The 144,179-nt window shown below is 43.4% G+C and overlaps 1 protein-coding gene across 1 annotated transcript; it reads left to right on the plus strand.

The window, feature by feature from the left end:
* Positions 1 to 39,954: 39,954 nt before the first annotated feature.
* On the plus strand, positions 39,955 to 102,812 carry CAVIN2 (caveolae associated protein 2). The gene is made up of 2 exons (XM_056534116.1): positions 39,955 to 40,669; positions 100,485 to 102,812. Exons 1-2 carry the CDS (start codon positions 40,175 to 40,177, stop codon positions 101,256 to 101,258), a joined length of 1,269 nt encoding a protein of 422 aa, XP_056390091.1. The 5' UTR covers positions 39,955 to 40,174; the 3' UTR covers positions 101,259 to 102,812.
* Positions 102,813 to 144,179: the final 41,367 nt, after the last annotated feature.

The raw sequence follows: 144,179 nt of genomic DNA on the forward strand, positions 1-144,179 counted from the left end.
GTGAGCTTACGTGGTCGGACCATACACCTACGCTCCTTTCCTTGACGGACGCTAGGCCCACTCACAGTGATTTTGTGTGGCGTGCAAACTCCCGTATTCTTGCGCACTCCCAGCATAGCACTACAATAGAAAAAGCACTAACTGAATACTTTCACCTTAATCAAACCCCAGATGTCTCACCAACAACCTTGTAGTTAGCACATACGTCAGCGATAAGGGGGGATTTTATCCGCCTTGGCTCCACCCTTAAGAAACAGCGAATGAGAGAGTTACAGGAGGCATTTGACAGGGTGGCGGTGTTGGAATCCCTACGTAAAGTTGATCCCCTCCCAGATACCCTTTCTACCCTCCTACAGGCTAGAACAAAAGTGAGACAGCTGCTTCTCTACCAATTTGATAAGGACTTTCTTAAATCTAAATATCGTTTTTACACTCAGGACAATAAGCCGGGCTCCATGTTAGCGAGACGACTTAAACCTTCTCTGGCCAAGAGTAGAATTGCTGCCATGACTCACCCTAAGTCAGGCAGAACAGTTCTTTCTCCACGGGAGATTGTGAACACATTTCAGGCATAATACAGTGACCTCTATAACTTGCGAGAGGACCCCCAGACGCCCAGCCGACATAACCCTCTATTAATACTTTTCTACACTCTATGAAACTTCCCTGCCTATCTACTTCTTCTTTGCAGTCCCTAAATTCTCCTATCTCGTTACAGGAAGTGCTAACGGCCATAAAGTCTCTACCCTCACATAAAGCTCCCGGACCTGACAGACTTCCTAACGAATATTTTAAGAGATATAGCGAGGTACTAGCACCACATCAACTGACTGTCTTTAATGCAGCTATGGTCACGGGCTCCCTCCCGCAAGAAATGTTAACTGCACTGATTACTACTATACCCAAACCAGGCAAATCACCAGACGTGACTTCAAATTACAGGCCAATCTCCCTATTAAACGGGGACGTAAAAATATACGCCAAAATCCTAGCTTCTAGATTAATGCCTATCCTGCCTACCCTGATGAATGCAGACCAGGTGGGCTTTATCTCAGGCCGTCAAGGCCCTGATAATACTAGAAGGATATTGTCCTTGATTCAATATTGTGAGAAACGAAATTCCCCTGCTGCTCTTTTAACCCTTGACGCTGAGAAGGCGTTCGACAGGGTGAACTGGCAATACGCTTTCTCTGTACTGGAGACTTTCATTTTTTCGGGAGCCATATTAAGTGCCATTAAAGCTTTATACTCCTCTCCAGCGGCTATGGTGTTTGCCAATGGAGCCCTTTCTAGCCGGTTAACCCTGTCGAACGGTGCCAGGCATGGATGCCCTTGTTACGCCGAGCGCTCCGGGTCCCCGCTCCTCCCCGGAGCGCTCGCAACATCCTCGCATTTGCAGCGCCCCGGTCAGACCTGCCGACCGGGTGCGCTGCAATATCTCTCTCAGCCGGGATGCGATTCGCGATGCGGGAGGCGCCCGCTCGCGATGCGCATCCCGGCTCCCGTACTTGACTCGCTCTCCGTCAGTCTTGTCCCGGCGCGTGCGGCCCCGCTCCTTAGGGCGTGCGCGCACCGGGTCTCTGCTATTTAAAGGGCCACTGCGCCACTGATTGGCGCAGCAGGCTTAATTAGTGTGTTCACCTGTGCACTCCCTATTTATACCTCACTTCCCCTGCACTCCCTCGCCGGATCTTGTTGCCATTGTGCCAGTGAAAGCGTTTCCTTGTGTGTTCCTAGCCTGTGCTCCAGACCTCCTGCCGTTGCCCCTGACTACGATCCTTGCTGCCTGCCCTGACCTTCTGCTACGTCCGACCTTGCTCTTGTCTACTCCCTTGTACCGCGCCTATCTTCAGCAGTCAGAGAGGTTGAGCCGTTGCTGGTGGATACGACCTGGTTGCTACCGCCGCTGCAAGACCATCCCGCTTTGCGGCGGGCTCTGGTGAATACCAGTAGCAACTTAGAACCGGTCCACCAACACGGTCCACGCCAATTCCTCTCTGGCACAGAGGATCCACCTCCAGCCAGCCGAATCGTGACAGTAGATCCGGCCATGGATCCCGCTGAAGTCCCACTGCCAGTTGTCGCCGACCTCACCACGGTGGTCGCCCAGCAGTCGCAACAGATAGCGCAACAAGGCCACCAGCTGTCTCAACTGACCGTGATGCTACAGCAGCTACTACCACAACTCCAGCAACAATCTCCTCCGCCAGCTCCTGCACCTCCTCCGCAGCGAATGGCCGCTTCCGGCCTACGATTATCCTTGCCGGATAAATTTGATGGGGACTCTAAGTTTTGCCGTGGCTTTCTTTCGCAATGTTCCCTGCACTTGGAGATGATGTCGGACCAGTTTCCTACTGAAAGGTCTAAGGTGGCTTTCGTAGTCCGCCTTCTGTCTGGGAAAGCTCTGTCATGGGCCACACCGCTCTGGGACCGGAATGACCCCGTCACTGCCTCTGTACACTCCTTCTTCACGGAGATTCGAAGTGTCTTTGAGGAACCTGCCCGAGCCTCTTCTGCTGAGACTGCCCTGCTGAACCTGGTCCAGGGTAATTCTTCTGTTGGCGAGTACGCCATCCAATTCCGTACTCTTGCCTCCGAATTATCCTGGAATAATGAGGCCGTCTGCGCGACCTTTAAAAAAGGCCTATCCAGCAACATTAAAGATGTGCTGGCCGCACGAGAAATTCCTGCTAACCTGCATGAATTTATTCATCTGGCCACCCGCATTGACATGCGTTTTTCCGAAAGGCATCAGGAGCTCCGCCAGGATATGGACTTTGTTCGCACGAGGCGTTTTTTCTCCCCAGCTCCTCTCTCCTCTGGTCCTCTGCAATCCGTTCCTGTGCCTCCCGCCGTGGAGGCTATGCAAGTTGACCGGTCTCGCTTGACACCTCAAGAGAGGACACAACGCCGCATGGAGAATCTGTGCCTGTACTGTGCCGGTACCGAACACTTCTTGAAGGATTGTCCTATCCGTCCTCCCCGCCTGGAAAGACGTACGCTGACTCCGCACAAAGGTGAGACAGTTCTTGATGTCAACTCTGCTTCTCCACGCCTTACTGTGCCTGTGCGGATATCTTCCTCTACCTTCTCCTTCTCTACTATGGCCTTCTTGGATTCCGGATCTGCAGGAAATTTTATTTTGGCCTCTCTCATCAATAGGTTCAACATCCCGGTGACCAGTCTCCCCAGACCCCTCTACATCAATTCTGTTAACAATGAAAGATTGGACTGTACCGTGCGTTACCGCACGGAACCTCTCCTAATGTGCATCTGACCTCATCACGAAAAAATTGAATTTTTGGTCCTCTCCAACTGCACTTCCGAAATTCTTCTTGGATTACCGTGGCTTCAACGCCATTCCCCAACCCTTGATTGGTCCACAGGAGAAATCAAGAACTGGGGTAGTTCTTGTCTCAAGGACTGTCTTAAACCGGTTCCCAGTACTCCCTGCCGTGACCCTGTGGTTCCCCCTGTAACCGGTCTTCCTAAGGCTTATATGGACTATGCTGACGTGTTTTGCAAAAAGCAAGCTGAGACTTTACCTCCTCACAGGCCTTATGACTGTCCTATTGACCTCCTCCCGGGTACTACTCCACCCCGGGGCAGAATCTATCCTCTGTCTGCTCCAGAGACTCTTGCTATGTCAGAGTACATCCAGGAAAATTTAAAAAAGGGGTTTATCCGCAAATCCTCCTCTCCTGCCGGAGCTGGATTTTTTTTTGTGTCCAAAAAAGATGGCTCCCTACGTCCTTGCATTGATTACCGCGGACTTAATAAAATCACGGTAAAGAACCGCTACCCCCTACCTCTTATCTCGGAACTCTTTGATCGCCTACAAGGTGCCCACATCTTTACCAAACTGGACTTAAGAGGTGCTTATAATCTCATCCGCATCAGGGAGGGGGACGAATGGAAGACTGCATTTAACACCAGAGATGGACACTTTGAGTATCTGGTCATGCCCTTTGGCCTGTGCAACGCCCCTGCCGTCTTCCAAGACTTTGTTAATGAAATTTTTCGTGATCTCTTATATTCCTGTGTTGTGGTTTATCTGGACGATATTCTGATCTTTTCTGCCAACTTAGAAGAACACCGCCAGCATGTCCGCATGGTTCTTCAGAGACTTCGAGACAATCAACTTTATGCCAAAATGGAGAAATGTCTCTTTGAATGTCAATCTCTTCCTTTCCTAGGATACTTGGTTTCTGGCCAGGGACTACAAATGGACCCAGATAAGCTAGCTGCTGTATTAGATTGGCCACGCCCCTCCAGACTCCGTGCTATCCAACGTTTTTTGGGGTTCGCCAATTATTACAGACAATTTATTCCACACTTTTCCACTATTGTGGCTCCTATCGTGGCTTTAACCAAGAAAAATCCCAAGTCCTGGTCTCCCCAAGCGGAAGACGCATTTAAACATCTCAAGTCTGCCTTTTCTTCTGCTCCCGTGCTCTCCAGACCTGACCCATCTAAACCCTTCCTATTGGAGGTAGATGCCTCCTCAGTGGGAGCTGGAGCTGTCCTTCTACAAAAAAATTCTTCCGGGCATGCTGTTACTTGTGGGTTTTTTTCTAGGACCTTCTCTCCGGCGGAGAGAAACTACTCCATCGGGGATCGAGAACTACTGGCCATTAAATTGGCACTTGAGGAATGGAGGCATCTGCTGGAGGGATCAAAATTTCCAGTTATCATATACACTGATCACAAGAATCTCTCCTATCTCCAGTCTGCCCAACGGCTGAACCCTCGCCAGGCCAGGTGGTCGTTGTTCTTTGCCCGTTTTAACTTTGAAATTCATTTTCGCCCTGCCGACAAGAACATTAGGGCCGATGCCCTCTCTCGTTCCTCGGATGCCTCGGAAGTAGAGCTCTCTCCGCAACACATCATTCCTCCTGACTGTCTGATCTCCACTTCTCCAGCCTCCATCAGGCAAACTCCTCCAGGGAAGACCTTCGTTTCTCCACGCCAGCATCTCGGGATTCTCAAATGGGGACACTCCTCCCACCTCGCAGGCCATGCGGGCATCAAAAAATCCTTGCAACTCATCTCTCGTTTTTATTGGTGGCCGACTCTGGAGACGGATGTTGTTGATTTTGTGCGGGCCTGTACTGTCTGTGCCCGGGATAAGACTCCTCGCCAGAAGCCTGCTGGTCTCCTTCATCCTCTGCCTGTCCCCGAACAGCCTTGGTCACTGATTGGTATGTACTTTATTACAGACTTACACCCATCCCGTGGCAACACAGTTGTTTGGGTGGTCGATGATCGATTTTCCAAGATGGCACATTTTATTCCTCTTCCTGGTCTTCCTTCAGCGCCTCAGTTGGCAAAACAATTTTTTGTACACATTTTTCGTCTTCACGGTTTGCCCACGCAGATCGTCTCGGATAGAGGCGTCCAATTCGTGTCTAAATTCTGGAGGGCCCTCTGTAAACAGCTCAAGATTAAATTAAACTTCTCTTCTTCTTATCATCCCCAATCCAATGGGCAAGTAGAAAGATTTAATCAGGTCCTGGGTGACTATTTACGGCATTTTGTTTCCTCCCGCCAGGATGACTGGGCAGATCTTCTACCATGGGCCGAATTCTCATACAACTTCAGAATCTCCGAATCTTCTGCTAAGTCCCCATTTTTCGTGGTGTACGGCCGTCACCCTCTTCCCCCCCTCCCTACCCCCTTGCCCTCTGGTTTGCCCGCTGTGGATGAAGTGACTCGTGATCTTTCCACCATATGGAAAGAGACCCAAAATTCTCTTTTACAGGCTTCATCCCGGATGAAAAGATTTGCCGATAAGAAAAGAAGAACTCCCCCCATTATTGCTCCCGGAGACAAGGTATGGCTCTCCGCTAAATATGTCCGCTTTCGTGTCCCCAGTTACAAACTGGGACCACGCTATCTTGGTCCTTTCAAAGTCTTGTGCCAGATTAACCCTGTCTCTTACAAACTCCTTCTTCCTCCTTCTCTTCGTATTCCCAATGCCTTCCATGTCTCTCTCCTTAAACCACTCATCATTAACCGCTTCTCTCCCAAACTTGTTTCTCCCATTCCTGTTTCCGGTTCTTCTGACGACTTCTCCGTGAAGGAGATTCTGGCCTCCAAGATGGTCAGAGGAAAAAAAATTTTTTTGGGTGGATTGGGAAGACTGTGGCCCAGAAGAGAGATCCTGGGAACCTGAGGACAACATCCTAGACAAGAGTCTTGTCCTCAGGTTCTCAGGCTCCAAGAAAAGGGGGAGACCCAAGGGGGGGGGGTACTGTTACGCCGAGCGCTCCGGGTCCCCGCTCCTCCCCGAAGCGCTCGCAACATCCTCGCATTTTCAGCGCCCCGGTCAGACCTGCCGACCGGGTGCGCTGCAATACCTCTCTCAGCCGGGATGCGATTCGCGATGCGGGAGGCGCCCGCTCGCGATGCGCATCCCGGCTCCCGTACCTGACACGCTCTCCGTCAGTCTTGTCCCGGCGCGCGCGGCCCCGCTCCTTAGGGTGCGCGCGCGCCGGGTCTCTGCTATTTACAGGGCCACTGTGCCACTGATTGGCGCAGCAGGCTTAATTAGTGTGTTCACCTGTGCACTCCCTATTTATACCTCACTTCCCCTGCACTCCCTCGCCGGATCTTGTTGCCATTGTGCCAGTGAAAGCGTTTCCTTGTGTGTTCCTAGCCTGTGTTCCAGACCTCCTACCGTTGCCCCTGACTACGATCCTTGCTGCCTGCCCTGACCTTCTGCTACGTCCGACCTTGCTCTTGTCTACTCCCTTGTACCGCGCCTATCTTCAGCAGTCAGAGAGGTTGAGCCGTTGCTGGTGGATACGACCTGGTTGCTACCGCCGCTGCAAGACCATCCCGCTTTGCGGCGGGCTCTGGTGAATACCAGTAGCAACTTAGAACCGGTCCACCAGCACGGTCCACGCCAATCCCTCTCTGGCACAGAGGATCCACCTCCAGCCAGCCGAATCGTGACAGCCCTTTTTCGCCCCTTCTCTTTATCCTCACGGTCGAACCTCTAGCTCAAAGGATAAGAGAACAATCCATGGGATACGGGTGGGGGACAGAGATCACAAACTAGCGTTATTTGCAGATGACATCATACTGACCTTAACAGATGTCCCTACTTTCCTGCCCTCCTTATTCTCTCTGCTGGAAGAGTTCAGTAAAGTATCTTTCTATAAACTTAACTCCTCGAAATCACAGATCTTACCGTTCAACTTGTCGCAAGATGAAGTAGGATCTCTTAAACAGGAATTTGAGCTTGACTGGCAGACAGAAGCGATAACATATCTAGGTATTAAATTGACTTCCCCTCTAAGCAAACCTTCCGCACTAACTTTCTTCCTTTAGCTGCTTCTATATCGGCTTCTTTATTGTCCTACTCCAAACAAATAATCTCTTGGCTGGGGTGCCTGGCGGCCTTCAAAATGCTTCTCCTCCCGAAGCTCTTGTATCTTTTTAGGACTCTACCAGTTAATATCCCTAAACCCTTTTTTGCCTCCTTGAACAGGGATATCTCTAACTTCATCTGGGCAAATGGGAAACCCAGAGTGGCCCGTAAACTCATGACATTACACCCTGATGCTGGAGGCCTTGGCCTTCCACATATTGAGGACTACCATAGGGCTTGCATACTAGACCAGCTGCAGTAATGGTGGACAGAAAACCCGATAAATACTGGGTGGATATTGAGAGGGTCTGCTCCGCACCTATCTCCCTTAGATCTCGACTGCTGATTCCCACAGGGTCACCTACCCCCCTTCCCTCCACCTTCTTGACCTCCATAAACCTTTCTGATCTAATCTGGAAGAAGTTCCTGGCACAACCTATCCCTAAGCGTAGGTGTTTGATGACATACTTTCCACTGGACTTTCTCTCGCACTTTACACCAGATCTCTCCCTCCATACTTGGAGTGAGAGAGGGGTCCTTACAGTGGGAGACTCGTTCAGGACGGATCAATGGCTGACTGCCCTTAGACTGGTTAAATCCTCATCCCGTTCTACTAACCATAGGGAAGCTGTACTTAAATCCATATATCGCTGGTATTATACACCCAGTAGACTCCACAAGTTTAACCCTGACTGCTCTAACTTGTGCTGGAGAAAATGTGGTGGAGTGGGGACTCTTTTGCATACCCTATGGGAGTGCCCTAAACTTTCCTCTCTGTGGGCAGGCGTCACCTGTTTACTGAAAAGGTTCTTGGGAGTTGATTTTGTACTAACACCTAGCTTAGCCATCCTGTTACTAAGCTTAGAGAAAATACCTATGCATGTACGTACGATTACTGCACACATCTTAATGTCCACCAAACTGATGCTCACCAGACGCTGGAAGTGCCAGACTTAATAGAATTGATTAATATGGTCAACCTATCTTGTAGCTATGAAAAACTGTTTGCCCTAGCCCACTGCCAATACAAAACCTATCTCAAACACTGGAATTCCTGGATATTGAGCCCACACTGTCCTCGCGTAGACCCAGACTAACTATCCTTCCTACTACCCACCAGATGTCTTTAGACTCTGCTGACACACACTGGTGCAATTGTTCCTCATGGTTCTTATATATGCTTCTTGGTATTATTGAACCTTTCACTTGTTTCTTACGGTTCCCTGCTAGGAACTGTATGCCTACTATGTTGACTCTGCTCTTGGATTTTTCTTATATACAGACATACTATCTAGAGCCCAACTTCAGGGCCTGGTATGCTATGTTACTTACATTTGATTGCAATTATTTGATTGCTTGTAATTTCTGTACCCCTTCCTGGTGTACTTGATTATATACTTCAGATGTTTATATGTTGATCTCTGTTATATAACAAAACAAAAAATTCAATAAAAACTATTGAATAAAAAAAAAAACAGTATTCCATTTAATTAAGACTAATTGAAATAATGTGGATGGAATTATACAATTTAGATTGGCGAATAAATTAATAAAATAAAATAATTAATTATCTCCATATTGAGATTATAGTTTTAGGATATTGTGAGACTTTATTCTACCTGCAGAAGAATCAAGACTCATAATCTATCAAAGCATGAAATAATTGCTTATACATATTGATAGAATTCCTATTCACCAAATTAAGTGTTATAAGTAAATCTCCCACACAGGAAACTTGTTTCAAGATCTTCCTTCTAAAATATAGTCTACCAAGATCATAAAACTCTGCTATTGATCTTAATGTCTTACCAAGATAATTAGAGATGAGCGAACCTTTCAAAAATTCGATTCGGCTGATTCGACGAATTTTCAGAAAAAGTTCGTTTTGATTCGAATTTTTTTTCGGCGAATCTATATTAACCCCTTAAGGATGCAGGACGTACTCAAACGGCCCTTTTTCCGAGTCCTTAAGGACTCAGGACGTTTGAGTACGTCCTGTCAAATCCCGGCCCCCCGCCGCTAGCCGGAGGGGAGCCGGTGCCCAATGCCTGCTGAAATCGTTCAGCAGGCATCGTGGCATATCGCCCAGGGGGGTCATGATGGCCCGGAACAGCCATAGCCAGCAGGGGTGAGGTGGCACTGGCGCCACCTCACGATCGCCCTGATTCATCGGCCGGTTTACCGGCCGACCAATCAGGGCACCTGCTGCGGGTGTCACTCCCGCAACCCGCTCTGCTCCTCTTCCGGAGGACGTGAGCGGGTGCGGGACGTGCACCCCGGGAGCTGGGGACCCCGATCCCCGGCGTCAATGTTGGGAAGCGGCGGCGGCAGCGACGACGAGGGACTGACCTGCAGCGTGGATCGTTGGTGGTGTGTGACAGCCACCTGGTGTTGCTTAGCAACAGCTCCCAGCATGCAAAAAGGGCATGCTGGGAGCTGTAGTTATGCAACAGCAGGAGGCAGACCACCACAACTCCCAGCATTCCCTTAAGGGCATGCTGGGACTTATAGTTTTACAACAGCGGGAGGCACATTTTTTCTATGGAAAAGTGTACCTTCAGCTGTTGTATAACTACAACTCCCAGCTTGCACAAACAGCTAAAGTGCATGCTGGGAGTTGTAGTGGTGCATCTGCTGGTTGCATAACTACAACTCCAAGCATGCCTGTTGGCTGTCGGTGACTGCTGAGAGTTGTAGTTTTGCAACAGCTGAAGGCACACTGAGTTAAGTAGCAAACCAGTGTGTCTCCAGCTGTTGCATAACTACAATCCCCAGCATCCCCAGCCTAAGTAGTATGCCTCCAGCTGTTGCATAACTACAAGACCCAGCATGCCCTTCCGCTGTCCGTACATGCTGGGGGTTGTAGCTTTTGCAACAGCTGAAGGCACACTGGTTGCAAAACACTGAGTTTGTTAACAACAGTTTCACAACCAGTGTGCCTCCAGCTGTTGCAAAACTACAACTCCCAGCATGCACTGATAGACCATACATGCTGGGAGTTGTAGTTTTGCAACAGCTGGATGTCCCCCCCCCCCCCCCCCCCCAATGTGAATGTACAGGGTACACTCACATGGGCGGAGGTTTACAGTAAGTATCCGGCTGCAAGTTTGAGCTGCGGCAAATTTTCTGCCGCAGCTCAAACTGCCAGCGAGAAACTACTGTGAACCCCCGCCCGTGTGACTGTACCCTAAAAACACTACATTAACAAAAAATAAAAAGTAAAAAACACTACATATACACATACTCCTACACAGCCCCCCTCCCCAATAAAAATGAAAAACGTCTGGTACGCCACGGTTTCCAAAACAGAGCCTCCAGCTGTTGCAAAACAACTACTCCCAGTATTACCAGACAGCCACTGACTGTCCAGGCATGCTGGGAGTTATACAACAGCTGGAGGCCCCCTGTTTGGCAATCACTGGCATAGAATACCCCTATGTCCACCCCTATGCAAGTCCCAAATTTAGGTTTCAAATGCGCATGGCGCTCTCACTTTGGAGCCCTGTCGTATTTCAAGGCAACAGTTTAGGGTCACATATGGGGTATCGCCGTACTCGGAAGAAATTGTGTTACCAATTTTGGGGGGTATTTTCTGCTTTTACCCTTTTAAAAAAAATTTGGGAAAAGAAGCATTTTAGGTGAAAAAAACAAATGTTTTTTTTTTTACATATGCAAAAGTCGTGAAACACCTGTGGGGTATTAATGTTCACTTAAGCCCTTGTTACGTTCCCCGAGGGATCTAGTTTCCAAAATAGTATGCCATGTGGGGTTTATTTTGCTGTTCTGGCACCATAGGGGCTTCCTAAATGCGGCATGCCCCCAGAGCAAAATTTGCTTTCAAAAAGCCAAATGTGACTCCTTCTCTTCTGAGACCTGTAGTGCGCCAGCCGAGCACTTTTCACCCCCATATGGGGTGTTTTCTGAATCGGGAGAAATTGGGCTTGAAATTTTGGAGGGTATTTTCTGCTATTACCCTTTTTAAAAATGTAAAACTTTTGGGAAACCAAGCATTATAGGGAATTTTTTTTTTTTTTTACATATGCAAAAGTCGTGAATCACCTGTGGGGTATTAAGGTTCACTTTACCCCTTGTTATGTTCCCCGAGGGGTCTAGTTTCCAAAATGGTATGCCATGTGTTTTTTTTTGCTGTTCTAGCACCATAGGGGCTTCCTAAATGTGACATGCCCCCCCAAAAACCTTTTGTCGCTCCTTCCCTTCTGAGCCCTCTAATGCGCCCGCCGAACAATTAACATAGACATATGACGTATGTGCTTACTCGAGAAAAATTGGGTTTCAAATACAAGTAAAAATTTTCTTCTTTCTACCCCTTGCAAAAATTCAAAAATTGAGTCTACAAGAACATGCGAGTGTAAAAAATGAAGATTGTGAATGTTCTCCTTCACTTTGCTTCTATTCCTGTGAAACCCCTAAAGGGTTAAAACGCTGACTGAATGTCATTTTGAATACTTTGGGGGGTGCAGTTTTTATAATGGGGTAATTTATGGGGTATTTCTAATATGAAGACCCTTCAAATCCACTTCAAACCTGAACTGGTCCTTGAAAAAAAAGCGAGTTTCAAAATTTTGTTGCTGCTGAAATTGCTGCTGAACTTTGAAGCCCTCTGGTGTCTTCCAAAAGTAAAAACATGTCAATTTTATGTTGCAAACATAAAGAAGACATATTGTATATGTGAATTAAAAAAAATATTTGGAATATCCATTTTCCTTACAAGCAGAGAGCTTCAAAGTTAGAAAAATGCAAAATTTTCAAATTTTTCATCAAATTTGGGGATTTTTCACCAAGAAAGGATGCAAGTTACCACAAAATTTTACCACTATGTTAAAGTAGAATATGTCACGAAAAAACATTCTCGGAATCAGAATGATAACTGAAAGCATTCCAGAGTTATTAATGTTTAAAGTGACAGTGGTCAGAATTGCAAAAAATGGCCGAGTCCTTAAGGTGAAAAAGGGCTCAGTCCTTAAGGGGTTAAAAAAGGCTATTTCTAGATTACCTACAGCCTCTATAGGGGTATAGAACACTTTTCTGTGTTCTAAAACGCATATGGAGTGTGCTGGGGTAGTGAAATAATACTGTTATTCAGAATAACATGCAGATTACCGGCATCGCTTTTAGAATCACAGCCGCACAAGCAGCACAATGACAGAGCCTGGTGGTGGCATCAGTGTCAGAAGACCATATAGTGACTGAATGGCACAGCGTGGAGGTGTTGGCAGCATGAGGAGACCATATAGTGGCTGAATGACACAGCTTGGATGAGGCTGAAGCATGAGGACACCATATTATGACTGAATGACACAGCATGGAGGTGTTGGCAGCAGGAGTAGACCATATAGTGGATGAATGGCACAGCCCAGAGTTGCCAGCAGCATGAGTAGGCACTAGGCCTTCACAATCCCTAAGATTAAAAGATGAATTAAGAAATTCAAACTGAAGATTTTGGATAGCGGGTTCTACCTATGAGAACATTTGATTTTCCCAGACCCAGGCCCAGCAGCGGCATCAGTAAACCATATATTGCCTGAATGACACAGCCTGGAGTTGGCTGATGCATGAGTACACACCAGGGCTTCACAATACCCCCCAAAAAACACAACAATTTTAGAAATTTTTGAAGAAGATTTTGGATAGCGGGTGCTACCTATGAGAAAATTTGAAATTCCCCAACCCAGGCCCAGCAGCGGCATCAGTAAACCATATATTGCCTGAATGACACTGTCAGCAGCAGCAGGGTTAACAGGTGCTGACAAGGTGTTGTTGCTAGGTTGCCGGGTTACGCCCTGCTGTCTGAGTGGCTAGCTACTGATTGACCACATGTGCATCTCCCTATATTACCAGGCTTCAGACACTGGGAAGATGCCTGTGAAAGCAGTCATTACCCGAGTAGCTAGCAATCCCTTATTTTCTTGTATACCCGGCAACTTGACTTTTGGCTTCTTATCTGACTTATCTTTGGTTATAGCGATTCGGCACCTCTTCCCACTCCTGGCTTGACTTGGTTTGACTGACATTGACTTTATGTGTGTATGTTTAGTTTGTCTTTGTTAGTTGCTTGTTTCCCTGTTGCTCCTGACAACTGACAGGATTGTATTTTATTGTGTTGACATTTGACTCCCCTCACTTATTTAGGAAGGGATTGTCGACCAGTTGCCGGCCTATCATTTAGGATAGGCGGAAAAGTAGGCAAGGACAGGGGCGCGGGTGAGCTTAGCGAGCACTCCTTCCCTGCCCATACGAGACAGACACAGCCTGGAGTTGGCTGATGCATGAGTACACAGCAGGGCTTCACAATCCCCCCCCAAAAAACACCACAATTGCTACGTATGAGAAAATTTGAAATTCCCAGACCCAGGCCCCGCAGCGGCATCAGTAAACCATATATTGCCTGAATGACACAGCCTGGAGTTGACTGATGCACGAGTACACAGCAGGGCTTCACAATCCCACCCAAAAAACACCACAATTTTAAAAAAATTTGAAAGATTTTTGATAGCGGGTGCTACCCATGAGAAAATTTGAAATTCCCAGACCCAGGCCCAGCAGCGCCATCATTTTTTGATTTGAAATTTAACACAAACTTTGAGTGTCCCGGACCCCATTTTGTAGGTACGAATGACCAAATCCAACAAGCCCCCACAGCAACATCAGTAAACCATATATTGCCTGAATGACACAGCCTGGAGTTGGCTGATGCACGAGTACACAGCAGGGCTTCGCAATCCCCCCAAAAAAACACCACAATTTTAGAAATTTTTGAAAAAGATTTGGGATAGCGGGTGCAACCGATGAGAAAATTTGAAATTCCCAGACCCAGGCCCAGCAGCGCCATCATTTTTTTATTTGAAATTTAACACAAACTTTGAGTGTCCCGGACCCCAGCATGTGGCTACGAAGGACCAAATCCAACAAGCCCCCACAGGGCTCATGTGGCCATGAGATGTAGTCGCAACATCTCCATTGCCCTGACCGGCCATTGTTTCCAAGACTTTTCACCAAGGCAAACCATGTGAAGAACAGCGTGACACCGCCGTGCCCTGCACACATGGTATGCTGAAGGGCCACTGAGACTTGTCCGGGCAGTGGAGGCTTAAGACACAGTGGAGGATGGGGAGGCGGAGTAGCACACTGTCACAGGACCAACGGGCTGACAGAGTGTAGCAGGAAGCAGCATTGAGTATACACCAGGGCTTCTGAATCCCAAAGAAAAAACAACCAAGAAGATTTAGGACAGCGGGTGCTACCTATATATTGCCTGAATGACACAGCCAGGAGTTGGATGATGCATGAGTACAGAGCAGGGCTTCAAAGTCCCCCCCCCCCCCCCCCCAAAAAAAAAATAAAAACAACAATTGAAGAAATTTATGAAGAAGACTTTTGGATAGCGGGTGCTACCTACGAGAAAATTTTAAATTCCCAGAGCCAGGCCCAGCAGCGTCATCATTAAACCATATATACGCACAAAAGCTTCATAATCCCTAAAAAAAAAGACAAACATTTTTTACGTAAAATTTTGACGAAAATTCATTACAGCGCGTGCTCTCTATATATTACCTGAATGACGCAGCCTGGAGTTGGCTGCAGCATGAGGAGACTATTGAAATATCTGATTTTTTTTATTTGAAATTTAAATCAAAATTTATGTCCCGGACCCCGCCGTTTGGGTACAAAGGACCTAATCTCACAAGCACCCACAGGGCTCATGTGGCCGTAAAATGTAGGCGCAACATCTCCATAGCCCTGACCGACCATTTTTGTTTTTTTGTACCTTTGTTTAAGAACAAGCGCATATCCACGAGTCCAGAATACTCTATCATGCAGGACGGTGGACCACCAAAAGAAAAAAAAATGTATGAAATAAAGAAGCAGAGTTCATCCCTCTCCGTATTTTTTTTGAAAATTTTAATAAAAAAATCACCCGCAACAAGCGTTCAATGGTGTAATGGTTATTATTATAATTCAAGTTTATTACTGGGAAAATTATCAGAAAATTTGAAAAAAACACTATCCAAGAGTGTTTAATAACCCCATACATTGCACCATAAATGTTGAAATTTTAATTAAGCATGTGTGTATGTATTTCAAAAATCCTAAAATTAAAGGCCCAAGCCCAGAAGCATCATGAAGTCAAGTAGTTCCTGAAAGACACAGGAGCAGTCAGGAGTAGGCATCAGCAGTATCCAAGAGGCTTTCATAACCCCTTATATTACACGATCAATCGTGAGCTCGAGCAATAACAGGTGTGTTATGCCCTCAGATGTCCGGGGCTGCAGGCGCGGTACACTGAACGGACCAGCGTGTGTCTATCCTTCACCGATAGGTGCGGGTAACTCGCTGAACGCCGTTCGTGATAGGGATCAGGGATTGCAATTATTTGCCAGGAAAGAAGAATCCGAAATAAGTGTGGGTGATATGCGCGGGTTCATTAAGTCCCTGCCCTTTGTACACACCGCCTGTCTCTACTACCGATTGGATGGTTTAGTGAGGTCCTCTGATCGGCCCCCCGGCAGCGTAGGAGAAGGCCCTAGCAGAGCGCAGAGAATTTAAAGATCATTGTTCAAATTTGCATTAAGCATGTATTAGCTACTGCTAAACTTCCAAAAATTAAAGGCCCGAGGCATCAGGGAGGCAAGTAGTTCCTGAAAGACACAGGATGAGTCAGGAGCAGTCATTCGCAGTACCCAAGAGGGTTTCATAACCCCTTGCATTTAAAGATAAATGTTGAAATTTGCATTAAGCATGTATTTAGCTACTGCTAAACATCCAAAAATTAAAGGCACAAGGCCCAAGGCATCAGGGAGGCAAGTAGTTCCTGAAAGACACAGGATGAGTCAGGAGCAGTCATTTGCAGTACCCAAGAGGGTTTCATAACCCCTTACATTTAAAGGGGTACTCCGCCCCTGGCATCTTATCCCCTATCCAAAGGATAGGGGATAAGATGTTAGATCGCCGCGGTCCCGCTGCTGGGGATCGCCGCTGCGGCACCCCGCCATCATTACTACACATTACTACATCATTACTACAGTTCGCTCTGTGCGTAATGACGGGCGATACAGGGGCCGGAGCAGCGTGACGTCATGGCTCCACCCCTCATGACATCACGGCCCGTCCCCTTAATGCAAGTCTATGGCAGGGGGCGTGATGACCGCCACGCCCCCTTCCCATAGACTTGTATTGACAGGGGGCGGGCCATGACGTCACGAGAGGTGGAGCCGTGATGTAACGATTCTCCGCCCCTGTATTGCCCGTCATTACTTGCAGAGCGATCTCGCTCTGCGCAGTAATGATAGTGGGGTGCCGCAGCAGCGATCCCGTGGACCCCAGCAGTGGGACCCCGGTGATCTGACATCTTATCCCCTATGCTTTGGATAGGGGATAAGATATCTAGGGGCGGAGTACCCCTTTTAAAGATCAATGTTGAAATTTGCATTAAGCATGTATTTAGCTACCGCTAAACATCCAAAAATTAAAGGCCCAAGGCTTGAGGCATCAGGGAGGCAAGTAGTTCCTGAAAGATACAGGATGAGTCCGGAGCAGTCAGGAGCAGTACCCAAGAGGGTTTCATAACCCCTTACATTTAAAGATCAATGTTGAAATTTGCATTAAGCAAGTATTTAGCTACTGCTAAACTTCCAAAAATTAAAGGCCCAAGGCCAGAAGCATCAGTGAGGCAAGTAGTTCCTGAAAGACACAGGATGAGCCAGGAGCAGGCAATCGCAGTACCAAAGAGGGTTTCATAACCAACCATAATTGGGAAGTGTTGGTGTAGCAGCATGGTCAATCTACTCTGAGGCATCTGACATTGGTCGCTGGAAATCCTGGATGATCCATCCCTTATTCATCTTGACAAATGTCAGTCTCTCCACATTTTTATTGGACAGACGAGTTCGCCTTGGGGTGACTATGGCCCCGGCCGCACTAAACACCCGCTCTGAAGGCACACTACTGGCCAGGCAGGACAGCTTTTCCAGGGCAAACTCTGCTAGTTGCGGCCATAAATCAAGTTTGGCTGCCCAGAAGTCCAGCGCATCTTCAATGGTTGTTGGCATGGTCATGTCAAGGTATGCCACCACCTGCTGGTTCAGGTCCTGCTCCATGTCTACCTGCTGCTGATGAGTTGCTTCACTATGCGGGTGAAGAATGCTTCTCATCAGGGACTGTAGACTCAGGCTGCTGCTGATTGAGCTGGTACTGCTCCTGCCACCCCCCCCCCCCCCCTCCCCAGAAGCCATGGCAGTGGAAGGTGAGCACAGAGGGCCCCCCGAGTCAAATCTGCGAGTGGATGGACCATGTGGCCGATAGGCATCGGCCAACTGACTATGTAGAATCTCTCTGTAGTAGGTCAGTTTGTCCTCCCTCTCAGTGGGTGTAAAAAAGGCCCCCATTCTGGGACGGTAGCGAGGGTCTAATAAGTTGGAGATTGAGAAGTCATCCCGCTGACAAATTTTGACAATTCGGGGGTCACTATGAAAGCAACTGAGCATGCATCGTGCCATTTGCGCCAGTGACTCTGAGGGACTACCTGCCTCCATCTCCACTGCATACTGCCATGTTTTGCAAATGGGGTGAAGACTTGAGGAAGTGCTTGACAACCAGATTCAACACGTGTGCCATGCAGGGTGCATGTTTCGCACTTCCTTGTGGCAGCACGGACACGATGTTCTTCCCGTTGTCTGTCATGGTTCCCATTTCCAAATTTTGTGGAGTAAGCCATACTCGGATTTCTTTACAAATTAACTTTAGCAGTTCCTCCCCTGTGTGACTCCGTTCGCCAAGGCAAACCATGTGAAGAACAGCTTGACACCACCCTACACACATGGTACGATGAAGGTCCATAGAGATTTGGACGTGCAGTGGAGGCCGAGGACACGCTGGAGGATGAGGAGGCGGCGTTGAACACTGTAGCAGGACCAACTGCCTGAGAGCGAGAGCGTGGAGGAGGAAGCGGTGTGAACTGTCCAAGTGGGCCGTAAAAGACAAGTATTGTCCCTGCTCGTAGTTACAGCTCCACACGTCGGCGCTGCCGTGCACTTTTGAACATACTGACAGGCTAAAGGACTGGCCCACCTTCTCATGCACAAACTTATGCAGGGCTGGTGCTGCCTTCTTCGCAAAGAAATGACGGCTTGGGACTCTCCTCCTCGGCTAGGCACAAGCCATCAATTCTCTTAAAGGTGCAGAGTCCACCACTTGAAAAGTGAGGGACTGCAACACCAGCAACTTGGACAGGAGCACATTCAACTTCTGTGCCGTTGGATGAGTGGGCGCATACTCTTGTCTCTTGGACATGGCTTCGCTGATTGATTGTTGGCGGAATGGCTGACTAAAAGCGGGAGAAGCAGGAGCTACAGAAGGAGGGTTTGACACACAGCTCCTTTCGGCTGAGGTGGTGGAGCCTTGGCTGGATGAAGGAGGGAGCGGATGGCCACTGGGTGATGCAGCAGGCTGAACCACTACATCGGAGCCACGGTTCTCCCAGGCCGCTTTATGGTGGCGAAGCATGTGTTGATGCAGGACCGTGGTGCCGACATTGGGACCCTGGCCACGCTTCACCTTCTGCCGACAGATCTTGCATGTGGCTACGTGAACCTCCTCCGGATGCCTTATGAAAAACTTCCACACCGCCGAGTAGCTGATTTTCCCACCCGCAGTCCACACTAATTGACTGCTACTGGCGCCGTTTCCAGGAACCCCTGTTCCACTACCTCCCGGAAAGGTAGGCTGCCACGAAGCAGGTGGTCTCCCCTGGGCACATTTGGCTCCTGAATTCCCATTCCTGCCACCACGCTGACTGCCAACCGTGCTACCGCCTTGCTGCCTCAAGGGCAATCTGCAACTTTCTTCTCCTGATGATGATGAAGCCCCTTCTGCACCCGGCTCCCAATTGCGATCGGCTTCATCATAATCAACAGGTGTGTGCACGTTACTGATGTCCTCCTCAGGTTCCCCAACAGTGTCTGCTTCAGGACCCTGAACCCTTGCAACACCGCCTCCCACGTCACTCTCCGCATCACTACTCTAGCGGAGCAAGCGGCGCATGTCTCCTCCCCTTCTTGGCTGGCCAGTAGCTGCTGACTGTCTTCTATTAGATCGTCCTCAGTAAATAGTGGAGCTGAACCCACAGCAATGGGAGGACAGGGACTGCTCCCGGGCCATGCCAACTGAGGGTTGTGTCTGAGAAGCCCACCGACTGTTGACTGGGGTTGTCAGATGTCACTTGTGATGATGTGGATGAGCGTGCTAACCAATCGGCGTCAGCAGATGGGTTGCTGGTCGAGACACGACCGCTGGCTGATAACGGGAGCTCAGGCCTCTCGCCGCGGCTCCTGCTGCCACTCGCCCCAAGTCTGCTGCCAACTCTGCCTGAAGTATTTAGGCCTCTGCCACTCCTCTGTGCATGTCCTGGCACTTCTCTGCCTGACATACTTAGTGCGTTTATGAGGGTATTACAATACACTACACTACTTTTTAAACAGTATTTGTCTAGAACAGCAGCAGGTGATTACTTATGGCTTGCCTTTCACAGTATGTATCCCCTTCACAGATTAACAGGTACAAGATGGTACACTACTTGGATGTACCTATGCGGTATGCACTGATGAGGGCAGTAATATGCACAACTATACGCAGAAAAAACTCTGTATTTTTGGAAAACACCAGCCGGTGAATACTATTGTTTGGACTTACACAGTATGTAACCCCTTGACAGATTAACAGGTACAAGATGGTACGCTACTTGGATGTACCTACGTGGTATGCACTGATGAGGGCAGTTATATGCACAACTATACGCAAAAAAAAACTCTGTATTTTTTAAAAACACCAGCCGGTGAATACTATTGTTTGGACTTTGACAGTATGTAGCCCCTTCACAGATTAACAGGTACAAAATGGTACAATACTTGGATGTACGTTTGCGGTATGCACTGATGAGGGGAGTAATATGCGCAACTATACGCAGAAAAAAATCTGTATTTTTGTAAAACACCAGCCGGTGAATACTATTGTTTGGACTTTAACAGTATGTAGCCCCTTGACAGATTAACAGGTACAAAATGGTACAATACTTAGATGTACCTATGTGGTATGCACTGATGAGGGCAATAATATGCACAACAATATGCAGAAAGAATACATTTTTTTTTAAAACACCAGCAGGTGATTACTTTTGCCAGGAGTCAGGACTTTCCCTGTATCTAAACTTGTTACAGATACAGAATAGTAGACTGCTTTGATGTAGGCATGTGTTATGCATGTATGAGGGCAGACAAATGCACTACAGTCCCCGGAAAAATAACGTATTTGTGAACAGCAGCAGGACCCAACTGTGCAGCACCACAATAACAAAAAAAAGTACAGGGATTAAAGGGGTATTCCAGGCCAAAACTTTTTTTTATACATCAACTGGCTCTGGAAAGTTAAACAGATTTGTAAATTACTTCTATTAAAAAATCTTAATCCTTCCAATAGTTATTAGCTTCTGAATTTGAGTTGTTGTTTTCTCTCTAACTGCTCTCTGATGACTCGCGTCCCGGGACTGTGAAGTTCCTCTAGGGATATTCTCCCATCATGGACAGCTCTCGGGACGTGACATCATCATTGAGCAGATAGACAGAAAACTTCAGAAGCTAATAACTATTGGAAGGATTAAGATTTTTTAATAGAAGTAATTTACAAATCTGTTTAACTTTCTGGAGCCAGTTAATATATATAGAAAAAAGTTTTGCCTGGAATACCCCTTTAACCCCTTAACCCCTTAAGGACATAGGGCGTATCCATACGCCCCCGTTTCCAAGTCCTTAAGGACCGAGGGCGTATGGATACGCCCTGAGCATTTCCGGCACCCGCCGCTAGCCGGAGGGGAGCCGGGGCCGGATGCCTGCTGAAATCGTTCAGCAGGCATCCCGGCATATCGCCCAGGGGGGTCATTATGTCCCCCCATGTCGGCGATTGCCGCAGATCGCTGGACAATTCAGTCCAGCGATCTGCGGCGGATTCCGGGTCAATCGGGTCTCCAGTGACCCGATGACCCGGAATTACTGGCTGATCGGGGCCGTCAGAGACGGCCCCGAACAGCCAGAGCCAGCAGGGGTGAGGTGGCACTGGTGCCACCTCACGATCGCCCTGATTCGTCGGCCGGATTCCCGGCCGACCAATCAGGGCGCTTGGGGTGTCACTCCCGCAACCCGCTCCGCCTCTCTTCCGGAGGACGTGAGCGGGTGCGGGAAGACCACCCCCTGAGCTGGGGACCCCGATCCCCGGCGTCCCTGTTGGGATCGGGGCCCCAGGAGCGACGGCGGCGGCGAGGGACTGACATGTGCGGCGGCATCGTGGAGCAGCAGCAGGAGGTGAGTGACAGCCTCCTGCTGTTGCTTAGCAACAGCTCCCAGCATGCAAAAAGGGCATGCTGGGAGCTATATTTATGCAACAGCAGGAGGCAGACCACCACAACTCCCAGCATGCCCTTATGGGCATGCTGGGACTTGTAGTTTTGCAACAGCTGGAGGCACATTCTTTCTATGGAAAAGTGTACCTTCAGCTGTTGTATAACTACAACTCCCAGCTTGCACAATCAGCTAAAGTGCATGCTGGGAGTTGTAGTGGTGCATCTGGTGGTTGCATAACTACAACTCCCAGCATGCCCGTTGGCTGTCGGTGACTGCTGAGAGTTGTAGTTTTGCAACAGCTGAAGGCACACTGAGTTAAGTAGCAAACCAGTTTGTCTCCAGCTGTTGCATAACTACAATCCCCAGCATCCCCAGCCAATGTAGTATACCTCCGGCTGTTGCATAACTACAAGATCCAGCATGCCCTTCCGCTGTCTGTACATGCTGGGGGTTGTAGCTTTTGCAACAGCTGAAGGCACACTGGTTGCAAAACACTGAGTTTGTTACCAAACTCGGTGTTTCACAACCTGTGTGTCTCCAGCTGTTGCAAAACTACAACTCCCAGCATGCACTGATAGACCGTACATGCTGGGAGTTGTAGTTTTGCAACAGCTGGAGGTATTTCCTCCCCCCCCCCCCCCCCAATGTGAATGTACAGGGTACACTCACATGGGCGGAGGATTACAGTAAGTACCCGGCTGCAAGTTCGAGTTGCGGCAAATTTTCTGCCGCTGCTCAAACTGCCAGCGAGAAACTACTGTGAACCCCCGCCCGTGCGACTGTACCCTAAAAACACTACACTACACTAACACAAAATAAAAAGTAAAAACACTACATATACACATACCCCTACACAGCCCCCCTCCCCAATAAAATGAAAAACGTCTGGTACGCCTCTGTTTCCAAAACGGAGCCTCCAGCGGTTGCAAAACTACAACTCCCAGCATCCACTGATGGACCGTACATGCTGGGAGTTGTAGTTTTGCAACAGCTGGATGTTTCCCCCCCAATGTGAACGTACAGGGTACACTCACATGGGCGGAGGATTACAGTAAGTAACCGGTTGCAAGTTTGAGCTGCGCCAAATTTTCTGCTGCAGCTCAAGCTGCCAGCGAGAAACTACTGTGAACCCCCGCCCGTGCGACTGTACCCTAAAAACACTACACTAACACAAAATAAAAAGTAAAAAACACTACATATACACATACCCCTACACAGCCCCCCTCCCCAATAAAAATGAAAAACGTCTGGTACGCCACTGTTTCCAGAACGGAGCCTCCAGCTGTTGCAAAACAACTACTCCCAGTATTGCCAGATAGCCACTGACTGTCTAGGCATGCTGGGAGTCTTACAACAGCTGGAGGCCCCCTGTTTGGGAATCACTGGCGTAGAATACCCCTATGTCCACCCCTATGCAAGTTCCTAATTTAGGCCTCAAATGCGCATGGCACTCTCACTTTGGAGCCCTGTCGTATTTCAAGGCAACAGTTTAGGGTCACATATGGGGTATCGCCGTACTCGGGAGAAATTGGGCTTCAAATTTTGGGGGGGATTTTCTGCTATTACCCTTTTTAAAAATGTAAAATTTTTGGGAAAACAAGCATTTTAGGTTAAAAAAAATTTTTTTTTTTACATATACAAAAGTCATGAAACACCTGTGGGGTATAAAGGTTCACTTAACCCCTTGTTACGTTCCCCGAGGGGTCTAGTTTCCAAAATGGTATGCCATGTGTTTTTTTTTTTTTTTTTGCTGTCCTGGCACCATAGGGGCTTCCTAAATGCGGCATGCCCCCAGAGCAAAATTTGCTTTCAAAAAGCCAAATGTGACTCCTTCTCTTCTGAGACCTGTAGTGCGCCAGCAGAGCACTTTTCACCCCCATATGGGGTGTTTTCTGAATCGGGAGAAATTTGGCTTCGAATTTTGGGGGGTGTTTTCTGCTATTACCCTTTTTAAAAATGTAAAAATGTTGGGAAACCAAGCATTTTAGGTAAAAAAAATTTTTTTTTCACATATGCAAAAGTCATGAAACACCTGTAGGGTATTAAGGTTCACATTACCCTTTGTTACGTTCCCCGAGGGGTCTAGTTTCCAAAATGGTATGCCATGTGTTTTTTTTTTTTTTTTTTTGCTGTTCTGGCACCATAGGGGCTTCCTAAATGCGGCATGCCCCCAGAGCAAAATTTGCTTTCAAAAAGCCAAATGTGACTCCTTCTCTTCTGAGACCTGTAGTGCGCCAGCAGAGCCCTTTTCACCCTCATATGGGGTGTTTTCTGAATCGGGAGAAATTGGGTTTCAAATTTTGGGGGGGTATTTTCTGCTATTACCCTTTTTAAAAATGTAACATTTTTGGGAAACCAAGCATTTTAGGTAAAAAAAAATATTTTTTTTACATATGCAAAAGTCGTGAAACACCTGTAGGGTATTAAGGTTCATTTTACCCCTTGTTACGTTCCCCGAGGGGTATAGTTTCCAAAATGGAATGCCCTGGTTGTTTTTTTTTGCTGTCCTGGCACCATAGGGGCTTCCTAAAGGTGACATGCCCCCCAAAAACCATTTGTCGCTCCTTCCCTTCTGAGCCCTCTACTGCGCCCACTGAACAATTAACATAGACATATGAGGTATGTGCTTACTCGAGAGAAATTGGGTTTCAAATACAAGTAAAAATGTTCTCCTTTTTATCCTTGCAAAAATTCAAAAATTGGGTCTACAAGAACATGCGAATGTAAAAAATGAAGATTTTGAATTTTCTCCTTCACTTTGCTGCTATTCCTGTGAAACACCTAAAGGGTTAATACACTTACTGAATGTCATTTTGAATACTTTGGGGGGTGTAGTTTTTATAATGGGGTCTTTTATGGGGTACTTCTAATATGAAGACCCTTCAAATCCACTTCAAACCTGAACTGGTCCATGAAAAATAGCGAGTTTGAAAATTTGTGAAAAATTTCAAAATTGCTGCTGAACTTTGAAGCCCTCTAGTGTCTTCCAAAAGTAAAAACTCATACATTTTATGATGCAAACATAAAGTAGACATATTGTATATGTGAACCCAAAAAAAAATTATTTTGAATATCCATTTTCCTTACAAGCAGAGAGCTTCAAAGTTAGAAAAATGCTAAATTTTCATTTTTTTCATCAAATTTGGGGATTGAAGAAAGGATGCAAGATACCACAAAATGTTACCACTAAGTTAAAGTAGAATATGTCACGAAAAAAGAATCTCGGAATCAGAATGATAACTAAAAGCATCCCAGAGATATTAATGTTTAAAGTGACAGTGGTCAGAATTGCAAAAAATGCTCTGGTCCTTAAGGGGAAAAAGGGCTTGGTCCTTAAGGGGTTAAGGACCGGGGTTTTTTCCGTTTTTGCATTTTCGTTTTTTGCTCCTTGCCTTTAAAAAATCATAACTCTTTCAATTTTGCACCTAAAAATCCATATGATGGCTTATTTTTTGCGACACCAATTCTACTTTGTAATGACATCAGTCCTTTTGCCACAAAATTGAAAAAAAACGCTGTTTTGTAACTTTTGGGGGCTTCCGTTTCTACGTAGTAAATTTTTCGGTAAAAATGACACCTTATCTTTATTCTGTAGGTCCATACAATTAAAATGATACCCTACTTATATAGGTTTGATTTTGTCGGACTTCTGGAAAAAATCATAACTACATGCAGGAAAATTAATACGTTTAAAATTGTCATCTTCTGACCCCTATAACTTTTTTATTTTTCCGTGTAATGGGCGGTATGAGGGCTCATTTTTTGCGCCGTGATCTGAAGTTTTTAACGGTATGATTTTTGCATTGATAGGATTTATAATTGATATAAAAAGTGACCAAAAATGCACTATTTTGGACTTTGGAATTTTTTGGCGTGCACGCCATTGACCTAGCGGTTTAATTAATGATATATTTTTATAATTCGGACATTTCCGCACATGGTGATAACATATATGTTTATTTTTATTTTTATTTACACTGTTTTATTTTTTATTGGAAAAGGGGGCCGATTTAAACTTTTAATAGGGGAGGAGTTAAATGATCTTTATTCACTTTTTTTTCCCTTTTTTTTTTGCAGTGTTATAGGTCCCATAGGGACCTATAACACTGCACACACTGATCTTCATCATTGATCACTGGTTTCTCATAAGAAACCAGTGATCAACGATTCTGCCGCATGACTGCTCAGGCCTGGATCTCAGGCACTGAGCAGTCATTCGGCCATTGGACAGCGAGGAGGCAGGTAGGGGCCCTCCCGCTGTCCTGTCAGCCGGCCACTTTCGGTTTCGCTTTTAGCCGCGCGGCTCAGCTCTGAGCGCGCGGCTAAAGGGTTAATAGCGTGCGGCGCAGCGATCGGCGCTGCGCGCTATTAGAGGCGGGTCCCGGCTTCACTATGATGCCGGGCCCGCCGTGATATGACGCGGGGTTACTGTGTAACCCCGCGTTATATCAGGAGAGCAGGACCAAGGGCATACCTGTACGCCCTTGGTCCTTAAGGGGTTAAACCCTAAATTGCGCTCTGTCACACAATTCTGAGCAGCAGATGATTTGTGGAGCTAAAAAAAACACTGAATTGCACTGAAAAATTAGGAGATTAGATTGTTCATAAAGTTCAGGTAGCTTGTTGATCTGTATGAGGCAGCTAACAGTTATCTGCCACTCTCTGCTGCAATGCTCAATAACGTGAATAGGAGGTTTAGCTATCATTGATCCTTCTCAGTGAGAACAGCAAAGCACTCTGCACTACTGTCTTTCTCTAATGCTGATGTGACTAGCAGTTGCAGTGTAACGCTGTGGTATGAGCTATTCACACACACACACACACACAGTCCCATCCTCTCCATCTGAGTGCATAGATGAAATGAAGTGAGGCAAGATGGCCGCCGATTATATAGGGGCTGTGACATCACAGAGGTCAGTGAACACTGATAGGCTGCATCTCACATGTGGTTCTGGGTCATCTTGCCTAACTTCATTCCCGCCGCTGTTTCCCGCCCTCCCATAATCCCATGTACTCACATGTGGATCCGCCATTTTAGGTCTCCAATAGCATGGAACGCTGTAAAATGAAGTTTAATTAAGCGGTTTGAATCGCGGTGATATTCGCATTCGTTGCGAATCGAATATTTCATGAAATTCGTAACAAATATGGGTTCATCAGCTTTGATTCGCTCATCTCTAGTGTACGCCATTGACCGTGCGGTACCACATATGTTTATTTTTATTTACACAGTTTTTTTAATGGGAAAAGGGGGGTGATTCAAACTTCTCTTAGGGAAGGGGTTAAATGACCTTTGCTAACTTTTTTTTTTCACTTTTTTCGTGACTTATTCTACTTTAACATAGTGGTAAATTTTTGTGGTAGCTTGCATCCTTTCTTGGTGAAAAATCCCCAAATTTGATGAAAAAATTTAAAATTTTGCATTTTTCTAACTTTGAAGCTCTCTGCTTGTAAGGAAAATGGATATTGCAAATAACTTTTTTTTATTCACATATACAATATGTCTACTTTATGATTGCATCATAAAATTGACAAGTTTTTACTTTTGGAAGACCCCAGAGGGCTTCAAAGTTCAGCAGCAATTTTCCAATTTTTCACAAAATTTTCAAACTCACTATTTTTCAGGGACCAGTTCAGGTTTGAAGCGGATTTGAAGGGTCTTCATATTAGAAATACCCCATAAATGACCCCATTATAAAAACTTCACCCCCCCCCCCAAACTATTCAAAATGACATTCAGTAAGTGTTTTAACCATTTAGGGGTAAAAATCCCAAAATTTGATGAAAAAAATGAAAATTTAGCATTTTTCTAACTTTGAAGCTCTCTGCTTGTAAGGAAAATGGATATTCAAAATAAAAAATTTTTGGGTTCACATATACAATATGTCTACTTTATGTTTGCATCATAAAATTTATGAGTTTTTACTTTTGGAAGACACCAGAGGGCTTCAAAGTTCAGCAGCAATTTGGAAATTTTTCACAAAATTTTCAAACTCGCTATTTTTCATGGACCAGTTCAGGTTTGAAGTGGATTTGAAGGGTCTTCATATTAGAAATACCCCATAAATGACCCCATTATAAAAACTACACCCCCCAAAGTATTCAAAATGACATTCAATAAGTGTATTAACCCTTTAGGTGTTTCACAGGAATAGCAGAAAAGTGAAGGAGAAAATTCAAAATCTTAATTTTTTACACTCACATGTTCTTGTAGACCCAATTTTTGCATTTTTACAAGGGGTAACAAGGAGAAAAATTTTACTTGTATTTGAAACCCAATTTCTCTCGAGTAAGCACATACCTCATATGTCTATGTTAATTGTTCGGCGGGCGCAGTAGAGGGCTCAGAAGGGAAGGAGCGTCAAATGGTTTTGGGGGGGCATGTCACCTTTAGGAAGCCCCTATGGTGCCAGGACAGCAAAAAAAACACATGGCATACCATTTTGGAAACTAGACCCCTCAGGGAACGTAACAAGGGGTAAAGTGAACCTTAATACCCCCCAGGTGATTTACGGCTTTTGCATATGTAAAAAAAAAAAAATGTTTTACCTAAAATGCTTGGTTTCCCAAAAATGTTACATTTTTAAAAAGGATAATAGCAGAAAATACCCCCCAAAATTTGAAGCCCAATTTCTCCCGATTCAGAAAACACCCCATATGGGGGTGAGAAGTGCTCTGCTGGCGCACTACAGGTCTCAGAAGAGAAGGAGTTACATTTGGCTTTTTGAAAGCAAATTTTGCTCTGGGGGCATGCCGCATTTAGGAAGCCCCTATGGTGCCAGAACCGCAAAAAAAAAAAACACATGGCATACCATTTTGGAAACCAGACCCCTCGGGGAACGTAAAAAGGGGTAAAGTGAACCTTAATACCCTACAGGTGTTTCACGACTTTTGCATATGTTAAAAAAAATTATTTTTTTTACCTAAAATGCTTGGTTTCCCAAAATTTTGACATTTTTAAAAAGGGTAATAGCAGAAAATACCCCCCAAACTTTGAAGCCCAATTTCTCCCGATTCAGAAAACACCCCATATGGGGGTGAGATGTGCTCTGCTGGCGCACTACAGGTCTCAGAAGAGAAGGAGTCACATTTGGCTTTTTGAAAGCAAATTTTGCTCTGGGGGCATGCCGCATTTAGGAAGCCCCTATGGTGCCAGGACAGCAAAAAAAAACCACATGGCATACCATTTTGGAAACTAGACCCCTCGGGGAACGTAACAAAGGGTAATGTGAACCTTAATACCCCACAGGTGTTTCACGACTTTTGCATATGTTAAAAAAAATTATTTTTTTTACCTAAAATGCTTGGTTTCCCAAAATTTTTACATTTTTAAAAAGGGTAATAGCAGAAAATACCCCCCAAACTTTGAAGCCCAATTTCTCCCGATTCAGAAAACACCCCATATGGGGGTGAGAAGTGCTCTGCTGGCGCACTACAGGTCTCAGAAGAGAAGGAGTCACATTTGGCTTTTTGAAAGCAAATTTTGCTCTGGGGGCATGCCGCATTTAGGAAGCCCCTATGGTGCCAGGACAGCAAAAAAAAACCACATGGCATACCATTTTGGAAACTAGACCCCTCGGGGAACGTAACAAGGGGTAATGTGAACCTTAATACCCCACAGGTGATTCACAACTTTTGCATATGTAAAAAAAAAAAAAAACATTTTTACCTAAAATGTTGGTTTCCCAAAAAATGTTGATTTTTAAAAAGGGTAATAGCAGAAAATACCCCCCCATAATTTGTAACACAATTTCTCCCGAGTACGGCGATACCCCATATGTGGCCCTAAACTGTTGCCTTGAAATACGACAGGGCTCCAAAGTGAGAGCGCCATGCGCATTTGAGGCCTGAATTAGGGACTTGCATAGGGGTGGACATAGGGGTATTCTACGCCAGTGATTCCCAAATAGGGTGCCTCCAGCTGTTGTAAAAGTCCCAGCATGCCTGGACAGTCAGTGGCTGTCTGATAATACTGGGAGTAGTTGTTTTGCAACAGCTGGAGGCTCCGTTTTGGAAACAGTGGCGTACCAGACGTTTTTCATTTTTATTGGGGAGGGGAGGGGGGCTGTGTAGGGGAATGTGCATATGTAGTGTTTTTTACTTTTTATTTTATTTTGTGTTAGTGTAGTGTAGTGTTTTAAGGGTACAGTCGCACGGGCGGGGGGTTCACAGTAGTTTCTCGCTTGCAGTTTGAGCAGCGGCAGAAAATTTGCCTCAGCTCAAACTTGCAGTCGGATACTTACTGTAATCCTCCGCCCATGTGAGTGTACCCTGTACGTTCACATTGGGGGGGGGGGGACATCCAGCTGTTGCAAAACTACAACTCCCAGCATGTAGGGTCTATAAGTGCATGCTGGGAGTTGTAGTTTTGCAACAGCTGGAGGCTCCGTTTTGGAAACGGTGGCGTACCAGACGTTTTTCATTTTTATTGTAGGGGTATGTGTATATGTAGTGTTTTTTTACTTTTTATTTTATTTTGTGTTAGTGTAGTGTTTTTAGGGTACAGTCACATGGGCGGGGGGTTCACAGTAGTTTCTCGCTGGCAGCTTGAGCTGCAGCAGAAAATTTGCTGCAGCTCAAACTTGCAGCTAGATACTTACTGTAATCCTCCGCCCATGTGAGTGTACCCTGTACATTCACATTGGGTGGGGGGGGGACATCCAGCTGTTGCAAAAATACAACTCCCAGCATGTACGGTCTATCAGTGCATGCTGGGAGTTGTAGTTTTGCAACAGCTGGAGACACACAGGTTGTGAAACACCGAGTTTGGCAACAAACTCAGTGTTTTGCAACCAGTGTGCCTTCAGCTGTTGCAAAAGCTACAACCCCCAGCATGTACGGACAGCGGAAGGGCATGCTGGGTGTTGTAGTTATGCAACAGCGGGAGGCATACTACTTTGGCTGGGGATGCTGGGGATTGTAGTTATGCAACAGCTGGAGACACACTGGTTTGCTACTTAACTCAGTGTGCCTTCAGCTGTTGCAAAACTACAACTCTCAGCAGTCACCGACAGCCAACGGGCATGCTGGGAGTTGTAGTTATGCAACCAGCAGATGCACCACTACAACTCCCAGCATGCACTCAAGCTGTTTGTGCAAGCTGGGAGTTGTAGTTACACAACAGCTGAAGGTACACTTTTCCATAGAAAGAATGTGCCTCCTGCTGTTGCAAAACCATAAGTCCCAGCATGCCCATAAGTGCATGCTGGTAGTTGTGGTGGTCTGCCTCCTGCTGTTGCATAACTACAGCTCCCAGCATGCCCTTTTTGCATGCTGGGAGCTGTTGCTAAGCAACAGCAGGAGGCTGTCACTCACCTCCTGCTGCTGCTTGATCGCCGCACAGGTCAGTCCCGCCGCCGCCGCCGCCGTCGTCGCTCCTGGGGCCCCGATCCCAACATTAACGCCGGGGATCGGGGTCCCCAGCACCAGGGGCGCACGTCCCACACCCGCTCACGTCCTCCGGAAGAGGGGCGGAGCGGGTGCGGGAGTGACACCCGCAGCAGGCGCCCTGATTGGTCGGCCGGTAATCCGGCCGACGAATCAGGGCGATCGTGAGGTGGCACCAGTGCCACCTCACCTCTGCAGGCTCTGGCTGTTCTGGCTGTTCCGATCGACCCGGAATCGCCGCAGATCGCTGGACTGAATTGTCCAGCGATCTGCGGCCATCGCCGACATGGGGGGACATAATGACCCCCCTGGGCGATATGCCGCGATGCTTGCTGAACGATTTCAGCAGGCATCGGGCACCGGCTCCCCTCCGGCTAGCGGCGGGGGGCCGGGAAAGGACAGGACGTACTCCTACGTCCTCGGTCCTTAAGGACTCGGAAACGGGGGCGTAGGAGTACGTCCATTGTCCTTAAGGGGTTAAAGTTTCTCCTGAGGACGCTCCGAATGGGAGTAGAAACGCGTTGAGAACAAATGATATAAAGAACAATTGATACAGTTCTGAGATATTTTTGTGATATTTGATGAGAATATCTGACATCTATATGATATATTTATGAGACATTTGATAAATCCATCGGATGGGTGGTGATCCATACGGATCCTGTGTCGCATTTTTTAGTATTGGTGATGGAATCACATTCTTGGGTGTTTTTTATTAGAAACATTAAAAGTTATGTTTTATATAGCACTTCCCCTTAAACCGTAGATTTGTTTATCAGGTTTATTATTTGATACTTGTATGTGCAACCCAATTTCTCTCGAGTAAGCACATACCTCATATGTCTATGTAAAGTATTCGGAGGGCGCAGTAGAGGGCTCAGAAGCGAAGGAGCAACCAGGGGATTTTGGAGAGTACGTTTTTCTGAAATGGGTTTTGGGGGGCATGTCGCATTTAGGAAGCCCCTAAGGTGCCAGAACAGCAAAAAAAAAAACACATGGCATACCATTTTGGAAACTAGACCCCTTGAGGAACATAACAAGGAATAAAGTGAGCCTTAATACCCCACAGGTGTTTCACGACTTTTGCATATGTAAAAAAAAAATGTTTTTTTCACTAAAATGTTGGTTTTCCCCCAAATTTCACATTTTTTAAAGGGTTAATAGCAGAAAAGACCCCCCCAAAATTAATAATCCCATCTCTTCTGAGAATGGAAGTACCCCATAACTGGACCTGAAGTGCACTGCGGACGAACTACAATGCTCAGAAGAGAAGGAGTCATATTTGGCTTTTTGAGATCAAATTTTGCTCAGGGGGCATGTTGCATTTAGGAAGACCCTATGGTGCCAGGACAGCAAAAAAAAAACACATGGCATACCATTTTGGAAACTAGACCCCTTGAGGAACGTTTCAAGGTATAAAGTGAGCCTTAATACCCCACAGGTGTTTCACGACTTTTGCATATGCAAAAAAGAAATATTTCACAAAAATGCGGTTTCCCCCCCAAATTTCACATTTTTGCAAGAGTGTCGACATCTGCAGTTAAGGCGAGGTAGTCTGATACCTGTCGGTCAAGTCGTTCTCTGAGAGTGGACCCCGAAGGGCTGTGGCGATGCGTAGGACTTAAAAAGCTCCGCATGTCCTCCCTCAACAACACGTCTGTAAAGCGTCCTGTCCTTTCCGGCGTGGTCATAGGAGGAGGAGGATTACTTTCACCTCTTCCCCTGTTAGATTCCCGCCGCTGTTTCCCCCACTCCCATAATCCCATGTACTCACATGTGGATCCGCCATTTTAAGCCTCCAATAGCCAGCAACGCTGTAAAATGAAGTTTAATGAAGCGATTTGCTCGATCGAATCGCGGTGATATTCGCATTCGTTGTGAATCGATCATTTCATGAAATTCGTAATGAATTTGGGTTCGTCAGCTTCGATTTGCTCATCTCTAGTGTACGCCATTGACCGTGCGGTACCACATATGTTTATTTTTATTTACACAGTTTTTTTTTTTATGGGAAAAGGGGGGTAATTCAAACTTTTATTAGGGAAGGGGTTAAATGACCTTTGCAAACTTTTTTTTTTCACTTTTTTTTTGCAGTGTTCTAGCTCCCATAGGGGGCTATAACACTGCACACACTGATCTTTTACCCTGATCCCTGCAAAGCCATAGCCTTGCATGGATCAGCGTAATAGGGGCTTGATTGCTCAAGCATGTAGCTCAGGCTTGGAGCAATCAAACGCCGATCGGACGCGACGGAGCAAGGTAAGGGGGCCTCCGCTCCTGTCCTAGCTGATCGGGACATTGCGATTTTATCGCGATAGTCCCGATCAGCCTGACTGAGCTGCCGGGAAGCTTTTAATCTAGACTTTTTTGACGTAGACGACTTCTCTTCTACTTTGAAGGTCCTTTCTGACAGGACACTTGAAGCGGGGCAGGCCAGAAGTTCTATCGCAAATTGGGATAGCTCAGGCCACAGGTCAAGCCTGCACACCCAGTAGTCAAGGGGTTCATCGCTCCTCAGAGTGTCGATATCTGCAGTTAAGGCGAAGTAGTCTGCTACCTGTCGGTCGAGTCGTTCTCTGAGAGTGGACCCCGAAGGGCTGTGGCGATGCATAGGACTTAAAAAGCTCCGTATGTCCTCCATCAACAACACGTCTGTAAAGCGTCCTGTCCTTGCTGGCATGGTCGTGGGAGGAGGAGAATTACTTTCACCTCTTCCCCTGTTAGATTCCAATTGTGCTGTGACATCACCCTTATACACTGTGTAAAGCATACTTTTTAATTTATTTTGGAACTACTGCATCCTTTCCGACTTGCGGTAATTCGGTAACATTTCAGGCACTTTCTGCTTACCAGGGGTCTAGTAGCGTGGACACCCAGTACAGGTCGTTCTCCTTCAGCCTTTTTATACGAGGGTCCCTCAACAGCCACAACAGCATGAAAGACTCCATTTGCACATGGTTGGATGCCGAGCTACTCATGTCCCGTTCCTCGTCCTCAGTGATCTCACTGAAGGCATGTTCTTCCCCCCAGCCACATACAACACCACGGGTACCAGATTGGTGACAACGAGCACCCTGGGATGCCTATTGTGGTTGGCCTTCCTCCTCCTCCTCCTCCTCAAAGCCACATTCCTCTTTTGACTCCTCTTCCTCACAATCCTCTTCCAGCGTTGCCGCAGGTCCAGCAAGCGATGCTGATAAGGCTGTTTCTGGTGGTGATGGTGTCCACAACACTTCCTCTTCACGCTCATCTATGGCCTGATCCAGCACTCTTCGGAGGGCACGCTCCAGGAAGAAAACAAATGGTATGATGTCGCTGATGGTGCCTTCGGTGCGACTGACTAGGTTTGTCACCTCCTCAAAAGAACGCATGAGCCTACAGGCATTGCGCATGAGCGTTCAGTAACGTGGCAAAAAAATTCCCAGCTCCGCAGAGGCTGTCCTAGCACCCGGTCATACAAATACTCGTTAATGGCTTTTTCTTGCTGGAGCAGGTGGTCGAACATTAGGAGTGTTGAATTCCAACGTGTCGGGCAGTCGCAAATCAAGCGCCTCACTGGCATGTTGTTTTGCCGCTGGATATCTGAAAAGTGCGCCATGGCTGTGTAGGAATGCCTGAAATGGCCACACACCTTCCTGGCCTGCTTCAGGACATCCTGTAAGCCTTGGTACTTATGCACAAAGCATTGTACGATCAGATTACACACATGTGCCATGCACGGCACATATGTCAACTTGCCCAAATTCAATGCCACCAACAAATTTCTTCTGTTGTCACAAACCACTTTGCCGATCTCCAGTTGGTGCGGAGTCAGCCACTGATCCACCTGTGCGTTCAGGGCGGACAGGAGTGCTGGTGCGGTGTGACTCTCTGCTTTCAGGCAAGTCAACCCCAAGACGGTGTGACACTGCCGTATCCAGGATGTGGAATAGAACCTGGGGAGCTAGGGGGGTGCCGTTGATGTGGAGCAAGACGCAGCAGTAGAAGAGGACTCAGCCGAGGAGGTTATGGAAGAGGATGGAGTAGGAGGAGTAGAGGAGGTGGCAGCAGGCCTGCCTGCAAGTCGTTGCGGTGTCACCAACTCCTCTGCAGAGCCATGCATTTCATGCTTGGCAGCCATCACCAGGTTTACCCAATGCACAGTGTAGGTGATATACTTGCCCTGACCATGCTTTGCAGACCAGGTATCAGTGGTCAGATGGACCATTGCCCCAACACTGTGTGCCAGACATGCCATTACTTCCTTTTGCACAATCGAGTACAGGTTGGGGATTGCCTTTTGTGCAAAGAAATTTTGGCTGGGTACCTTCGACTGTGGTGTCCCAATAGCTACAAATTTTTTGAATGCCTCAGACTCCACCAGCTTGTATAGTAAAAGCTGGCGGGCTAAGAGCTCAGACAAGTCAGCTGTCAGATGCCGGGCAAGGGGGTGACTTTGTGACTTACGCTCAAATATGTCCTTGACAGACACCTCCTGACTGTAGTCAGATGAGCAGGAACTTGTGATGTGCGATCATGTGCCTTCGCAAAGCAGTTGTACCTAGGTGGGTGTTGGACATCCCACGACTCAGTTTCTTTTGGCACAGGTTGCAAATGGCATTGCCGTTGTCAGAGGCAGACACACAAAAAAAATGCCACACTGAGCTCTGCAATTACGGCATTCTGGTGGTGGCAACAGCATGCGTTGATTGGCGTGCTGTCTGGCTGACCCCGGGTGCCGATGCATGCGGTCTGACTGTGCCACTAGCTCCTTGCGACGACCTCCCCCTGCTTCCAACTCGTCTCCTCCTCCTCTCTGTCACCCCATCTGAACTTTCCCCCTGTTCTTCTTCTCTTCTAGCGGGCACCCATGTGACATCCACGGACGCATCGTCATCATCAACCGCTTCACTTGTATCTGACAACTAAGCAAAGGAAGCAGCAGCAGGTACAACATCATCATCACACCGTATGTCCATGTGTGTAATGCTGCCTGACTGAGACATATCCCTGTTATCTACATCCTCTGGCAATAATGGTTGCACATCACTCATCTCTTCCAACTGATGTGTAAATAACTTCTCTGACAGATCAAGTGAAGCGGCTGTGGTGCTAGTGTTGATGGTGGCGCAAGGCGGGCAAGTGGTAACAAGGTTCCGAACGGAACTTGAAGAAGATTGGGTGTCCTGTGTTAGCCAGTCAACCATGTCCTCAGAACTTTTCGAGTTTATGGTACGTGGCCTCTGAACACTGGGCATTATTCTAAAGCCAAAGGGAATCACAGCACCACAACCACGATGGCCCCTGAGGGGTGGCCTGCCTCTACCTGTCATTTTTTTTTCTCGATTAGTGGTACTATGCGTGCAAGCTACTGCGACAACAGATATGAGTGCCACTGTGCACTGGCAGAAGCTGGCGGAATAGACGCTGTGGGCCTGACACACAAGCTTGCAGACAACTAAATGCTATTCAATCTTTTACAGTCAAATATATATTTTTTTTAAATGTACACTACTGTTACACCAGATATGAGTTGCACTGGTGTGACACTGTGCCCTGGCAGGCCCTGAAAGGCACACATGTGAAGGAAACTGCTATTATTTCACAGTCAAATTTAATATTTTTTTTTTTTATGTACACTACTGTTACACCAGATATGAGTTGCACTGGTGTGACACTGTGCCCTGGCAGGCCCTGAAACGCACACGTGTGAAGGAAACTGACTGCTGTTATTTCACAGTCCAAAAAGTTTTTTTTTTTTTTTAAATGTACACTACTGTTACACCAGATATGAGTTGCAATGGTGTGAAACTGTGCCCTGGTAGGCCCTGAAACACACGTGTGAAGGAAACTGACTGCTCTTATTTCGCAGTCAAAAAAGTTTTATTTTCTTTTAAATGTACACTACTGTTACACCAGATATTAGTTGCACTGGTGTGACACTGTGCCCTGGCAGGCCCTGAAACGCACACGTGTGAAGGAAACTGACTGCTATTATATTACAGTCAAAAAATTTTTTTTTTTTAAATGCAAGCTATTGTGACCAGATATGAGTGGTGGAACTGGGCAAGTGGGCACAGTATAGGCTGTGAGCCTGACACACACGCTGGCAGGCAGGCAACTGCAATTAGATTACACAGGGGGAAAAAAAGCAGACTGATGTTCTAGCCCTAAAAAGGGCTTTTTGGGGTGCTGTCCTTACAGCAGAGATCAGATGAATCCTTCAAGACTGTAGTGGACACTGAATACACTAACTAGCCTAGCTATCAATTTCCCTGTTAAATCACCAGCAGCTACACTGTCCCTCCTCTCACTAAGAATGCAGCTTCCGAATGAATCTAAAATGGTTGCTGTCCAGGAGGTGGGAGGGTCTGGGAGAGAGGGTCTGCTGCTGATTGGCTGGAATGTGTCTGCTGACTGTAAGGTACAGAGTCAAAGTTTACTCAATGATGACTAATAGGTGGCGGATAGAACATCGCATATGTTCACCCAGCCACGGCGAATGCGAACAAGCTATGTTCGCCAGGAACTATTCGCCGGTGAACTATTCGGGACATCACTACTAGCTACCCAAAATCTTCAGTTTAAATTTCAAACTTCGTCTCTTTTTCTTAGGGATTGTGAAGCCCTGGGGTATCCTCATGATTCAGCCAACTCCAGGCTGTGCCATTCAGACACTATATGGTCTCCTCCTTCTGATGCCACCTCCAGGCTCTGTCATTGTGCTGCCATGTGACATGTGACTCCTTGTTAGATTAGGTCCTTTGTACCCACACGCTGGGGCCCGGGACACTAAAACTTGGGAGTTAAAAGTTCAATCTCAAAATCTTAGATTTCTATTTAAAATTCTTATATTTCAATGGTCTCTTCATGCTTTTGTCAACTCCAGGCTGTGTCATTCAGGCAATATATGGTTTACTGTTGCTGCTTGGCCTGGGTCTGGGAATAAACATTTTTTTATGGTAGCATTAGCTACCCAAAATCTTTGGTTTAAATTTCAGAATTCATCTTATCATCTTAGGGATTGTGAAGGCCTAGTGTCTACTCATGCTGCTGCCAACTCCTGACTGTGCCATTCAGCCACTATATGGTCTCCACATGCTGCCAACACCTCCACACTGTGTCATTCAGACACTATATGGTCTCCCCATGCTGCCAACACCCCCATGCTGTGTCATTCAGCCACTATATGGTCTCCTCATGCTGCCAACACCTCCACGCTGTGTCATTCAGCCACTATACAGTCTCTTCATGCTTCAGCCTCATCCAAGTTGAGTCATTAAGCCACTTTATGGTCTCCCCATGCTGCCAACACCTCCATCCTGTGTCATTCAGCCACTATATGGTCTCCTCATGCTGCCAACACCTCCACGCTGTGTCATTCAGCCACTATATGGTCTCCTCATTTTTCAGCCTCATCCAAGCTGTGTCATTCAGCCACTATATGTTCTCTTCTTGCTGCCAACACCTCCACGCTGTGTCATTCAGCCACTATATGATCTCCTCATGCTGCCAACACCTCCACGCTGTGTCATTCAGCCACTATATGTTCTCCTCTTGCTGCCAACACCTCCACACTGTGTCATTCAGCCACTATATGGTCTCCTCATGCTGCCAACACCTCCATGCTGTGTCATTCAGCCACTATATGTTCTCCTCTTGCTGCCAACACCTCCACACTGTGTCTTTCAGCCACTATATGATCTCCTCATGCTGCCAACACCTCAACGCTGTGTCATTCAGCAACCATATGTTCTCCTCTTGCTGCCAACACCTCCACGCTGTGTCATTCAGCCACTATATGATCTCCTCATGCTGCCAACTCCTCAATGCTGTGTCATTCAGCCACTATATGGTCTCCTCATGCTGCCAACACCTCCACGCTGTGTCATTCAGCCACTATATGGTCTCCTCATACTGATGCCACCTCCAGGCTCTGTAATTGTGCTGCTCTGCAGTCGTGATTCTAAAAGTGATGCAGGTTATCTGCATGTCATTCTGAATAACAGTATTATTTCACTACCCCAGCACACTCCATATGCGTGTTAGAACACAGCAAAGTGTTCTACACCCCTATTGAGGCTTTCTGCGGGCCAGAAATAGTCATTTTTAATCTAGATTCATCACAAATAAATTCAGATCGAAACAAATTTTTTTTGAAAAATGTGGCGAATCGTCCGAATCGAATTTTTCAAAAGTTTGCTCATCTCTAGAGGTCTTACAGCCTATAATGTTGCTCAAGTTACTTTACATATTCCAGTGTCTATAGTTCTCAGTATTCTAAAAGCACTAGTCTATACTGCGTATGGGCATAAAATACAATAGTCAATGTAACATGTTTCCAGTTAAATTAGGGAAACATCACAAAAAAACTATTCACACGAAGGGAAAGATAAACTTATAATAACTGCAGGCCCCCCCCCCCCCCAAAGAACTCTGTGAACACTGAGATCTCTAACCCATATTTGTAAGGAAAAAGATATGTAGATGTGAACCACATCATGAGTTATTCCCTTGGCAAATGCAAACAATACTTCTCTCTGAAAATAACTTCATCCAGGAAAAAAACATGCTCAGTGTTCCAGTGTATCATAGCAGCCAGCCAAAAGTTTTCCCCTGCAGCCAAGAGAAGCAGAGATGGCTCCTGTCCAACATAGGGTGTTTTCTATGCCTGCATGAAGTCATTATTGAACTATGGCATGTTAAAAAAAATGTAAACCTGCACATCTAGGAGTGCCGTGACATGTAGTGTATGCTCTGAAACACACCCCTGGATCCCAAAAGTTTGGATAATTCACATTTCACCTCCCACTGGGTGGAGCAGAGGCTTAAAAGAGAAGCTGGAATGTGGTTACTGGCAGTGTTTTCCTGCAGACTAGTGTGTCATACTATCCTATCAAAGCAAACACTAGTCAAAGGAGAAGAAGCCAGAGAAGAGAACATCTGCCACTTCTACAATAAGATCATTAGCATATACCATAAGAATACACAAGCAGCTGTACGGTGTAAATTGTGAACATCTGGGAACATGGAGGAAGATGCAATTCAAATAGAGAAGAACAACGAAGAGTTTCAGAAGAGTGGTGATCATGAGAGCCAGGAGTTGGTGGTGCCCAGCCACAGCCCTGCAGAGTCGCCCAGCTCCAGCCCTACACCCCAGCAACTAGTGGCAGACTCCATCAAAGACAGTAACCAAGTGAACGCCATCACAGTCCTCACTCTGCTGGATAAACTGGTGAACATGCTGGATTCAGTGCAAGAAAACCAGAACAAAATGGAAAAGAGGCAGATTGACATAGAAAACTCTGTAAAGGGTATTCAAAATGATATCACCAAACTATCAAAAAGTCACACATCTACCAGCAACACTGTCAGTAAACTTCTGGAGAAATCTCGCAAAGTCAGCACCAACATGAGAGAAGTCAAGGATCGTATGGATAAGCAAACGGTGCAGGTGAAGAAGCTGGAGACCAATCACAATCAGCTCTTGAGGAGGAACAATTTCAAAGTCTTGATCTTTCAGGTACGTTCCACTGAAAATACAACTTTTTCTAGAAAATAATTTCTATAGAGCCTCTTATAAGCATAACAAGTACAGACTGGTACCCAGGGCAGCCACTCCCTTCTCACTATGCTGGTATTGGTAGCATAATATTTGTATTTTAGGATAGATATACTTGAATAAATATAGATGGTTCTTTCATTTTTGATTATCTTAGTTTTTTTTTTGCATATTTGAGGAAAAAATGACAGTCTTGTATATGATAATATAAAATGCTCCCTGTAAGAAGTTGTGAAAATAAATTCTTAGAACAGGCACCATATATGGTTGAATGGAACGGGTGTGGTGATTTTTTGGCTTAACCAATATAAAATTCAGAAGAAATGAATCATACACAGTTAATGGAATTTCAGTTGATTCTTGGGAAAGCAGATTTTATATTGTGGCCTCCATTTGTTTAGCAGTTTATACCAAGTTGTGATATAAACCGTGTCCCTAAAATATAGCAAAGGACCATCATAGTGGCAAAATTTCCATCTGTCATGGTCGCTAGCCACATTGGACAAGTGTAGAGAAAAGTGGGTGTGGTGTAGGCCACATTGAATATATGAAACTGGAGCAATGGCACAAATTGCTGTGCATATGTACGTGCTCATATAAAGTGTAGATTTATTTTAGGACTATGATATGGGTGAAAATGCTTGTAATTTAAAAAGAGATGTTACCTTTTAATCTATTTGATGCAAATCCCTCCTTTATTCGTGGACCACTGACTCCATTCAATCCTGCACTTCTGTCACCTGCTGTATACAGACAAGAAACAAGGTGATGAAAGATACTTGTTTTATTTTACACATATAGATGACAACCATTTTAATAACATCCTGCAAAAGCTGATGTAGAAATCATAAGGTCAGGAAGGAAAATATTTGTCACTGATGTCATTGCTAAGGAAAATATATGTAATGTATGTGTATGGTGAAATTATCGGATTTTTGCAATGACTTCAATGGACGGAGAACGATTTTTGTGTAGGTTCTAGTGAAAATTGTTATATATTTTTGAACAATTTGCACTTATTTTCCTATGTATCAGCTTTCTGGTACAATTATTTATAAATTTCCTTATGTATATGGCCGAATTACACATCACCCAGAAATTCTGTGGGGAAATAAGCACTGAAATTTCCGCAGCAAAGTACAATAAACTTTTTACGAAACTGCATTTAGTGCAGCAAGTTCTAAATTTACAAATGTCTAAATTCACAGCAGGCCCTATATATAGCAGATATTTGCTGTAAAGTTCACACAACAGTAATAACAATGACCAAATCCAGTCCCTATGGTGTATGTAAATAGTCTTAAGTAAACTCTTAAAAATGTTGCTGCAGATGTTATCATTGATTTACCAGAATAAAATCTGCAGCATAAATTCTACAGAATAAAATCAGCAGCAAGAAATCTAGAAAGCATACAGTACATGTGGACATACCCTAAGGGTCAGTTCGCACAGGCAGATTTAATTGCAAGATAACAGCATGTTCTACCACTGTGAGTTTTAACTAGGGCGGGCTATCCACAGAGAATCTGCAGCAGACTCCATTTAAGTTAATGGGGTCTCTGGTGGTTTTTCACGCAATGGAAATGTTGCTGAAAAAACTAATTTGCCACGTGACGCCATGGCCACGCCCTTTGTGACAACACACCACATCCTCTCAATGAGAGTGTATGGTAGGCGGCGTGGCAGTACGTCCTGGGTCCTTTCCCTTTCTATAACGCGGGGTCATTTTGCGGCCCCGCATCACAGCGGATCAGGCCCAGCACCTAGCAACGGACAGGACCCGTGGCTAATAGCACGCAGCACTGATCACTGTGCCGTGCATTATTATCCCTTTAGACGCGACATCAAAGTTGATTGCTGCATCTAAAGTGAAAGCTAATAAGTGCCGTTTAGCTCAGTGGACTGTTTGCGACCACCACGGCAAAATCATGGCGTCCCGAACAGCTGAAGGACACGAGGAGGGTGCCTTACCTTCCTCCTCCATTTCCAACCGCCGAATGACTGCTCTGTGCCTGAGATCCAGGCATGAGCAGTCAAGCGGCAGAAATACTGATCACTGCTATGCTATGGCATAGCATTGGACAGTATGAGAGATCAATGTACTGCATGTTATAGACCCATATGGGAGCTATAACATTGCAAAAAAAAGGGGAAAAAAAGTTAATAAAGATCATTTAACCCCTTCCCTAATAAAAGTAAGAATCACCCCCCTTTTCCCATTAAAAAAAAAACCTGTGTCAATAAAAATAAGCATATGTAGTATCACTGCGTGCAAAAATGTCCAAATTATAAAATATACTGTCAATTAAACCGCACGGTCAATGGCGTATGCACAAAAAAAATTCCAAGGTCCAAAATTGCATATTTTTGGTAACTTTTTATATCATGAAATAATGAATAAAAAGCGATCAAAAAGTCCAATGAATACAAAAATGGTATCGCTAAAAAAAACTTCAGATCACAGTGCAAAAAATGAGCCCTCATACGCAGAAAAATAAAAAAGTTATAGGGGTCAGAAGATGACAATTTTAAACATATAAATTTTCCTGCATGTAGTTAGGATTTCTTCCAGATGTATGACAGAATGGACCTAAAGAATAAAGAGAAGGTGTAATGTTTACCGAAAAATGTACTGTGTAGAAACGGAAGCCCCCAAAAGTTACAAAATTGTGTTTTTTCTTCAATTTTGTCGCACAATGATTTTTATTTCCATTTTGCCATAGATTTTTGGGAAAAATGACTGATGTCATTACGTCATGATGTCAAAATAAGCCATCATATGGATTTTTAGGGGCAAAATTTAAAAAATTATGATTTTTTAAAGTAAGGAGGAAAAAATAAAAGTGCAAAAATGGAAAAACCCTGGGACATGAAGGGGTTAAAGGGGTTATCCACCAAAAGGTGATTTTAGTACGGACCTGTCAGACAGTAATGGACATGGTTAGGAAGGCTTGTCTTGGGGCTAAGTGGCTATGTTGTGAGATTACATAACACTGTGGCTAGCTATTTGTGAACTGGTACTTCCTGTTTGAGTTTTATTTTTCCCTACAAATCCCATAATTCCATTTTCCTCCCTCCCACACATCAGCCACCCCACCCATAGAAACATTAATGAGCTGCATCCATTCAAAAGATCTGTGGTTTTCAATCAGGGTGCCTACAGCTGTTGCATTAGTTGCAGATTGATCCCTCTCCCACCAAGCGATCCCTCCACCCATTGAAGCAGACAGGCTTCCTGTCATCAGCTGACTAGTGAGTCAGGTCTTGGCTGCATTGCAACCTGGGAAAAATCTGAGGCAACAGTCATTTTCTATGCTGGTAAAAATAAATATTGAGGTAAAAATCACAGAAGAATTGTGATAAAACCGTCACACACAGGTACAGACACTTTATCATGAATTACGCTAACTCTACAGCCCCTGTAGAATAGTCAAATAAAAAAACGTCCTGGAATTCCCCTTTAATGATTGAACACAGCATCAAATATGGACAGGGTACTCTCTTGTGAGTAGACCCTTAAAAAAAAAATATATATATATATATATATATATATAAATATATATATATATATATATATATATATATATATATATATATATTTTATCCTAGCAATCCGAATATGATTGGGGCTGTTCTATAGCAGTGGATACCCTGATCAGTTCACCATGCTGCTGTGGAGAGCCAGATGTGTCACTTGCTATAGTAGTATGAGGCTGGAGGCACACACTGAGATACATTGCACCAACACCACTGGACACTATTAGCCTGCAGAGCAGAGTGCATGTTGGTCCAGGGACTATACTGGTGAAGGGTGGATGGTTGCAGATTTGTTACATAAACTATACAAGCAACTACTACTGCCACACCCTTTCCCACCCTTCCTTTAGTTTCAGTAGGGTCTCAGCTTACTGCTTTGCATAGATCTTTGCTAGAGCATTTGCTGTTCATTCCCCATATGTTGATTCTGATATTACTCATCTATACTGTAAACATTTTGTAACATAAATGAACTTAATTGCAGGTTCTGACATAATATAAAGAATTGCTTTGTTAAAACTACATTTTGCTTGCAATTTTCCTTTTCCCTTACACGTAGTGTGACTATTGGGCGCTCTAGTTAATCATGAATAATTCAGACCAAAAATGGAAAAGTTGAATCTCCAACCTTTCAACTCTGAGTATTTTACCATGTGTCCAAATCTGTTTAGCATTTCTTAATTTAACCCTGTGCAGTGCCAGTTTCTTGCTCAGATTAGGCAGAGCTTTTACATGTAAAAAATATAATAGATGAATGCAGAGCACTTGGTTGAAATAAGATTATCAAATAAGATTGATCAGTCTTATTATTTCCATAAAGACATAAGTAAACCTTAAACAGTTTTTGTAAGTCATTTAGATGATGTCCTTTTCATTCAACATATCTTAAATTGAGTACATATCTTTCCAGACTCAAAACACACCCATTAACTATAGTAAACTTATACATTGCAGCATTCTGTCCTGTGGCTGGATTGTACTGTCAAAGAAACTATAGTTTACCATGCAATGAAAGCTTAGCTAATGAAAGTCTCATGAAGTTCTGCCCAGCTATGTAGATACTATACCTGTCCTAGCTGACAATTGTTAGAGATGGGGGACATTCTCTTCTGGGCAGTGGCAGTTCCTCATTAGTTAACCCCTTAAGGACTCACCCATTTTGGCCTTAAGGACTCAGACAATTAAATTTTTACGTTTTCATTTTTTCCTCCTCGCCTTCTAAAAATCATAACTCTTTTATATTTTCATCCACAGACTAGTATGAGGGCTTGTTTTTTGCGCGACCAGTTGTCCTTTGTAATGCCATCACTCATTATATCATAAAATGTATGGTGCAAGCAAAAAACACTATTTTTGTGGGGAAATTAAAACGAAAAACGCAATTTTGCTAATTTTGGAAGGTTTCGTTTTCACGCCGTACAATTTATGGTAAAAATGACGTGTGTTCTTTATTCTGAGGGTCAATACGATTAAAATGATACCCATTATTACATACTTTTATATTATTGTTGCGCTTAAAAAAAATCACAAACTTTTTAACCAAATTAGTACGTTTATAATCCCTTTATTTTGATGACCTCTAACTTTTTTATTTTTCCGTATAAGCGGCGGTATGGGGGCTCATTTTTGCGCCATGATCTGTACTTTTTTTTGATACCACATTTGCATATAAAAAACTTTTTTTATACATTGTTTTTAATAAAATGTATTAAAAAAGTAGGAATTTTGGACTTTTTTTTTTCGTTCACGCCGTTCACTGTACGGGATCATTAACATTTTATTTTAATAGTTTGGACATTTATGCACGCGGCGATACCAAATATGTCTATGAAAATTTTTTTTTACGCTTTTTGGGGGTAAAATAGGAAAAAACGGACGTTTTACTTTTTTATTGGGGGAGGGGATTTTTCACTTTTTTTTTACTTTTACTTTTACATTTGTTTACATTTTTTTTACACTTGAATAGTCCCCATAGGGGACTATTCATAGCAATACCATGATTGCTAATACTGATCTGTTCTATGTATAGGACATAGAACAGATCAGTGTTTTCGGTCATCTTCTGCTCTGGTCTGCTCGATCACAGACCAGAGCAGGAGACGCCGGGAGCCGGATGGAGGAAGGTAAGGGGACCTCCGTGCGGCGTTATGAATGATCGGATCCCCGCAGCAGCGCTGCGGGCGATCCGATCATTCATTCAAATCGCGCACTGCCACAGATGCCGGGATCTGTATTGATCCCGGCACCTGAGGAGTTTATGGCGGACGCCCGCGAGATCGCGGGCGTCGGCCATTGCCGGCGGGTCCCTGGCTGCGATCAGCAGCCGGGATCAGCCGCGCATGACACGGGCATCGCTCCGATGCCCGCGGTTATGCTTAGGACGTAAATGTACGTCCTGGTGCGTTAAGTACCACCTCACCAGGACGTACATTTACGTCCTGCGTCCTTAAGGGGTTAAAGGGGTATTCCAGGAAAAAAAACGTTTTTATATATATCAACTGGCTCCAGAAAGTTAAACAGATTTGTAAATTACTTCTATTAAAAAAATCTGAATCCTTTCAGTACTTATGAGCTTCTGAAGTTAAAGTTGTTCTTTTCTGTCTAAGTCCTCTGTGATGACACCTGTCTCGGGAAACACCCAGTTTAGAAGCAAATCCCCATAGCAAACCTCTTCTAAACTGGGCGTTTCCCGAGACAGGTGTCATCAGAGAGGACTTAGACAGAAAAGAACAACCTTAACTTCAGAAGCTCATAAGTACTGAAAGGATTAAGATTTTTTAATAGAAGTAATTTACATATATGTTTAACTTTCTGGAGCCAGTTGATACATATAAAAAAGTTTTTTCCTGGAATATCCCTTTAATGATGATGGAATAATATATATATTTAACAGAGTACCTAGAGAAGGCTCTGTTCACATCAGGTTTATACTTCGGATTTAGAATGTATGCTTAAAAAGTTTGAGAGATACATACTAAATATGTCCATAGGCTTTAATTTCCTTTGGCCCCGATAAAGTCAATATACACTAGTATATACTGCAAAAATAAGGATGGGATATTGTAGCATCACCTTTAGTCAGGGGAATAACTACTAGGATTGCAGAAGGGGCCCCAAAGTCATCTCTGTCCCATAAGAAGACACCAGTATTATGTGTCACATGATAAGCATGCAGCCCTGTTGTTGTAATTTTGTGCAAGGATTCTCAATATCTAGTACTGTGCTGCAGAGTGAGGGGCATACTATGGGGTGTAGTGGGGTCCAGTGGGTCCCTGGAGCCTACAGGGGGCCCATTGTGTGAACATAGCCAGGGTGTGTTCACACTGAGGAACTGACAAGGAATTTTTTTGGGTGTATTTCCGCACCAGTATTCAGATCCATTTCCATCTTTAATGAAAGTTCTATTGACTTTAAAGGTCTTTTCACATTGAAGAATTTCCGCAGAAAAAAAATATGGCGCTAAATTGTATTCCGCCAGAAGAGTAAACATGTTCATTCTTCTGGCAGAATCCATGGGTAAAAGCCCATTGAAATCAATAGAACTTTATTTTTCCTGACAAAATGAGTTTGGAGCTGAATTGACGTGGAATTGTCATGCGGAATCAAGGAATTGAGAGCTAACCCATTGGTGTTGTAGTACTGATCCTCCTCCAGATTCTGCATCAAAATCATCTGCAATTCCTCTTCAGCAAAAGAAAGCAGATTGGCAGAATTTCCTGACCGAAAAGATTCCTCGTCAATTCCTACAAGTTTTATATAATTTGCATAATATGATTTCCATTGAACTGCACAAAGCATATACATCTGTGTCTGACACATGTCATAACTGTTCACAAATTGCAAAGAGCTTTTAGAAGATGGAGCTTCCTTTGGAATGGAAATGGCAGGTTTCTCTCTTTAATTCAATGTATATTAAATTTACCAAATTGACAAATCTAGGACACCACTGTGTGTTACAAGAAACAACAATGGGCAAACAAAAATGATTTTTCTTTTTATTATATAGGAGAACCTGGTATATTGAGAGAACTACATTGCTGTGTTCTAAATAATAATATACAATAAAACCATTGAGAAGACCATTGAGAAGACCACACAAACTTGTGCTGATAAGTGGTCTTACATGGGAATGGTCTTCTCAAGGAAAATAGCCACTGATGGAGATATATCATTGAAAGTGTACCCTACTCCATTTTTTCTGTCTAACTTTTGCTGTTGCAGCGTGTAATTTATCATAAGTGTGTGCTGTAGATGATGAATTCACAGCTTTGGGCGGGAAAAACTCTAGCTTACGAGGTTTTGTATGTGTACTTTTGGTCGGCGTACTTTAGCACTTGGAAATCAAGGTTTGCGCAATTTTTAGCAACATATTCTAAAAGTGGCCTATGATAAATAAGGGAGCACTGCATGTCTAAATCGGAAATAGGTGTGTTTCTACTCAAAAACTTAGGAAACGTCTACTACAAAAGTCGCACAAATGTCGCTAATATTATATGACTGCGCCATCACAGCGCCAATAATAGATGGAAAATAACGTCTATATTCAATGATAAATCTCCCCCACTATGTATAATGTATGGTGGACTGAAAATTCATCATCCAAAATCTGCTCTGGGAAAGGTGGTGGTTTTCTCAAAGAGGTGGTCTTTTGAGGAGGCTTCTCTATATGCAGCAGTGCATTGTGCATTTAACTATCTGCAAATATTTGTGTAGGCATTTCTTTTTTTCCATATGGCAAAGGTTAGGAAAAAATTGGCCTTGTGTCACATTTCAGTATGTGGTGTAAAATCCCAGCTCCAAATAGTTTACATTCCTCTTGAGCAAGCAGACCCAGCCCAGGATAAGACTAAGCAGCATTGTTGTGGCACTGACAGATAGCAGGCAAATTGACTGCCTTTCATGGAAGAAACGTATTTCCCATAGACAAGCTTGCTACTACTTTGTCATATTTACACATTATCAATGTTTCCCTATTGAACAGCGAGGATTTAACAATATGTATCCCTGTAATGCAATAGCTTTGTAATTGTATGAATGTATGTACTGCAGAGGTGAAGCTTGCAGGAACATAGAGGGCAGCAGCCCTGGGCATGCAGTTTAGGGTCAACTCATTGCGAGCAATAGAGAAGGACTTATTGCCCCCCTTATGTTCCTTTAAACTGCATCTGTGTAAAGTGAACACTAAGGGGGCATTATTGTGTGTGACAGCAGAAAGTGGGTATTATTACTGTTATCAACATACGTACAAAAGGAAGTAAGCCCGGCACTGCTATACCATGGTGGAAAAGCTGAGTGGGATAAGTAGCCTGGGTATGACAGCTATGCTTGAAGTCCGTATCAGTGCTCTGACGGTGCAGTCACAAATAAACAAAAAATCCATAGAGAGAAAAGAAGTCGCCACTCACCGGGTTCTTCTAGTTTTCTTTATTACATAAACTCACTCGCTTGTGGTAACACCCCCCCCCCCCCCCCGCACTTTGTTTGTCCACCGTCCTGTAATATACGTGAGTATATGTAATAAAGAAAACTAGAAGAACCCGGTGAGTGCCGACATCTTTTCTCTCTATGGATTTTTAGATTATTACTGTTAAACAGGCACTATGACAGACACAGTTTTGAGAATAGGGCACTAGTGTGATGCTTTTTCTGTGTGGTAGAAGGCAATAAAGGAATTACTGTTTAGGAGTAGTACAGAAGCACTCACGGTGAGGAGGGCACTGTTAATGTGAGATGGACGCGAAGGTGGGGCTTTTCCTGTGTAGGAGCACTGTTACTGCATAGTAGTGTCAGTAAGCAGGCACTATTACCATGACAAGGGCTCTAAGGGGGTACTAGTGCTTAGACATATAGCGTGTTCTGTTCCTGTGTACGGGGGCGGCCTTAGGTGTTCAGGCGCCCTGTGCGGGCTAACCTTGTGGTACTCCCCCCCCCCCCTCCTATTACCCGATGAACATACACAAAGAGGAAAAAAATCTTTGTAACAAATATATATATTTTTTTATACAGATAATTTAACTACAACTCCCAGCATTCCCTGGTTGGAAAACACTAGCACAAACACACACACATAACAGGGACTACAACTCCCAGCATTCCCATGTTGGGAATCACTAGCATACACACACATAACAGGGACTACAACTCCCAGCATTCCCTGGTTGGGAACCACTAGCATACGCGCACACACACACACACACACACACACACATACACACATAACAGGGACTAAAACTCCCAGCATTCCCTGGTTTGGAAACACTAGCATACACACACAAATATCAGGGACTACAACACCCAGCATTCCCTGGTTGGGAACCACTAGCATACACACACATAACAGGGACTACAACTCCCAGCATTCCCTGGTTGGGAATCACTAGCATACACACACACACACACACACACACATAACAGGGACTACAACTCCCAGCTTTCCCTGGTTGGGAACCACTAGCATACATACACACACACACACACACACATAACAGGGACTAAAACTCCCAGAATTCCCTGGTTTGGAAACACTAGCACACACACACATAACAGGGACTACAACTCCCAGCATTCCCTGGTTGGGAAACACTAGCATACACACACATAACAGGGACTACAACTCCTAGCATGTGCCCCCCCTTCTCACATAGAAATCATCCCCAGTCAGAGATTTATTCCCCAGTCCCTGCAGTGTACGTATCCCCAGCTCGTGCACTTTGTCATCCTGTTCAGTAAACACAGACAGAGCTCAGGCAGGGGAGATGCGGGAGCCATGCTCCTCCTCTCTCCCCCTGCTCTGGCTTTTTTCTCCCCGTAAAAACCTGCATCCTCCCGAGCTCGGGGAGATGAGGGAGGGGGCGTGTACTCTCTTCCCGTGAAGACCTGCGTCCTCCCGAGCTTGGGGAGATGAGGGAGGGGGCGTGTACTCTCTTCCCGTGAAGACCTGCGTCCTCCTGAGCTCAGGGAGGGGAGATGAGGGAGGGGGCGTGTACTCTCTTCCCGTGAAGACCTGCGTCCTCCTGAGCTCAGGGAGGGGAGATGAGGGAGGGGGCGTGTACTCTCTTCCCGTGAAGACCTGCGTCCTCCTGAGCTAAGGGAGGGGAGATGAGGGAGGGGGCGTGTACTCTCTTCCCGTGAAGACCTGCGTCCTCCTGAGCTCAGGGAGGGGAGATGAGGGAGGGGGCGTGTACTCTCTTCCCGTGAAGACCTGCGCCCTCCTGAGCTCAGGGAGGGGAGATGAGGGAGGGGGCGTGTACTCTCTTCCCGTGAAGACCTGCGTCCTCCTGAGCTCAGGGAGGGGAGATGAGGGAGGGGGCGTGTACTCTCTTCCCGTGAAGACCTGCATCCTCCTGAGCTCAGGGAGGGGAGATGAGGGAGGGCCCTTACCCAGCTCTAGCTTCGGAAATCTTCGGAGGACTGGGGGAGGAGCGGACGCAAGTCTTCACGGGGCGCAAAATTCCACCTCACACCGGCCTGCTACACTGCGAGCTGTGTCGGCCGCCAGGCGCCCCTTATGCTATGGCACCCTGTGCGGCCGCACAGCTCGCACACCAGGCATGCTGAACTTCTCCAAAATATGCAGCCTAACATACACAACAGAACCAGTGAACATTCAATGATAAATCCCCCCATAGAGTTTATTTCCATTCAAGTGATATGACTCTGAAAAATAATGATCATGTCTGGACTTTTAAATGTGTGAACCATAATTCAGAAATGTAGGTGAAGGTAAAAAATGTGGCACAGCCACTTCAAGTATACCTGTCAATTAAAAAAATGACATGTCACAGAGTCATGTTAAAAGTTTTGATTGGACAAGGGTCTCAGTGTTAGGGGACCACCCAGTGAAGCTGGATAGAGATTGCTGCAAGCTGAGGAATGAACACGCTGCACCACACTTCTCCCTATTCTACTGAGGCCCCAACAAATTTAAACTTATGACATGTCTCTGTGATATATCAATTGTTTTTCTTTGAATGGCAGGTACACTTGATATGTGGGCCCCATTCTCTACCTTCACCTTTATTTTAAGAATGATAGTTAACAAATGTAAAGAAGAGACACTTTCAATATTCAGGTGTAATAAACCATAATAAACCTACACTAAGTAGGGTTGTCTTTCTGATTTTTAATTTTCAAAATCCCATTCCTGCTTTATCTGCTATTTAGTACATTGACACCTGTGCATCTTTTTTCTAGGGTGGCCACCAGGCCAGTAAACCATTGGTCCAGTCAGTATTTGCGCAGTGAGGCTGATGTAAAAATTTGTGATGAGTGAGTGCCAGTTATTGTTTCATTGTGTGCACAGTCACTTCCTGTACTTCTTTTTTGGATTAGATACTCTTCCTTTTCCAAGCCCACCCCGCCCTAGAAATGTCAGCAGCATCCCAGCTAGGTCTGTTGTGGGATTGTTGTCAGCAGGAGATTGCAATGGGCAAGGCAGCAGAGAGTCAGGGACACTGAAATTCAGCAGGCAGACACACACACACACACACATTCCTGTGTACACAGCCTTGAAAGCCCTTAAGCATTCCTTGGGAAAGGAAGACACTGACTGAATTACAGTAAGTGATTATGGCCCATATACATGGCTCAAAAAAATAAAGGGGACACTAAGATAACACATTCTAAATCTGAATGAATGAACTAATCGTATGAAATACTTTCGTCATTACATAGTTGAATGTGCTGACAACAAAATCACACAAAAATGATCAATGGAAATCAAATTTATCAACCCATGGAGGTCTGGATATGGAGTCACACTCAAAATCAAAGTGGAAAACCACAATACAGGCTGATCTGATGTAATGTCCTTAAAACAAGTCAAAATGAGGCTCAGTAGTGTGTGTGGCCTCCACGTGCCCATATGACCTCCCTACAATGCCTGTGTATACTCCTGATGAGGTGGCGCATGGTCTCCTGAGGGATGTCCTCCCAGACCTGGACTAAAGCGAGACATGATGTCCAGATGTGCTCAATCGGATTCAGGTCTGGGGAATGAGCAGAACAGTCCGTAGCACTCCAGCCACATGAGGTCTAGCATTGTCTTGCATTAGGAGGCACCCAGGGCCAACCGTACCAGTATATGGTCTAACAAGGGGTCTGAGGATCTCATCTCGGTACCTATTGGCAGTCAGGCTACCTCTGGCAAGCACATGGAGGGCTGTGCGCCCCCCCAAAGAAATGCCAACCCACACCATTACTGACCCACCGCCAAACCGGTCATGCTGGAGGGTGTTGCAGGCAGCAGAACATTCTCCACGGCGTCTCCAGACTCAGTCACATCTGTCACATGTGCTCACTGTGAACATGCTTTCATCTGTGAAGAGCACAGGGCGCCAGTGGTGAATTTGCCAATATTAGTGTTCTCTGGTAAATGCAAAACGTCCTGCATGGTGTTGAGCTGTAGGCACAACCCCCACCTGTGAATATTGGGCCCTCATATCACCCTCATGGAGTCTGTTTCTGACCGTTTTAGTGGACACATGCACGTTTGTGGCCTGCTGGAGGTCATTTTACAGGGCTCTGGCAGTGCTTCTCCTTCTCCTCCTTGCACAAAGGTGGAGGTAGTGGTCCTGCTGCTGGGTTGTTGCCATCCTACGCCATCCTCCACATGTCCTGATGTATTGGCTTGTCTCCTGGTAGCGCCTCCATGCAGTGGACACTACACTGACAGATACAGCAAACCTTCTTGCCACAGCTCGCACTGATGTGCCATCCTGGATGAGCTGCACTACCTGAGCCACTTGTGTGGGTTGTAGACTCCAGCATTCAAAAGTGACCAAAACATCAGCCAGGAAGCATAGGAACTGAGAAGTGGCCTGTGGTCACCACCTGCAGAACCACTCCTTTATTGGGGGTGTCTTGCTAATTGCCTATAATTTCCACCTGCTGTCTCTTCCATTTGCACAACAGCATGTGAAATTGATTGTCAATCAGTGTTGCTTCCTGAGTGAACAGTGTGAGTTCATAGAAGTGTAATTGAGTTGTTTAAGTGTTCCCCTCATTTTTTTGAGCAGTGTATTTTCAAAAGGCAGCATAAAGTCCAATTGTAAGGCTAGGTTTCCACTTGTTTTTTTTTTCTGGCAGTTTTTGGAAAACTGCCAATGCAGTTTTTGAGCCAAATTCAGAAGTGGATCCATCAGGGAGGAGAAGTCTAAGTCCTTCCTTTATATTTCCTATTCCTTTTGAATACATTTCCGGCTTTGGCTCAAAAACTGCAGTGGCAGTAATCCAAAAACTGCCAGAAAAAAAACCAAGTGGAAACCTAGCCTTAGACCACAGAAATCAGTGGGTTAAATAAAAGGTTTTTTTGGGGCATTTGAGGAGTATTCCCTTTTTTAAAATATTCTGCTGGTGCTGCTGTAAAAAAAAAGTAAGTCATACTTACCCCAGTCCCCCACACCTCCTGTTAGGGTTCTTTCTGTCCCCAGCTGCCACTCACTTCTTCCTCCTTCCAAAATGACAGTTCTGAGACAGGACACCACTGCAGCCATTGAGCAGGACCTGCTTGTTGGAGTCAGGAAGAAGAAGGAAGTAGTGGGGGAACAGGATCGGCTGAGCCAACTCGGCTCCATTCATTACGTAGTGGTGGAGCTGGGTTACTGCAGCATATAATCCATTCACTTCAATGTGAAACAGTTTCCCAAAGGTACCCATCTGACATCAAAATAGTAAAATTGTACATACAAATTTTATCTGGTGCTTCTATTAACATTGATAATTCTAGTGTGAGAACCCCACCCAATTCAGGTTTTTAGTTTACTAGGGTATCTGTCATAGTTTTAGACACTTTTATTAAATGCAACACAGAGGGGGGAGATTTATCAAAACCTGTCCAGAGGAAAAGTTGCTAAGTTGCCCATAACAACCAATCAAATCGCTTCTTTCATTTTGCAGAGACCTTGTTAAGAATGAAAGAAGTGATCTGATTGGTTGCTATGGGCAACTCAGCAACTTTTCCTCTGGACAGGTTTTGATAATGTGTTTGGTATTTTTCCCTGTTTTTTTTTTTTTAGAGGACATCAGAAAGAACTTAAAAAAAAGTGCTATAAAAACATTTTTTAGCAAAAAATAAAAAATTTTATATCTCAGATTCCTGTCTTAAGCGACTGGAAGAAAAAGAGGAATGTATGGGTTAACTGCTCTCACACCTGAATCCTAGATGTCAGACATATGTTAAGTCTAGCAAGGTGCACGAAGCTTATTTCACGCTAAAAAACACCAAATCAAGCTTATCCAGCAACAATGTAATAGCGATAGACATCATCAATATTATCTTACATTTTTATCTTTTCTTGCAATGTGAAGGAATTAATTATTTAGCTGAGAAAAGCAGAAATCCGTCTTTCTGGCAGGTGAATAAACTGGAATGTACTATGAAGCATGCCCTCCAGTTATGTAGAAATTCCCACATTTGACAAAACTATTATATGATTGCCGATGGGAAATGTATGATCGCTATAGTTCAGACTTGTAGTTCTTGCTCTCATGTTATATAACAATCTTTAATGTGAATAGTGACTTTGATGGCATTGTGCTCTCCTTCACACAATGCTATATACAGGACACGGTTGTAACACTGACAGCCCAATCTTCAACTATGACAGGATTTTGAAATAATCCGTTCATTTTCATGGACTTTGTCTGTGTATACAAATCACTGGTAAAAGCTCAATATTTATACAGTGTGGTAGTGCCACATTTTTGTAAAGTCAAGAACAGTGGTGGTGTTTTTAAAGCAGATTGCATGCTTTTTAGGTTTTCATGGGCTTCACATGTGCAAGTCCACAATTGCACCACTGGTGCTCACGATAATGATAGGTGAAGTCATCCAGGGCAGTTGAGGGTAGCGGTTCCTCTGGAAAAGTCTATAGAAGTGTAAAAAATGGCTGGCTCGTTTTGCTAACCTAGTGGGTATTCCTGTAAACCTGTGCAACTGTTGTCAATGGGAGTGGTCTTACACAGGTTAGGCTCCTTTCACACTACCGTTTTTGTCTGGTAGGTGACGTCCGTTAGGAAGATAGCGGGAGAAAAAATTGTGCATGACACCTCTTTTTCTCCCACTATCTTCGGCCGCAAGAACAGGAGTTATGACGGACGTTAGAGGAATCCCATTCAAGTGAATGGGATCCTCTTTGCCTGTTATGACTCCTGTTAGGCTCCTCTACAATAACGGATGTTAAGGGCGGTCAAAGTGAAAAAAAAAACAACAACAAAAAAACTCTAATGTTCGTTTGTAACGGAGCAAGTGTGAAAGTAGCCTTAAAGGGGTATTTCAGGAAAAAACTTTTATGTTTAGACCAACTGGCTCCAGAAAGAAAGTTAAACAGATTTGTAAATTACTTCTATTAAAAAATCTTAATCCTTCCAATAATTATCAGCTGCTGAAGTTGAGTTGTTCTTATCTGTCTGGAAACAGTGATCTCTGCTGACATCTCTGCTTGTCTCAGGAACTGCACAGAGCAGAATAGGTTTGCTGTGGGAATTTCCTTCTACTCTGGACAGCTCCCGAGACACCTGTCATCAGAGAGCACTTAGACAGAAAAGAACAACTCAACTTCAGCAGCTCATAAGTACTGAAAGGATTAATATTTTTTTTTTATAGAAGTAATTTACAAATCTCTTTAACTTTCTGGAGACAGTTGAGATATATATAATATATCAACCCCTTTAAGAAGTTTTTTACTTGGGTACACTTGGTAAAGTGTCTGGGAGGTGTTCCTTTGATGGTGTGTGCAGCAGAAATAGCCCAGACACAGTTGTAACGTAAAAGCAAAGTGTAGCTTTACTGAACTTCTCCGTGCCTAATCCAAACAATATAGTCTATCTACAGCACAGGGCTGTAAAACGTTAAGGTGAATGTATGGATATTGATCACAGTTCAGCTTAAGGGGTTATCCATGTTTAGAAATAAATAAACAAAATACCCTAAATGCATTAAAATGAAAAACTAACTGGTATATTTCATTGCAATTTAAATCCCTATTTGATTGTAGCAGGCTTTTGCTTGAACAGGATATTGACTAGGCCTTCCATTTTTTCATGCGACCTGGCAGAGAGAACAGACAGGCATGTCTACACCCTTCTCTGGCCAGGGCCAGACTGAAGTGATTTCATCCACCTGCACTAAGAGATTTGGACTTGGGAGACTCCTAACTCAGGCTCTTTAGTAGTTTCTGCATTAACACTAGCAGGGGTGAGTCATGTGACCAATTACCCATGCATCCTTACACATATATGTAACCCACCAGTAGTGGCAGTAAATAATAAAATTGTTAACCCATACACATCCATAGCACCTCCATATTTGCAGGATATGCATATTTAACTCAGGATGCTGAAACTTTTTGGATTTTTACATATGAGAAGAAAAAAAAAGCTTTAACTCTGGACATCAAGACTCAAACACTCTCAGTCATGAAAGGATTACCGTATTTTTTGCCGTATAAGATGCACTTTTTCTTCCCCAAAACTGGGGGGAAAAAGTCGGTGCGTCTTATACGGCGAATACACCCCTATCGCGGCAGTCCCTGCGGCCATCAACGGCCGGGACCCGCGGCTAATACAGGACATCACCGATCGCGGTGATGCCCTGTATTAACCCTTCAGACGCGGCGATCAAAGCTGACCGCCGCGTCTGAAGGGAAAGTGACACTAACCCGGCTGTTCAGTCGGGCTTTTCGGGACCGCCGCGATTTCACCGCGGCGGTCCCGAACAGCCCGACTGAATAGCCTGGTTAGTGCTTACAGGACACCGGGAGGGACCTTACCTGCCTCCTCGGTGTCTTCTCCGTTCAGGGATCCCCTGTATGGCTGGTGCTCTCCTTTCTCATCATCACGTCGTCGTGTACGTGTGTCGGCGTGTGTAACGACGTGATGACGGCGACGGAGAGCGAGGATACCCGGCAGCAGAGACGTTCAGCAGCAGGCCGGCAGCAGAGCCAAGGGGACACGGGGACATGGCGACAGCGATGGAGCGACATCCAGGGCAGGGGTGACGGGTCCGGAGCGGCGGGGACACGTGAGTATTACCTCCTATGCAGTGGTCTTCAATCTGCGGACCTCCAGATATTGCAAAACTATAACTCCCAGCATGCCCGGACAGCCAACGGCTGTCCGGGCATGCTGGGAGTTGTAGTTTTGCAACATCTGGAGGTCTGCAGGTTGAAGACCACTATTGGGTTCAAAATCTTTAATTTTTTAGATTTTGCACCTAAAGATAGGGTGCGTCTTATACGCTGGTGCGTCCTATAGGGCGAAAAATACGGTAAGTATTTATTCTTGCTCTTTTTCCTTTCTCTGTCCTCTGCCTGGCTGTCAGCTATACCCAGAAGTAAATCATTTAATTGAAAGCATATACGGCATGCCTGACTGATGACATGTATGTGATATGAAGACAGAATGAGACTTTCCATAATTATGTTGTCAAAACAAGCGTTGTTTTCTTATTGATTTTTGTAAAGTACAATTTTCCGCAAGGGATGCAGAACAATCATGTAGTGCTTTTTGCTTTAGTACAGAAATGACATACGGTTTACACTGATACACACTGACGCTAATGTAAATTCACACACAACATGATGTAGCAATATAATTATACATGTCATTTACCAATCTATCCTCCAGCATTACAATCATCGGTAAGGTTAAAAAATGCTCCTTCAGAATATATGCTGGCAGAGAGAAGGGTCATGCTTGTTGGGAAAAGCTGCACGCTCAATTGAGCAATGCCAGTTATATGGAAAGTTATAGATTTATAACTGATTCATAACGGATACCAATATACACTTACTAATGACAATTGTAAAAAAAAAATACTATTTACATAATATAGTGAAATTATTTTTAAAAAAGTCTACTTTCTATACAGTGTGTTACAATATTAATTGGTTCCAGGACGACCATTGTATGTTGAAACCATTGTATGTTGAGACTAGAGATAAGCGAACTTACAGTAAATTCGATTCGTCACGAACTTTTCGGCTCGGCAGGCAATGACTTATTTCGCGTAAACTAGTTAAGCCTTCAGGTGCTCCGGTGGGCTGGAAAATGTGGATACAGTCCTAGGAAAGAGTCTCCTAGGACTGTATCCACCTTTTCCAGCCCACGGGAGCACCTGAAAGCTGAACTAATTTATGCAGGAAAAGGCATCAACTGCCGAGCCGAGAAGTTCGTGACGAATTGAATTTACTGTAAGTTCGCTCATCTCTAGTTGAGACCATAACTCTATGGAAACCTGGTAATTGGTTCTGAAGCCCCAAAATGTCATCCAAAAATAGGAAAAAGTGAGAATTAAAGGGGTACTCCAGTGAAAAACTTTTTTTTTTTTAAATCAACTGGTGCCAGAAAGTTAAACAGATTTGTAAATTACTTTTATTAAAAAAATCTGAATCCTTCCTGTATTATTAGCTGCTGAATACTACAGTGGAAATTATTTTCCGTTTGAAACACAGAGCTGTCTGCTGACATCATGAGCACAGTGCTCTCTACTGACATCTCTGTCCATTTTAGGAACTGTCCAGGGTAAAAGGAAATCCCCTTAGCAAACATATGCTGTTCTGGACAGTTCATAAAATGGACCGAGATGTCAGCAAAGAGCACTGTGCTCATGATGTCAACAGACAGTTCTGTGTTTCAAAAAGAGAAGAATTTCCACTGTAGTATTCAGCAGCTAATAAGTACAGGAAGGATTAAGATTTTTTAATAGAAGTAATTTACAAATCTGTTTAACTTTCTGGCGCCAGTTGATTAAAAAAAAAAAAAAAAGTTTTTCACCGAAGTACCCCTTTAATGAAAAATAAGTAGATAGCTAATACAGATAAAGCAAGTCCTTACATATAAAAGTAAGAAACATCTGCTGGGAGCTGTAAATCACTGTCTATTTCAGGTGCCTCCAATTGTTGCAAAACTACAACTCCCAGCATGCCCGGACAGCCGAAGGCTGTCCGGGCATGCTGGGAGTTGTAGTTTTGCAACTGCTGGAGGCACCCTCTTTGGGAAACACTGGTCTATGTAGAGGACAGGAGCTTCTTAAGGGTCTTGAACAGAACACACAATGTCCTAAAAAAAAACAAAGGAAAATGGAGCCGCCCTCACCTGAGGTCCAAAGGAGCAGCTAACCCTGGTACAGGTAAAGAGTACAGAACATGTAATACCTCCCTGTACTGTAGGGGGCGCTACCAGACACCAGTCAGTGCATGCACTTTAGGAATACACGGTTTTACCAGTGAAATATCCATTCTGATTGGTCAGTTCTTCCAGCTATTGACACTTTTCGCAGATTCCATAGCATTGTATGTTGAGTCTGGTTTCAAGTTACAATGGTCCAAAAAGATGATTGTATGTTGAAACTATTGTATGTTGAGGCCATTGTAAGTTGAGAACTTCTCTTGAGCCACCTACTCTGTAGGAATAAAACCAGCCATGGGTCAAAGAGTATCAGTTTCTTTTGACTGGACACAATGTAGTATAAGGTGTATGAATCTTTCATCCACCACTACTTTCAATGAATTAACCCTCCGACACCTAGCAAGTATAATGTATAGGTCACATTACTTAAAATACCTGTGTTCATAATTTGCTGGGCAGCATGTAACTTTTTTTCTTGGATTAGGGAGGAGAGTATCCCTGTGTAGCCGGTATAGGTAGTGCATTATGTTTCCTTTGTATCTCTCCTGTATGTCAGAAAACATAAAAAGAAATCCCGGAAACTGAACTGAGCGCAGCCCCGAACCTTTTAGCTAAGTGAGGAATATAATATTACTGTTTACCATATCAACTTACAAAGAAAAATACATTGATCCTATAAGATCAATACAATGCACTTTCTTTGTAATCACAAAGTCATGTACATCCCTTGAAATCTACATGACCATATGGAAGTGCCCTCAATGAACCAACACTCATTGACCAAGTTGTTTGGTCTTATTTGATATTTCTCACATATTGTCTGCAAATATTAGTCTGTACATTGAGGGCATTTTATGGATACAATGAACACTAAAGAAAGAATCTTTGTGTTATGTACTTTTAATATGTTGCAAGACATTGCATATATGGCTTTTAAGTTGAATAAAACCTGCCCCAGGGTTTAACATAATGCTATACCCTAAAGGACTTCCAGGAAACAGCTCTATTTGGAGTCAATCTATTACTATTACTTTTTGTGGATTCATCTATAACCAATATTGGCATTATGTCCTGTGCAATGATAGTCAGTAAAGGTAATAATGCAACTAAAATAGGAGACATTTTGTTTAGTTGGAGGGTTAAAATAGGAGTCATTTTCTTCAGTAGGCCTAAGGAGCCCCAGTCAGACACTGGCTGTTTTGTGCTCCAGTTGTAACTAATTTAATGGGTTAAAGGGGTACTCCGCCCCTGGCATCTTATCCCCTATCCAAAGGATAGGGGATAAGATGTTAGATCGTCGCAGTCCCGCTGCTGGGGACCCCGGGGATCGCCGCTGCGGCACACTGCCATCATTACTGCACAGAGCGAGTTCGCTCTGTGCGTAATGACGGGCGATACAGGGGCCGGAGCAGCGTGACATCATGGCTCCGCCCCTCATGACATCACGGGCCGTCCCCTTAATGCAAGTCTATGGCAGGGGGCGTGACGACCGCCACGCCCCCTCCCATAGACTTGTATTGACGGGGGCGGGCCGTGACGTCACGGGGGGCGGAGCCGTGACGTAACGATGCTCCGGCCCCTGTATTGCCCGTCATTACGTGCAGAGCGATCTCGCTCTGCGCAGTAATGATAGCGGGGTGCTGCAGCAGCGATCCCCGGGGTCCCCAGCAGCGGGACCCCGGCGATCTGACATCTTATCCCCTATCCTTTGGATAGGGGATAAGATGTCTAGGGGCGGAGTACCCCTTTAATAAACGTCCTGTTACATTTTACCTTTTGAGGCCCCTTTCACACAACGGAATTTCTGAGCAGAATCCAGCAAAAAATAAATGAATGTGGAAATTCCATTGCAGCAGAGTCTCATTGCATTCAATGGGATTCTCCTACACCATGCACACATTGGAATTTCCTTGGCAGAAACATCTGTCACACAAATTCTGACTCCAGCCTCTGCAGAAAGAATTTACATGTCTATTTTTTCGGTGCAACCTGTTCAGAAATTCATTGCCATCTATCGAGATGGTGCATTTCCAAGTGGACCCAGCACTGGCAACTCCAAGGAAAAAAGAAACAATGTATTTTTCATGGACTAGGGCCTAAGTATATAGCACAAAAAATACCACGGAGGTGTGCATATTGTCTCATTGATCAGTGCCCTATCAGACCCTGAACTGGGCATAGCACAGTACACAGATTTTGTCTTCTGGTGTGTCCCTTTAACCTTGCCCCATTATAATATAAGAAAGGAAAATAACGAGAGCTGTCAGGAATAGATTGTATAACAGACCCTTTTCTTGGCATAAGCAGAGCTTTGACCCTTTTGACAAAACCACAAGTGACTATATTAAGATATATTAATTAATGAGATATTAATATGCTATCCAAGCCTAGTTTATTAAGTGCCTAAGAGGTTTCCATGACATCTGATAGCATATAGATTGCACAGCTTTGGCACCATGCTGTGTAGGTTCTTGAAGAATTCTCACAGGAGCCGGCTTGACTACAATAACCAGTTGCCGTAGTGATCATTAGAATAAGTTACTTAACACTATTGGTTATAAACTGTGAAATTATAGTGTTGAGAAGAGAGAGATAAGCTTTAGCTAATGTTGTAGCATGTCAGCGCACAAAGAAGCCAAAGCATGATGTTTAACCACTTTCCAAATGATGGTGCAGCACAGGAAGACGTCTTCTTATCCAGTCTTCTGCAGTAAATGTTTTATTATGCATGTAATCCTTTTTCATAAAGAAGAAAAACAACTATAAATATGTTCATGGCAATTTTGGGCTATAAAGAAATAATAATGCAGGAAAAAGAAATTCTAATTTTCATAAAGAAGTAAGAATAACCCCCTACCTAAATTACATATCTAACATTAAACGCCCCCTCTTTATCATTTTTCTATTTTTCTTAACTCCCACCTTAATGATTATAGAGAATAAAATGTCCTGTTCATACATCGTGCACACTGCTCTTCAGCCTATTACAAGACAGACCTCGTAAAATTGCAATATAAGGCTTTGTTCACACCATACTTGCAGTGTATGTCTGGCGTGGTTTTTACAGCATATCGACAATTTTCTTGTTCTTCTATAGGCTGCAAAGTTTAACCAGGCTCTACCTTCTTAATGTTAGTAACTTTTGCTTCCATATAGGGGTGGGCTCTATTTTAATTTATTTTCTGCCTGACCACAGTGCTCTCTGCTGTCACCTCTGTCCATGTCAGGAACTGTCCAGAGCAGGAGAAGTTTGCTATGGGAATTTGCTCCTGCTCTGCAAAGTTCCTGACATGGACAGAGGTGTCAGCAGAGAGTACTGTGGTCAGACAGAAAAGAACTACCGTATTTTTTGCCGTATAAGACGCACTTTTTCTTCCCCAAAACTGGGGGGGAAAAGTTGGTGCGTCTTATACGGCGAATACACCCCTATCGCGGCGGTCCCTGCGGCCATCAACGTCTGGGACCCGCGGCTAATACAGGACATCACCTATCGCGGTGATGCCCTGTATTAACCCTTCAGACGCGGCAATCAAAGCTGACCGCCGTGTCTGAAGGGAAAGTGACACTAACCCAGCTGTTCTGTCGGGCTGTTCGGGACCGCCACGATTTCACTGCGGCGGTCCCGAACAGCCCGACTGTATAGCCGAGTTAGTGCTTACAGGACACCGAGAGGGACCTTACCTGCCTCCTCGGTGTCTTCTCCGTTCAGGGATCCCCTGTATGGCCGGCACTCTCCTTCCTCGTCATCACGTCGTCGCGTACGTGCGTCGGCGTGCGTAACGACGTGATGGCGGCGACGGAGAGCGAGGATACCCGGCCGGCAGCAGAGACGTTCCGGAGCGACAGCGATGGAGCGACATCCAGGGCAGCGGTGACTGGTTCGGAGCGGCAAGGACACGTGAGTATTACCTCCTATGCAGTGGTCTTCAATCTGCGGACAACGGCTGTCCGGGCATGCTGGGAGTTGTAGTTTTGCAACATCTGGAGGTCCGCAGGTTGAAGACCACTATTGGGTTCAAAATCTTAATTTTTTTTTTTTTTTTTGCACCTATAAATTTGGACGCGTCCTCTGTAGTATACAGCATCTGATAAGTACTGGAAGGACTAAGATTTTTAAATAGAATTAATTTACAAATCTGTATAACTTTCTGGCACCAGTTGATTTAAAAAAAAAATAGTTTTCCACCAGAGTACCCCTTTAAAGCCCTGTGTGTTGGAAAGCTCAAGCTCTGGTCAGATGACTGATAGCTATAGGGCCTGCAAAGGTGCAGAGGGTGCTGACAGAGAATGTTGTCTGCACATGCATGGTCAAAGAAACCAATCCCTACTTGTGGTTGAAGCCTGTGGCAACAGAAACCATTAACATATATTGTATGTGTATTATACTCCAACAAAAACAGGGCAACAAATCCAATGTAAACCAACACAGATGAGTGTAATGTCAAAATAGACTCCAAACTAAAACACTACAAAAAGGTATTATTAACTATATAAATCTTTATTGAAAACAATAAATGTATTTAAAATATTATCCTGAAGGAATTGCTATTGGTGGCACATAATTATACAGTATGTGTAATCTTTTTATATATATATATATATATATATATATATATATATATATATATATAATTTTTTTTTTTTCCAGTGAAGATTTATATGGTTAGTAATATCTTGTTGTAGTGTTTTAGTTTGGAGTTATATATATTGTATGTGCCAGGCACACTACTTCCCAGTGGATACTTCACATGTGCACCATAGAACCTGTCCACCAAATAGTTAGGACAGGTTTTTATTCTCAAGAAGTGAACATTGAATTACGGCAATCTAGAAAACCCTGAGCAGCTGATACAAAAAGTACCTGGGGACATTGTATAACTTATACATAGGAAATATGAAGAGCAACAAAACAACTTTTTCATATGATCCACACAGTATATGGACTCCAATTGTTGTTCAGTTCACACTACTTTTAATTTCCAGAAAAGTAGTGTGAACCACACGTCACATATGTATAGGTTTTGAGTTCTTGAGCGTTTTCTACGAAATGCCACATATGTACTGTATAGATTTTTATTCCCAGAATAGTATTCTGCTAGAATCCACATATGTACAGCTTTTACACACACACACACACACACACACACGTTGCCTTTGAAAACATCTCAGAAGGGCATTAAAGGAGTACTCCGGCGCGCACTTTTTTCCTTTTATCCTCTCCGGGCTGCAAAATAAAAGAAAACACACTTTCTCTTACCTGCCAATGAGCCCCCGGAGCTCCGGTACACGTGTTCGGTCCCCGGGCTGTATTCTTCTTACTTCCTGTTAGCCCGGCACGTTACACGGAGCTTCAGCCTATCACTGGCCGCAGCGATGTCCCGCCTCGGCTGGTGATAGGCTAAAGCTCCGTATGACGTGCCGGGCTAACAGGAAGTAAGAAGAATACAGCCCGGGGACCGAACACCTGTACCAGAGTGTACCGGAGCTTCGGGGGCTCTTTGGCAGGTAAGAGAAAGTGTGTTTTCTTTTTTTTTACAGCCCGGACGGGATAAAAGGAAAAAAGTGCGTGCCGGAGTACTCCTTTAATCTGGTTAGTAGAAGGTAAACAATTAAATGGCAATCTTTGCATTAATAGTGGTAAATATAGGTCACATTGTTTAACAAATATGTACAGGGAAATGTGTGTGTTTTATATATATATATATATATATATATATATATATATATATATATATCTTGTATTATAAAATCAAAGCTAAAATTCCGCAGTTATGCTTTTTATCTATATTTCCACAGGTTATATCCATTGCAGATAATCTGCCTAGCGGATTTCCAATATCTCTTACCCTTGTTCTGTTTGACTCTGACATCTGCATTATTTACCACTACACTTTAAGTGTTTCATCCCACCATGACAAGTTTCCTTGCAGATAGTTTGTTCACTTTTATGTAGGGCAAACAGACAAGTGTGAAATACGAAATTCCTCTCAGTGCTGTACAATTGCAGGGAAACTGCCTTTATATTTATTAGCCGTAGCATTTTTGTACAGGTTTGCAGGCATTTAAACATATGGGAGGATGATAATATTCAGAAATTGAACAATCCATCACTTCTACAGCGCAGGAATTCCACACCTAGCCGAGGTAATTTGATTACCTTATTCAATGAAAATCACTGTCCATATCCATAAATCAAGCCAACATGGCAGACAAGAAAAAAACTCTTTTTATAGTGTTGTTATTGGAAGATTCAGGTGGAAATTTTGCAATGCTGTGTAGGTGACATAATTATTACCCGCATTTATATTGCATTGCTTTCAGTGTGACCCATTTTACCACAGACATTGCTGTGCTCCAAGTTTCACACTTTTTCCTAGATGAAACAACATGGACTGTGATACATAATTCATCTTCAGCAAGCCTTCCATTAATCAGTAATACTTAAACAGGGTGAAATGTTGAAATTGCAAAATACAACTAGTGCATTCATGCTAATGCTATCTATATGAATGCATTTCTGGACATCTCTAGTGTTAGTTTATTGGTATCCAATATAAAAAGTATACTCCGGCCTTAAGACATCTTATCCCCTATCCAAAGGATAGGAGATAAAATGTCTGATCGCGGGGGTCCCGCCGCTGGGGACCCCCACAATCTCTCATGCAGCACCCACCTGTCTCAGCTGCACAAAGCGATGATCGCTCCGTGTCTGAAGACTCACAACCCCGGGGCTGGAGTATCGTGACGTCATGACTCCGCCCCTTTGTGACATCACGCCCCCCTCAATGCAAGTGTATGGGAGGGGGTGTGATGGTAACACCCCCTCTCATAGGTTTGCATTGAGGTGGCTGGGCGTGACGTCACAAGTGGAAGGAGTTGTGATGTCGCAATACTCCGGCCCCGGAGTTGTGAGTCTTCAGACACTGAGCGATCATCGCTTCATGCAGCTGAGACAGCTGAGCTTAGTGCACGCCTCTACCATCTCATTCCCACCATCAGACGGTGTGTAAATACTGAGACCCTGACTGATGAAAACTTTTGACCTGTCTCTATGAAATGTCAAAAGTTTTTTTTTTTAAATGGCAGTGCCCATTTAAATCTTCTTTTGCACAAAAATTATTAGCAGGGTTCACACCTCTAGGGAGGGAAATCTTCACTGTAGGTTTTGGTTCAGTTTTTGGAGTTAACACCAGAAGTGTATCCAACAAGAAGGTGAAATATGCCATTCCTTTATATTCCCTACAACATTTGAATCCACTTGGGGTTTTTGGACTAAAAACATTAATGCAAAGCATCCACTTAAATAGCAATGTTCTATCCAAACTGCCCACGAATGATGATAGACATGTCAGATGGTTTTTGTACAGTACACCTCCTTGATGTATAATAATCGTACGTGATGAAGACCTCGGGCAATGTAGAAATGCATTGTATGTAAGTAAAATCATGTTGCCTCTATCAAATGGATGTGCTGGATGAGTGGGAATAAATAGCAGTGTCAGACATTGATACTATTCTTTTTATGTAATTTAAGAGGTAGTGGCCCTTCTTGATTTTCAGTATACAGTATAGACACCTTGAGCTATACTCTTAACAGCAGTGTTATTTTTTCCATTTTGTTTCATGCATTGTTATAGCTTAAGGTATAATATGTGTGTTTTTCATAAACGATTGTACTGGAGATGTGGGATAGTAAGCTTCAGGTTACAGTGTTAAGGATTCCTTAGTAACTTCTATATAACTGATGTGTACAGATACGAGAGTAGAGATATGTGATATTAAGCTTGGATTCCATGCACGAAATTTGCTCAAGATTTTATCTGAACAAACTCTGATTCACCTTATGGGAAAATTAAGATACATGAGATACAATGTGTATATATATATATATATATATATATATATATATATATATATATTTATACAGAAAAAATCCCTAAAACACAGAAAGACACTTTTTATATTGTTCTTTTTATATGGGTTTAAATCACCTCAAAACCAGTATATATCTGTATCAAGCTTTTACATTTTCTGATTCAATCTATCTATAAGGAAGTGTACAGTGGAACCATTAGCTACTCTAAATATTTTAACTGTTCCCTGTTTAACTCCTGCAGAGAGGAGTCGACCTCTGGCTGCCTAATTGGGGTGTCCTAAATGATTGGCAAAGTTCCTGCTTCTCACTCAAAGAAGCTTTGTCTGACCTGAATGGAATCGCTTAAAAGACATAGACAGACCTAGTCCACTGCGCACTTCATACTGGCTCATAGGGGGTGTCTTAAGTTCAGGACTATGATGTCGATATGACATGCAATGGCATAAGCAGGATTTTGGAATGGGGAAGGTAACATCCACAAACTTGTAAACATACAAAGGTATTTACCTATAAACTGTCAGTGGCCCCATTATAAGTTATGGCACCACACTGTACACAAAGATCATGACACTGATTGCTTTGCCATGTGCACAAACCTATGTGGCTCCATGTGAAGAATAGTGTAACTGAGAAGTGCAGAGCGATATAGGCTGGTACCATGTTCTCACCTAGAAAACAGAACTACGTATAGAGTATTCTGTATATTGATTTTGCACAAATTCTTATGCTGGAATAGAAACTGCCATACATTTATATGTTCACATAAACTGATAAAAATCACACACATCTATGCACTTTCACACACAAATGTGTTTAAATGTGTCACAAAAATACCCTTATACACACGTATGCTCCTTGCATGTGCAAGGAGCATTGGTAAATATTGAAGAGGTTGTGACACTAACAGGATCGCTGAGGCCCCTTCAAACAGCGGATCAGCGGTGGTGGCAGAAATCAGGCCATCGAGTTTGAGTTTGAAAGCTCAGATAGCCCCTTAAATGTACCTGTGAGCCTGTGATAAAGGAAAGAGACCAATGAGAGCCAGAGAAGCATCAACGAAGCTTTCCAGACAATGGGAAAGGTTAGTATATGCCTCCCTTTGCATTAAAATAATAAAAACCAACTTACTTACCTCCCTTACTCCCCCACTGTTCCTGCTGCCACTTCTTCCTGCTTCTGATGATATCCTACTCTGTGATGGGCTGAGCAGGGAGTGCAATGTTATTAGAAGGCGGAAGAACAACAAAGGAGCAAAATCTCACAGCTGCAGTGTCGGGGTAAGCAACGGAGGTAAGTATGCAGGCATTTATTGTTTTAATGCAGGGGAGACTCATAGTAATTAGAGATGAGCGAATCAAAGCTGACAAACCCAAATTTGTTATGAATTTCATGAAAATTTCGATTCGCAACGAATGCGAATATCACTGCGATTCTATTGCGCGAATCCCTTCATTAAACTCCATTTAGTGCAGTACAGACTCCAGGGCATCTAAAATGGCGGATCCACATGTCAGGACATTGGGCAAGTAATGCTGGGAAGGCAAGGCAGGAAGGCAGGTGGGTAGTATTACCCTGAATCACATGCAGGATGCAGCCTAACAGCAGCCAGTCACCTCTGTGATGTCTCAGCCCTATATAATCGGCAGCCATATTCCAGATCGTCATTTCATTCATTACACTGCAGAGAGATAGGATGGACATCGCTGTATGTGTGTTACACAGAACAGCTTTTGGCAGCAGCCTTTCACCTCTTAGTCATCTCAGCCTTCTGTAGGACACAGAGCATTTTTGCACAGAAATGAATTGTTACTGCAGCAATTAACCCCTCAGTCACTGTGAACATCATTGTATTACAGAGAGGGGCTGAGAGTTGTGTGTTGCCGCTGCAGAAATGTTTTCAGGGGAGGGAGAAATAATTTTTTTTAGGCAAATCTGTGTTTTTGTTCCACAACAACAGGTCTGCTGGTTATACTAATCTGTAGACGGTATAATCCATACCCAGCAGTCCATTCCTAATAGTATTTGAGAAAGAGACTTTTTGCAATTTTGGGTTTAGTACACAGTGACTGTGTACTGCAGCACTGTTGTTGTTTTTTTTTGCGTACTGTATCGCATTTTCTGCCCTCAAAAGTGCATACCACATACCTAAATCTAAGTAGTGTACTATTTTGTACCTGTTAATCTGTCAAGGGCCTACATACTGTGAAAGGGCAGCCAAAAGTAATCACCGGCTGGTATTTTACTCCAATGCGTTTTTTAAGTGGACTGTAGTTCATTTTTCATCCCCTCATAAGTGCATACCACATACCTACATCTAAGTAGTGTACTATTTTGTAGCTGTTAATCTGTCAAGGGCTTAGATACTGTGAAAGTCCAGGCAAAAGTAATCACCGGCTGGTGTTTTACTAAAATATGCTTTTTTAAGTGTACTATGGCGCATTATTCTGCCCTCATAAGTGCATACCACATACCTACATCTAAGTAATGTACTATTTTGTACCTGTTAATCTGTCAAGGGCCTAGATACTGTGAGACTCAAGGCAAAAGTAATCACCGGCTGGTGTTTTACTAAACTATGTTTTTTTAAGTGTACTGTAGCATTTTTCTGCCCTCATAAGGGCATACCACATACCTACATCTAAGTAGTGTACTATTTTGCAGCTGTTAATCTATCAAGGGCCTAGATACTGTGAAAGTCCAGGCAAAAGTAATCACCGGCTGGTGTTTTACTAAAATATACTTTTTTAAGCATACTATAGCGCACTTTTCTGCCCTCATTGTTCCACAATAAATCATCAACTGGTTATACTAGTCTGTAGATGGTATAATACATACCCTGCATTCCATTCCTAATAGGCTGTGGGAGAGTACAATTTTGGGTTTAGTACACTGCAATTGTGCAAAAATACATCTTTTAAGAGTACTGTAGCGCATTTTTGTGCCCTTATATGTGCATACCACATACGTACATATAAGTAATGTACTATTTTGTACCTGTTAAACTCTAAATGGCCTATATACTGTGAAAGGCCAGGGAAAATAATTCACCAGCTGGTGTTTTACTAAAATACATTTTTCAATCATTCTGTAGTAAATTTTTCTGCCCTCATAAGTGCATACCACATACCTAAATCTAAGTAGTGTACTATTTGGTAGCTGTTAATCTGTCAAGGGCCTAGATACTGTGAAAGGACAGCCAAAAGTACACACCTGCTGCAAATACAGTTTTAAGCATAGTGAAGCGTATTGTACTCCCCTCATATACGCATTAAGTATGTCAAGCAGAGAAGTGCCAGGACATGCTCAGAGGAGTGTCAGAGGCCTAAATTCATCAGGCAGGGGTTGCAGCAGACTAGGGGAAAGTGGCAGCAGGAGTCGCAGCGAGAGGCCTGAGCTCCCGGTTTCAGGTAGCGGTCTCGACCAGCAACCCATCTGCCATCATCGATTGGTTAACACGGTCATCCACTTCATCACAAGTGACATCTGATAACCCCAGCCAACAGTCGGTGGGTTCTCCAGACACAACCCTCAGTTGGCATGGCCTGGGAACAGTCCCTGTCCTCCCATTGCCTCTGTCCTATGCTGTTCCCTCCCCTAAAGAAGTATCTTATGCTGTGGGTTCAGCTCCACTATTCAGTGAGGATGATCTAATAGAGGACAGTCAGCAGCTACTGCCCAGCAAAGAAGTGGAGAATAATTCCACCGCTTCCTCCGCTAGGCGGGCAAGTAGTGATGAGGAGTGTGATGTGGGAGGCAGTGTTGCCAGCATTCAGGGTCCTGAAGCCGACACTGTTGAGGACAGTGAAGAGGAAATCAGTGACGTGCAAACAAAACTCTATTGTGATGAATCTGATCACACTTGGGAGCCCACAATTGCACAATTTTGTGGAAGAGAAGGTGGGCCAGTCCTTGAGCCTGTCAGTGTGTACCAAAGTGCTCGGCAGCGCCGACATCTGGAGCTGTAATTATGGTCAGGGACAATACATGTCCTTTACAGCTCACTGGGTGAATGTGGTTCCTGCACAGCCATAACACCAACTTGGACAGGTCACGACGTGTCCTCCTCTACGCTCTCAGGCTGTTGGTCCTGTGACAGTGTGCAACTCCGCCTCCTCATCCTCCACCGTGTCCTCAGCCTCCACTGCCCAGACAAGTCTCAGTGCCCCTTCAGCATACCATGTGTGCAGGGCACGGCGATGTCACGCTGTTCTTCACATGGTTTGCCTTGGCGAAAAGAGTCACACAGGGGAGGAACTGCTAAAAGTCATTAGTAAAGAAATCAGAGTATGGCTTACTCCACAAAAACTGGAAATGGGAACCATGGTGACTGACAACGGGAACAACATCTTGTCTGCGCTGCGACTGGGAAGGCTGAGCCATGCGCCCTGCTTGGCACACGTGGTCAATCTGGTTGTGAAGCTGTTCCTGAAGTGTTTCCTCCATTTGCAAGACATCCTAACAATGGAAAGGAAACTTTTCATGCACTTCAGCCACTCATACACCGCAAAACACACCCTCCTTGAGCTGCAGCGTCAGAACGGTATCCCCCAACATAGTCTGATTTGTGACGTTGCTACACGTTGAAATTCCCCCCTCCATATGTTGAACCGACTGTACGAACAGAGAAAAGCCATCACTGATTTCTTGATGATCCAAGCGGATAGGGGTACTCCTCTGTGTAACTTCAATGTAAACCAGTGGCAGCTCATATGTTACACCTGCCGTTTGCGCAGGCCCTTTGAGGAAGCTACATTATTAGTAAATTGCCAGGATTATGGGATGAACAACATCATTTCACTGCTTCTTTTCTTACAACACGTGTTGGAAACGATGGCTGGTCAGGGCACTGGAGACGTGGCGCCTACTTCTCATGGCCACATGAGTCCTGTGGGGGCTGAACTGGAGGAGAAGGGTGAGGAGCACAGTTTAGGTTTTGCCAAATAGGCAGTTTTTCTAGTAATCTGACAGGAGTGGAGAATTAGGAGCAGCCAGAGGAGGTAGAGGGTTATGAGGAAGGTGAGACAGAGGACCCAGACACACCGTGGCAGTATGCAGTGAAGATGGAGGCAGAGAGTCCCTCCGAGTCACTTGCACAAATGGCACGAGGCATGCTCACTTGCTTGCGTAGTGACAGCCGAATTGTCTCCATTCAGCAGCTTGATGACTTCTGGATCTCAACCTTATTGGACCCTTGCTACCTCCACAAAATAGGGGCCTTTTTAACACCCACTGAAAGGGGGGGCAAACTGACCTACTACAAAGTTTCCCCTGGAAAAGCTGTCCTGCCGGGCCAGCAGTGTGCAATCAGAGTGGGTGTTTAGTGCGGTGGAGGCCATAGTCACCCCAAGGAGAACTCGTCTGTCCGTGAAAAATATGGAGAGACTGACCTTTGTGAAGATGAATGAGGCATGGAACAGCCAGGATTTCCACCCACCAATGCCTGATGCATCAAAGTAGATTGAACATGGTGCCACACTAACACTTCACAAATATGGATAGGGCCAAACAGATTTAAGGTGCTGCTCCTCAGTTACAAACATTCCTCCACATCAGACCTTTTTTCACCCACCGGGTACTGGTATTGCCACCCACCACACCACTCTATCATCGGGTCACTTTCAGGACTCCTGATGCTGCTGCTGCCACCTCCAGGCTGTGCCATTCAGACACTACATGGTCTCCTCACACTTCAGCCACCTCCCGGCTGTGCCATTCAGCCACTATAGGGTCTCCTCACACTTCAGCCACCTCCAGGCGGTGCCAATCAGCCACTATATGGTATCCTCATGCTGCCACAAACTCCAGGCTGTGCCATTCAGCCACTTGATGGTATCCTCATGCTTCAGCCAACTCCAGGCTGTGCCATTCAGCCACTATATGGTCTCTCCTCATGCTTCAGCCACCTCCAGGTGGTGCCATTCAGATACTATATGGTCTCCTTATGCTGCCACAAACTCCAGGCTGTGCCATTCTGCCACTATATGGTCTCTCCTCATGCTTCAGCCACCTCCAGGCTGTGCCATTCAGCCACTGTATGGTCTCCCCTTACTTCAGCCAAGTCTGGGCTTTGCCATTCAGCCACTTAATGATATCCCCATGCTTCAGCCACCTCCAGGCTGTGCCATTCAGATACTATAGGGTCTCCTCATGCAGCCACAAACTCCAGGCTTTGCCATTCAGTCACTATGTGGTCTCTCCTCATGCTTCAGCCACCTCCAGGCTATGCCATTCAGACACTGTATAGTCTCCTCAAGCTGCCACAAGCTCCAGTCTGGGCCATCAAGCCACTATATGGTCTCCTCATGCTTCAGCCACCTCCACGCTGTGCCATTCAGACACTATATGGTCTCCTCATGCTGCCACAAACTCCAGGCTAGGCCATTCAGCCACTATATGATCTCTCCTCATGCTTCAGCCACCTCCAGGCTGCGCCATTCAGACACTATATGGTCTCCTCATGCTGCCACAAACTCCAGGCTAGGCCATTCAGCCACTATATGGTCTCTCCTCATGCGTCAGCCACCTCCAGGCTGTGCGTTCAGCCACTATATGGTCTCCTCATGCTTCAGCCACCTCCAGGCTGTGCCATTTAGACACTATATGGTCTCTCCTCATGCTGCCACAAAATCCAGGCAGTCATTAAGCCACTATATGGTCTCCTCATACTGATGCCACCTCCAAGCTCTGTCATTGTGCCACCATGTGCCCTTTGTATCCACATGCCGGAACCTGGGACACTAAAACTTAGGAGTGTTTAAATTTCAAAATCTTAATGTAATCTTTTCAACACTGAGGCCCTGTAGTCATTGACGTCATATAGTAGCTGTGGAATTACCACAAGAATCCAATGAAGCGATCACAATGAACCATTACTGATTAAATTAAACATGTGCAGTTCCACAAAAGAGTAAGACAGTGGGAAGTGGGAGGGCCCAGGGGCGGTGAGAGCCACGGGCTGGAACATGTGGTAGCTTGGCTCACGGCGAACCACCAGCTCGATGCCTACCAGAATGGGTGCTCAAAAAATTTAAATAAATTCTAATTAAATGAATTTTATGAATCTTTGCCATATGGTCTCTCTGCTGTCACATTCAGTCGCTCTGTGCCAGTGATTCTAATAGTGATGCCTATAATCTGCATGTCATACTGAATAACAGTGTTATTTCACACTCCCTATGCGTGTTAGAACAAAGCAAACTGTTCTACACCCCTATTGAGGCTCCCTGTAGGCCAAAAATACCAATTTTTAATACAGATTCGCTGCAAATAAATTCGACCCAAAATAAAAAAAATTGCAAAATTCGGTGAATCGGCCGAATCAAAGTTTTCAAAAGTTTGCACATCTCTAATAGTAATGTATCACAGAATCACACTAAAATACAACCTTTACTATGGTATGTTCACACGTACACAGATTTGATGCGCTGGATTTGATGCACAGGATTTTCTGCTGCAGATTTCAATGTAAACTAAATGACTGAACACAGCTTCTAATCGGCAGTTACAAATCCTGCGCATCAAATCTGTGCAGGATCCTGTACGTGTGAACTTACCCTTAAGGATCAATTAAAATACACACAGGTTCCAAACCATCAAAAAGAAGACAAACACCCAAATTGTGTGGTCATGCTGCTAACTGCCCTTTGGAGGGGCACAGCAGACTCACACAAAAAATGGATCAATTACAGTCCAATGGGTAAGTATCACCACCTAGCCAGGATGTGGGAATAAGGTGGGGAAAAGAGGTAAGGGAGCTGATAGAGGGGAGAACCCCGCTAGAGAATGGCCCCTACCTGATGCACCCTATCCTATAGCCCTGACTCTATACTCTGAACCTAGGCGGCCCCGCACTGGAACCTACTCATAGTAACCTTTCACATTTTCTGGAAAACCACTTTAATGAAGCGCGAGGGCACAAGGGGAAAGTTTGAACCCTATTACCCCCTTCCATTGTATGCCTCTGTTCATAGGGCATATGGACAGGAGTTGCCTTTATGACACAAGCCCTTTAAGGAGAACCGGGCAGCTATAATTAAATTATATACTAGTATATATTATATACTCATTCTGTGATAATATTGCAATTCTGTCTACAAAAGCAGATTAAGGATAGCAGTCTAATCCACCAATGAGGAAAGTGCACAATTGGACATACCTAAAATTACCTGGATGTCTTATTTTAATATATTCCAAACATCTTTTTATTTTATATCTCCATATTAAACAGCATAAATTGTCACACTGCATGACTGCAAGTGACTTTATTTAGACTAAATCATTTCTGCACCTTCTCTACATGTGAATGATTCAGGGCTGATACACTGTAAATTGAGTCACATTTGTTTTGTTTCAGTCTGAATGTGAGAAATATCCGGATCTGCTCTACAACTTATTGAAAATGCAAAACAACAATCAAAATAGTTCCTATTCACACAGGAAACATAATACATCAGCCCACTGTCCTATGCTAGAATTAGCATCCCAGACATTACAATGTTTACATTGTATATAGAGTATATTGGTTTTCATAGACTAAGATCAAACAAACACAAAACATCAGCATAGGCTTTAACTAAACAGCCAACATTCATGGACTAATGTAACACAGTTAAAGGAGTAATCCAGAAATTGAAAAGCAGCACCACAATACCATACACAATGCCACTGCAGTACCACAATGCTACACACAACCTGAAGACAGGTGTGGTTCTTTTTTTTTTTTTTTTTTTTTTTTTAATCAGCTCTGTTTTTCTGATCCTTGAGAACTCCTTTAATTGAAAGTAACCCTCTGGTTCACAATGGAAATTGCACATGAAATAGAGAATGTCCAGTGAATGGCCATTTTGTTAGACATCTATCTACCAGCATGGTGGACCTCCCTTGACCTTCAGAAAAGCAGCATTTTATTGTAGCACTAGGTGTTAAAAATTGGTAGAGAAATACACTGCGACAGTTCACAACCCTGGGTATACAATGAATCCCCCAAAAAATCATAGAAATACAACACTGAAATGGAGCATTCCGGAGATTTATTAAAACATAACTAGTGCAGATTAAAAAAAAATCATTCACCTCTAGACATATGGATATAATCCACCACTTAGATGGAGGCACTGACATGGTCTGAAAATAGCTCATCACAAAATTGCTTTAACCCCTTAAGGACTCAGACCATTTTGGCCTTAAGGACTCAGACAATTTAATTTTTACGTTTTCATTTTTTCCTCCTCGCCTTCTAAAAATCATAACTCTTTTATATTTTGAAAACTATGTAGGTGTGTGCAGCTCACAACTATTACGCACCGAGGTCAAACTGGGCAAGCAACTATACCTTAATTGCTAGAAAAGGAAAACCAAAAAATACAATGTAGCCCGGACCTTCTAGGTGAGTATAAAATGGATATAGTCATGACTACTGAGGAAAGGGTTACATTATACAACCCTGAAACGCGTCTAGTCGTTATCTACTGGCATAGTAGTACTTGAACTGTGCCCAAATTTTATGGCCAGTTACCCTTCATGAACTGTACCATCATTAGCGCTCTCACTCTGCTACCTACCCGGTTCAGCAGTTCAGATCCATCCCGGTGTAACTATCCTGGTGTAGCCATCCCGGCTCTGACGTCAGACGCCGGCACCACGAGGTGAACTTCCAGCCCTCCAGTACATGGTCCTGTCTACCAACTAACAAAGCGGTGAGGAATACCAACTCCAGCGCACGCCAGCGCCAGCAGTCCCCGGACACCACTACGATCTTCGGCGCCTGCCAGCGCCTTAGCCGACAGCGACTGCCACCACGCTCAGATCCTACTGGACCAGGCTCACAATTGGAAGCACCGCACAGTGAACTGTGCACACCACGGACACTCAGCCATTGCGGGAGCAATATCCATCGCCTGAGTTACAATTTACAGACCGGTAACAATTTCTAATAGTACAGACTGTTTGCTACTGTATCTAAAAGGGACATATCTACCCTAAATATCTAGAAGAGCAACTCTCTAATATATTTGCATGGTACAGATCTTACTCTGCTATTTCATTCTATTATTCTATGCCAAGTTTATAGTTTTAATACTATTGCCTAATACATTGTTAGGTTGCCTTTTAATATGTATGTTCTTCTCACAAGGGCCCTGTGAGAAGTGTCGAAATTTTATCTATATTTTATAAATAAATGATAATTATTATTGAAGCACGATCCACGTATCTCTTTTATATTTTCATCCACAGACTAGTATGAGGGCTTGTTTTTTGCGCGACCAGTTGTCCTTTGTAATGACATCACTCATTATATCATGAAATGTATGGCGCAACCAAAAAACACTATTTTTGTGGGGAAATTAAAACGAAAAACACAATTTTGCTAATTTTGGAAGGTTTTGTTTTCACGCCGTACAATTTATGGTAAAAATGACGTGTGTTCTTTATTCTGAGGGTCAATACGATTAAAATGATACCCATTATTATATACTTTTATATTATTGTTGCGCTTAAAAAAAATCACAAAACTTTTTAACCAAATTAGTACGTTTATAATCCATTTTGATGACCTCTAACTTTTTTATTTTTCCGTATAAGCGGCGGTATGGGGGCTCATTTTTTGCGCCATGATCTGTACTTTTTTTTGATACCACATTTGCATATAAAAAACTTTTAATATATTTTTTATAATTTTTTTTTAATAAAATGTATTAAAAAAGTATGAATTTTGGACTTTTTTTATTTTTTTTCGTTCACGCCGTTCACCGTACGGGATCATTAACATTTTATTTTAATAGTTCGGATATTTACGCACGTGGCGATACCAAATATGTCTATAAAAAATGTTTTTTACGCTTTTTGGGGGTAAAATAGGAAAAAACGGACGTTTTACTTTTTTATTGGGGGAGGGGATTTTTCACTTTTTTTTTACTTTTACATTTTTTAATTTTTTTTTTTACACTTGAATAGTCCCCATAGGGGACTATTCATAGCAATACCATGATTGCTAATACTGATCTGTTCTATGTATAGGACATAGAACAGATCAGTATTATCGGTCATCTTCTGCTCTGGTCTGCTCGATCACAGACCAGAGCAGGAGACGCCGGGAGCCGCACGGAGGAAGGAGAGGGGACCTCCGTGCGGCGTTATGAATGATCGGATCCCCGCAGCAGCGCTGCGGGCGATCCGGTCGTTCATTTAAATCGCGAACTGCCGCAGATGCCGGGATCTGTATTGATCCCGGCACCTGAGGGGTTAATGGCGGACGCCCGCGAGATTGCGGGCGTCGGCCATTGCCGGCGGGTCCCTGGCTGCGATCAGCAGCCGGGATCAGCCGCGCATGACACGGGCATCGCTCCGATGCCCGCGGTTATGCTTAGGACGTAAACGTACGTCCTGGTGCGTTAAGTACCACCTCACCAGTACGTACATTTACGTCCTGCGTCCTTAAGGGGTTAAACACTTAAAATCTTGATATTGCAAAGCCCAGAAAAGCAATGAAAATTCGGTCATATTTCCTAAACCAATCCATGCCTATACGATCCTTGTGGCAAAGTGAATTGTCATGTTAAAATTGTCCTCCAAGAATTGATGAACTTGGCTGCCCAAAAGGTCCTAATATCCAAATGTCCATCCACAGTTGTCAGATTGCCAAGGGTATGCCAAGAAAACATTCCCCCATAGCATTTGAAATGGCTACCAAATTCACACACTGTGGTTTGGTAGCCTGTAACAAATGTCTCTGCACTGGGATAGACCAGTACTTATAATGTTAGCCAAGTATCCATCCTATAACTTGCAGCAGGTAACAGCATTAAGAAGCAGCATCAGAGGAGGCACATTCAGACACTGTTATCACAGGAGAGTAGGGTATCTGTAACACACCGACAGGTCTCTAGATTGCAGAACCAGGCTTCACGTATAGCATTCTCCTTCCCCACATCCTAACAATGACTCCCAGTCCCTAGATATCCCCAGAACATATGGTGGTTTAATTTTTCCAATTTTCCAATTTCCAATACCCAATTTTATACCCAAATCTATTTCTAGGATGATAGCTATTGCTGTATGTGCATATTATATAGGATAGTCTTTGGCACTAAAGACCATCCAGCAATCATCCAACATCTATGGCTTTCTTCAAGTTCTAACGCTCTAAACTGTAATACTGTATTCTGGAAAAAACCTGCCTTCTATTTAAATCACAGTGGACTTTTTTGTTTAATGAATTGATGTGCTGCTTTCTCTCAATGTGTCTCAGATGAGCTCTAAAGGTTTTGATCTCTTCTCGAAATGCACTTCTTGAAAAGGTCACTCAACCCACATCCCAAGTTCCTCCACTTTATCACTGCAGACTGTATCATCTTTATCTTCACTATATGTAAAGTACAATTCACAGAAGGAAAGAAGCAGCTAGTTTCTAAGCTGATTATTCAAACGTGTATTTTTAACATTCCGGGTAAAAGGTGTTTGTTAACCATGTTTTATGTTCGATCCATCTCCATAGTCACAAAGGTCTAATTTTCTTCTTCAGTCCCAGATCAAGAAATGTAGTTTAGCAGTTGTGTGACACAATTTCCTTATTGCAGAACCTTTCCTCTGGCCATTTTACTGCTCATTAACTCTTGAACCTGAGCCAGTTCAGCATCAGCAAACAGAAGTAATCTCATTAAAAGCTCCAACCCCAAGGTAAAGTGAATAGTGCGTAATTAATTGTTCACAATTATTACCTGATGGCCCGCACCTTCGGACTGGACTACTGTTTTGCAAAAACAGGTTTTCTTTAAGACATAATGGAATTGCTGGCTGTGATAATTGTCCTTGAATACTTGAAAATTCCTTGGCAGCCCCACCATGTTTAAAATCCTGGTGTACCAAACAAGGCAGTAAATTAACATAGCATGCATTGCTGAGAAAATAATACATTCTGACTCCTTACAGCTTGTACTGAATAATGATTGACTGGAAAACATTTAGGAAATACAATAACTCACCTTGCACTTGCTTGCCCGGCATTATGTTGAAATAAAAGTTAAAGGAAATGCATTTATGTGCTAGAAGCCAATGAATTTCCATTAGTCAATCTATAAATATAAGGTGAGATGTTTATGCTAATGAGGAAACAGAATAGATCTGCTGTAATAATTTGAAGTACAGATCAAAGGAGTAATTATGGTCTGTTATATTCCATTTCATTGTTGCTTAATACAATATAATAGCTCCATTATCGTTTTGATTCCATAAGATATGCAATAGAGATAATGTGCTATGAGTATGAATTCACTTCTTTAGACAGTTTCATTTGACTAGAAGCAATAGTTCATATGATAAAAGTGAAGCCAGAGACCAGTTATCTATATGCATTCATACAGATGGGATGCAAAGATATTCAGTCCTGATTTTATTAGGCATACTACCATTTTATCTAATGTCATTAAATGTAGAGCTTTCACCATCAGTAATATAACAAAGAGAAAGAAAGATTGGATTGGGTTTAAATTTGTTTGTAGTGGTTCAATAGCTCTTTTTAATGTAGTGTGTTTTTGTGTTAGTATGGCAAAACATAAGCCGCTTCAAACCATGCTTGCTAACATTTAAATTGCAGAACATTAAAGCCCTTAATTGTGGTGCCAAATTCAGGACTATTGTGACAATTGATATTTGCATCACTCATCATGTTTATAAAGTGGGTGAGGCATGGTGGGAAGGGGGCTCAAAGCTGTCAGAGTTGGTGTAGATTAAGTTCCCCCAAATGTGTGCTGGAATCCTAATACACCTCTTAGATGCTCAATGTGAAAAGCATTCAGTTTTTGTTTTTTTTTTAAACAAAAAGGTTCTTTAGCAGCTGAGGTATGTACTTCGATATCTGCATTGCATACCTATGTAATGTTCCAGCAATTGAGGTGTGTAATATTATTATGTTGGGGTAATAATAACTCATTCATGAATTATTAATTATGGTCAACAAAAATATAAAAAATATTATGACCATTATGAATTGCCAAAAATATACAAACAATGCAATTCACCATATCTGGGTTCGACTATTTTCCCAGATATGAGTTCTTTGAAGTAGTGGTATAAGTAACTTTTGCAATATTATAAAATAATAACGCAGTTATTGTAAAAATGATGTGTACATTTATTGATTACAAGAGTAATAAAAACAGACCATAATATAAATGAATTTATATTAAGAATATCAATGACGTCATGTCAGATATAAACCAATGATATATTAGTAAGTTATTTAATAATATTAAACTTAGTCGCAGAAGTAGGTTAGTTCACATATCAGTATTTCTTTGCATAGAGATCATCATATTACCTGATATCGTATGGGCATTTTACATATATAGAATGGGAGTAAACCCGGCCCAGTTCTAACCACAATTATCTCTGGTAAGATACGGTACTAAGTATATCATTTATAGTATGCTACTAATTAGGAAGACTTAAATTAAGTTTCCTGGTGGGAATTATTATTTCATGTGGTGGAGCAGAGGAAGATCCCAACAGACTATGCTAATATGCAATATGATCAATGCATTGATCCCCATAAGACGCGTCCCGGTTATCTGCAGTAGAAGGGGGTGTGGCTTATAAACTACTATTACCATCTCATAATTGAGATTATATATAAGCCAGGTCTGCTCCTCTACATAATATAATTCTGTCCACATTAAAAATGAGGAGGATGCACACCACAATTGTACTGTAGAAAGGTATAGAAATCTTTATTAAATCACACAACAAAAGCACAGGCATTTAAAACCACTTAAAAACATCAGAAAACATGGTGGAGGATGATAATCCAAATAACCACCTGCACCCCCCCCCCCCCCGGTATACACAATAAGTAAATAGGGTCCCTGGAATGAAAGCCAGGGAGAAAAAACCCACCTGCATCAGTTAAGCGGGAAACAAATAAATAACAAGTATTGCCATGACCCGACATCCAAGTGTACAATAGCTATCACAACCAGCTTATACTGAGCATGGTTAACTATTGGACAATGTACATGTGTGCTAGGGGCTACCTCAACAACCAAGGGGGGGGGGACACAGCAGCTCCACGCGTTCCGTTTCCTCAGTAGTGAGTGAGTGCTGTGTTGTGTGGGAATAAATATACCAATATATGAGTAACATCTGTGTGTAAGCTATGCTAGACAGCTTAAACTAGGATGTCAGAGCTTGGTCTCACCTGTGTGTGCTTTGTGCTGTATTGAGCTCGTGGCCATTATCTCCAGTGCGGCCAGGAAGTCCACGCCATGTGTCACATAGTGAATAACCGGAAATTAAGTTATTCGCTTGTTGCACACATTGCGCATGCGCTTAATAATTTGCATCATAGGCCCATTATGCATGCGTTTATTAAATTTGCATGATTCTCGTAATGCGCACACTGCACATGGGAAAGTTCAGGCAGCCTGAATTTTGTAAGTGAAGCTAGTGTACAGTATAACTCTACATATAACAAAGAATGAGGCAATAGGGCACATAGTGAGTAAGGGGGTCGAGGCATAGTTGTATTATTACCATAAGTGAACTCCTGGCCAGCCAGGGTCTAATCCCAGTGGTGAGAATGGTCCTATTATGCATTATGTGCCCCTCTAGTCCTGCCCTATAATGGATATGTGACATAGAATGCATAATAGGACCATTCTCACCAGTGGGATTAGACCCTTGCTGGCCAAGAGTTCACTTATGGTAATAATACAACCATGCCTCGACCCCTTTACTCACTATGTGCCCTATTGCCTCATTCTTTGTTATATGTAGAGTTATACTGTACACTAGCTTCACTTACAAAATTCAGGTTGCCTGAACTTTTGTATGTGCAGTGTGCACATTACGCAAATCATGTGAATTTAAGATATGCATGCGCAATGGGCATATAATGCAAAAATGCACAACACACACAGGTTTGACCAAGCTCTGACATCATAGTTTAAGCTGTCTAGCATAGCTTACACACAGGTGTTACTCATATATTGGTATATTTATCTCCACACAACACAGCACACACTCACTCCTGAGGAAGCTGTCTTGCAAGACAGCGGAACACATGAAACTGCTGTGTCCCCCCCCCCCCCCCCTTGGTTGGTGAGGTAGCCCCTGGCACACGTGTACATTGTCCAACAGTTAACCATGCTCAGTATAAGCTGGTTTTGACAGCCGTTGTACACTTGGATGTTGGGTCATGGCAATACTTGCTTATTGTGTGTACGGGGGGGGGGGGGGGGGGGCGGTTATTTGGATTATCATCCTCCACCATGTTTTCTGGTGTTTTTCAGTGGTTTTAAATGTCTGTGCTTTTGTTGTGTGATTTAATAAAGATTTCTATACCTTTCCACAGTACAATTGTGGTGTGCATCCTTATATAGTGGCTAGCTTTTTTCTTTTGGTTCATAGCTCTTGTTATAGCCACTGATAGCACCCCTTTTCTAATCTATATAGTGGTACCAATCTTTATGCATGTAGTTCTTACCGAGAGTAGGCATAATTGTGCTTCTGGATATAAGAAATATGGCTGCCTGGGGTCCATGGAAATGCCTGTAGTCATAACCGTTATCAGAGAACATATATGGGACAAAGCTTTCTCCCTGGCTCTTAATTGCTCCGCCCCTTCAGGTACCCTTCAGGTAGGTAGGAACGTCAGTAATGGGGATCTGTGTTGATTCAGTGATTCCTCTCCCTTGCAGTTCTCCTACACCTGTTTTTAGCTTGTTTTCTGACTTAAAGATCCACCCAAACAAATATCAGATCATCCAATGATGACTGGTGGCAGTGTGTATGGAAATCATGCTCTAGTTACATGACATCACAGCTAAACATTAATTTACTATAATTGTGTTATAGATGTAATAGATTATTTTGGCCACCTTATCACCTGTATACACATCAATATCTTTGTACTACAATGCCATTGATACTTCTCAGGCATTTAAAATAGATGGCCAGAGATATAGATAAATAGAATGAAAATACAACCCATTGTTAAACACACACACCTGTATCCAGGTATACAGAGCAGACCACTCATTAGAGTCAAGAATGACAGACAATGAGTTTTACTCTCTAGGACTTTCATTTGAAATTTGTCATTGTTTTTGTAGAACTGTCAATAGACCATTTTCTGACTTGTTTTCCAGACCGCTTGGCTTCTGTCTACATTTCTCTTAGAATAGATAACACCTTTGCAGACATTCAAAGGAATACACCTTTCTAGAGATCCTGTGGTCTTTCAATTAACTCAACTTAGGCCTACTTACTTGGGGCCTTCTGAAAATTCATACAACATGGTAGACACTTTGCCATGTTTCATCTTTCATATATTTTTCATATTATAACATCTGATTATATCGGTACCAAATAACTCAACAATTAGCAATATTATATATAATGTGCCACTGGTTTCCACAATGCAGCACATAGGGTACAATGCAAACATAAGCTTCTCTCCTCTCTCCTCTCTCTCTCTCTCTCTCTCTCTCTCTCTCTCTCTCTCTCTCTCTCTCTCTCTCTCTCTCTCTTCTCTCTCTCTCTCTCTTTCTCTTTCTCTCTCTCTCTCTTTCTCTCTCTAGTAAGTGAGATGTTTGGGCCTTGGAAGCCCTAAAAGTCCATGCCAGAGGTCTACAAAAGAAAGAGGCCAGTAAAGAATTTATGCCTGAGGAAGAGTGAGTCCACCTGGATGTTGAGAAAGGACAGAGAGAGCCAGATAAAAATCTTAGAGAAAGTAGCCCTCAGAGATAGATAAAGACCTATATAGTCAGTGCAAGTGGAAACAAGTGCCTATGTAAGGGCAGAAGTTTAGGAATAGGATTAGTTGTGAGATTATTATGTACTAGAGAGAAATTATTATGCACAAAAGGAATGCAAAGGAACAGTGGAGCAGTTGCCCAAAGCAACCAATCAGATTCCAATTTTTATTTTTCAAAGGCCTTTTTAAAAATGAAAGGAGCAATATGATAGGTTGCTATGGACAACTACTCCACTGTTCCTTTGCACAATGTTTGATAAATATCTTCCCTTATCTGCAGGCAAATGCACTTTCTCACTTACACTTGAGTAGTCCAAATAGAAGTTGATTATATTATAGAATTTTTATTTATGCAATCCACAATGTAAATAAATACTGACGTTTCAATCCATATATAACCTTCCTCAGAGTACCGGATTGCTGCGGAGTTTGGGGGTAACAAATGAAGAAACCAGATGCTGGCTGGGAGAGATGAGCAGTGAGGAGCGATAGCCATCCACAGTCACATTGGTCGCTTCTCACCGCTCATCTCTGAGAAAGGTTCTATACGGAAAAAAAACATCAGTATTTATTTACATTATGGATTGCATAAATAAAAATTCTATAATATCATCAACTTCTGAGTGCCAAGACTTCTATTTGAATAACTTGTTAAAGGGGTACTCCGGTGGAAAACTTTTATTATAATTATTATTTTTTTATTTTATCAACTGGTGCCAGAAAGTTAAACAGATTTGTAAAAAATTACTTCTATAAAAAATCTTAATCCTTCAGTACTTATTAGCTGCTGAATACTACAGAGGAAATCCTTTTTTTTGTTGGAACACAGTGCTCTCTGCTGACATCTCTGTCCATTTTAGGAACTGTCCAAAGCAGCAAATGTTTGCTATGGAGATTTTCTCCTACTCTGGACAGTTATTAAAGGGGTACTCTACTGCCCTGCTTCCGGAGCTCCGCTCCCCAGCATCTGGAAGTTTATTGTTCTGAACGCTGTGTGCGGGATTCTGTGTTCAGGGCCGCCCCTCGTGACGTCACTCCCGTCCCCTCGTGACGTCACGCCCGCCCCTCAACGAAAGTCTAAGAAGGGGGCGTGACGTCACGAGGGGGCGGGCTTGATGTCACGAGGGGTTGCCCTGAACACTTAATAAACTACTATGATAGATTTCTTTATTGGTTAGTAGCTTCCTTAATTCTAAATGATCCATACTGCAGAGTATATCTGACACCTCCACATAGTTGGCTGGCACACTTCCCTTGTCTGTGTCAGCACTCTCTGCTTTTCTTATCCTTTCCCTCAGTGCTAGGGCCCATTCAGATGGAGGAATATCTGGCCAGAAAAGTCCACCGGGGAAATTCTGCAGTGTGCATGGTGCAGCAGAATCCCATTTAAAACAATAGGAGGCTGCTTCACTGGAATTTCTGAGCAGAATTTTTCTGCAGGATTCTGTTCAGAAATTTCTCTGTGTGAATGGATCCAAAGAACTAGCAGCAGGGAGTGAGAGAAGGGTGTGCACTGAAGATTACAATATAAAGAAGGGGCAAAACATGAATGTCTTTAGGGAAGGCAGATTATAAAAAGCATATTAGTAAGTAAATTGGGAGGAAAGCATACAGGTTGTACAAGAGTGTATAGAGAAAGGAGTGCACCCACAGCAGACTGTGTAAGACTGGTGGGATCAAATCCTCAGCATCAGTGTTAATGAGCAAAAGGGGGAGAAGTACAAACTAGGCTGTGGAATAAGAAGTCAGTCCTGGAAAGAATCTGTACTAAGATTACAGTTATCGAAGGCAGCAGAAGAGTTCTGGACTTACAGACCTCACATTCTGCATGTATTACTGGAGGGGACATCTCCACATGAGGCAACTAGAAGCAGGTTGCAAAATTCATATGATAAAAAAATAAAGACTGGAACTTAGTAAAACTTTTGTTTTCTTTTAATTCAAGGTAACCACTGACATAAAATAATTATGATGTAGCAGTAGGAAAATTAAAGCAATAACACTTACCATAGATTAAATAATATTCAGACTTTATTAATTAAATCTTCTGTGCACACAGTGAACTGCAGCGGGGAGCAGCATCGGAACAAACAGGGAAATCTACCTGTTTGTTCCATTTCTGCTCCCAGCTGCAGTTCTTTTTGTGCACAGATTTCATTAATAAATTCTGAATATCTTTCATCTGTGGTGAGTGCCATTGCTTTAACTTTTCTACTGCTACATTACTTAATGGACTTGCATCATGTACAATAGAGCACCACTAGCAATTTGAAGTACTGTGCATGGTTTCTAATAGCGCACCTTTTCACTGTATGTGAATACTCCTATATTGGTCTGTAGTGCCAGACACCATTCTTTTTTGCTTTGCTTTTTATTTATCATACAACAATACAATGCAGAATTATTACATTTGCAATAATAACTGAAATAATAATAATAACACAAAGAGAAACATAGCCGCACATCCACCATTTGTATTTTGATCTACTTGCTTCCCAGCATAATTTAAAAAACTAACAGGTTGTTAGTATACATTTTTATCAAAAAGTACTGGCCCACTTGCCACGTCAAGGCCACCTAGTCAGAGTGGGTGCCTAACCTAACACTGGCATAGCACCGGGCGGAGACCACTGTCTCTGAGACACCATGCCCACAGGGGGAACGACCCAGTGGCCAGGCAGCCCCACTGCTGCCCGACCAAGCCCCTGGCTTTGGGCTGCACCACCCCCTAGACAAAGCATCACACAAACAATAGCCGCCACAGAGAACCACACCAGTGTGAACACTTACCATGTGCTCCCTACTAGAGGACTGGGAGAATGTAAGGAGGAAACCCCTATGCAGTCTCCTGCTAATTAAAAACGCCTGGCCATGGAAGAGAGAGACTACAAATGTACAACACAAAGAGAAACATAGCCACACATCCACCATTTGTGCTGGGGATGTTAGGGACCCATTACTTACAGGTGGCCATGATGTGGCTAGCGGGCTTGCACTTCATGATCACAAAGTACACTAATGACCTGGTAGTTTAATAAATGTTGCTGAGAAGCATTAGATCAACTGCATGTTGTGGATGTGCGCCCATGTCTGTATTTTCTCAAGTTGAATTCATAATATAAGTTTGAAAACAAACAGATGTAATAATAACTATCACCATTCATCATAATAAATATTAGTTAACAATATACATTAAATACAGTATACAAAAACTTATATTCTGATCTCATGCAAACCCATATGGATGTGGATCATACATTTGGTATCATTGAGATATTACTTTATTATAGCATCTTTTAGAAAACCCTCAAAAAATTACATACAATGGAGGTGAAACTAACAGGCCTATAATAGAGTCACTATTTGGCCCATTTTTGTATAACAACACACAACATTTGCTATGCGCCAGTCCTGGGGAACTTACCCTGTCACTATAGAGTCGAGTCTTTCTATTACATTACTTAACTCCCTTAGAACGCGGGGAGTGAATACCATCTGGACCTCAGGATTTGTCTATTTAGATTTTTTGTAGGCGGCACTGTACTTCTTTCTGGGTTAGGCTGGGTCCACACTACGTTTTGTCCCATACGGGAGCGCATACGGCAGGGGGGAGCTAAAACCTCGCTCTCCCGTATGTCACCGTATGCGCTCCCGTATGTCATTCATTTCAATGAGCCGACCGGAGTGAAACGTTCGGTCCGGTCGGCTCATTTTTGCGCCGTATGCGCTTTTACAACCGGACCTAAAACCGTGGTTGACCACAGTTTTAGGTCCAGTTGTAAAAGCGCATACAGCGCAAAAATGAGCCGACCGGACCGAACGTTTCACTCCGGTCGGCTCATTGAAATGAATGACATACGGGAGCGCATACGGTGACATACGGGAGAGCGAGGTTTTAGCTCCCCCCTGCCGTATGCGCTCCCGTATGGGACAAAACGTAGTGTGGATCCAGCCTTAGACAGGTGAAATGTACTGAGGAGTTTACCTTTTCCTGCTGTATTTTTACCTGGCATTTCATTTTCTTCCATGAATACAGTAGAGAAGAGTATGTTTAATATTTTCACTTTTTCCTGCTCATGGTCTATATTTGCTCCCTCGTCACTTTTAAAAGGGCCAATACTTTCAATTTTAACACTTTTACTATATATATAGTTAAAGGAAATCGGTCATCAGTGTCACCTGCACTCACCTGTCAGTACAGACAAGTAGTGCAGGTGACACTGATGACAACGATACTTACCTGGTCCCAATCCATGCTGTGGTTCTTCCGCAATCTTCCGCCGTATCTTTCGCTCTACATTTGGAGCATGGGCGGAGCTTAGTTTGATACTGGTGGGACCAAGCAGAGAACAACAGCAGTGATGTCACTGAGCTCTACCCATGCTCCAAGTCGCGCTTGGAGCGGAAAATACGACAAAAGATTGCAGAACAACCACAGTATGGCATGGAACCAGGTAAGTATCACTGTCATCAGTACCACCTGCACTACCTGTCTATACTTGTACTGTGCAGGTTAGTGCAGGTGACACTGATGAGAGATTTCCTTTTAAAGAACATTTTGGGATTTGTTTTTTTCTTTGGCAAAGTGTCTCTCAGTCTCTTTTTTGCTACTTTTATGTTGTGCCTAATTTGGACATTCTTTTTTAATAGAAGAGGCCCTTGACAATAAGCTGATCACATGGTGCTCTACTGCAGTCACCCTCAAAAATCAGCTGTAAACTGTGCTGGAAACTCCCAACAAAGGTTTGAATTACTATGTGGGTGTGCTAGGTATTACAAAACAAGAGATGAGTTTTGTGGCTGCTCCTTGTTCTGGCTAACGGACGAAAGTCCTGGAAGAAGGGTCATCTGTTCTTAAATCTAAATTCCTGAACAGGGGCCGGCATTTATCACAGTAGGTGTAAGTGAAGCATTTTTCTACACCTTTTTTTTGTGTGTGCTGGTAAAGGGTAGGATCACCAAATGTATTAAATGGTCATAGAGCATTTGATACATTTTGTGCAGGTACACATTTTCTGAAATTTTTCTTTTCACATACACCAAAAAGCTAAGCTAAGTCTGGGCTAGTGTAGTTTTAGAGACATTTCAGTGGCTTTGGACCTTTTTTGCGCCTTTTCACAAAAAGGCGCAGTTCATAAAACCCTTCCATATCATGTGCATTGCCAAAATCAGCAGAAATGTGTAAACCTAAAGGTGCAAAAAAGGTGTAAATAAACCCTGTTGCGCCTTTTTCACACCTTTTCTAGACACAAAAAAAATGTCTAAAGACAATGATAAATGTCAGCTAGGGTGTTTAAAAATTGTTTTTCTAATTAAGCCAATCCTTCTAAGTTTGCAATACAATATGTAAGGACGAGCTGTAGGAAAAAATCATAAATATCCTTAACTACATGTGGTTATTGCATCCCACCCAGTATTGTTTCATCAGAAAACATCTGGCTTCTAGTTTTACACAATGACCTATTGTTTTAAAAGAATTCCACACAATGAACACAATTGTTTATATATTCCTGCCATCAAATGCATACTCATAATGTATCTTAGTTGTTACAGTAGCTTCTGCGTTTTGCATTTCGAAGTTTCACAAATTTCTACTAAGGAACTTTAGGAACTTTGTTTACATATGTCTGTGATGTACATTCAGTATCTCTGTTGGGATAATTTTTATACTAAATACCAATGTGCCTATATACTTTAAATGACTAGATGGGAAAAGGGAGTATTGAGTGGGAGCATATGCAGGATTTTCTTGAAGGGGGAGGGGGGGCGGGATAAAAAAGCAGTATACACAGGCCAATATCTCTCATCTAGTGTCCATACAGCAATAAATTCCAGCTTCCAGCTGTAAGTGATTATGGTACAGTAACATCCAGTGACTCACAGGTGACGTCTTGTCTGATCCGAGTTAGTCACTTTCGCTTGTGTCAGTCGGGCCAAGAATGCCAGGACGATTTCTTCCAGCCAAAATGGGTCTCTGCAGTACCTACTAGACAAACATCTGAAGCTCCACATTTTTCCAGCACCCTCCTTTCCTTTCCCCCAACAATAATGCCTCAAACAGTAATAATGCCCCCCCCCCCCCCGCCCCTCATGTGTTCTATGCAGTAAAGTGAGTAAGTAAGTGGGTTGGGGAAAGATGTAAGTAGGCCTCCAATAGGTATATTGGCCGACAGTAGGTAGTTTCTGCAGTATATAGGCCTCAATTGGTACTTTCCCTCTGTGTATAGGCCCCCATTAGGTAGTTTACCTCTGTATATAAGCATCCAGTAGGTATTTTCTCCTTTTCATAGCCCCCTCATGAATATAAAAAAAAAAAAAAAAAACATACTTCCTTCTCTATCTTATCTAGGCTGCAGGTAGTTTCATGTCTGCAGCCACTAGAGGCCTGCAGCATCCTCTTCTTCGGGACCACACACATAGAAAGCGTGACGTCCTCCTACTCATGGGCATCACAAATGAAAAGGATGCATCGGGTCTCCAGTGGCTACAGGCATGCAGCTGCCTGTAGCCTAGAAGTTCAGCAGTGCTTTTAAGCATGTAAAATGTGCTTGCTGTTAAAAACGCAAGTCACCCACAACCACTGCAGTATTCAACTGTATGGGCATCCTAAGAATGGCTATAAAGTTAACAGGCTTAAAACCAAATGCCCCTGATATCAGAGGAAGTGGTCATGTTGAACTCAACAAAAGAGTTCAATGGGGGTCTGGATGCATGGAGTAATAACATTACAGGTTATGGATGCTATATTTATAGGGACAGAACATTGATCCAGCAATATATCTGATTGCCATACTTGGAGTTCAGAAGGAATTTTCCCCACAGTTATAGGGTAATTTGCATCATTCTCATAAGGGTTTGTTGCCTTCCTCTTGATCAACATAGTAGGGACACAGTAGGGTTGTAGGCTGAACTTGATGCACTCTCTTGTCGTTTTTCAATTTTATGAACTATGTAACTATTTAACACTCTTCCTCAAATAGACATTGAACTCAGCAAAACTACTTAGCAACAGAAAATTGCACTAGTTTGATTATGATAAGATGTAAGAGCTTCTGATTTCTTACTGAAAGGAATCAATCAACAATTAAGCCATAAAATAGACATAACAAGCTAATCTTTTGGTGTTTCAACAGATGGGACCCCCACCGATCAAGAGAACTGGTGTAAAATGTGCCCCAGAATGAATTGAATGCTCCACACATGCAATGTCAGTGCTCCTTTTATTCTCCAGGCGGCTTCTAACATTGCTGAGCTCAGCATTGATCAGCTAGTCAACCCCTATTATATTTATAGGTGGTATGATTTAATTGTGGGAGAAACCCTTTATTTTCAATCATGGCAACTGGCAAATGGTAAAGGGAAAAGTTCTTAAAATATTGATACAATAAATTATTCTCCAAAACATAGTTTTTTCTTGTGTGTACTTTTCCGAATTCCTTTTTGCTATGAATAGTAAAAGGAAATGCAAAAATGGATACATCTCAAACTTTTACTATACAATAGTAACATTATAACAGCTATATTTAACATATTATAGACTTGTCTTCCTGTTAAGGATTGTTGGAGTTAATGGGAAAGAACTTATGGTAGGAAAAATTTTTCAAGCTGATGCGGTAAACAAAAAGTGGCAAAAAAACTTAATAGCAATTACCTGCAAATCAACTAATTGATAATCTGAATGATAAAAAATGTACACAGTACTTTTCTTTACCAAGGGCAAAGATACGCAGAACTCAGCATTCTACTTTGATAGGGATAAAATTAGAAGATGAAAGGTATACTGTCACACACATCAGGGTCCCTGACCTCATACAGAATGTTTATAATAGATAGAAATCAAAAACAGTTAACTTCAGAGCAGTCGTTTTCCATATATACTGGCCCAGAGTCATCTGCCTGAAAGGAGACCTGCGGTGCAAAACTTTTAACTTCTCCCAGGCTGCAAACACTAAGAAAACAAACTTTACCCTACTTCCTAGGTCCCCCCGATGCACCGATATTGGCATCCTGTTCCTTCAACGCTGCTCGGCTCCCTGCTTCTTAGGCTCGCAACGTCACGTTGCAGTGAGCGTATCGCCAGCCGCAGTGATGTCCCGTCTCGACTGGTGATAGGCTGATCACATTGTCATGTAAGAAGCCTGGGCAGCAGGGAGAAGGCGGGGCCCTAGCTCCTTACATGACACTGCGCTCAGTTAGGGGGAGAAATTAAACAAAACTTGTGCAGAGGAAAAGTTAACAAGTTGCCTATAGCAACCAATCAGAGTCACCATGCATAACACATACACAGTTTCTAACTTCAATATTTTTGGTTCAGTGAAAAAAATCTCAACAGTTGCTTTTCTAGAAAACTCTTGTCCATGACCTGGGTCATCAGGATGGACCTCGGAAGATTCTTCATGGCCTGCTAAGCTTGATTAACAGATCTCTTAGGCTATGTTCACACGTCAGAATTTCTGCACAGAATTTGCATGAAAATTTTTTGCAAATTAACTGCCCATTCACTTCAATGGAATTCCTACAGCGGAAATTCTGTAGCAGAAATGCTGCTGTGCGAATGGGACACATGAATTTATAGCCAATAGGCTTCAATGGGATTCCACTGCCCCATTCACACAGCTGAATTTCTGCTGCAGAATTTAAGCTGCAGGAATTGCATTGAAGTGTATTTGCTATAAAATCATGGAGAGTTTTCATGCAGAATTCAGAGTACATTCCCACAGCAGAATTTCTGAGCAGAAACATTCAGCTTGGAAATTTCGTTGCAGCACACTCTCATTGTTTTCAATGGGTTTCTGTTGCGCCATGCACAGTGACATTTCTGCAGTGGAAACATCTGACACTGAAATTCTGAATCTGTGCTCCACATAAAGAATTAACTCTGAAATGCAGCCTGCTCAGAAATGCGTTGTCGTTTATGGAGATGACACATTTCCAAGCAGTCCTTGTGCCAGGTTGTTCTGCCGGTGCCAGCCACCAGCAAAATTTCCAGCTGGAATTTTTCAGCCATTTGAATGGGGCCTAATGCAGACGTGATCATATGCATTTGAAGTCACTGTGAAACTGACCTTAGTTTACGTTGCTGACCTTAGCAGTATTCTATCGAAACAGCATACAAAATAACTCAATTTAGTAAGAAAATAAATAGAAAGTAAGCATTATCCTTACAAGGCCTACATATATTTAGTCTTTTTACTTTGTATTTCTTAGACATTTACTTTGAGCCAAAAAGATCTTATTCTCTGACTCACAAAATGAAATTTGCCTTGTCATACATGTAATGGATATAAGTAAAACTTTTTGATGTGTATTTCAGTATTTCATTCATGACTAAATCAAAGTCTATTACTCCGCTTTATTAAAGTTATTAAAATGCAGATCAACCATCTACAGCCATTATGCAGCACAATTTTAATTCACAGCTAATGGTCATTCTGGTCTGCATAATAAATCATTGGAAGTGTTAGAACTTCTTAGACCTAATATGCATGATAGGATATATAAAGTTGTTAGGTAGCAGACAGTACCAGCACTTCTTGTATCTAGGTTACAGTTTTTTTTTATCAATTGCTCACTTGACTTTAAAACTGTCCTTTGAGCTAAGTTATGTATTTTTGGAGACAATTCTCTTCAAACATTCCCAGTATTGCTCATGAGTGGTACTTGCAATCTAACCTTATTAAGACCTTGTTTGTGGTTAATCTATTGCCACAGTTTATTGGGTTTCTTCTTAAGTAAATGGTTTCCATGTCCCTTAAATAAAGAAACCACAGCTTTGATGTAATGTACCATTCCTTTATACAAAAGCAAGAAGTTTATTATGTTACATAAACTTGGATCACTTAAGTTTCCTAGGGTACCTAGATTATAAAGCAAATCATCGAGGTGGAGCAGTGCAAAACACTTGGAAACATTCCCAACAGTCTCCTCCAAGGGACATTTTTTATCCTAGCAGGGGCATAGTTGTAGGTGGTGATGAGGTAGTAATCTCACCTAGCTCCTGGCACCAAGGCCTTTTTGCATTAGAAAACACTTCTATTAGGCATAGTGCATAGTTAGTGAGGTGCCCTGTTGCAGATTTGAAGGTCCAAGAGCTTCTTTATGTTACACACTATTTTAGGTAAAATAAAATTTTAAAAGCAAAATAACAGTAAAGAAAAATGATAACGTCTTAAGTCATTAAAGCTCTGCAGTGCTGTACACTGATTGTTACCACTCACACTTTAGCCCTTGCCCCTAGTTGGGCTTTCACTTTAATCTCATACACACATACACACAGGTTAATGTATTTTTTTCTCATTAAAAGTTTGTTTTGATTTTTGAAGAGAAACAAGGAAGAAGGGAAAAGGGTAGAAATGTATTTTTATTATTAGTAAATTTTAGTTTTTTTGTAAAATTGCTATGCTATGGTGTAGGCCTTCTTTATTTTTCTATTTTGTCTATTTTTATTCTGTTTTCACTTTATTTTTTGTTGCATTGTGTGCCCCTCATGAGGTCATAAAAGAAATTTGGGTTAAGGGGCGGCATTTCAATTTTTTTTTTTTATAATTGTTTAATTCTCCTGGAACTTGGGATGACCTATTAGCCCCTGAACACTCACAGCAGAGCAGCAGCTCCTGCAGGTGCCCAGATTCCAGTGATCACAATGATTGCCAGGATAGGAAGCAGAAAGCCTTATGGCTCCGGCTTAGCTATGTATACAGCACTTATTGAGCACTTATCCTGTACACCTGTCAGAAATGCAGGAACAATAATAAACCATCTCTACATTTTCTCTGGAGAAATTGGCTGTCATTCAAAGTCAGGTCTTCTCTCCTGTTGCAGCACAATTTTTGTGCCACTAAAAACTTTGCATGGACATTTTGCAAGTGATTAATATAAAAAAAAACAATACATAAATCAGTTAACAACAAATTGCAATTTGAATACTCATGTTGCAAAATTGCATCAATAAAATATATTTATTTTACATGCAAAGATGCACATGAGTCATTACTAAAATGTTAGGGTAAGTGATTTACAGTTGTAATAAAAGTAAAGGAGGTGTTACTAAGCCCCTGCAGCACTGAGCCCTGTACATCAATCACTTAAGACAGGGAGGGGAGGGGGAGGGAGGAGGCATGCATGCTGCAGCTTGGTGACACCTCCATGACACTTGAGCTCTGAGCATGATATACAGTTGGCAGTAGATATAGCTTTAATCCCTTAATTTAATTTAAATCAAGTAAAATATAATCTACGAATAACTTATCCCAATAAATTTAATTGGATATGTTGTAGTAATTTTTGACAACTAGCAATTGAGAATAATATTTAGGCAAGTATAATAAATTTTCCAACTATTTTGTTTCCCGAGTGTGAAGCCATGCACCATGTCACCAAAATAAGCAGTTTTATAAAACAAAATAATGCTTCAGCCTCCTTAACTATTTCTACATGCAAAAATTACTTTTAGTTATAATTGGAGATAGTGATTTGTGCCCAATTTAAAATGTCCAAGGCTAATATAATCTTCCTTTGGAAGCAATTATTTGCTTTAAGATTAACTAGAAAGTCTTTAGATCACCTAACTTTCTTTATTAGACCATTGATTTAGTGTTCTCTCTACTTTTTCATGCTAAAGCATGCCTTTACAAGAGAATTCTAAATTTAGGAACAAGCTCAAGATAATCAAATGTTCTACTCTGCTGCTAAATTAACTATTCGTCATGGTTGGATATACTCTGTTATACCTCACCCTAGTGCAAAATAAATTCACCAAGTTATAGCATATAAAATAATACCAATGCTTCTTCCTTTCCATTACTATTAAACAAACTTTGAACCTATGCAACATTTTACTTACTTCAATTATGTAATGAACTATTTCTACATTAGAATTTTATTATTTCTTTAAATATTCATACATTTAAATAGACAACGCCTGTGTCTTGTTTGTCTCTAAAGACTCAGCAGATTTCTATATTGCATATTTCCCCAAAAAATGTTGATGCTTAACCTTTGGATAATTAATACATTTTGTAATGTGCTGTATACAACAAAATGCCTAGTTTTTTTTGCTATCAGCCATTGATGCCAATTTTTGACATGTTGCCAACATTCACAGAATGTTCATGAATAATTAACCCTTTTTAGCATTTGTTTCTATTTATGTGTGCTATATGTTTAACAATGTTTTACAAGGAAATTCCTATTATAAGGCCACCAGGACAGGGAATGGCATGAATGATCATGCCCATTATATACATTTTAAATCTATGGTACTAAGGATTTATCAAAACCTAAAGAAAAGTTGACTAATTTCCCATAGCTACCAATCAGATCACTTCTTTCATTTTTAAGAAGGCCTATAAAAAATAAAAAAAGGCATCCGATTTGTTGCTATGGGCAACTGGTCAACTTATCCTCTGCACAGGTTTTAATAAATCTCCCTCTTTGTAAATAAATTAGTAACAATAAAATAGTAATTAAGTAGTAATTGTATATAGTATTATGTTATCATTCACTCCATAAAGTATGGCGGAATCTAAAATATAGTTTATACATTCCAATACAACATTCTTTAAAGTAGTGTTACCATTTCCACACTTTTCACATGAGCAAGAGACAAGGACCCATGTCCAGCATCAGTTGGGGCTCCAGTGTACCAGGTCCCTAACAATCAGTGTTTTCTGAAATATAATAAGGGTGCGTTCCCACAGGGCGTATACGCAGCGTATTTGACGCTGCGCAAATTTTACGGCAGCAGCGGGAAATACGCTGCGTATCCCTTGCTCACTATACACACAGGGCTTTCTGGCGGCAGCCCTATGTGTGTAGTGAGTTTTGGAGGCGGGGCCGTGTGCCGGCGTGTCTGTGACGCGCGGCCCCGCCTCCAAAACTCACTGCACACATAGGGCTGCCGCCGGAAAGCCCTGTGTGTATAGAGAGCGAGGAATACGCAGCGTATTTCCCGCTGCTGCCATAAATTTTGCGCAGCGTCAAATACGCTGCGTATACGCCCTGTGGGAACGCACCCTAAGACAATATTCTGAAGAAAAGAAATGTCAAAATCTCTCTTAAAGTGTTACTATCAGGTCAGGCCTGGATGTGTTTCTGGAGAGTAATAACATTACAGGTTATGGATAATAGATTTATAGGGATAGAGCAAGGATATTTACAGGGATTTATTCTGATATATTTGCCTATTTGGAGTCGGGAAGGAATTTTTTTTCGCTAGTATGGGCAATTGGCATCAGCCTCATAAGGTTTTTTTTTGGCTTCTTTTGGATTAACGCAGGAAGGACAAAATAAGGTTATAGGTCATAGACCTGTATGCATAATAATATGCATGTTTTATGTATATGGAATACCTTGTGATCTATGTATTACTTTGTTCACTCTGCATGCACTTCTCCAGAAGGCTGTGGGTGTTTCTTCAAGAGCATGAAAAACTTGCTCCTTTCCTCCCCCTTCCCTGTCATGAGGTTTTTACATTTTTATATTTGTGTGCATGCTTTTAACAACCCTAAAGCAGACACGTGGAACCGATATGGTGCATATACACAAGAAATAAGTTCATAAAATGACCAAAGAGAAATCATTTTACATGCAAATAATAGTTTAGCCCCTTGTATCAACTGTCAGTGTGCATGAAAATCATTTTCTTCTGAAAAGACTGCAAGCTCTCTGGATCTTTTCTGGATCTCAGGTTCAGCTCATACTGGTGAAAGCTAGCTGATACACTGCACTGAGGCACAGCAGGGAGATAACCACACCCCCAGGTCCAAAATATATTGTTGTTAGGACCAAAAAGACTTGGATACCAGGGTTTGTTTGTAAAATTTAAGAGATAAAGACCCACAGTGGCCATTTAAAAAAAAAAAAAATTCAGATATTTAGCAATCAAATGTTTTTAATAAAGTATATTAGGAAAATGCTTCATTTTTAAGTAAGTATTAACTGAATTTTTTCTTCTAATGACAGTAATGCTTTACGTTTTGCCATGTTAAACAGTCATCTCTTCAGCCATGTATCACTAATGAAGTCTGATGTTTAGTGTAAATAAAAAAATCTTTATATATCCAAGGCACCTGTGTTGTTGGATTCTCAAAATTTACTATCTATCACATTTAAACAGGAATTCACATTTTGTATTTTCTTTACTCAGGTTTAATTATCTGTTTCCTTTTTTTTTTCTCTCTTTTGAATGAGCATCTCTAATAATCTGTATGGCCTTGAAAAAGCTCCACAAGTAACAATTCCAGCCTTGTATTTTATTTTGTGAAATTCCTCATAAGAATTGATAGAAGGGATATCATTTTTTACAAGAATAGTATTCAGCTTATGTCATGTTAATTGTTATTTCTGTTGAAATTGCCATTAAACTTTGAGCTTTTAAAGTGTAGATAAAAAGCATGTAAATGAATCTTTTCATTTGAAACCTCAATATTTTCTATTTTTATTTAGCCTGCACTAGTACTAATTGCAATCTTTTCTATTTCATAAAGGAAGAAAATGAAATCCCTTCAAGCGTCTTTGTGAAAGAACCAACACCTGTTCCTAGTATAACAGAAGGTCCAGAAGAATCCATTGACCCTAACAAGTCTCAGGAGGAGACCATGCATACAATTGACCTTTCTTCAGATGATGAAATTAATCATGAGGATGATGGCCATGATGACAGTTTGGATGAAAAATTAGAGCCAAGCAGAGCTGAGAAAATGAAAAGATCCAGTCTGAAGAAAGTAGACAGCCTGAAGAAAGCATTTTCACGTCAAAATATTGAAAAGAAAATGAATAAGATTAGCACTAAAATTGTGTCACCAGAAAGAAGGGAAAAAATTAAAAAGTCTTTTACTCCATCGCAAAACAAATCCTCAAAAGGGTCATCATTCAAAGTTCCAATAGGTTTTAGCGTGAAGAAAGTCAATGAAGAAGAAATTCCTATGCAGGCTGAGGTGACGTCCCCAAGTCAATCTGAAGAAGAAAAAGCTGTGAATGGTCAGGATGTTAGCCCAGAGGATCAGAAGCCTGCTGAGGTACCTACAAATGAGGAAGTGAAACCAATTGAAGTCTCAATAGATAAAGAGCCTGAAAAAGAAGATGAAGATGTGAGAAAAAACATTGAGTTGTCCATTGTTGAAGATGAGGAAGAGCATGATTTAAACTTTGAAAATGAGAATCCATTTAGCTCTGAGTACAAGCCAAAGCCCGGGGAATTAGAAGACGAATATGAAACCCCTACACAGTCAACTGCTCTACAAATAGACCAAACTGCATAAAAGTTGCTTCAGAATAAGCAGTCAACTGTTTATAAATGATGTGTTACACAAAAATATGATACATATACATGGTAATTTGCTAATATGATGTTACTATGTCATAATACTGTAGATGAGTTCTGTGTGGAGCGATATGTTTAAGGAAGCTGTCTATTAATATATAGAATAAGGATCAGCTAAAAGTTATTGCTTTTTAAAAACATAAAAAGTTATTCCTTTTAAACGGCATTGGAAATCTAGATAATAACACAATTATTATGATAAACTATCCAACAATCTATGTCTGTCTATTTATCTAATATCTATCTTTCTAGCTATTCTATGAACATGAACCCCACACCATTAGTTGTCGTTTAAAGGTTGTCATTATTTTGTTACTGAATTATTGTTAACATGCGTCAGAGGGCTTTAAGGATAAGGTCACACATAATGGATTTGCAGTGTATTTTATGCTGCGGATCTGCCGTTGACCTGACTTATTTTGTGCCTACAGCTGTTGTTGAAACACCCCCCCTTCCCTCGCCATGCCCCTGGCCTGCTTGCAGACACAATCCGCCTCTACGAGCAGTCAAACAGGGGGCCTGTGAGTCTCCAAGTCCACTTTGACATTGCGGAGCAGCCTGCGCATGTTCAGTGCACTCAGACATTGCGACTGCTCCGCGATGTCTGAGTAGGCTCGGCGACTCGCAGGCCCGTGTGGCTGTCCATAGCGGCTGATTGCCGCTGCAAGCATGCCGGGGCGCAGTGAGGCGGGGATAGGGGGTGGCAACAGCTGGAGGCACAAAATGGGTCAGGTCATTAAAAAAAAAATTGTGCGTGTGTGTGTGTATATATATATATATATATATATATATATATATATATATATATATATATATAAATATATATCTTGGTGACCTAATACTTTATCTACAGATTAAGATTACTTAAAACCAGTCTCAATTGCATGCTGATCTGACTTATTTCATTAGAATATATGGGACCAATCTTCTGGGAAATATGATTTTTTCATAAAGATAACGGAATTAATTAATGTGTCCTACCATTACAATTTAATACTAACATAGTCCTTATGTGAAATATAAACTTATACATTGAATTAAATACAAATACACATTGTATATTGTATAGCTCTTATGGTCCAAGTTTTTCTATATACTGTATTGTCGACTTCTTTTCTTATTGAATTCTAAGGCAATTTAACCTTAAAGGGGCACTCCGGTGGAAAACTTTTTTTTTTTCCTTTAAATGAACTGGTGCCAGAAAGTTAAACAGATTTGTAAATTACTTCTATTAAAAAAATCTTAATCCTTTCAGTACTTTTTAGCAGTTGTATGCTACAGTGGAAAATCTTTATTTTTTTAATTTCTTTTTTGTGTTGTTCACAGTGCTCTCTGCTGACACCTGATCTCTGTATCAGGAACTGTTCAGAGCAGGAGAAAATCCCCATAGCAAACCTATGCTGCTCTGGACAGTTGCTGACACAGACAGAGGTGTCAGCAGAGAGCACTGTGGACAACACAAAAAAGAATTTCAAAAAGTAAAGAATTTTCTCTGTAGCATACAGCGGCTAAAAAGTACTAAAAGGATTAAGATTTTTTTAATAGAAGTAATTTACAAATCTGTTTAACTTTCTTGCACCAGTTCATTTAAAAAAACAAAACTGTTTTCCACCGGAGTACTCCTTTAATCTGATACAAGCATGGGCACATATTAATTTTTTTTTACTTCAAGCAGACAATGGAAGAGTTCTAGGTGGATTTCATAGTTGGCATTATTTTCCTTTCCATATTTTTTTCATATTTCCTGGCTTAAAAAAATGACAGTTATCAGTGTTGATAAGTAATGCTTGTTATTAATAGGGGTAATATCCTAACATACTGTAAATGAAATAGATGTATTGGTAACAAGGAGCTTTTGTAGAATCTTCAGAATATATTTTTAAAAGGGCTCCAGATGGATTTGTGGGGCTATGAAAATGTATAGGGGCTTCTCTTGATTAAATATGCCCCATCCTTTTTTTTCTCCTTTTTTTTTTGTATGTTTCCAATCTTCAATGGGAAAGGGTGAGTTGACTTTCCATTCACCCATGTCCCCTCTATTGAACACTACTAAAAATAAAAGTGTTGCAGATATAATAAAGTAAAAAATAGTTTTTTTTAGTTAACCAAAGTTAAAGTGTCCATGTCATTTGGAAAAAGAACTTTTGACATGTCATACAGACATATCAAAGGTTTTGATAACTCTGGGTCTTTTGATCAACCCAACCAATCTATAGAAATCACCAGGAGAACTGGAGAGGCCCATAGACTTATAATGGAGCCCATCTAATGGAGCTGGATGGAGATTGCAGTCAGCCAGAAAGAAGAGAAAGCTACCATGCACTTCTCTCATTGACATGTAAAGATTGGTGTTGGTTTTAACACTCAGACCACAAGTAACTTTTTACATGTGTTTAAAGGGGTACGTACTCCCGTGGAAAACTTTTTTTTTTTTTTTTTAAATCAACTGGTGCTAGAAAGTTAAACAGATTTGTAAATTACTTCTATTAAAAAAATCTTAATTCTTCCAGTACTTTTTAGCGACTGTATACTACAGAAGAAATGCTTTTCTTTTTGGATTTCTTTTCTGTCACAACCACAGTGCTCTCTGCTGTCTATTTTAAGAACTGTACAGAGCTGCATATGATTGCTATGGGGATTTTCTCCTGCTCTGGACAGTTCCTAAAATGGACAGCAGAGGTAGGCAGAGAGCACTGTGGTCATGACAGAAGAGAAATCCAAAAAGAAAAGCATTTTCTCTGTAGTATACAGCCCCTCAAAGGTACTGGAAGGATTACGATTTTTTTTATAGAAGTAATTTACAAATCTGTTTAACTTTCTGGCAGCAGTTGATTAAAAAAAAAAGTTTTCCACAGGAGTACCCCTTTAAAGCTAAGAAAGTTGACAATATCCTGGTGTATTTATTCAATAATTTAATGGAATAACACTTTTTGCTTTTACATTATAATAAATGGGGAAGTATAGATATTCAAGTTTTGAATGATACATGCAAATATATTGTATGTAATTTTTTTTAGCACTGTGTCTTTTTATTTCTAGAGGCATACATATTATTGCACCTTTACTCTTGCTTTGTACACATCACTATTTTCATATTGCACCTATATAACAAAGATAGTAATGTTTATATATTGCAGTTGGTTGTATAGAAAAGATTATATCCCCTAATAACTACTGTAGAAGATGTGGTGTGTAATATTAATTAAGAATGATGGGAATATATTCCTTTTAAGGATGAAGTATGTGTGAAAATTGAATAATTGTCTCTGGAAGTTATTTTTACAGAAACATCTACATATGTAAGAACCTAGGCAAGATAATTGTTTCAGATACTATATTTAGTTACTATAATACAGGTGTTATCCTAAATAAGTATTCCATTGCACTCAATGCATTTAGTATATGGTCTCTGCACCAATCAAGTTTTAGTATACAGTTCCCCATACACATTCATGAAAGAATAGCCTTGTTACAGAATGTGTATCATTCCAAAGTTTGGATGTTATATTTGAAAGCAATAAATGAAGGTGCAGTTGAGGATAGATGAGCAGGGATATATGGACATATGGACATGTAAAATGAAAAAAAAAAAATGTAAGACAATCCATCTTGCCACAAGTAGCCCACTTATTATTCTAGATAGGTAAGGCTCCTTTAACATGATAATCTGGAGATATGATCTCCCTTACATCTTGCTAGACCAAAAAGAGGGTCAGATTATTATTATTTGTAAATGTAGTAATCTCTTTTAAACCACCACCTGGTCCTTCTTTTGAAATAAAAAAAAATCATATGAAGACCAGATCTTCAAAATATGATATAAAGGCATTTATGATTGTCTTAAACATGCATTATTGACATAAAGAACTTTATAAACTAGGTAGCCTTGGATTTGTATCCCTAAAGTTTCTCTAGTCATCTTTAGCCCTTTTTTTTCTGGTGTAGGGGTTAGACAATGAAATTTGGCAAATACATCAAAGCACCTACTATATCACACCGACATGGAATTTGTCAACAGTAATTTAAGTCAGTTCCGTCAAGTTTAGCGGAGAAAAAAAACGTTCAAGCACTATTATCTTCTCTGCTAAATTCTGGTAAAATTACATGATCACTGACGGTCCCCATGCAAGTGAATGGGGGCTGGCAGGACCTGACAGGAGCCGTTTATATCTGACCTGTTTCAGGGTCAGATGGGCTCAAGAAAAAAAAAAGAGCCGATTGGACCCTTAACGGGTGGAATGCAAATGGCAATGTGAACAAATACATTTTAAAATAAAATACTTAAAGTGTAAGTTCAGCATTGCTTTCCCACCTGTTTTGTAAAGTTCAGCATGGAGAGACACTGCACACGCTTGGGTGACACAGTTGCAAATGGATGCTCAGAAAGTTCCATGCATGATTCCTATAAATTAGAAAAGGTATCATGCACAGAACTCACTTGACTTTGTCAGGTTGCCTCAGCAACTGTCCTAGAGTGTGCTTTGTCTCTCCACGCCAAACTTTTCAGGTGTGAGAGCAATGCTGCAAATATAAAAAAACAGTGCATTAAAATAATGCAGGTAGATATGGAGATTTGCACCAATTATGTACCATTCCTTAACTGTAAAAATCAGGAGCTGGTATGTTATGGCTACCAACATAGCTAATAACATATATGTCTAATGTGCCATTACACTTCTTTGAGACGAGTCTGACGGATGGTAAAATAGTATCCTTTTGGTATATAGTAAAAAGTCATATATCCATCCAGTTCAGTCTGTTACCCTGTAGTGTTGATGTCTGGGGGGATCCACCTAGTGTTGATGTCTGGGGGGGATCCACCTAGACCCTGCAAAATCTCATTTTAAACTAGTTACTTCTCTTTTATTCTGTTAATCTAATAATTTCCTAACTTAATTACCAAATTAAAGAGATAAAACTAGGTTAAGAGCCCATTTAACTGGTAGTGAAACACTGAATTAAGATTGTCTGAAAAGTTAAGATTTATTAATCTATTTTATTTTTCAGTTTTTAACCATTCATACCATTTAGTTGAATAACTTTAGTGCATTGCTGTTATATTTACATCACACCACATATAGAAGCACACACTTTCTGTAGTAATATGTAGTATCTTGTAGTGGACAACAGAACTTTTCTTTGGTCCGTTTAGTTTAGATTAAAACAGTAAGAAATAAGTATTTGCCAACACCATGATATGCTTGGTGAAATCAGAGACATGGCGTTGTAACTTAAAAATAAAAGACATCTGTATTCAAGAACAAAGCAATAAGTAGACCTCCCTCATAACTGAGGTTCAATAGTATGATAAAAGGCCATTTGACTACACAGATTAAAGGGGTATTCGGGGCAAAAACATCTTATCCCCCACGATCTCCCTGCAGCATCCGCATTCTATGCAGGGCTGCGTCTCCAGTTTCGGAAACTTCCGGGTTTCTGGGACTGGGGATGTGATGTCATGCCACACCCCTTCCATTCATGTCTATGGGAGGGGGTGCGAGAGGGGGTGCCCCCCCCTCCCGCGATCAGACATCTTATAAAGGCTTAGTTTTGTTTGGAGCCATGATAAAGGCACCAGATTAATGGGGTGCAATTACTGTAAGAGATGAAACAACAACAAAAACAATGTGAAAAACACAAAAGGTTTGAATGACTTAAAAAGGACCTGTGGCCAAGCCCACAAAAATATTTTGCTGTTATTAAATAGCTTAGGGGCCCAGATCAAACAGCTTTTTGATACCCCCTTCTGTTCCTGAGATATGAGAGTTTATAATTTGTCTGACAATCCAAGAAATTGTTCAGATGGGGTGTACCTAATTCTAAATGGGAGTGACTTGGGTGATGGGTGGAATTATAACATTAGGGGTGTTCACTCCCATCTGACTGATTCCCTGAATTGTCAGACATACTATTAACCCACATATCTCAGAAACGAAAGGACAGATCCATAAACTGTAAAAAGGTGTGTGATCAGGGCACCCTAAGCTATTTAATGATAATTCAATCTAATTTTCTTTTGGTTGACATCGGGCCCTTTTTAAAGTCTTCTGTAATAGAAATTAAGATGGTCCTGCAAACAAGGCAAGTGTATTATGTACATATTATATATCCATCTCAGTCATTAAAAACAACTTTTGACATTTCAATTCGACATGTCAAAAGTTGTTATTGGCATCAGGTCTCACTTCTGAGACCCGCTCATCATGAGTTATAAGGCGGGAAAGTTGGCGGCATTGTGTTCCTCTTCATGGCCAGCCGAGAGATCCATACATTTCTCTACATAGACATTAATTGTGAGAAATTGAAAGTGTCACTCAACTGGTTGAAGAGCAAATGTTTCCCTATTCCCCAGCTAATAATTCAACATTGACATGTCAAAAGTTCTTTTTAATGATAGTAATGTCTTAACAAAATGTATTGTCTAGATTTTTTTTTACAGATTTTTCTAATCTATTCCTATTTTCTGTTTCTAATTTATATATTTCATTTTTAATATGTTATTATGGGGGCTGTCATCTTGCCTGAACTGTTATTACCAGCATTTAGAGAGATGCTTTACTGTAAACCAGATGTACCATTGACATAAATGGGATGTGTTACTGGGCAAGCTTCTTGATCTTTGCAGTGGTTAGTCCACTGGAAGGGGGAGGCTGAGCTGTGAACATGACCTATTTGTCTTATCAACTGTATCTACTTATGTCATCTTTTACTATAATCCTGCCTGAGATGATAAGGAGAAGACTACTGGAAAGTGATCTGAAAAAAAAAAGTCAGCTTAGCTTTAGACTTAGTGGTCAGAATGAAAGCTTCAAGATTCCAGGATTATTTAAGAAATACAATCACCAGACATTCTTTAAAAATTATTTAAGATAAAAACCATTATGTCAGTTTCTGATGATAAATTGCCTTTAAGGCAGATGAAACATTACATTGATCTGACTGACAATGCAGTAGAAAAAATGCTGTGAAAAGTCATTGACATTTACTAGTATTCTTGATAACTATCCTGTCATATTCTCTGCTCATTCTCGCTTTCATTTTGAAAATGTAGCACATGATCAGTTTGGAGCTGCTTGGTATAGTCTAGTCTGATGTACAGACGCCTTTGTTATTGTGCAGTTAACTGGTATGATGGGATAACACAATGTACCACAATACTATGACTGCCTTAGAGAAAACAGTTATAAAGGAATAAGAGGGCAATATGTTAATAAATAGAGAACATGTTTAGAATGGCATTTTCCGGTATATTTGACACGAGAACTTTATGTCCACAGTCACCTGCCAATATTCTAGTAAAATGGCAAGTGTGCACTATGATACAAACTAATGTGAAGATTAAAATTTTGTCATCATCTGCTACATTTTACATGAATTTACTGTTCATAAAATACAGATATGTTTTATATGTAAAGTTCAGATACTGTTTGTTTAATATCTTTGGATGCAATGTAAATGTTATCAGCTGGCTTGTTAGGTGCCTTGGTAAATATAATGGAATGTTTCCTATGCTGTTCCATGCATTTCTAGATTACATTTTCTATTCTGTTGTGATCATGCATGAAAAGATGGTATCAGTGGTGCTTTTGGAGAAAGCATATTATATGCTTAAAGCAAAGTTTAACAAGTCTCCATACATATATATTTTTGTATGCCAATAGTGTGACACTTCTGCATCTGTAACAAGCAATATATTGTAAATAAACCACAAATATAATTAAAACATTTTTGTATTTCTTCAGAACTTGTATTTAAATATATGGAGTACAAACCGCTGATAAGAGAAAATATTTCCTAGAATGACAGATATGGGGTGATATCTGATTTGCTAAAATTGGTAGATTCCCAGCATGAGAATCCTGAGGCTAGCGAGAAAGAACAAAATATTAGACTTATAAATATTTAATATATAAATTGTGAGCTGAATAAATAAAATATATCAGATAGACTGTTCAGGCAAAACCCTTACTACCAGTATAGGATGTGACTAGAGATGAGCGAATCGAAGTTGACGAACCCGAATTCGTTACGAATTTGATGAAAAATTTGATTCGCAACAAATACTAATATCACCGCGATTCTATCGCGCGAATCGCTTCATTAAACTCCATTTTACAGCATTCCAGGCTATTGGAGACCTAAGATGGCGGATCCACATGTGAGTAAATGGGGCAGGGGAATATGGGAGGGCGGGAAACAGCGGCGGGAATGAAGGTAGGCGGGCTGACCCTGAATAACATGTGAGATGCAGCCTATCAGTGTTCACTGACCCCTGTGATGTAACAGCCCTATATAATCGGCGGCCATCTTCCCTCTGGTCATTTCTCCTATGCACGAGATAGGGAAAGGAAGTGACTGCACGTCTGTGTGCTGATCGCATACAACGGCGTTATACAGCATATATGCAGCGGTGACATCAGCATTAGGGAAAGACACAGGGCACAGTGTTGCTGCAGTTCTGACCGAGAACGATTCTAGCAAAACCTCGTACTTCTTCTTTTTACTCAATATAGCAGGCACAGAGGTGCTGCATAGCAGTCACCTGCGTCATAGATCACACAGCTGTTTTACCTGTATGGAGCATCTAATCTCCTCTTTTTTCAGCCCAATTGAGTTTTTTCTGTTGCTCCACAAATCTGATTCTCACAATTGTGTGACAGAGTTCAATTTAGGGTTTAATCCCTGTGAAAAAAATGTTTCTGTGGTGCTGCCCAGTTGGGTCCTGCTGCTGTTCAGAAATAAGTCATATTAGTGTGGACTTTAGTGCCTTTTTACCATTTTTCACCTGTTACTCTGTCTCTGTGCTAAATTCAGTGTTATACCACACGTTATACACCTGCCAGTGTATGAAAGAAAAAAAGAAAGTGTTTCCTGCGTACAAATACGCTTTTTCAGTGGCCTTACCTTTGCAAAGGGCATACATGCAAGCAAATAGCGTGCCATATACTACCTTTTTTTCTGTCTCTGTGCTAAATTCAGTGTTATACCACACGTTATACACCTGCCGGTGTATGAAAGAAAAAAAAAAGTTTTTCCTGCGTACAAATACGCTTAACAGTGGCCTTATCATTGCAAAGGGCCTACATACAAGCAAATAGCGTACCATATACCAACTTTTTTTCAGTCTCTGTGCTAAATTCAGTGTTATACCACACGTTATACACCTGCCAGTGTATTAAAGAAAAAAAAAGTTTTTCCTGCGTACAAATATGCTTTTTCAGTGGCCTTATCATTGCAAAGGGCCTACATACAAGCAAATAGCGTACCATATACTACCTTTTTTTCTGTCTCTGTGCTAAATTCAGCGTTATACCACACGTTATACCCCTGCCGGTGTATTAAAGAAAAAAAAAAAGGTTTTCCTGCGTACAAATGCGCTTAACAGTGCACTCATCATTGCAAAGGGCATACATACAACCAAGTAGTATACTGTTAGGATTCGGCAGGCTGGATGTGGATCCTCTGTGTCAGCGAGGGATTGGCATGGACCGTGTTGGTGGACCGGTTCTAGGGTTGCTACTGGTATTCACCAGAGCCCGCCGCAAAGCGGGATGGTCTTGCTGCGGCGGTAGCAACCAGGTCGTATCCACCAGCAACGGCTCAGCCTCGCTGACTGCTGAGAAGGCGTGGGACAGAAGGACTAGGCAGAGGCAAGGTCAGACGTAGCAGAAGGTCGGGGCAGGCGGCAAGGTTTGTAGTCAATAGCAACAGCAAGAGGTCAGGTACACTGGTAAGGCAAACACTGTAACCCTTTCTCTGGCACAAAGGCAACAAGATCCAGCCAGGAAGTGCAGGGGAAGTGAGGTAATATACACAGGGAGCAGGTGGAAGCTAATTAGACTGATTGGGCCAGGCACCAATCATTGGTGCACTGGCCCTTTAAATCTTAGAGAGCTGGCGCGCGCGCGCCCTAAGGAGCGGAGCCGCGCGCGCCAGGATGTGACAGACGGGAACCGGGACAGGTGAGTGACTTGGGATGTGATTCGTGAGCGGGCGCGTCCCGCTATGCGAATCGCATCCCCGCCGGCAGAGTCAGTGCAGCGCTCCCGGTCAGCGGGAGAGAGAGGAACACCGCGAGGGCTACGGGGAGGAGCAGGGACCCGGAGCGCTCGGTGTAGCAGGTCTCCCCTTCTTTTTGTCCGGTTGTCGCTCCACCAGGGACGAGGACTTTGGGAGCGATTGTAGAGTCTCCTTCTGGAGGACAGAGAAGTCTTGGATATACAAATCAACGGCAGGCAGTACAGAAGGAGTGGGAATGGGGAGGCGGGGCAGAGGGTGAAGCTTGGTACGGGGCAGAGTGTTACCAGGACGGAGGCTACGAGGAGGCAAAGCATAGTCCTGATAGGCCTTGGGGAGACCAGGTATAGGAGGAGGCACTGAGGCTTGCCTGACGGGACTGGGAGCAGACGTAAGGCATTTATTGTGGCAAGAAGCACCCCAGCACTTGATTTCCCCGGTGGTCCAGTCAAGGGTAGGAGAGTGGCGTTGGAGCCATGGCAGACCGAGGAGGACTTCAGAGGTGCAGTTGGGCAAAAAAAAAGTTCAATTTTTTCGTGATGTAGTCCAATGCTCATGAGCAGGGGTTCTGTGCGGTAACGCACAGTGCAGTCCAATTTCACTCCGTTGACCGAGGAAATGTAGACCGGCTTGGCGAGACGGGTCACAGGGATGTTGAACTTATTAACAAAAGAGGCCAAAATGAAATTTCCCGCAGAACCAGAGTCCAAGAAGGCCATAGCTGAGAAGGAGGAGTTGGCAGAAGGAGAAATCCATACGGGCACAGTGAGACGTGGAGAAGCAGACTTCAGACCAAGAGACGCCACTCCCACGTGAGCTGGGTGCGTGCGTGCGTTTCCCAGACGTGGAGGACGAATAGGGCAATCCACCAAGAAATGTTTGGTACTAGCGCAGTACAGACATACATTTTTATCTCTGCGGCGAGTCCTCTCTTCATGGGTTAGGCAAGACCGATCCACTTGCATAGCCTCCTCGGCGGGAGGCACAGGGGTAGATTGCAAAGGCTACTGTGAGAGAGGTGCCCAGAGATCAAGGTCTTTTTCCTGGCGGAGCTCCTGGCGTCTTTCAGAAAAACGCATGTCAATGCGGGTGGCCAAATGGATAAGTTCATGCAGGTTGGCAGGAATTTCTCGTGCAGCCAGCACATCTTTGATGTTACTGGATAGGCCTTTTTTAAAGGTCGCGCAGAGGGCCTCGTTATTCCAAGACAATTCGGAGGCGAGAGTACGAAATTGGATGGCGTACTCGCCTACTGAAGAATTACCCTGGACCAGGTTCAGCAGGGCAGTCTCGGCAGAAGAAGCTCGGGCTGGTTCCTCGAAGACACTTCGAATCTCAGCTAAAAAGGACTGTACGGAGGCAGTGACAGGATCATTGCGGTCCCAGAGCGGTGTGGCCCATGACAGGGCCTTCCCAGAGAGGAGACTGACCACGAAAGCCACCTTCGACCGTTCTGTAGGAAATTGGTCCGACAACATCTCCAAATGTAGGGAACATTGTGACAGGAAACCTCGGCAAAGTCTAGAGTCCCCATGAAATTTGTCCGACAGGGACAAGCGGAGGCCAGGAGCAGGCACTCGCTGCGGAGGAGATGCAGGAGCTGGCGGAGGAGATGGTTGCTGCTGTAGCTGTGGCAGAAGTTGCTGTAGCATGGCGGTCAACTGCGACAGCTGCTGTCCTTGTTGGGCGAACTGTTGTCCAAGTTGCTCAATCTGTTGGGACTGCTGGGCGACCACCATGGTAAGGTCAGCGACAACTGGCAGTGGGACCTCAGCGGCATCCATGGCCGGATCTACTGTTAGGATTTGGCAGGCTGGATGTGGATTCTCTGTGTCAGCGAGGGATTGGCGTGGACCGTGTCGGTGGACCGGTTCTAGGGTTGCTACTGGTATTCACCAGAGCCCGCCGCAAAGCTGGATGGTCTTGCTGCGGCGGTAGCAACCAGGTCGTGTCCACCGGCAACGGCTCAACCTCGCTGACTGCTGAGAAGGCGTGGGACAGAAGGACTAGGCAGAGGCAAGCTCAGACATAGCAGAAGGTCGGGACAGGCGGCAAGGTTCGTAGTCAATCGCAACAGCAAGAGGTCAGGTACACTGGTAGGGCAAACACTGTAACGCTTTCTCTGGCACAAAGGCAACAAGATCCGGCCAGGAAGTGCAGGGGAAGTGAGGTAATATACACAGGGAGCAGGTGGAAGCTAATTAGACTGATTGGGCCAGGCACCAATCATTGGTGCACTGGCCCTTTAAATCTTAGAGAGCTGGAGCGCGCGCGCCCTAAGGAGCGGAGCCGCGCGCGCCAGGACGTGACAGCCGGGGACTGGGACAGGTGAGTGACTTGGGATGCGATTCGCGAGCGGGCGCCGGCAGTGTCAGTGCAGCGCTCCCGGTCAGCGGGTCTGACCGGGGCGCTGCAGAGAGAGGAACGCCGCGAGCGCTCCGGGGAGGAGCAGGGACCCGGAGCGCTTGGCATAGCATATACTATTTAGTACCTGTATTTCTGTCTCTGTGCTAAATTCAGTGCTATTCCACACATTAGTATACACCGGCTGGTGTATACAACAAAAAAGAGTTTTTTTCTCCGCATAAATACGCTTAACAGTGAGCTCATCATTTCAAAGGGCATACATACAACAAAGGAGTGTACTATTTAGTAACTGTTATTCTGTCTAGGGCCTATGTACTTTGAAAGGACAGCCGTAAGTAATCGCCTGCTGCTGTTCTATACCCTCATAAACGCACTAAGTATGTCAGGCAGGGAAGTGCCAGGACGTGCACAGAGAAGGGGCAGAGGCCTACATATGTCAGGCAGAGTTGGCAGCAGACTTGGGGCGAGTGGCAGCAGGAGTCGCAGCAATAGGCCTGAGCTCCAGTTAACACCCAGCGGTCGTGTCATCAACCCATCTCTTTTCGTCAATCAGCAGCTAATGGGCAGCCAAGAATGTGAGGAGACATGCGTCGCTTGCTCCGCAAGGCAGGCAAGTATTGATGCGGAGACTGACGTGGGAGGCGGTGTTTCAATTGTTCAGGGTCCTGAGGCAGACACTGCTGTGGAACACGAGAAGGACATCAGTGACGTGCACACATCTTTTGATGATGATGAAGCCGATCGCAATTGGGAGTTGGGTGCAGAAGCGGGGCTTCATCATCATCAGGAGAAGAGATTTGCTCTTTGTCTTTGAGGCAGCAAGGCGGTAGCACGGATGGCAATCAGCGTGGTGGTGGCAGTAGTGGAAATTCAGGAGCCAAACGTGCCAGGGGGAGACCACCTGCGTCGCGGCAAGCTACCATTCAGGGAGGTAGTGGAACAGGGGTTCCTGGAGACGGTGCCAATAGCAGTGAAATAGTGCGGACTGCGGGTGGGAAAATCAGCTACTCTGCGGTGTGGTTGTTCTTCGTAAAGAATCCGGAGGACCTTAGCATAGTCAGATGCAAAATCTGTGGGCAGAAAATGAACCGTGGCCAGGGTCCCATTCTCGGCACCACGGCCCTGCGTCAACACATGATTCGCCACCATAAAGCGGCCTGGGATAACCGTGGCTCCGATTTAGTGGTCCAGCCTGCCGCATCAGCCAGCGGCCATTCGCTCCCTCCGTCATCCAGCCAAGGTTCCACCACCTCAGCCGAAGGGAGCATTGTGTCAAACCCTCCTTCTGGCGCTCCTGCTTCTTCTGCTTTTTGTCAGCCATTCCGCCAACAATCGATCGGAGAAGCCATGTCCAAGAGACAACAGTATGCGCCCACTCATCCAACGGCGCAGAAGTTGAATGTGCTCCTGTCCAAGTTGCTGGTGTTGCAGTCCCTCCCTTTCCAACTGGTGGACTCTGCAGCTTTCAGGGAATTGATGGCTTGTGCCGAGCTGAGGTGGAGAGTCCCAAGCCGTCATTTCTTTGCGAAGAAGGCAGTACCAGCCCTGCATAAGTTTGTACAAGAGAAGGTGGGCCAGTCCTTGAGCCTGTCGGTGTGTTCAAAAGTGCACGGCAGCGCCGACGTGTGGAGCTGTAACTACGGGCAGGGACAATACATGTCTTTTACGGCCCACTGGCTAAATGTTGTTCCTGCACAGCCACAACAGCAACTTGGACAGGTCACACCGCTTCCTCCTCCACGCTCTCACTCCCAGGCAGTTGGTCCTTTTACAGTGTGCGCCTCCTCCTCCGCCGTGTCCTCAGCCTCCACTGCACGTCCAAATCTCGGTGGCCCTTCATCGTACCACATGTGTAGGGCACAGCAGTGTCAAGCCATCCTTCACATGGTTTGCCTTGGCGAACGGAGTCACACAGGGAAGGAACTGCTAAAGTTCATTAGGGAAGAAATCCGAGTATGGCTTACTCCACGAAATCTGGAAATGGGAACCATGGTGATCGACAATTGGAAGAACATTGTGGCCGCGCTGCGACAAGGAAGTGTGAACCATTCGACCTGCATGGCACACGTGTTGAATCTGGTTGTCAAGAAGTTCATCAAGCCTTCACCCTATTTGCAAGACGTCCTGACAATGGCAAGGAAACTGTGCATGCACTTCAGCCACTCGTACACCGCCAAGCACACTGTGCTTGAGCTGCAGCGTCAGAACGGTATCCCACAACATAGTCTCATTTGTGACGTTGCCACACGTTGGAATTCCACCCTCCATATGTTGGACAGACTATATGAACAAAGAAAAGCCATTACAGATTTTTTGATGATACAAGCAGATAGGAGTATTCCCCTGTGTAACTTCAATGTGAACGAGTGGCAGCTCATACATGACACCTGCCATTTGCTGAGGCCCTTTGAGGAAGCCACATTTTTTGTTAGTCGCTCGAATTACGCCATGAACTAAGTAATTCCACTCCTACATTTACTCCAAAAAATGATTGAAAACATGGCTGGTCACGGCAATGGAGACGTTGCGCCTACATCAGAAGGCTACTTGAGTCCTGTGGGGGATGAACTGGAGGAGGATGATGAGGGGCAGAGCGGAGCACAGTTTATGGTGGATGAGATGGCCGGTGTTTCTGGTCATTGGACAGGAGAGGATGAGCAGGAGCAGCCAGAGGAGCTGGAGGGTTATTACGAGGGAGGCGAGACAGATAACCCAGACACACCGTGGCAGTATGCAGTGGAGATGGAGGCAGGTAGTCCCAGCGAGTCACTATCACAAATGGCACGATGCATGCTGAGTTGCTTGCGTAATGACCACCGAATTGTCAAAATTTGTCAGCGCGATGACTTCTGGATCTCCACCTTATTAGACCCTCGCTACCGGCCAAGAATGGGGGTATTTTTTACACCCACTGAGAGGGAGGACAAACTGACCTACTTCAGGGCGCTTCTACGTAGTCGGTTGGCCGATGCCTATCGGCCACATGGTCCATCCACTCTCAGGTCTGACTAGGGGGGCCCTCTGCGCTCACCTTCCACTGCCACGGCTGCTGGGGAGGGGATGGGTGGCAGGAGCAGTACCGGCTCGATCAGCAGCAGCCTTAGTCTACAGTCGCTGATGACTAGCTTCCTTCAGCCGCATAGTGAAGCTACTCATCAGCAGCAGGTGGACATGGAGCAGGACCTGAACCAGCAGGTGGTGGCTTACCTCGACATGACCCTGCCAACAACTGTTGAAGATCCGCTGGACTTCTGGGCAGCCAAACTCGATTTATGGCCGCAACTAGCGGAGTTTGCCCTGGAAAAGCTATCCTGCCCGGCCAGTAGTGTGCTATCAGAGCGGGTGTTTAGTGCAGCCTGGGCCATAGTCACCCCATGGCGAGACTGACGTTTGTCAAGATGAATCAGGGATGGATCAGCCAGGATTTCCAGCCACCAATGACAGATGGGTCTGAGTAGATTGACCATGCTCCCACAACAACATTTTCTCTATAGTGGTTGGTTATGAAACCCTCTGGGGCAGACCTGGGCATTGTATGGCCTGCTTGCCACATACGGCCCTTTGATTGGCTCTGACCGGCCCGCGCTGATTGGGGGACAACTTTGCGGCCTAATCTGGGGGACAACTATGCTACTATTCTGGTAGACATCTATGCTGTCTAATCTGGGGGACATCTATGCTGCCTAATCTGGGGGACATCTATGCTGCCTAATCTTGGGGACAACTATGCTCCTAATCTGGGGGACAACTATGCTCCTAATCTGGGGGACAACTTAACTCCTAATCTGGGGGACATCTATGCTGTGTAATCTGGGGGACAAGTATGCTCCTAATCTGGGGGACATCTATGCTGCCTAATCTGGGGGACAGCTATGCTCCTTATCTGGGGGACAATTATGCTCCTAATCTGGGGGACAACTAATCTCCTAATCTGGTGGACATCTATGATGCCTAATCTGGGGGACAAGTATGCTCCTAATCTGGGGGACATCTATGCTGCCTACTCTGGGGGACAAGTATGCTGCTAATCTGGGGGACATCTATGCTGCCTAATCTGGGTGACATCTATGCTGCCTAATCTGGGGGACAACTATGCTCCCAATCTGGGGGACATCTATGCTGCCTAATCCGGGGGACATCTATGCTGCCTACTCTGGGGGACAACTATGCTCCTAATCTGGGGGACATCTATGCTGCCTACTCTGGGGGACAAGTATGCTCCTAATCTGTGTGACATCTATGCTGCCTAATCTGGGGGACAACTATGCTCCTAATCTGGGGGACATCTATGCTGCTTTATCTGGGGGACAAGTATGCTCCTAATCTGTGGGACATCTATGCTGCCAATATGGGGGACATCTATGCTGCCTAATCTGGGGGACAACTATGCTCCTAATCTGGGGGACATCTATGCTGCCTAATCTGGGGGACAAGTATGCTCCTAATCTGGGGGACATCTATGCTGCCTAATCTGGGTGACATCTATGCTGCCTAATCTGGGGGACAAGTATGCTCCTAATCTGGGGGACATCTATGCTCCTAATCTGGGTGACATCTATGCTGCCTAATCTGGGGGACAAATATGCTCCTAATCGGGGGGACATCTATGCTGCCTAATCTGGGGGACAAGTCTGCTCCTAATCTGGGGGACATCTATGCTGCCTAATCTGGGGGACAAGTCTGCTCCTAATCTGGGGGACATCTATGCTGCCTAATCTGGGTGACATCTATGCTGCCTAATATGGGAGATAACTATGCTCCTAATCTGGGGGACATCTATGCTGCCTAATCTGGGGGACAAGTATGCTCCTAATCTGGGGGACATCTATGCTGCCTAATCTGGGGTACATGTATGCTGCCTAATCTGGGGGACAACTATGCTCCTAATCTGGGGGACATCTATGCTGCCTAATCTGGGGGACAAGTCTGCTCCTAATCTGGGGGACATCTTTGCTGCCTAATCTGGGTGACATCTATGCTGCCTAATCTGGGGGACAAATATGCTCCTAATCCGGGGGACATCTATGCTGCCTACTCTGGGGGACAAGTATGCTCCTAATCTGGGGGGACATCTATGCTGCCTACTCTGGGGGACAAGTATGCTCCTAATCTGGGGGACATCTATGCTGCCTAATCTGGGGGACAACTATGCTCCTAATCTGGGGGACATCTATGCTGCCTAATCTGGGGGACAAGTATGCTCCTAATCTGGGGGACATCTATGCTGCCTAATCTGGGGGACAACTATGCTCCTAATCTGGGGGACATCTATGCTGCCTAATCTGGGGGACAAGTATGCTCCTAATCTGGGGGACATCTATGCTGCCTAATCTGGGTGACATCTATGCTGCCTAATCTGGAGGACAACTATGCTCCTAATCTGGGGGACATCTATGCTGCCTAATCTGGGGGACAAGTCTGCTCCTAATCTGGGGGACATCTATGCTGCCTAATCTGGGGGACAAGTCTGCTCCTAATCTGGGGGACATCTATGCTGCCTAATCTGGGTGACATCTATGCTGCCTAATATGGGGGATAACTATGCTCCTAATCTGGGGGACATCTATGCTGCCTAATCTGGGGGACAAGTATGCTCCTAATCTGGGGGACATCTATGCTGCCTAATCTGGGGTACATGTATGCTGCCTAATCTGGGGGACAACTATGCTCCTAATCTGGGGGACATCTATGCTGCCTAATCTGGGGGACAAGTCTGCTCCTAATCTGGGGGACATCTTTGCTGCCTAATCTGGGTGACATCTATGCTGCCTAATCTGGGGGACAAATATGCTCCTAATCCGGGGGACATCTATGCTGCCTACTCTGGTGGACAAGTATGCTCCTAATCTGGGGGGACATCTATGCTGCCTACTCTGGGGGACAAGTATGCTCCTAATCTGGGGGACATCTATGCTGCCTAATCTGGGTGACATCTATGCTGCCTAATCTGTGGGACAACTATGCTCCTAATCTGGAGGACATCTGTGCTGCCTAATCTGGGGGACAACTATGCTCCTTATCTGGGGGAAAACTATGCTCCTAATCTGGGGTACATGTATGCTGCCTAATCTGGGGGACATCTATGCTGCCTAATCTGGGGGACAACTATACTCCTAATATGGGGAAAACTGATTCGTCTGGCCTTGGGCCTATAATTTTTTGAAGTTTAGCAGTAGCTAATTACATGCTTAATGCAAATGTCAACATTGATCTTTAAATGTAAGGGGTTATGAAACCTTCTTGGGTACTGCGAATGACTGCTCCAGACTCATTCTGTGTCTTTCACAAACTACTTGCCTCCCTGGTGCCTCAGACCTTGGGCCTATAATTTTTTGAAGTTTAGCAGTAGCTAAATACATGCTTAATGCAAATGTAAACATTGATCTTTAACCCCTTAAGGACTGAGCCCTTTTTCACCTTAAGGACTCAGCCATTTTTTGCAATTCTGACCACTGTCACTTCAAACATTAATTAACTCTGGAATGCTTTTAGTTATCAATCTGATTCCGAGATTGTTTTTTCGTGACATATTCTACTTTAACTTAGTGGTAACATTTTGTGGTAACTTGCATCCTTTCTTGGTGAAAAATCCCAAAATTTGATGAAAAATTTGAAAATTTTGCATTTTTCTAACTTTGAAGCTCTCTGCTTGTAAGGAAAATGGATATTCAAAATAAATTTTTTTTATTCACATATACAATATGTCTACTTTATGTTTACATCATAAAATTGATGAGTTTTTACTTTTGGAAGACACCAGAGGGCTTCAAAGTTCCGCAGCAATTTTCCAATTTTTCACAAAATTTTGAAACTCGCTTTTTTTCAGGGACCAGTTCAGGTTTGAAGTGGATTTGAAGGGCCTTCATATTAGAAATACCCCATAAAAGACCCCATTATAAAAACTGAACCCCCCAAAGTATTCAAAATGACATTCAGTCAGCGTTTTAACCCTTTAGGTGTTTCACAGGAATAGCAGCAAAGTGAAGGAGAAAATTCACAATCTTCATTTTTTACACTCGCATGTTTTTGTAGACCCAATTTTTGAATTTTTGCAAGGGGTAAAAAGGAGAAAATTTTTACTTGTATTTGAAACCTAATTTCTCTCGAGTAAGCACATACCTCATATGTCTATGTTAATTGTTCGGTGGGCGCAGTAGAGGGCTCAGAAGGGAAGGAGCGACAAATGGTTTTTGGGGGGCATGTCACATTTAGGAAGCCCCTATGGTGCCAGAACAGCAAAAAAAAACACATGGCATACCATTTTGGAAACTAGACCCCTCGGGGAACATAACAAGGGGTAATGTGAACCTTAATACCCCACAGGTGATTCACAACTTTTGCATACGTAAAAAAAAAAAATTCCCTAAAATGCTTGGTTTCCCAAAAGTTTTACATTTTTAAAAAGGGTAATAGCAGAAAATACCCCCCAAAATTTGAAGCCCAATTTCTCCCGATTCAGAAAACACCCCATATGGGGGTGAAAAGTGCTCTGCTGGCGCACTACAGGTCTCAGAAGAGAAGGAGTCACATTTGGCTTTTTTGAAGGAAATTTTGCTCTGGGGGCATGCCGCATTTAGGAAGCCCCTATGGTGCCAGGACAGCAAAAAAAAAACACATGGCATACCATTTTGGAAACTAGACCCCTTGGGGAACGTAAAAAGGGGTAAAGTGAACCTTAATACCCCAAAGGGGTTTCACAACTTTTGCATATGAAAAAAAAGAAAAAACATTTACCTAAAATGCTTGGTTTCCCAAAAAATTTACATTTTTACAAAGGGTTAAAGCAGAAAATACCCTCCAAAATTTGAAGCCCAATTTCTCCCGATTCAGAAAACGCCCCATATGGGGGTGAAAAGTGCTCTGCTGGCGCACTACAGGTCTCAGAAGAGAAGGAGTCACATTTGGCTTTTTGAAGGAAATTTTGCTCTGGGGGCATGCCGCATTTAGGAAGCCCCTATGGTGCCAGGACAGCAAAAAAACCCACATGGCATACCATTTTGGAAACTAGACCCCTCGGGGAACGTAACAAGGGGTAAAGTGAACCTTAATACCCCACAGGGGTTTCACAACTTTTGCATATGTAAAAAAAATAAAAAATTACCTAAAATGCTTGGTTTCCCAAAAATTTTTCGTTTTTACAAAGGGTTAAAGCAGAAAATACCCTCCAAAATTTGAAGCCCAATTTCTCCCGATTCAGAAAACGCCCCATATGGGGGTGAAAAGTGCTCTGCTGGCGCACTACAGGTCTCAGAAGAGAAGGAGTCACATTTGGCTTTTTGAAAGCAAATTTTGCTCTGGGGGCATGCCGCATTTAGGAAGCCCCTATGGTGCCAGGACAGCAAAAAAAAGACACGGCATACTATTTTGGAAACTAGACCCCTCGGGGAACGTAACAAGGGGTTAAGTGAACCTTAATACCCCACAGGTGTTTCACGACTTTTGCATATGTAAAAAAAATAAAAAAAAATTTACCTAAAATGCCTCTTTTCCCAAAAATTTTACATTTTTAAAAAGGGTAAAAGCAGAAAATACCCCCCAAAATTTGTAACACAATTTCTCCCGAGTACGGCGATACCCCATATGTGACCCTAAACTGCTGCCTTGAAATACGACAGGGCTCCAAAGTGAGAGCGCCATGTGCATTTGAGGCCTAAATTAGGGACTTGCATAGGGGTGGATATAGGGGTATTCTACGCCAGTGATTCCCAAACAGGGTGCCTCCAGCTGTTGTAAAACTCCCAGCATACCTGGACAGTCAGTGGCTATCTGGCAATACTGGGAGTAGTTGTTTTGCAACAGCTGGAGGCTCTGTTTTGGAAACAGTGGCGTACCAGACGTTTTTCATTTTTATTGGGGAGGGGGGCTGTGTAGGGGTATGTGTATATGTAGTGATTTTTACTTTTTATTTTATTGTGTGTTAGTGTAGTGTTTTTAGGGTACAGTCACACGGGCGGGGGTTCACAGTAGTTTCTCGCTGGCAGTTTGAGCCGCAGCTCAAACTTGCAGCCGGATACTTACTGTAATCCTCCGCCCATGTGAGTGTACCCTGTACGTTCACATTTGGGGGGGGGGGGGGGACATCCAGCTGTTGCAAAACTACAACTCCCAGCATGTACAGTCTATCAGTGCATGCTGGGAGTTGTAGTTTTGCAACCGCTGGAGGCTCCGTTTTGGAAACAGTGGCGTACCAGACGTTTTTCATTTTTAATGGGGAGGGGAGGGGGGTTGTATAGGGGTATGTGTACACGTAGTGTTTTTTACTTTTTATTGTGTGTTAGTGTAGTGTTTTTAGGGTACAGTCGCACGGGCGGGGGGTTCACAGTAGTTTCTCGCTGGCAGTTTGAGCTGCGACAGAAAATTTGCCGCAGCTCAAACTTGCAGCCGGATACTTGCTGTAATCCTCCGCCCATGTGAGTGTACCCTGTACGTTCACATTGGGGGGGGGGGGGACATCCAGCTGTTGCAAAACTACAACTCCCAGCATGTACGGTCTATCAGTGCATGCTGGGAGTTGTAGTTTTGCAACAGCTGGAGGCACACTGGTTGTGAAACACAGAGTTTGGTAACAAACTCAGTGTTTTGCAACCAGTGTGCCTTCAGCTGTTGCAAAAGCTACAACCCCCAGCATGTACGGACAGCGGAAGGGCATGCTGGGTCTTGTAGTTATGCAACAGCCGGAGGCATACTACTTTGGCTGGGGATGCTGGGGACTGTAGTTATGCAACAGCTGGAGACACACTGGTTTGCTACATAACTCAGTGTGCCTTCAGCTGTTGCAAAACTACAACTCCCAGCAGTCACCGACAGCCAACGGGCATGCTGGGAGTTGTAGTTATGCAACCAGCAAATGCACTACTACAACTCCCAGCATGCACTTTAGCTGTTGGTGCAAGCTGGGAGTTGTAGTTACACAACAGCTGAAGGTACACTTTTCAATAGAAAAAATGTGCCTCCAGCTGTTGCAAAACTACAAGTCCCAGCATGCCCATAAGGGCATGCTGGGAGTTGTGGTGGTCTGCCTCCTGCTGTTGCATAACTACAGCTCCCAGCATGCCTTTTTTGCATGCTGGGAGCTGTTGCTAAGCAACAGCAGGAGGCTGTCACTCACCTCCAACGATCCTCGCCGCACAGGTCAGTCCCTCGTCGTCGCCGCCGCGGCCGTCGCTCCTGGGACCCCGATCCCAACATTGACGCCGGGGATCGGGGTCCCCAGCACCTGGGGTGCACGTCCCGCACCCGCTCACGTCCTCCGGAAGAGGGGCGAAGCGAGTTGCGGGAGTGACACCCGCAGCAGGCGCCCTGATTGGTCGGCCGGTAATCCGGCCGACGAATCAGGGCGATCGTGAGGTGGCACCAGTGCCACCTCACCCCTGCAGGCTCTGGCTGTTCGGGGCCGTCAGAGACGGCCCCGAACAGCCTGTAATTCCGGGTCACCGGGTCACTGGAGACCCGATTGACCCGGAATCTGCCGCAGATCGCTGGACTGAATTGTCCAGCGATCTGCGGCCATCGCCGACATGGGGGGGCATAATGACCCCCCTGGGCGATATGCCGCGATGCCTGCTGAACGGTTTCAGCAGGCATCGGGCACCGGCTCCCCTCCGGCTAGCGGTGGGGGGCCGGGATTTGACAGGACGTACTCAAACGTCCTGAGTCCTTAAGGACTCGGAAAAGGGGCCGTTTGAGTACGTCCTGCGTCCTTAAGGGGTTAAAAGTAAGGGGTTATGAAAACCTCTTGGGTACTGCAAATGCATGATCCAGACTCATTCTGTGTCTTTCAGGAATTACGTGCCTCCCTGGTGCCTCTGGCCTTGTGCCTTACATTTTTGGATGTTTAGCAGTAGCTAAATACATGCTTAATGCAAATTTCAACAATGATCGTTAAATTCTTGGCGCTCTGCCAGGGCCTTCTCCTACCCCGCCTGGGCCGATCCGAAGACCTCACTAACCAACTCACTAACTAATCCAATCGCTTATAGCGACGGACGGTGTGTACAAAGGGCAGGGACTTAATCAACGCCAGCTTATGACCCTCACTTACTGGTAATTCCTCGTTTTAAGGTTAAATAATTGCAATCCCAAATCCCTATCATGAACTGGTTTCAGCGTGCAACGCGCACCTGACCTTGAAAGATAGAGACACACTAATCCATTCAGTGGAGCGCTAGTGCGGCCCAGGACATCTGAGCCCATAACACACCTGTTATTGCTCGATCTCGCAATTGATCGGGCAAGGTAAGGGGTTATTAAAGCCTCTTGGGTACTGCTGGGGCCTACTCCTGACTGCTCCTGGTGCAATGTATGGGGTAATTAAACACTCTTGGGTAGTGTTATTGTTAAATTTACTTATAATTTTATCACTAATAAAGTTGAATTTTGCAGAATGCTAACCGTTACACAACGGAACGCTTGTTGCGTGTGATTTTTTAATGAAAAAAAATATATATGGAGAGGGATAAACTCTGTTTAATCATTTTTGGCGATTAGAATCCTTTTGTGATCTGATCTTTTGGAGACAGATGCGCTTACACACATCTATAAATAAATTTTAACCAAATTTCAAACATTGTGTGGTTTATTATTTTTGAGAAGAATGTCTTTTGGTGGTCCACCTTCCTGCATTATAGAGTCTTCTGAACTGCTGTATATTAAATATATATATTTTTTTTAAAAAACAGGTATTTTGTCAGACAATTTCAATAAAATTTTGCGTTTTTTTGGGGTGGATTGTGAAGCCCGGGTGTGTACTCGTGCATCAGCCAACTCCAGGCTGTGTCTTTCAGGCAATCTATGGGTTCCTGATGCCGCAGAGGTGGGCCCTGGGAATTTAAAATTTTTGGATTGCGGGTGCTACCAAAAAAGAAGGACACACCCTAATCCGTTCAGTGGAGCGCGCCTGTGGCCCCGGACATCTGAGGGCATAACACACCTGTTATTGCTCGATCTCAGGAGAAGGGGGGTTCATCATCCGGAGAAGAGAGTTGCAGGTTGCCCTTGAGTCAGCAAGGCGGTAGCATGGTTGGCAGTCAGCGTGGTGTGGCAGTAGTGGAAATTCTGGAGCCAAACGTGCCCGGGGGAGACCACCTGCTTTGCGGCAGCTTACCTTTCCGGGAGTTAGCGGGTTACCAGCATCGGTCGATGAAAGATGGAGACACGCCTGCGGCCCCAGAAATCAGAGGGCATAACACACCTGGTATTGCTTGATCTCGCATTTGATCGTGCAAAGGTAGGGGGTTATTAAAGCCTCTTGGGTACTGCTGAGGCCTACTCCTGACTGCTCCTGGTGTAATGTATGGGGTAATTAAACACTCTTGGGTAGTGTTTTTTTTTTTTATTTACTGATAATTTTATCGGTAATAAAATGTTATTTTCCAGAATGCTAATCATTACACAATGGAACGCTTGTTGCATGTGATTTTTTTATGAAAAAAAATAAAAAATACAGACAGGGATTAACTCTGCTTCATGATTTTGGGCGAAAAAAGTCCTTTGGTGATCTGATCTTTTGGAGACAGATGCGCTTACACACATATTGAATTAGTTTTTGTAAAAAAAATTCAAACATTGCGTGGTTTATTATTTTTGAGAAGAATACCTTTGGGTGGTCCACCGTCCTGCATTATAGAGTCTTGTGAACTGTTAGATATGCTCTTGTTCTTACACAAAGGTATTTCTTTAAAAAATTTCTAAAATTTTGTTGTTTTTTGGAGGGAATTGTGAAGCCCGGGTGTGTACTGGTGCATCAACCAACTCCAGGCTGTGTCCTTCAGGCAATATATGGGTTCCTGATGCCGCAGAGGTGGGGCCTGGGTCTGGAAATTTCTAATTTTTGGATAGCGGGTGCTACCTATGAGAAATCTTTGTCAAAAATGTCATATATTGTGTTGTTTTTTGGGGGGGGATTGTGAAGCCCTGGTGTGTAGTGTACTAGTGCATCAGCCAACTCCACGCTGTGCCATTCAGCCACTAAATGGTCTCCTCTTGCTGCCAACATGTCCACGCTGTGTCATTCAGCCACTATATGGTGTCCTCATGCTGCCAACACCTCCATGCTGTGCCATTCAGCCACTATATGGTGTCCTCATGCTGTCAACACCTCCACGCTGTGCCATTCAGCCACTATATGATGTCTTCATACTGCCAACACCTCCACGCTGTGCCATTCATCCACTATATGGTGTCCTCATGCTGCCAACACCTCCACGCTGTGCCATTCAGCCACTATATGGTGTCCTCATGCGGCCAACACCTCCATGCTGTGCCATTTAGCCACTATATGGTGTCCTCATGCTGCCAACACCTCCACGCTGTGCCATTCAGCCATTATGTTGTGTCCTCATGCTGCCAACACCTCCACGCTGTGCCATTCATCCACTATATGGTGTCCTCATGCTGCCAACACCTCCACGCTGTGCCATTCAGCCATTATGTTGTGTCCTCATGCTGCCAACACCTCCACGCTGTGCCATTCATCCACTATATGGTGTCCTCATGCTGCCAACACCTCCACGCTGTGCCATTCAGCCACTATATGGTGTCCTCATGCGTCCAACACCTCCACGCTGTGCCATTCAGCCACTATATGGTGTCCTCATGCTGCCAACACCTCCACGCTGTGCCATTCAGCCACTATATGGTGTCCTCATGCTGCCAACACCTCCACGCTGTGCCATTCAGCCACTATGTGGTGTCCTCATGCTGCCAACACCTCCACGCTGTGCCATTCAGCCACTATATGGTGTCCTCATGCTGCCAACACCTCCACGCTGTGCCATTCAGCCACTATATGGTGTCCTCATGCTGCCAACACCTCCACGCTGTGCCATTCAGCCCCTATATGGTCTCCTCTTGCTGCCAACATGTCCACGCTATGTAATTCAGTCACTATATGGTCTCCTGACACTGATGCCGCCACCAGGCTCTGTCATTGTGCTGCTGTGCGGCAGTGATTCTAAGACCGATGCCGGTAATCTGCATGCTATTCTGAATAACAGTATTATTTCACTACCTCAGCACACTCCATATGCGTTTTAGGACACAGCAAGTGTTCTATACCCCTATAGAGGCTGTATGTAGGCTAGAAATAGCCTTTTTTAATATTGATTCGCCGCGAACAAATTCGGATCGAAACAAACTTTTCGGGAAAATTCAGCTAATCGGCCGAATCAAATTTTTGAAAAGTTTTCTCATCTCTAGACGTGACCATTGAGACCACTGTCAGCCACTTGTATAGAGAGACCTTGACATTGGAGATTACACAGGGAGATCACAGAAAAATGGGAGAGGTGGGTTTCGAGTGCATTGTGGATTTATCACATTTAGGACCTTGTTACAATTTTAATAAAACCTGGATAAGCCCTTCTACCACCCTTATGGCTGAAAAAGGTTATAGCTGGAAATTCTATGAAGCACCATTTTCTTAGCATGCTGCCAGTTGTAGGTATGGTATAAATTCATTAACATTTAAAGGGGAAAATAACCCCTAATACACCAAGAGTAAAAAGTACATGTGACAAGGAAGTCAAGTAATGTAACCTAAATCTAAATAGTAAAACTGTCTATTAAACCACCGCACATTATATTATCCATCACTGTTCACAACATTGTAAGGTTTTATATGAGTCTAAAAAATAGATTTCTAAAATATAATAGATAAATAATGTAAAATACATTTACATTTTAACCATAGGGAGGGCTCGTGTTGAGCTTGAAGATCCAGTATATTTCCTTTAGATGTTAATGACCTTCTACTACACCTATAGTTGGTAGCACACCCACAAAATGGGGTTTTATAGAGATTGCAGACTAAAGTTTCACGTCCCTGAAACATGTCTGTTATTAATATTACTCACTGCTGCTTATACAGTGTCTGTTTTCTATGGATTGTGAATAAAGGTTATGATATTTTTTTTTTTACATCGGAGCTAGAACATTTGGAATGTGTAAGTAGAATACAATAGGCAGCAAGTGAACAGTAAGATGTGCTGAAAACTGGAAAACTAGGCAAGCATCAGGATCGGAGCTGATCTGATTTTGATGGCTAGATGACTGGGACAAAGCATCTTCAAAATGACAGAACTTGTGTGGTCTACCCAGCACATAGTGGTAAGTGGAACCAGGGTGTACTGCTTGTAAAAATCAGAATAATACCCAGGTGAGTTTAAAGGATGTGGTATATTTTTATACCTCTTAATTCTACAAACTTGGAGATACTGATAATCACTGTCATTTTGCTTTTTCTGTAGACTTTGTTTCTACACAGTGGTATATACATACCAAAGTGATCCAACCAGTCAACCAATGACATTATCTTGGGTGCTCAAGGTATTCCTAAAAATTAATTAGTTTGTAATTGGAGCAGAAAAATGAGATGTCAAGCCCAGGTACTCGGGAACGTTATGCATCTTTAGTGCAGTAAAATGACATGGAATCACATGAACATATATGCCAGGACATGTGATGTGTTTTGACCAATCAGGTTGGCCTTACTTGGTCGAAACCCGTCACATGTCCTGGTTGGTATGTCTGTGTGATTCTTTGCAATTTTACTGCAATAAAAAAAGCATACTGTTCCCGAGAACCTGGGATTAAAATCTCATCTTTCTGCTTCAGTCTTCATCAGTGTGGTCCGCACCAATCCGGGCCCTAGTGGCGTGTGGGGTGAGCTGGACATTTTTCCTTGTACAAGTTTGTAATTGACGTACATTTTGTGAATGACTCGATTCGACCTTTCAGTCACAAGACTTTACACTTCATTTTTTCTTTTCTTCTGATGACATCATGTACACAGCACACAGCCTACATTGTGGGGCATCATACCTACACATTATAAGGAAGTAACCTCATACTGCTCAGCCTAAAATGAATAGTAATGGACATGTGAATGCTCACATACAATATTTAGGGAAGCAGTTGGTCAGGCTGGACAGAACAGCGATTGACAACAACAGATATGTGAGTACTTGTATATCCAAGTAGGACATACTATTCATACCAAGACTAGTGGTGCATGCTCAGTATTAGACTACATAGAAATCACCCATATCTTCCCAAATTCCTTTTGATGTTTAAGTACACTACTGCCTCACAATGCGTACTCAAATGTACTATGAAACCCAAAAAAAATATATTTTTTGGGCGGAAATTTAAAAGGAAACTGAAATTTTGTAACTTTTTGGGGTTTGGTTTTTACGAAGTGCACATTATGGTAAACATCATACATTATCTTTATTCTGCAGGTTAATGTGATTAAAATGATACCAAATTTACTAAACATACAGAACTGGATACTGCCCTCTAGGTATATATATATATATATATATATATATATATATATATATATATAGATATATATATATATATATATATATATGCTAATAAAGACTGATATATAATAAATATTCTAGTGTCAAACTAGCCATGTCATATCTATTAAATTACCAAACATGTCTATAGCAGGGCTCTTTCCACAGACATGATGCACATACAGAAATTAGCGATAAAATAAGCGAAAAAATTTTGGATAAAAGTAGAGATGAGCAAACTTTTGGAAAATTCGATTCACCAAATTTTGCGAAAAAATTTGTCTCGATATGAATTTATTTGTGGTGAATCTATAATAAAAACGGCTATTTCTGGCCTACAGAGAGCCTTAATAGGGGTGTAGAACACTTTGCTGTGTTCTAACACGCATATGGAGTGTGCTGGGGTAGTGAAATAATACTGTTTTTCAGAATAACATGCAGATTACCGGCATCGCTTTTAGAATCACTGCCGCAGAGTGGCACAATGACAGAGCCTGGAGGTGGCATCAGTATGAGGAGACCATGTAGTTGCTGAATGACACAGCATGGAGGTGTTGGCAGCAAGAGGAGACCATATAGTGGCTGAATGACACAGCGTGGAGGTGTTGGCAGCATGAGGACACCATATAGTGGCTGAATGACACAGCAGGGAAGTTTTGGCAGCATGAAGAGACCATATAGTGGCTGAATGACAAAGCGTGGAGGTTTTGGCAGCATGAGGAGACTATAAGGGGCTGAATGACACAGCGTCGAAGTGTTGGCAGCGTGAGGAGACCATATAGTGGCTGAATGACACAGTGTGGAGGTGTTGGCAGCATGAAGAGACCACATGGTGGCTGAATGACACAGCGTGGAGGTGTAGGCAGCATGAGGAGACCATATAGCGGCTGAATGACACAGCATAGAGGTGTTGGCAGCATGAGGAGAACATATAGTGGCTGAATGATATAGCTTGGATGAGGCTGAAGCATGAGGAGACCATATAGTGGCTGCTTGACACAGTGTGGAGGTGTTGGTAGCATGAGGAGACCATATAGTGGCTGAATGACACAACTTGGATGAGGCTGAAGCATGAGGAGACCATATAGTGGCTGAATGACACAACATGGAGGTGTTGGCAGCATGAGGAGATCATATAGTGGCTTAATGACACAGCATGGAGGTGTTGGCAGCATGAGGAGACCATATAGTGGCTGAATGACACAGCTTGGATGAGGCTGAAACATGAAAAGACCATATAGTGGGCTGCTATACACAGCTTGGAGGTGTTGGCAGCATGAGGAGACCATATAGTGGCTGAATGACAGTGTGGAGGTGTTGACAGCATAAGGAGACCATATAGTGGCTGAATAACACAGTGTAGAGGTGGCGGCAGCATGAGGAGACCACACAGTGGCTGGATGACAGCTTGGATGAGGCTGAAGAATGAGGAGACCATATAGTGGCTGAATGACACAGAGTGGAGGTGTTTGCAGCGTGATGAGACCATATACTGGCTGAATGACACAGCATGGAGGTGTTGGCAGCATGAGGAGACCATATAGTGGCTGAATGACACAGCTTGGATGAGGCTGAAGCATGAGGAGACCATATAGTGGCTGAATGACACAGCGTGGAGGAGTTGGCAGCATGAGGAGACCATATAGTGGCTGAATGACATAGTGCGGAGGTATTGGCAGCATGAGGAGACCATATAGGGGCTGAATGACACAGTGCAGAGGTTTTGGCAGCATGAGGAGACAATATAGTTGCTGAATGACATAGCTTGGATGAGTCTGAAGCATGAGACCATATAGAGACTGAATGACAAAGTGTGGAGGTGTTGGCAGCATGAGGAAACCATATAGTGGCTGAATGACACAGCGTGGAGGTGTTGGCAGCATGAGGAGACCATATAGTGGCTGAATGACACAGTGCAGAGGTTTTGGCAGCATGAGGAGACAATATAGTTGCTGAATGACATAGCTTGGAAGAGTTTGAAGCATGAGGAGACCATATAGAGACTGAATGACAAAGTGTGGAGGTGTTGGCAGCATGAGGAAACCATATAGTGGCTGAATGACACAACATGGAGGTGTTGGCAGCATGAGGAGATCATATAGTGGCTTAATGACACAGCATGGAGGTGTTGGCAGCATGAGGAGACCATATAGTGGCTGAATGACACAGCTTGGATGAGGCTGAAACATGAAAAGACCATATAGTGGGCTGCTATACACAGCTTGGAGGTGTTGGTAGCATGAGGAGACCATATAGTGGCTGAATGACAGTGTGGAGGTGTTGACAGCATAAGGAGACCATATAGTGGCTGAATAACACAGTGTAGAGGTGGCGGCAGCATGAGGAGACCACACAGTGGCTGGATGACAGCTTGGATGAGGCTGAAGAATGAGGAGACCATATAGTGGCTGAATGACACAGAGTGGAGGTGTTTGCAGCGTGATGAGACCATATACTGGCTGAATGACACAGCATGGAGGTGTTGGCAGCATGAGGAGACCATATAGTGGCTGAATGACACAGCTTGGATGAGGCTGAAGCATGAGGAGACCATATAGTGGCTGAATGACACAGCGTGGAGGAGTTGGCAGCATGAGGAGACCATATAGTGGCTGAATGACATAGTGCGGAGGTATTGGCAGCATGAGGAGACCATATAGGGGCTGAATGACACAGTGCAGAGGTTTTGGCAGCATGAGGAGACAATATAGTTGCTGAATGACATAGCTTGGATGAGTCTGAAGCATGAGACCATATAGAGACTGAATGACAAAGTGTGGAGGTGTTGGCAGCATGAGGAAACCATATAGTGGCTGAATGACACAGCGTGGAGGTGTTGGCAGCATGAGGAGACCATATAGTGGCTGAATGACACAGTGCAGAGGTTTTGGCAGCATGAGGAGACAATATAGTTGCTGAATGACATAGCTTGGAAGAGTTTGAAGCATGAGGAGACCATATAGAGACTGAATGACAAAGTGTGGAGGTGTTGGCAGCATGAGGAAACCATATAGTGGCTGAATGACACAGCGTGGAGGTGTTGGCAGCCTGAGGAGACCATATAGTGGCTGAATGACAGCATGGAGGTGTTGACAGCATCAGGAGACCATATAGTGGCTGAATGACACAGTGTGGAGGTGTTGGCAGCATGAGGAGACCATACAGGGGCTGAATGACACTGTGTGGAGGGGCTGGCAGCATGAGGAGATCATATCGTTTCTGAATGGCACAGCCAGGAGTTGGCAGCAGCATGAGTAGACACTAGGCCTTCAACATCCCTAAGATTATAAGATTAATTCTAAAATTTAAACAGAAGAATTTGGGTACTTAGTGCAACCATAACAAAAATGTTATTCCCATGCCCAGTCCCATCAGCATCAGTAAACCATATAGTGCCTGATTGGCACAGCCTGGAGTTGGCAGGAGCATGTGTAGACACCAGGGCTTCACAATGCCTAAGAAAAAAAGACGAAGTTTGAATTTTAAACAACTTTTTTTTTCAATTGAGTCGACAAGGGATGCTGATGGTGATCCCTTGCCGGAAAATGCAGCATTAACTCACAGTTAAGAAATGTATTAAACTGTCTATATTACGCCTGAAAAAGACCCCATCTGACCAGTTGCTGTCATATCATTGGTCAGCAGGCATATACTTCTGTACCATTCCCTGCCCAACTCGTTTCGGTCAACTAAAAATGGTGACCTCATCAGCGACCCCAATTTAACCACTGACAGTATCAATTGTATCACAGTAAGGTTTGCTCAGTTAGAGTCCTGTGAAAGAAAATATTCAGGAAAACATCTGGAGGTCTCTGCAAATAAAACCAAAACACACAAGGTACCGTCAGCCTGTGGTCCAAACTAGGAGCAGTGCCTTTAGAAGGAAAGGAAGATCCACTTACATACTCGATGTCCTGACTGTTTCTACCTGTGCGCGCCCGCAGTGGCGGGGAGCCGTATGAAGCTGGCGGCTGCCTGCGCACATGTGGAGCAGTCGCGGTGTCTGGCGACATATCTGTCTGCCTCAACCAACCCAGACGCTCAGGTGAGGAGGCATGCCAGCTCGCATAATATTCACATCGCCTCGTGGTTGCGCAGACCATTAACCCCCCACTGCCCCGGACCCTTAGTCCTATCTATGCCTGTTGGCTTTAAATGGTTAAAACTTATGGTACACTTCGATAGTTGGCTATTTAAGTTACTGTATAACTCAGAATTTGATCTCAAATAGATGAAATATGAGAATAATAAAAAATTAACCAAAGTGTGTATGCACCCATTACCTACAGTTGTATTAGCACCTTATATAATATGGTCGGAGATCCCAGGGGCAGTTGTCCTCAGGGCAAGAGGGGAGAGGAGGAGGGGAAAGTAATGAGAGAAAGAAATGAAGAGGAATAAGCTGTGTTAATAATAATGAAATAATTAATTAATTAGTTTAGACATCCGACGAGGGATGGGATTACTATGTTGGAGGGGGAGGGGGGATTTAAAGTGGGTCTAGTGAGCCTATCTCCCATCCTAGGCTACCCTAGATTAATCCCTATTTCTAGGAGTAGTGTCCACCCTAAAAAGGGCAGTCCCGCACTGGAACCTAGCCTAGTAATCCCTGGAAGTCCCTAACTAGAGGGTGAGCTAGCTGAAAAGCTGACTACAGCTCCAACTAACTGCCTGACTGTCACCCTCAAAAGGTGATCCCTCGTCGGATGTTACAAAAAGCTAGTAAAACACAGCTGTTCATTTATTCCCCTTGGAGTCACCGTATTCAATACATATATGCATCTTGCCTCCCACTGCAAAAGGAGTCTATCCAAGTCCCCCCCACGTATGGAGGGCTTAATCTGTTCAATTCCCATGATACATAGTTGCTAAGTGTTCCATCCATGTTGCTCATTCATATGTCATGCCACTGCCATGTCATGTTGGTTTCTTATGTCACCTTTGCGCTCAAGCACTCTTTTTCGCAATTCGTGGATGGTTTACCAACGTATCTCAGGTTGCATGAACACTCGGCAACATAGATGACTGCCCTCGAGCTACAATTAATGAACTCCTTAATGTTGTGTCTCCGGGCGGGTGAGTCTATGACAATGCTCTTTGTCTTCTTCATGAATGCACATACACGGCAGTGACCACATTTGTGTGAGCCTGTGGCTCGATTTCTATCCAGCCATGTTCCTGATGTTTGTAATGCTGGAAGGTGGCTACTCGTAACCATATTCCCAATACTCCTCCCTTTTCTATATGTTATCTGGGGATAGTCACCAACCAAGGGGCACAGATCTTTGTCCATTTGAAGGATGCTCCAGTATCTCTGGAGTATTTGTCTCACGGGACCCGACAAATTGTCAAATGTACCTATTACTCTACACTGCATGGGCTCAGTGTTGCGCTGTTTCGGTATCAAAGCTGGAATAAGAACCCGATCTGTATATCCCCTCTCCCTAAACCGTGCCCTTAGATAGCCCGCCTGGGTCAAAAAGGTCTCCTCCCTCGAACAGTTTCTCCTGAGGCGGAGATATTGCCCCTTTGGGATCCCCCTTTTGAGGGGTCCCGGGTGGCAACTTTCCCACCTCAGGAGACTGTTCGTAGATGTTGGCTTCCTGAAAACATTGGTGGCGAGACCCCTCTGTCCATCCTTGGAGATAGTAACATCAAGGAAGTCCAGGGATTTCTCATTCATGGTGAATGTGAATTTAAGGCCTATTTCATTCCCATTAATAGAGCTCATAAACTCCCTGAATTCCTACAGAGTATTGGGGATATGGTTATGAGTAGACACCTCCCAGCATTACAATCATCAGTAACATGGCTGGATAGAAATCGAGCTACAGGCTCACACAAATGTGGTCACTGTTGTGAATGTGAATTTATGAAGAAGACAAAGAGCATTGACAGAGACATTTAGGGGTCCATTAATTGTAGCTTGAGGGCAGTCATCTATGTTGCCGAGTGCTCATGCAACCTGAGATACGTTGGTAAACCCATCCGCGAATTGCAAAAAAGAGTGCTCGAGCACATAGGTGACACAAGAAATCAACGTGACACGGCAGTGGCACGACATATGAATGAGCAACATGGAGGGAACACTAAGCAACTATGTTTCATGTGGATTGAACAGATTAAGCTCTCCATAAGTGGTGGGGACTTGGATAGACTCCTTTTGCAGAGGGAGACAAGATGGATATATCTATTGAATACAGTGACTCCAAGGGGAATGAATGAACAGCTGTGTTTTACTATCTTTTTGCAACATCCAACAAAAGGGATTACCTTTTGAGGGTGACAGTCAGGCAGTCATTTGGAGCCGTAGTAAGCTTTTCAGCTAGTTTACACTCTAGTTAGGGACTTCCAGGGATTTCTAGGCTAGGTTCCAGAGCGGGACCACTCTTTTTAGGGCGGCCACTCTGCCTAGGAATAGGGCTTAATCTAGGGTGGCCAAGGGTGGGAGATAGGCTCACTAGGACCACTCCCCCCTCCCCCTCCCACACCCCAACATAGTCAGATGTTTAACTAATTAATTATTTATTTATTTAATTATTAATTATTATTCACACAGCTCATTCCTCTTCGGTTCTTTCTCTCATTACTTTCCCCTCCTTCTCCTCTCCCCTCTTGTCCTGAGAACAACTGCCACTGGGATTAATGGTCTGTGCAACTGCGATGCGATGTGAATATTATTGGAGCGGGCATGCCTCCTCACCTGAGTGTCTGGTTTGGTTGAGGCATCTGACGAGCGGCAAAGACCAATGTCCCCGTAACCAGATATTTCATCAGATGAAGGGACTGCTCCACACGTGCACAGGCAGCCTTCAGCATCATACGGCTCCCTGCCACTGCGGGCACGCACAGGGAGAAAAGGTCAGGACATCGGGTATGTAATTGGATCTTCCTTTCCTTCTACAGGCACTGCTCCTAGTTTGGACCACAGGATGACCTTGTATGTTTTGTGTTTTATTTGCAGGGACCTCCAGATGTTTTCCTGAATATTTTCTTCCACAGGACTCTAACTGAGCAAACCTTACTGTGATACAATTGATACTGTCAGTGGTTAAGTTGGGGTTGCAACTGTATCTGCAACCCCATTTGATATACTGCTTGTAGAGATGAGCGAGCTTACAGTAAATTCGATTCGTCACAAACTTCTCGGCTCAGCAGTTGATGACTTTTCCTGCGTAAATTAGTTCAGCCTTCACGTGCTCCGGTGGGCTGGAAAAGGTGGATACATTCCTAGGAAAGAGTCTCCTAGAACTGTATCCACCTTTTCCAGCCCACCGGAGCACCGGAAAGCTGAACTAATTTATGCAGGAAAAGTCATCAACTGCCGAGCCGAGAAGTTTGTGACGAATCGAATTTACTGTAAGTTCGCTCATCTCTAACTGCTTGTTTACAATATCTGTATAGTAAAGTATACGGTCCTATGTCTCTGTGCACGCAAGTGTAAACAGTCCCTGATGAGGTCAACATTTTGGGTTGACCAAAACGCGGTGGGCAGGGCATGGTACAGAAGTATACGCCTGTTTACCAATGATATGACAGCAACTGGTCAGATGGGGTCTTTTTCAGGCGTAATGTAGACAGTTTAATACATTTCTTAACTGTGAGTTAATCCTGCGTTTTCTAGCAAGGGATCACCATCAGCATCCCTTGTTGGCTCAATTGATATTGCACTATTTATATGTCTCTTAGCTGCATAAATATTAAAAATTAAGTTTTAGTTCACTCCCCTTTTCCCATTCATACTAATTCCTTGGGAGTCTGCGTGACTACAGTGAGTAGACACTTTACACTTCTACATTATTATTACCAAAAATTTTAGTCCCAGACCCAGGCCCAGCAGCCTCAGTGAACCATATATTGGCTGCATGACACTGCCTGGAGTTGGCTTAAGCATGAAGAGACCCCAGGGCTTCACAATACCCAAGAAAAAACAGACAAAGTTTGAAATTTAAACTGAAGATTTAGGGTAGCTTGTGCTACCATAAAAATGTTTAGGCCCAGACCCAGGCCCAGCAGCATCAGTAAACCATACATTGGCTAAATGACACAGCCTGGAGTTGGCAGAAGCATGAGGAGACCATTGAAATGTATGATTTTTAAATAAAAAAATAACATTTGGAAATTTTAATTAAGGATTTTGAAATTGAACTTTCAACTCCCAAATTTTAGTGTGGGTACAAAGGGCCAAATCTAACAAGGAGTCACGTGTTACATGGCAGCACAATGGCAGAGCCTGGAGGTGGCATCAGTAGGAGGAGACTGTGTAGTGGCTGACTGGCACAGCCGGGAGTTGGCTGACGCATGAGGAGACCATATAGTTTCTGAATGGCACAGCCTGGAGTTGACGGCAGATGAGAAGACAATAGGGCCTCACAATCTTTAAGAATAAAAGATTAATTTTGAAATTTCCATTGAAGATGTATGGTACCTAGTGCTACCATAAACATATATAGGTAATGTCCTAGGCCCAGCAGCATTACTAAACCATGTATTTACTGAGTGACACAGACAGGAGCAGGGAGCAGCATGAGTACACAAGAGGAGTTCACAACCCCTAACATTAAAAATTGAATGTTGAAATCTCTATTGAAGATGCATGTTAGCTAGTGCCACCATCCATAAATGTAAGGTACAAGCCAAGCAGCATCACTAAACCATGTAGTTGCTGAATGACACAGACAGGAGCAGTCAGCAGCAGGAATACACAAGAGGGTTTCATAACCCCTAAGATTGAAAGATCAATGTTGAAATCTCAATTAAGCATGTATGTAAGCTAGTGCTAACATCCAAATATTTAAGGACCAAGCCCAGCAGCATATGTAAGCCAAGTAGTTCCTGAAAGACACAGTCAGGAGCAGGCAGCAGCAGTACTCATGAGGGTTTCATAACCCCTAAGATTGAAACATCAATGTTGAAATCTCTTTTGAAGAGGTATGTTAACTCGTACTATCATCAAAGAATTTAAGGCCCAAGCCCAGCAGTATCAATAATCCAAGTAGTTCCTGAAACAGTGGTATAGGGGAGTATTGGTGAATGTAGGATCTGTGTAACTAATTTATAGAATAATATAATAGGAGATCCACAGATTTCATAAAACATAGCTTTTATTAAAGATACAATAAAATTAACATAAACAATGTATAGTAGATAATTAATAAGTTGTTAGCCGGGATATTGGCCCACTTATGCTTCCCTATGACGCAGACCCTGACAGTGAACTGACCCCTTCCTATTAACCCCTTAACGACCTTGGACGTAAATGTACATCCTGGTTTGGCGGGACTTCCCGCACCAGGACGTACATTTATGTCCTGTGTATGACCGCAAGCATCTGAAGGTCATCCGCGGCAGGTCTTGGCTGCTATCAGCAGCCAGGGACCCGCCCGTAATGGCGGACATCCGCGATCGTGCAAATGTCCGCCATTAACCCCTCAGATGCCGTGATCAATGCAGATCACGGCATCTGCGGCATTGTGGTACTCTGAATGGATGATCGGATCGCCCACAGCGCTGCCGCTGCAATCCGATCATCCAGCATGGCGGCCGGAGGTCCCCTCACCTGGCTCCGGCCGTCTCCCGGGGTCTTCTGCTCTAGTCTGAGATCGAGCAGACCAGAGCAAACGTTCACTGACAATACTGAGCAGTGCTGTGTCCTATACATAGCACTGCACAGTATTAGCAATCAAAGGATTGCTATAGATAGACCCCTATGGGGACATAAAAAGGGTTAAAAAAAAAGTGAAAAATCCCCTCCCCCAATAAAAATGAAAATTGTCCGTTTTTCCCATTTTACCCCAAAAAGCATAGTTATTTTAAACAAACATATTTGGTATCACCGCGTGCATACATTTCCGAACTATCAAAATATAATGTTAATTATCCCATACAGTGAATGGCGTAAATGTAAAAAAAAAAAAAAGTCCCAAAATGCTGCTTTTTTGTCACATTTTATTCAAAAAAAAAAATTAATAAAATATGATCTAAAAGTTTTATATATGCAAATGTGGTATCTCAAAAAAGTACAGATGACGGAGCAAGAAATGACCATTTATACCACCCTATATACGGAAAAATGAAAAAGTTATAGGTGGTCAAAATAAGGCGATTTTAGATTACTGATTTTGTACAAAAAGTTTTAGATTTTTTTAAGCAGTACAAAAATATAAAAGTATCTAGCCATGGGTATCATTTTAATTGTATTGACCCACAGAATAAAGAACACATATCATTTTTACCGTATATTGTACAGTGTGAAAACTAACCCCTCCAAAATGTGAAAAATTTAGGTTTTCATTTAAATTTCCTACCTAAAAAATTTTGTTTTTGGGTTCGCTGTACATTTTATGGTACAATGAGAGGTTGCATTACAAAGTACAATTGGTCACGCAAAAAACAAGCCCTTACATGGGTCTGTAGATGGAAATATAAAAGAGTTATGAATTTTAGAAGGCAAGGAGGAAAAAAACGAAAATGCTAAAATAAAATTGGCCTGGTCCTTAACCCCTTAACGACGCAGGACGTATATTTACGTCCTGCGCCGGCTCCCGCGATATGAAGCGGGATCGCGCCGCGATCCCGCATCATATCGCGTCGGTCCCGGCGCTAATCAACGGCCGGGACCCGCGGCTAATACCACACATCGCCGATCGCGGCGATGTGCGGTATTAACCCTTTAGAAGCGGCGGTCAAAGCTGACCGCCGCTTCTAAAGTGAAAGTGAAAGTGACCCGGCTGCTCAGTCGGGCTGTTCGGGACCGCCGCGGTGAAATCGCGGCGTCCCGAACAGCTGATCGGACACCGGGAGGGCTCTTACCTGCCTCCCCGGTGTCCGATCGACGAATGACTGCTCCGTGCCTGAGATCCAGGCAGGAGCAGTCAAGCGCCGATAATGCTGATCACAGGCGTGTTAATGCACGCCAGTGATCAGCATTAGAGATCAGTGTGTGCAGTGTTATAGGTCCCTATAGGACCTATAACACTGCAAAAAAAATGTAAAAAAAAAGTGTTAATAAAGGTCATTTAACCCCTTCCCTAATAAAAGTTTGAATCACCCCCCTTTTCCCATAAAAAAAATAAAACAGTGTAAAAAAAATAAAAAATAAACATATGTGGTATCGCCGCGTGCGTAAATGTCCGAACTATAAAAATATATCATTAATTAAGCCGTACGGTCAATGGCGTACGCGCAAAAAAATTCCAAAGTCCAAAAAAGCGTTTTTTGGTCACTTTTTATATCATTAAAAAATGAATAAAAAGTGATCAAAAAGTCCGATCAAAACAAAAATCATACCGATAAAAACTTCGGATCACGGCACAAAAAATGAGTCCTCATACCACCCCATACGTGGAAAAATAAAAAAGTTATAGGGGTCAGAAGATGACATTTTTAAACGTATAAATTGTGAAAAATCATTTTTGAACGTATAAAAGTGCGACAAAATCAAACCTATATAAGTAGGGTATCATTTTAACCGTATGGACCTACAGAATAATGATAAGGTGTAATTTTTACCAAAATATGCACTGCGTAGAAACGAAAGCCCCCAAAAGTTACAAAATGGCGTTTTTTTTTCGATTTTGTCGCACAATGATTTTTTTTTCCGTTTCGCTGTGCATTTTTGGGTAAAATGACTAATGTCACTGCAAAGTAGAATTGGCGACGCAAAAAATAAGCCATAATATGGATTTTTAGGTGGAAAATTGAAAGGGTTATGATTTTTAAAAGGTAAGGAGGAAAAAACGAAAGTGCAAAAACGGAAAAACCCTGAGTCCTTAAGGGGTTAAAGAGGTATTCCAGGCCAAAACTTTTTTTTATATATCAACTGGCTCCGGAAAGTTAAACAGATTTGTAAATTACTTCTATTAAAAAATCTTAATCCTTCCAATAGTTATTAGCTTCAAAAGTTGAGTTGTTGTTTTCTGTCTAACTGCTCTCTGATGACTCACGTCCCGGGAGCTGTGCAGTTCCTATGGGGATATTTTCCCATCATGCACACCCCCCGGGACGTGACATCATCATTGAGCAGTTAGAAAACTTCAGAAGCTAATAACTATTGGAAGGATTAAGATTTTTTTATAGAAGTAATTTACAAATCTGTTTAACTTTCCAGAGCCAGTTGACAGATATCTGTTAGACAGAACCTCCAGATATCACTGCGTGAGTCAGGTGCATACAACGCAAAAGATGGTATCAATGTAACATAGACCGATTGGTATAAAAAATTTAAATGATTAACATCCAAGGCATTTCGTTGTGTCCGTCAATCTGCAGCACAACTCATCAGGGAAATCAGGTTAAAGAAGTAGGGTACACAGTAGATAAGTGCCTCTCTATCTTCTTCCACGTTAGTGTAAAGCTAGGTGTAAGCACGAAGATAAAGGATGTGTTTCAAGATTCTCCTATCATAAGGAGGAATCATATGTATATGTTCATCACTTTATGCAGGTAGTCCATGGAGATATAGATATATCGTGTTATAGGTGGACTTTTAGCTTAGCTTATAGCTGAGATGACATATACTTGGCATTATATTGTTTAGATAGATGGTGTAGGGTCCCTCTGAGGATGGTTAGAGTTCCCATACACATGCCTTGGTAAATGGGCTGCCGATCCTGAGGTCTATGAAGGAATACGGTGGATGGGGGTTCCAAGCTTGCGACGATATGGCAGCCAAATGGAGGTGAACTTTAACTCCAAGTGATTCCCGGTGCTCAGGACGGGCTGGCTTAGATGAAACAGACAGCCTGGAGCAGGCATCAGCTTTACAAGAATTTACAAGAGGGCTTCACAAACACTAACATTAAAATTTTAATGTTGAAATCTGTATAGAAAATGGTTGTTAGCTAGTGCTAACATCAAAAAAATGTAGGCACTGGCCAAGCAACATCAGTAAGCCAAGTAGTTCCTGAAACATACAGCCTGGATCAGGCAGCAGGATGCATACATAAGAGGGCTTCACAACCCCTAACATTAAAATATCAATGTTGAAATCTCTATTGAGCATTTATGTTTGCTAGTGCTACTATAAAAAAATTGTAGGTAACATCCAAGCCAGTCCCAGCAGCATCAGAAATCAATATATTGGCTGAATGACACAGCCTGGAGGTCGGGAAAACATTAGGAGCCCATATAGTGTCTGAATGGTACAGTTTGCAGGTGGCTGAAGCATGGGGAGACCCAAAATTGGCTGAATGGCACAGTCTGGAGTTGGCAGCAGCATGATGAGACCATTGAAATTTATGATTTTTAAATTTAAATTTAAGATTTTGAAATTGAAATTATGAATTTTGTCATTGAAATTTCACTTCTCTGCCTGACATACTTATTGCGTATATAAGGAGAGTACAATATGCTTCACTTCGCTTAAAACAGTATTTGTCTAGAACAGCAGCAGGTGTATACTATTGGCTGTCCTTTCACACTATATAGACCCTTGACAGATTAACGGGTACAAAATAGTACATTACTTAGATGTAGGTATATGATATGTGCTTATGAAGGCAGAAAATGTGCTACAGTATGCTTAAAAAATACTTTTTACCTGTGTCCCAGATTCCAAAATTCCTTTATAATCAGAAATTTTCAGAATACCACCTGACATTCAAAATAATAAAAGGATATATACGTTCTCTGAAGAAAAGGATCCTTCATTTGATGACAATGTGAGTATTGTGTGTTCCAGTGACATTAGCTCATCAGAGGAACAGGAAAACATGAAACAACTTAATTCTACAACTGAAGAATCACAACAAAGAATGAACAACGTAAAGCCTACTGGAATTGAGGAACTTCAAAATGGTAAATCTACCACCTGGGATAGTCAGTCAATTCCAACAGCCGGTGGTCAGTATCCACAGTTCACTGTTTCTGCTAGTCCTTGGCAATATTCCTTTTATTACTGGTCTGGTATCAACATGGCAATAATGCTGGGAGAGTAACTCAAGGATACCCACATGTTTCCTACAATACACAGTCAATATATGGAGACCATATAGTGCCGGAATGGCACCGCCTGGAGTTGACAAAAGCATAAGCAGACCATTGAAATGTAAGAATTTTAAATAGATATTTAAGATTTTTTTATTAAATTTGAGGATTTTGAAATTGAACGTTTAACTCCATAGGGAGACGATATAGTGGCTGAATGGTACAGCCTGGAGGTGGCATGAGGA

The sequence above is a fragment of the Hyla sarda genome, chromosome 8 (genome assembly GCF_029499605.1).
Source record: "Hyla sarda isolate aHylSar1 chromosome 8, aHylSar1.hap1, whole genome shotgun sequence".
Taxonomy (NCBI): Eukaryota; Metazoa; Chordata; class Amphibia; order Anura; family Hylidae; genus Hyla; species Hyla sarda.

Coding starts and splice junctions, on each gene's coding strand:
- CAVIN2 (XM_056534116.1), top strand. CDS start 40,175: ATGGAGGAAGATGCAATTCAAATAGAGAAGAACAACGAAGAGTTTCAG. Junction 40,670..100,484: donor TCAAAGTCTTGATCTTTCAG/GTACGTTCCACT, acceptor TATTTCATAAAG/GAAGAAAATGAAATCCCTTC.